Below are 144179 nucleotides of genomic sequence, written 5' to 3' on the forward strand. Positions count from 1 at the left end.
AGTGTTACTTGTTGTGAAATGGCCTATATGTGGAATTCCATGGCCTTAGATCATTTCTGAATTGCTTTGTGCTTGTTTAAAGAAAGGAAATATCTGAGACAGGGTAATTAAACCATATTAAGTCTTCTAGTATAGAAACTTACTTACAGTTTAGCTTATATGCCACAACCGGAGTACAGGGTTAGGCCCTGGTTAAACTAATGCTTAGCCTTCTAACGTCATTAAAAACTACACATGCAGACCATGATCAGCCGGTACATCCGTGCTATTTAATAATTGTCTGCACTGTTTGCTATTCAAGCCAAGCAGAAAATATTTCAAAATTTTCATTCACTTCCAAAATATTCCAAAACCTACCAAATGATTATATTAGACACTGACTCTACAAATGACAGTTAATGAGAACAATATCTTATGAAAATCTGAGAAGACAAAGTGAAGAAAATCAAGTACAATAAGTCACTGACTTATATATGAGCCTATAGTCATTCTTGGACTGATTATACCTACAGATAATTGACAACAAATTAGAGTAGATCTATATCTGAACAAAGCGATCATTAGAAATTCAATTACCTCTGCCAAGGAAAGGTGGAAAACGTTTGGAGAAAGAATCATAAAATGACTTTTACATATTGTTTCTCTTTTACAAACAGATAATTTAATCATGGTTATCAATTTCAACAAACGTATCAGTCATTCAACTATCTTAAATGTCTACAAAACTTGTAAATAATCAGTGGATCATACTATGTTTCGATGCATAACAACAATGTATCACTGTAGATTATAATATGTGATTACATTTCTATTAAATGCTCAACTTTTCAATGACATGTGATATAGTTCAATACATTTTAAGCATATCATTATGTATGTGCTCTGCTCAATGGTTCAATGTCACATAAAATACATGTATTACTATGCTTGAACCCTGCAAAAGGACTGAATGCTCATTACATGTTACAAACTTTCTGTGTAAATGGTATGTTTAATACAATTTGTATGGTATGGACAATGTTAAATAAATAAATGGTCATATGTTATAATTTGTAATACTCAATGTCTAAATGTTATTTACAATACACATGCTTAATGTATGTGTAATGTCACAAGATCTATGGGGAATGTTCAACATTTCAATGTAATGTAAAATACATGTTTCACAATATCTGCAGCTAGTATTCAATGTTTAAATGTAATGTAAAATACATGTAAGACAATGTTTTTGGCAATGTTCAATGTATTAATGCAATGTTACATACACGTTTCACAATTTATGTGTAATGCTGACTGTGCAATGCTTCAATGCCATGTTAAATTGTTTATTGTAACGATTTATTCTTTTTATCCTTTTCATTTACGTTCTCACTATAATTCATTGATCACTTGGATAGTAAAGACATCTAATACACTTATGTTCTTGCTTAACGTGATTGCTTTATAATTACTTTATTCTAGAAAGTGACATCAATGGAATATATTTTATTTAAAATATTATAAATCACAGCATACAACTGTTATATGGGAAATTGACATGAACAAATAACTATGTTGCTATGGCGTAGTCATGTAATGATATAATAAGTGAGATAAAATTACCACATTGAACAAAATGAAGATTTAAAGTGTTAAATGTAACATTGCATGTATGGACACAGAATTTACCTATAAACTTGGAATTTAGTTAAGCTATTTACAGCTTGTTAAAAACACATGTTTATCCTTTACATATATTTTATATGAATGTGCTTCATTTTGATATGTTTGTCCAACTTATCATTGAATGTTCGTTTATTTACAGCCTTATGTATGTTGTTTCTTATTTCATGCAAGAAGTTATATATAAGCTGAAAAAGCCACCGTTCTATTAAATGTATTTTAAGGTTGTACATGACTTAACAGCAGCTGACTTTAATGAATTTATTAATAAATTCAATGGACTAAATGTGTGCCACTAAAAATAGTCTATGATATATACCTTGCGAGCTAAATTGCAAATGAACTGAAAATTTAATTATATATTTGGTTACTTTGTATTCTTATGGGTTGCGTTTTTATTTCATATTTCCTTAAGTCATTATCCCTTCACAAAGTAGTAAGAATGTTAAGAAAATTCAAGAAAATCACTTATGGCAATGAAAGACCAGCATGCTTCATGGAATTGCCCAGTACTGCTTTTTTATATGGGGAAATAAGAATGCCTAGTACTAAATAAAGCTTAAACGTCATGATCCCTGGGTTTGGAGGCAGAAACTTTTGAAATAGAAAGTATTAGAGTGCTGTCTTTAATGAATTGGTAATCAATGATTGGTTAAAATTTTCTGGCTTTGCAGAATAACAAGCATACGATTAATACTTTTAGGACTTCTATTCTGTTAAAGGTTATATACGATATATTAAGGTGAAAGTGTAATGAATTATAGAAACTTTTGCGTATTTCCTGTTTGTTATCTCAAGTTACATTTAGGTAAGCTTTACTGCTTAAAAGGACTCCACTGAGGATTTTAGACATGACTAGAAATAGTGTTTTCAAGATCTATGTATCATTTGTTGAACGTCTGGATAAAAAAATATGTGAGCAAATTTCAGATCATTTGCTCACTCGATTTTTCCGGACTAATCATTATGCTTGTAGAAAATCTACCCGAAAACGAGAAGCGTTTGAAGGCTTTTAACTCAAATCAGGCTAATAGAATTTAATCATATTTAATTGATGAGGTGTATGCAATTGTTTGTAATATGTGAGCAATAATAGCTCTCAAATTATGCGGAAACTGCATCATATGATCTTGAACAAGTACTTTGACAAATTAATCAATGATGTCTAGACTTAGCGATTCAGAGATGGATTTATATGCATACAGACTTAATAGCCATTTTTAAATTTAATACATGTATTTAATTTTGCTGCATGTACATTTACATGCCATGTAACATAATATTTAAATATTACAGTAAAGTAATGCTTAAATTAAAAAATTGTACCAAGCATTTTGGGAAATTCTACTTGGTTCCAATATTGAATGAAATAACCAAAATTTAATGCAAAAATATTGACTCTATTTGATTGATTATGAGTGATGTTGAAAAGTGCAGCATCTCACATACCCCCAAGTACTGGCTTAAACAGTATTCATTTGTTACAGTTTTTTTTTAACATCTCCTGAACAGTGTTGCACAATAAATAGTCTCGTTATACAAGTGCAAGAAAAGAAAGACAGGCCAACATAAATACATAACTTCATACCATTCTTTCGATTATATTCATATTTAAATCGGTGGTCTACATTGACCGATTTTAGTTGTTGGAGGAAATGTATCATTGTTGATCCTGTGAAAAGGGGAGCTTCATTTATGTGCATGGATTTATTTGCGATAAAATGTGAGTGTGATATAAGAAAACTACCAATACTAATCATTCGTCAAAATATTCTATTTCAATACAACAAACATTAAAATGTTACAGTACCAATATACTTGATAAAAGTTAAAGGCATATTATGTCTCAGAAACGATTATCTCCTTCTTCAGAAAGGCATACATTTTATTCTTAACGTTTATGTATCGGTTATAGAGCATGTTACATGCTTCTCATCTGAAAATAAAACAGTGGTAAATGGAAAATCATTTGTAATTAAAAGAAGCAAATCGTAAAACAAAAGTAGATTGTGACCTACATACAAAGTATTAAATCATTACATTACAAATGTATTAATTGTCAAAATGAAACAGCAGGAAAGAATAGCTTAATTAGTGAGTGAGTTTCTTTTTGGAAACTCTAACAGTACACAAAAACATAAAACTTTTGAGAACAAGGGCAACATTGTCGCAAAATACGTCCGTCACTAAAGCTTTTGTCAGAGATGTGGGCATTACATATAGATATGCATATAGGAGATATGCTCTAGGTAATATCCGGACAATATCTGGATATTTATCATCTCTAGTGACATTGACCTTGCAAATATTAACCTAAATTACATGTGTCACACTTGTAGTCATAAAAGTTATCATTTGTGTTACAATCCATCAAATGATGACTAAATGGTCCCGTACACAATATTGAACCTCTCTATGTGATTTTGACTTTGGTAGTAGGGACCTGGATTATGTGTACAATACTTAGCTCCACGAGAGTTGACATGATAATGACCATTTGTGTTTCAATCCGTCAATAAATGATGACTTAATTGTCCGAATACACATTTTCATATTTATATCTGAACTTTAACCAATATGTGTGACCTTGGCCTTGGCCACAGGTACTTAAATTTTGCACGCGACACTCCGCCACAGAATGGTGAACATTTGTATAAAATTATAATACATATACATATATATAAGGAAAATCAATGACTCCCGGGCGGGCCCAATTTTGAATCAAGTGCTTTTGTTTGAATAAACTTGGTAGACACCCATTAGAAGATATTTCATGCTAAATATCTAAGCTCTAGCTCTTTGGGGTTTTTAAAAGAAGATTTTTGTTGTCGTTTTTTTATATACATATAAAGAAACTCAATGACCCCTTGGGGCGGGGCCAATTTTAACCCCAAGGCTTTTATGAGAACAAATTTGGTAGATGACTATTTGGTAGATTACTATTAGAAGATGTTTCATGCTTAATATCTAAGCTCTAGCTCTTTGAAATTTTTAAAAGAAGATTCTTAAAGTTTTCACTTAAGACAAATTAGGAAAATCAATGACCCCCCGTGGCGGTGCAAATTTTGACCTCAGGGCTTTATTTGAACAAACTTGGTAGACACCCATTAAAAGATGCTTCATGCTTAATGTCTAAGCTCTAGCTCTTTGGGTTTTTTTTTAAAGAAAAGTTTTTACAATATACATATAAAGAAAATCAATGACCCCTTGGGGCGGGGCCAATTTTGTCCCCAAGACTTTTATTAGAACAAACTTGGTAGATTACTATTAGAAGATGTTTCATGCTTAATATCTAAGCTCTAGCTCTTTGGGATATTTAAAAGAAGATTTTTTAAAGTTTTTACAATAGACATATAAGAAAAATCAATGCCCCCCAGGCAGGGGCCACATTTGAATAGAAATATATTATATAAGGCAATAAATGACCCTCGGAGCGGGGCCAATTTTGTCCCCAGGGCTTTTATTTGAACAAACTAGAAAATGTTTCATACCAAATATGTAATCTCTAGCTCTTTGGGTTTTAAGCGAAGATATTTTAAGGGTTTGTTTTTTTCTTTTTGGTTGCCATGACAACCAGAGTTCTGCATAAAATTAAATTCTAAAGATATACTATGATCAAATTTGAGGTTTGAAAATATAAATAACTACTACACAGCCTCTTTGTAAATATAAAATAAACACAATTTGGTTTAATTCAAAGTAGATCTGTTATGTTATAAACTCCATACATTATAAGTGGTCACATTATGAATATATAGTGTCATTGAAAAACTGGCAGTTTTTTTAAGAAAAGACCAACTTCACTTGACCTTAAATAGGGAACGCAGCTTTCAATGCAAAATATGGACACTTTTTTACTAAGATTTAAAATATTCAGTAAGGATTTCATAGGTTTCAATGAATTTCTGACATAAGAATATTTTACTCAAAGATGAGCATAGTATACCTTTAAAGGTGACCACCAAATGAACATTCCTGTGAAGTTTGTATGAAATTGGCTAAGTGGTTTATGAGGAGATGTTGTTCAAAGTAAAAGTTTACTGACCGACGCCGGACGAAAAGCGATCACAAAAGCGCATCATGTCACTTTGTGACAGGTGAGCTAAAAAGATACAAGCATTGCAGGGGCATATTGGGTCTAATAATAGAAACCAAGTATCAATAACTTTTATTGAATATGTTAACAAACGTTTCAATCATCTTTTAAATCAATACAGTATATTATTCATTTTGTTTTTGACAGTGTGTCCGTGTGATTTGAATTTTACTAAAAAAGAACATGCCAACACAGCTAACTGTTTGGTTCACAAGGCTATATCTTATCTCCTCATAATTTACATATGGTATAAAGGTAAAAGCTTTCACTAATATAGAACTTCATGTTCAAAACTCATAAAATAAAAACTACAAGTAACAAGAAAATATTCATAGGCTATCCAAAATCAGCACAAATGTTGTCGCACAATAGTGTTATCCAATGATCAAGTCTGTCAATTTAATTAGGTATTTTCATTATCTGTTCTAATTGACAATGGAATTATCTCTATTGTATCAAATTATATATTCCGGAAACGTCAAAGTTGACAAATGATTAAACAACAAATGTATCTTTTTTTCCTTTAATATTACAATCTTTATCGCAATTGCCAGAAACGATTCAATCCTGTTGAAACTTTAATCGACAGATCCTTCTATACAGCAGCCTTCCTACGTCAGTTCTAAACCACTTCCCTGTACATGTGTTATTATGCTAAACAAGTCTTACTGTCTCAACCGTCATTTCATCACAGAAACATATCAGCAAAATATTCGTCGAATTCCTCTTCCCTGAAATTATAAAGGGAATGAATGAATGATAGATAGCACGCACGCACCCACGCACGAATGTAAATGTATAATTTTTTAGAATTGATTATTTTTTATTAAGTCCAGGTGAAAATTTTCAATATGTTATTCTGGAGACACTTCAAAATACATGACATATTTATCGCCAAAGGCATCAATATGTTTATTAATGCCGAATATGAAAATTAAAAAAAAGAATGAATGTTTACTGACGAACGAAGACAAGTCAACAACAGATCAACAATCTTGCGTCTTCCAAGAGCTACCCAGGTAGTTTTCAAAGAGAGAATGATTCAAAATCTAGGCAGAATTATTATCAACACTAGCAGAGGTCAACCGACATTAACCTATGGCCATTGTGACTTCAGGCGATTTAGTTTAGTGATTTTGTAAAATCCTTTCGTGACAAGTAAGCAGTTCTTTCCTGCAATATCAAATCAAATTTAATTTGCACCTATTGTGAATGAAATTATTTTTGTTTCAAACAATACGCAGTTTATGGTATCTGTTACATATATAGCAAATATTTATGATTTTACGTTAATTCGATTTACTCTGTTGCACATTCCTTTATAATTTTGAACAATTTTCTCGTGCGTGTATAAGGGAATATATGCGTAAAAGTATCACTCGCGGTCTGTATTTGATAGAATACAATTCGTAAAATGACAGAAGAAAGCATACATATTCCCGTTCCACCCACCCTTTTTATGTTCGGTTTTATTTTTACAGTGTTTTCTTAGTTTTAGATATTTTCAGTTGATTTGATCATGACTACGCTGAAATTCGAGACAGCACTCATTCCAACAGATGTTTTTTGCAATAGACTAGAGAATTATTGTTCTTAAAATGTAATAATTCTGTCAAATACAAAGACCTAAACCTATAATATTTGTTGTTGTTGTTTAGAAGTATTTGAGAATAGAAAATAATTGATTTACTCAAGGTTTAGTGAGTTAGACAAAATAATTGAAATGATCTTGTGTTATGCGCTAAATTATAGGTTCTACTGAAGGTGGATTGAATTACAACACAATGTTCCGTTTTATGTTTTAATGTTTCTTTCTTAGTAAAGGTTTAACAACATGATAAGTACAGACAGCTTAATTGACCTTACCACCTATATATTATAAAACTTTTAGCACAGTTGATTGGACAAAGAGGAAAAGCCGCATTTTAATCTTCCAGTTACATAATTTTAAATTTGACATCTGTTATTGAAACATATAATATTTGTAACTTAACATATTTGAAATTTCACAAATTTTGTTTTGAAAATATGACCTTTTAGAAAATGATTATATATAGAAAATCATCATGCATATTTATTCTTTTTTTTTTTATAAATGAATTTGATCATTTTTCGGCACAACACTTGTACTAAATAAAATACTCAATTAAACATATGTTAAACGAAATACATGTACTTCATTATTGTAAGTGGATGTTAACTGTCATTATCCATATATAAAATAATTTGTCACAACCATTCCTGAATATATCAGATTATAAGATTGTAGAAAACCATTATGATGACTTTCAAAAAATGCTTTGAAACCTCTCTGGACTTTAATTATACAATATATATAACTATTGAATAAGCTTCGCGTGACAAATCAGTAGTGATAAGTTTAACCCATTACTGCATGAGCATTTTGTGAAAAATTGCGGTTTTCTTTAACGCTTAGACTGCTGGTGGCCACTCAATCTTATCATGCCACAAGTACAGACCAAGATCATCCGGTACATCCATGCCTTCTGATCATGGTCTGCTCTTTTACTTTTAAGTCTAAACATATTTAAAAACTATCACCCAATTATCAATATATTCCAACACCTACAAAATGATTCAATTACAGACTAATTCTATTAATGACAGTTAATAGGATCACTATCTCATGAAAAGCTTAGAAGACAAATGAAAGTAAATCAAGTACAAGTCACTGACTTATACCTGAGCCTATAGTCATTCTTAGACAGATTGAACCTACAGATAATTGGGAACAGATTAGAGTATATCTGAACAAAGTAATCAATAGAAATTCAATTACCTCTGCCAAGAAAAGGTAGAAAACATTTCATGAAAAAGCAATCATGAAATCATTTTTTTTATTCTTTTACATGTTGTTTTTCTTTTATCAAACTTCAAAACAGATACTTAATTCCTGGTAATCAAAATTAACAAACACTTCAGTCATTCAACCATAATTAATACATGAGTTCAGTGCTATATTGTCATGTCTAATACATATGCACAGTTCATGTACAAAATGCTCAAACTATCATGTTTAACACATGTGGCCAATGCTCAAATTGTCATGTTAAATACATGTTGCTAATGCTCACATTGCTATGTTTATTCACATTCAATTGTTATGTCAAATACGTGCGTCATAATTATCGTGACCAATGATCACTATGTCATGTTAGATACATGTGGACAATTCTTGTGGCCAATGCTCACTTTGTCATGTTAAATATGTGCGTCATAATTATTAAAGCCAATGATTACTATGTCATATTAAATACATGAGTCACAATACTTGTGGCCAATGCCCAACTGGCACGTTCAATACATGAGTCACAATACTTGTGGCCAATGCCCAACTGGCACGTTTCAATACATGAGTCACAATACTTGTGGCCAATGCCCAACTGGCACGTTCAATACATGAGTCACAATACTTGTGCCAATGCCCAACTGGCACGTTCAATACATGAGTCACAATACTTGTGGCCAATGCCCAACTGGCACGTTCAATACATGAGTCACAATACTTGTGGCCAATGCCCAACTGGCACGTTCAATACATGAGTCACAATACTTGTGGCCAATGCCCAACTGGCATGTTCACTTGTGGCCAATGCCCAACTGGCATGTTCAATACATGAGTCACAATACTTGTGGCCAATGCCCAACTGGCACGTTCAATACATGAGTCACAATACTTGTGGCCAATGCCCAACTTGCATGTTCAATACATGAGTCACAATACTTGTGGCCAATGCCCAACTGGCATGTTCAATACATGAGTCACAATACTTGTGGCCAATGCCCAACTGGCATGTTAAATACATGTGTTACAATACTAATGACCAATGCCCAACTGGCATGTTCAATACGAATTCATGTGTCACAATTCTTGTGGCCAATGCTCACTGTGTCATGTTAAATACGTGCATTATGCTCAATGCAAATTGTCATTTTAAATACATGTACATGAGATAAAATAATAGCTGTTTATTGTTATGTAAAATTAACATGCCACAATGTATGTGGACAATGTTCAATGTTTTAATGTAATGTTAAATACATGTGTCACAATGTCTGTGGGCAATGTTCAATGTTTTAATGTAATGTTAAATACATGTCAATATATCTGTTATAAACATTTCAAAAAAGTATGTATTATGCTGACAGTGCAATTCTTCGGTGTCATGTCAAATTATTAATTGTAACAATTCATTCTTTTTACACTTTTCATTAACTTTTTCACTATTATCAATGGATCACTTTGATGAGCAAAGGTGATATAACAGACTTTTAATATACTTATTTTGTTGAATATCATGGTCGATTTATTACTTAATTCAAGAATGTGAGATTCGTGAAATTTATGTTATTTCATATATTATAAATTACAGTATACAAACAACTGTTATATGGGAATAAGGCATGAACCAGTAACTTTGTTGCTATGGCAAAGAGAAAATATTGATTCATTAAATGATATAATAAGCGAGAAAAAATTACCACATTGACCAAGATGAAGATTGAAAGTGATAATTGTAACATACATTTATTTGCATTTATGCAAACAGAATTTACCTCTGAACTGGAAAATATGTTAGGCTATGTATAGCATGTTAAAACACATGTATATATCTAGTTTAAATGTATTGTATTTATGCTCCATTTTGTAGTAAGTTTGTGCATTTTATCAGTGATATTTGGCTTACATTTTTCAGGCTTATTATATGCTGTGCATAAAAACAGCCTTTGCTATGTACCTTGCATGTTAAATTGCAATGAAATTGAAAATTTGATTAAATATGTGGCAATGATGAATCATTAGTTCTTGGTATTTGATTTCAGTTTTTTTCCTTTTTTTGAGTCAAGGTGTTATATTTACCCCTTCAGAAAGCTGAAGATTGTTAAAGAACCCCCCCCCCCCCCCCCCCAAAAAAAAAAAAAAAATAAATAAAAAAAAATTGTTTATCGACATTTTAGTCCACTTCCTCGAAACGACGGCGTTGAATGAGGAAACAAGGGTTCTACTGTCATAAAGTTACAATATAATGAAAGTAAATTCCAAGATTATGTAGGAAAACGGAAATATACATTTTAAATTTCAATTGATCAGAGGAAATTTAGCCCAGTGAAGTTATAATCAATCAATAATAACATGTATTAACTTTAAATACCTGGATTTTTCGTCTATAACTTTAGCTGGTCCACTCCATATATTTTCAGAACTTGTAGATCCTGATGGTTCTTCATTAGTTTCTCTTTCTTCTGTTGTTTTTGCTTCATCTTCATTTACTTTACTGTGAGTTTCACCTATAAAAAAACCATGGTGATGTTTATTCATAAAACAGTTGTAAAATTAGTGTGATAATATATTTGACCTGACAAGAGTCTCTTTATTATTTGCTTGTTTTAGTGTCTAATCAATAAATTCAAATTAATCATCAACACCTCTATTATAACCAACATTTCTAAAAAAAGTTGTTTTCAGATGTGTGCATACATTATCATTATTTAGTCAATAATTAGCCAAACCATAAGCAATAATTGACAAGAGGGCAACTGCATAACTCACAAGCATACAAATTTGCTAACAACATGAGCAAGGTTACTCAAGTGCTCTAATGATTCACTTTAAGGGGGCAACTAATCTTTACCATTATATAAGTTAAAATCTTTTTCAGTCTGGAAAAAACCATTCATAATTTTAAGTTATGTTTTCAAAATATGTACTGACTGAATAGCCAACAGTGCAGACCATGATCAGATTGGCAAGGCAAAGATGTGCTGGATGATCATGGTCTGCACTGCTTGCATGGGTAAAATCGGTTGCCAATAGCAAGCTAGGGGTAAAAGAACACTAGACAAGAGGGCCATGATGGCCCTGAGATCGCTCACCTGTATATAGGCCCCCCCAGGCCAATTTTTACCCAAGGGCTTTTATTCGTTTATTTGAACAGACTTGGTAGACACCCATAAGAAGATGTTTCATGCTAAACATCTAAGTTCTAGCTTATTGGGTTTTTTAAAAGAAGATTTTTAAAGTTTTTGCTATACATATATAGTAAAAAAAACAATGACACCCCTTGGGCAGGGCCAGTTTTGACCCCCGAGCTTTTATTTGAACAAACTTTGTAGATATTTACTTAAAGATGTTTCATGCTTAATATCTAAACTCTAGCTATTTGGGTTTTTTCAAAGAAGATTTTTAAGTTTTTGCTATACACATATAAGGAAAATCAATGACCCCCCCGGGCGGGGCCAGTTTTGACCCCAGGGCTTTTATTTGAACATACTTGGTAGACACCCATTAGAACATGTTTCATGCTAAATATCATAGCTCTAGCTCTTTGAGTTCTTTAAAAGATTTTTTAAGTTTTTGGGGCGGGGCCAATTTTGACCCCAGGGCTTTTATTTGAACAAACTTGGTAGACACTCATTAGAAGATGTTTCATGCTAAATATCTTAGCTCTAGCTCTTTGAGTTCTTTAAAAGAAGATTTTTTAAGTTTTTACTATATGCATATAGGGAAAATCTATGATCCCTGGGGCGGGGCCAATTTTGACCCCAGGGCTTTTATTTGAACAAACTTGGTAGACATTCATTAGAAGACGTTTCATGCCAAATATCTAAGCTCTAGCTCTTATGGTTCTTTAAAAGAAGATTTTTTAAGTTTTTACTATATGCATATAGGGAAAATCAATGACCCCCCGGGGCGGGGCCAATTTTGACCCCAGGGCTTTAATTTGAACAAACTTGGTAGACACTCACTAGAAGATGTTTCATGCTTAATATCTTAGCTCTAGCTCTTTGGGTTCTTTAAAAGAAGATTTTTTAAGTTTTTACTATATGCATATAGGGAAAATCAATGACCCCCTGGGGCGGGGCCAATTTTGACCCCAGGGCTTTTATTTGAACAAACTTGGTAGACATTCACTAGAAGATGTTTCATGCCAAATATCTAAGCTCTAGCTCTTACGGTTCTGTAAAAGAAGATTTTTTAAGTTTTTACTATATGCATATAGGGAAAATCAATGACCCCCGGGGCGGGGCCAATTTTGACCCCAGGGCTTTTATTTGAACAAACTTGGTAAACACTCAGTAGAAGATGTTTCATGCCAAATATCTTAGCTCTAGCTCTTTGGGTTCTTTAAAAGAAGATTTTTTAAGTTTTTACTATATGCATATAGGGAAAATCAATGACCCCCTGGGGCGGGGCCAATTTTGATCCCAGGGCTTTTATTTGAACAAACTTGGTAGACACTCACTAGAAGATGTTTCATGCCAAATATCTAAGCTCTAGCTCTTAGGGTTGTTTAAAAGAAGATATTTAAAGATTTTTCTTTCGGTTGCCATGGCAACCAGAGTTCTGCATGGAATTAAATTCTTTGAACAATTTTTAAAGGTGACCACCAAAGGAACAATCCTGTGAAGTTTGGATGAAATTGGCTCAGTGGTTTATGAGGAGATGTCATTTAAAGCAAAAGTTTACGGACGGACGACGAACGGACGGACGACGGACGGACGCCGGAGGAAAAGCGATCACAAAAGCTCACCCTGTCACTTTGTGACAGGTGAGCTAAAAACCCCAGAAAATGAGATGGTACTAATGAGTATATGACCAAGATGAATCCTACAGACTGTCATTTTGTAAATCTGACAATATGTTCAGAGAAGTAAACAAACAGTTTTGATATTGTTCCATCCCTCTAAAATATCCTACTTTAAGCTGATACATAACCTTTGATCCTGGTGAGCTTTAGAATATGAAAATAATTTGTTATTCTTAATTTGTACTCCACTGTGCCAATCCTATTCACAGACAAGCACATTATCTAACACAATTTCATTCAAAACAACCTCCCCATGTGTTATGTGCTTCCATTTTTAGATAGTCTGTATACCCCATGTCAAGTATCAAGTTATCAAAATAAACTATAAACATTAGTCATATCATCATATGGGCAAGTCATATTTTTCATATAACAAAGGGAATTCAAGCGTTTCCTTTGCTTCTTAAAGAAACAAACAGTGTTTAAATTATAAAAAGAGGTCTGATATATGTAAATGTAAGTTTCAATGAACTACTTTCCAAAGTTAAGGAATTATAGTCCAGACAAGCATTATTTCTTATTCAAAAGTATGAAATGTAGAGATATCACTCTTTGACACTGCTCTTTCAAAAAGGGAGCCAATTGAAAAATTAAACAAGGTAAAAGTATGTTTCCTGGACACAGGTCTCTATCACTGTGTGAAGTTTTCTGTAAAATCCTTCAATTCTTTTCAACTTTTCTACATACAAGAGAGTGATGCATGCAAATACCAACATGGCTTTTTCTTTCATGTTTAGGTTGCAATTTCCGTTTAATTGTGTGAAAATTTCCACTTCGGATCCAAATGGATAATATGATTTCCTTGTTTTCAACTAAAACTAAGGATGGATTGAAGCTGAAGAATATTGGATGTTTGTCTGGACAGATGATGGAAGGATTGACAAGGCAAGGTGTTTCAGATTCCTTGGAGACATGACAATATAATCTATTATACATAGCAATATCATAATAATTAGTTTATGGTACCCCTCATTTTCCCTTATGCCCCTTGTTCCTTTTAAATCCTGTATTGGCCCTTTTTAATTTCTATCATTTTACTTCTTACATATTCCTCCCCTTCTTTCACCGCCCTTGTGTCCTCCCCAATTTTTAGTTCAGTGCCTTCTGGGTGCCCTATTGATGTGACTGGATTGTGTTGGGGATGTATTCTGTAAAAGTTGCCTTGCCTTGTTGATCTTCATTCTCATTTTTTATTTATATATATTTATGAGTATATATGGCAACTGAAATTATTAAGTTTGTAGCTAGACAATAAAATGAAACGAGTGTTGCTAGAAGACCATTGGCTGTTATAATTATTATAGTACTTTTATGTAAATGTGATCATTGCATAATATTGTACCTGAGTTTTGTATATCTTCTTTACTTTGTTTCTCTTTTTTAGAAGATCCCTTGTCTTTACGTTTTGATGGCTTAATTTCCTTTTTCCTAAAAAATAGAGTTATCATACTTGCAATAAATGTAAGACAAACATTCGTTTAAAAAGAAAATATATCAAAATATAAATTCAAATTTATTATCTCTTAAATCATAAAGCAACTTTGAAAGAATCTGTTCATGAACAATTGAAAGTTAAAAAAGTTAATAACAACACTGTTTGCAAGTTGTTCAATAAGATTATACAGTTTGCAACACTGTTTATTAATCCTTACCAAGTTTAATATCTTAAATAGATTTGTCCATTAAATATAACAAATACTATGCATACTTATTTCCCTTTTCCTCTCATACAATATGTATACACAAGAATATAAGCAAGATAATCCTTAACTTTCCTTTCACATAGCTAAAAAGAAAAGCCAATTGTTTTTGCAAGGGCCCAGTCCATTTTAAGGTACCATTTTAAAAAAAACTATGTATTAGTCCCCTGCGTAGAAATGGCTATGAAAATGGTAAGGGTTTTTTACTTGGGGAAAAAACTGAGGGAAAACAATGTTTTAAGTGTGATTTTGTTTTTGTAATGGGGAATTTTTTTGAAAAAAACAGAAAAAAATTTTCCACTTTTCCTATATATTAAAATTTAATTTAGAAAAATCAGGGCACAGTCCCGTAAAAAAAAACATATTTTTTTAATGTTATTTTTGATTTTTCCGTTTGGCCCAAAACATCCCCATTTTATGGATGTGAATTTAAAAGGAGATTCCCCAAAAGAAATTTATTACTTTTAAAAAACATGTATATTATTTAAACCCGATTTAAATAACTGCCATTTTGGGTTATTATTTTGGGCCCAATCAAATCACATTAGCCCCCGTCCATAAGACTTGGAAGGCCTTGGGCAAAACGTATTACACCGTCCGAAACTAGGGAAATTTACCTCATCATTTAAATGATAATTATATTTCTACAATAACGTCAAAATTTGCTCTTAAAAAATGAAAAATTAATTTGGAATCTTTATTTGGTTGGGTTTTTCCATGTCACGCCAATGATTTAATGTTTATTTTTGCCTAAAATGATGATTGAAGACCTCCAGTATTCCTCCCTTCAATGTTTCTGGTTCAAGCCAGCATTTGAGTCAAACCACAAACCTTCCCTAAATCTATCTTGATAGCTTCTTCAACATCCTGTTTGTTTACAGCTTTATGCATATTGGCTGACTGCTATGCAGGGATAATACATAGTTACTAAAATAGATCTGGTTTAAATATGGTTTTGTTTGTGAGCAGTTATTAATAGAATAGGTAGCGCTAAACATTTCACTGCCAGAAAAAGGAAAGGTCCATTTGCACCCACAGCAGTTAAAGGGGCTTGTAAAATAACATCAGTATCCATTTCAACAAGATCCCTACTCCTGAACTGATTCATTATAGTAAAATTATACATACTGAGTTTAATAAGGGCATTTTTCTTCTGTCCATCCTCAATGTAAGCAAAGTTCACCTCCCAGCTTCTTAATCCTTCACATTCACTGCATTTCTTGTTACCACAAATAAATTGACCTATGTTATACAGACAAAAAGAAAATGTGAATTACTTTTTATAATTAAAATAAAAATATTCTGTGGTCATGTAACTGCTATTGTATTAAAATTGTATAAATTTTCTAGACTTATATCATTATTTTTAAATCAACTGCTTGAACAGGAGGTTTAGAGGAAATACAAAATGAAACACTTGAATATTTAAGGAGTAAATACAACATCAAACAATAAAATATCAAACAGTTGAAGGTTAGGATGAAATACAACAACAAACAGAATAGCCCTAAATTCCATTCAACTTGGAAACTTAACAAAAGCACCATATGTAGTGTTAACCTCTGTTTTTTAAGGGCAACGATTATTTTTCATAACAAATGTAAGTTACAATTATTCAAATTATACAACCTTTGCCCATCTGCACCTCCTTTTCTATTCTCCATCTCATAGCAACTTTATTCTCTTTGTATCTGCTTAAATCTGCTATACAGTACTCTTTAAATAGCTTATCATAATACTTCTTTGCCAGTCTTTTTGACCTGTACATAAATAAAACAAAAACAGTACAGTCAAACCTGTGTTAACAGCCCACCTCCAAATACACTTTCATAATATAGAAATATTGTCTTTTAACTTACCCCATTTGTTATATAGAATGATTTCTTCCCTTGGACATTATAATGCATATTTGCTACCTCTGGACACATGATATTTGCTAACCATGGAATTTTAAAAACCCATGGCATACACGTAATTTTTTGTTGCTACACATGAAATTTTTAACTACCCTGGACATACAAACATTTTGATACACACGGAATTTTAAATAACCCTTGATATAAGGCCTTTTTGCTACACATGGAACTAATTTAATAACTCTACACATGGACACTACCCTTAGACATATACACTAATCCAAGAGTCATATGGATTGTTTGCTACCCTTGGACTTACCCTTGTTTTTACTTTCCTGGACATACAGACTGAACACATAGATAATCTGCTACCTTTAAGATAAACAGACTGAGCATTTTTTTAAAATATGTTGAATTTTATTATCATCTACAAAAATGACATACCAATTTTCATCTGGATCATCTTCTTCAGTCCACAAGAATCTATGATTCTCCCTTATCACATCCATGTCTGTTTTATCTTTTGATCTAAATAGAAGGTAAAAAGTCATCAAAATAAAATAATCATAATTAAGGTCAAAGGTTTTTGATATAAGCATGCAATTCATGAATATGGTGTAAATATCTTATAACATTAAACATCATTTTTAAGTTGAGGTTTGGTTACACAATTTATAGTCTCTTTGTAACCAATACATTGTAGTAATCTTTGCCGAAAATAAAAATTATATTAATATTATTTTTAAACCATACGTCAAATTAATAGGAAAATTAAAGGACTTTTTTAAAGCTTCAATAAAGGTTGTGAGTATCTCTGTTGATAATTTCACAACACATGGTTTGAATCTGGCAAGCAACTCTCAGAATAACTAAATGTGTCAAAACACACAGAGCACATGGTATGGATAAATGATTAAACCAGCACTGGTTACTATGGTGACTGTAGAGTTTTACAAGAATATCATGTATGTACTTTGTTCATTAATTTTAGCAGGAGTGGACACTCAGCCCTTACATGTAACTTACTGAGTTCATGTAATGGTTTTGCCCATCTTTGAAACATTCCATTAAAATGTTTAAGTTTCAGAATTTCAATATCAAGATGCAAAAATTGGGCTAACAGTATAGAGCTTGATTATCCTACATGGATGAGCTACTGACCTGGCTTTTTAATGTCAGAAAAGACTTATCACTGATTTTTGCTTTCCACAGACTAAGGGCTAAAGTGAACTTATTACCGGTACCTATAGTTGGATATCTTCTTTGAACAAGAAAGAATCCAAAATCTCTAGAGGGATTCGAACCCATTGCACTGAGGCATCGGACCAGAGATTCTAAATCACCTTCCTTGACCATTGGCCAAGAAGGCCTATCCCTTGAATTAGAAGTACTGCCATGCCGATGCACCTAATATGGGAAGCGTTAATGTTTTTTCAAAAGAGTACACATTTTTTTAAAGGAACAGTTTCTCAATTCTAAGGATGGTTATTGTACCTGTAGTATATGAAAACTAAGATTTGCACTCAACATTTTGTGCTTTTGTTTGTAATTCTCTTTATGCAGTGTGTTTATTGTTTTAATCCCCTAAAAATACAATCAGTAGGTCTGGACTTAATTATTGTTTTGATTTGTGTTAATTGTTTTAATCTCCTGGAAATGCCATCAGTAGGTCTGGAGTTAATTATTGTTTACACCCCCTGGAAATTTTTTCATCAAATATATAATTTATTATTTCCATGACATCTAAGAGTGCTTTTGAATAATAAAATTAATCCATCTTAAGTAAAAAAAATAGTTAACTATTTTTTATTTTTTTAGTAAAAACATTTGAATCGAGTAATATGCTATGTAAAGAACAAAACGGAATAATAAGTTTTATGCACATACAAATAAACCGTCTCTGAGGTACAAGTACAGTATTCTTTGAGCAAGCTTCAATTTTTCACTGTATATATGGCATTGTATAAGAAGTATTTCAGCCAATTAGAACACTTAAGTGACTCTGAACAAAGTTTATATGAAAAAATAATCTTGTAAAGTGCAGAATTAACGCAGGAGCATAAATATTTTCTAGGAGTTCCCTGGGGATCCCTGGGGATCACACTAGGAGCTCCCTGGGATCACACTAGGAGCTCCCTGGGGATCACACTAGGAGCTCCTTAGGGATCACATAAATTTCCTGTAAATAACAACATCATGGGCATTGCCAGTCCTTCAGTACTGAATGAAACTATGGTGAAATAGATTACAAAAAGATTACTCACCTATCACGCTGGAAATCTGTTTTCTGGCCACAGTAATATGTTAAATAGTTGTTTATCAGTAACTTATGACGGTCGAACTTGCTAAAGTTAAGGGAAAGTAACTTCTTACATACACAAATACAATGTAGTATAAAAATTAGTTATCTTATTTTCATTTTACATACAGTATGTTTGAGCTCTGAAAATCAATTATAAACAAGAGCTGTCAGTAGAATAGCAAACTTAACTACTTTCAGTGCTAGATAGTAAAACAAGAGCCCGAATAAAGTAGGAATTTATAAAAATAGCAAGATTTCATTTAAATGAATACATGACACAGTTTACCTGTGTCTCAGATAATGGCCAAAGAACTTCTTTTAGTTCTTTTTAACACTAGTTCATAGAGGGCCATAATCAGAGCTGCATCAGTACTAAGGGTGTAGTACTTAAGTACCAGTACCAGTACTTGGCAAATTATGCAGTACCATTACCAGTACCAGTACTAGATTTTAGCTTGGTACTGCAGTACCAGTACTTTTTTGGGGGAAGTGATTAAGTATCAGTACCATTACTTTTATATATTCACCAAAGTTTGAATAAATACACAGTGTCAAACATATAACCAAAGTTTGAATAAATAATAAATAGAGAATCTACACAGTGTCAAACAAATAATTGCAAATATTATTCAGCAAAGAAATAAAATCATAATTTACTTTAAAGCAGCATGTAGCCAGATTCATGCAAATATTAATGAACATTTTTTAAATGTATTTGAATGTGTAATATTGTGAAGTAACAAAAAGGGAGCAATGTACACATTATCAATGGCACTTACAAACCACGTAAATTACCAAAAAGTGGTCAAAATATACATAAATAACCTTTCCCGGGTGTAGATTTTCCAGGGTAAGCCTGGAAGAGAGGCTGGTAAACCCTGGAAAACTATGGAAAAGCATGGAATTTCATGGAAATTCATGGAAAATTGGTATTTTTTCCATGCTATGTGGACTTTTTTTGTCCAGCCATTTCCAGCATTGCTGGAATAGGCTGGAAATTGGCTGGACATTTGTGGTAAAAGCCTGGAAAACCATGGACTTTACTTCCATGTAGCATGGAAAGTGGAACTTAGATTTTTTTGATGCTGGAAATGTGTTAAACTTTCTCTAAGTATGCTGGAAAAAACTTGTAAAAAATTTACAGAAATCTTACTTTATATATTCAGCACAATATTGTAAACTTACGAAGAAAATATACAATCATCATTTATTTTAATGCAAGTTACTGTAAATGATTTGAAATTTGACACTTTATACTTTTTATGTAGTTGAAAAAGGGTATCTCATAAAAAATGTCTATGCTAAAGACATAAATGAATTGATTGTTCAAAATACATATTATTATTTAAATAAATCTACATGAAGTTATGTACAATGAAATAATATCCATTTAATTACAGGCTTTAAGTTTAACTATAAATTAATTAAAGTCTGTGATTAAATCATTCAGACACTATAATAATCAAGATGATAGGGATTGCATTGCTTGCCATTTTTAAATTGTAAGAATTCATGTTTTTGGATAACAATAAATAAATAAACAAAAAACAGTGCATGAAAGAATCTCATATATATTCTATATTAAATTGACCAATATTTAGGAAAATAAATACTACATCCACTGAGATTTTACGCTACACAGATCAGAGCTCTGATAAAACTCATTGACCAGCATTTTCTAACCATCTGTGCATGACTAATTTACTCCACTGGTCATTTCAGATCAGGCTGTTCCATGTGATTATTTTGGGGAGAGATAACATTATAAATTTCATATGAAGAATGTGTCTAGAAGGACATTGCAATCATTTTTGTACAAAAATTTGTAATGATCTTTAAAATCTATATATCAATTAGCTATTTCATATTTTCTTTCACGCTCAAAGAATATAAGTTAAAATGATGAGCAGATTAACCCTGCTTTACATAATGATAGACCTGTCCTGAGTAACTGTTGTAAATTTTGAATTCTAAGATATCTGGGTCAGCAAAGAGTGCATTGAAATTACAGAGGATGTACTTGATATTTTAGCAGTTTTGGAGATATTGTTTTGTTTAAGACTTTAAAGTGTTTAAGTATTGGTAATACCGTCACATAGGACAGACAGGGGTCAGTGAACAATATTCATGCTTGTAATAACAGTGATAAAAACAAGTGTTATAAGTACCTCAAAAGTAGTGAACTAAAAATTGGAACGCTTAACGTCTGTGGTATTAAATCAAGATCGAACTTCCCAGAATTTATAGATTTAGTATCAAACTATGATATTTTTTGTTGTACAGAATGTAAAATTGCAAACTATGATGAAATAAACATTGATAATTATGTATTTCTAAGCCAGCCTAGAAAACAAGCATCATTGAGACGCTCTGGTGGAGTGGGGGCTTTTATCAAAAATGATATTAGTAAACATGTTGAAAAAATCGATTCTACATCAGATTACGTATTTTGGATCAAGATAAATAAAAAACCATTTCAGTCAAATAAATGCTTGATATTACAATGTATTAGGTATTGTGTATATCCCACCAGAGTCCTCAAGATTCTTCAACCAAGATGAATTATTAATTTTTGAAAACGAAGTTGTTGATATGTGTAACTCTTATGGAAATGTTATGTTAACTGGTGATGCTAATGCTCATATTGGATTGTTGCAGGATTTCTCAGAACCAGACGCATTTTTGTCAAGCTTTTTTGATTTTGATGAAAATATGGTTGATTTTTTTAATCAGACGGATGTGTTAAGAAGTTTAGGCATAAATGTAAATAGAGCGTCCAAAGACCTTAATATTAATAATTTAGGTAGAAAACTAGTTGATGTTTGTATAAATAATAACTTGTATATACTCAATGGTAGATTTGGGATTGATAGCCTTGAAGCGGCTTGTACATTTAAAAATAACTCCGTTATAGATTACACTATAGCCTCTGCAAACTTATTAAAATATCTCAAAGATTTCTACATTACTGAACTTGATAGCATTTTTTCCGATGGCCACTCACTTCTTACAACAATTATCGGATCTGACACAGAGGTCTTAAATAATAGTAGTTCAGATGTTAGCGAAACCGAAGCAAGTCCCCAGCACTTTAAATGGCAATCAGATAAAAGTATAGAATTTGTACAAAACATAGACCAAGAACATGTATCACATATTTTAAACCTTCTAGAAAATTTTCCTTCGGAGGAATCTGCGCAATCACCGTTTCTAGATGATATCATGCAAAACATTTCAATTATTTTTGGAAACTCCGCCAAGAGCACATTTCATACTAGTAATGTACAATCTCAAATGCGTAAAAAACAAACGCAAAACAAATTACGAATCAAAAACAAAGCCTGGTTCGGGCCTCACTGCAGAAGTAAAAAATCCCAATATAACCGTGCACGTAAAGCATACAAAGAAAATAATAACCCGCATAACCGAAACTTACTCAACCGCGCAAGCAAGGAGTATAAACGCACGATGAAGTATTACATAAATAAACATAATTTTATCAATGAATCGAAATTGCGTAAATTGAAAAAAGTGACCCCAAAGGTTATTGGACGTTTTTAAATTCCATAAATCGTAATAAAGACATAAAAACCCCAAATTTACAAGAATTTCGTGATTATTTTGAAAAAGTAAATAAACCATCTTGAAAATAGCAGCTATATGGCCGATGAAAACCGATATGAATTACGAAAATGAAATATTAAATTCACAAATTACGCATTCCGAAATAAGCAAAGCTATTATAAAATGTAAAAATGGTAAAGCATATAGTAGATCCGATTCCATATCAAACGAATATATTAAAAGCACTAAGAATATTATGCTACCAATCTATGCAAAACTTTTCAACAAGATATTGGATACTGGTATTATCCCTAGCACTTGGTCAGAGGGTTACATTATTCCAATCTATAAAGGAAAAGGTTCGAAACTTTCCCCGGAAAACTATAGACCCATTACGATTTTATCCTGTCTCTCAAAATATTCACTAGTGTCCTAAATGATAGACTGACAAGGTTTGTCGAAACAAATAACCTGATCCATGGAAATCAAACTGCCTTTAGAAAAAATATGTCAACTCTTGATCATGTGTTTACATTGAATTTTCTCATAGAAATTTTTAAAAAAACATAAACAAAAACTATATGTCGGATTCATTGATTTCTCTCGTGCATTTGATAATTTACCACGTGCGCAACTTTTTTCCAAAAATTAATCGATACTGAAATAAAACGGAAAATTCCTGAGACTAATATCCGCAATATGTATAAAGGGGTTAAATCTTGTATCCAGTTAAATGGCAATACTTCAGCAATGTTCTCGTGCGATATTGGGGTCCGTCAAGGGGAAAATTTGTCCCCACTTTATTTTCCCTGTATCTTAATGACCTTTTAGCTTACTTGACATCAAAAGGCAATTCTGGGATTACATTAGACTACGCATCCGACGAGAAACATAGAAACTCTAACTATCCTAGCTCTTCTCTTCGCGGACGATACTATTATTCTGGCGCGAAAACCCTCAAGATTTTTCAGAAATGCTTAAATGATTTCTACTCGTACTGCAACGAATGGAAACTGCAAATAAATACAGAAAAAAACGAAAGTTATTGTTTTCGGCTCGAATAAACGCGGTACTCGTAACCTAACATTTTTACATAAATAATCATCCTATTGAGATAACAGAACAATATAAGTATCTGGGAGTTGTTTTTAGTCAGACTGGCAAATTTAACAAAGCACGTGACCATATTATAACTCAAGCAAAAAAGGCGATGCATTTGTTATACAAACGTTTTTTAACCTAAATCTACCTTTAGATCTTCAGCTTAAATTATTTGATAACACAATCTTACCCATACTCACATTTTCAAGCGAAATATGGGGTATAGAAAATAACAACGACATAGAAAAGGTTCATTTAGATTTTCTAAAGAAAAATTACAAATACAAGGAAAAGTACCCCCCGCTTATATGTTATATGGGGAATTGGGGCGTTATCCCTTGCAAATAAATATCAATACAAAAATAATTCGGTTTTGGAATATTTTAAAAACAAATGATTCGAATAAATATTCAAATATTATTTACAAAATAATGATTCAAAGTGATAACTCCTACAGATGGCTAAATTCAGTAAAAGATATTTTAAACAATACAGGTTTCCCCTATCTATTCTTGAATCAAGAAGATATCACTATAAAAAATATCCATTTACTAATAAAGCAAGTGCTAGTAGATCAATTTATAACAGATTGGAATGGAAAATTACAAGCCTCAAACAAAGGAAAATTATATTATTTGTATAAACAAGAACATAAAGAGAAGACTATTAACAATATTACCGAAAAACTTGTACATACCGCTTCTTAAATTTCGTACAGCTAATCACCGTCTTCCGATAGAAATTCTAAGATATAACAATACTCCATACAACAAGCGTATCTGCGAAGAGTGCCGAACACTTGGAGACGAATTTCACGCAATTATGTCCTGTAAACGTTTTACTGTCATAAGGAAAAAATATATCCCAGAATATTATTATAAACATCCAAATGTAATCAAGTATAATGAATTGTTAAATAGTACCGACTATGCTACCTTGAAATCTTTAAGTATGTTTGTTTCATATATTTTGAAACAATAAGTTGCTTTCTTCTTATAAATAAAATTAAACAACTTGCCAGGTAAAATTTACTCTGATTGGTCAACGCTACCGACTAAATCCACTTTATGAATGAAATTCCTAGACTGACATGATTACTACAAAATAATCGTGCAACACAATAGTAAATCGTGTCTTTGTATTTATACAGTTATTTGAGATTATTACGAACGTATAGATACTGTTAGTTTTATTCTAATGTCTCCAATTTTTATTTTTTTATAGTATGAAAACTGCTAGATATAAAGTACTAGTTGGGAGAAATTGACTTGTATAATTCTTCTAAATAGAACTTATTTGTGTACATGCAAAAATGCCCGGTTTTTACACTGTTCCCCTGGTAAAGGCTATTTAATCAAAACTTTCATAACATTAGACACGTTATTCTTATAAACTGTTGTTTTCGAAATATTTTTTGCATGTCTCGTTCTATATAAATTGTTAACCCACATATGTTATAATACTGATATTATTTGTAAATTGTCTGTTGTTACATTATATGTAATCTTGACAAAATAAAGAAATATTGTATTGTATTGTATTGTATTGATAACAATAAGAATCACCTGGGAAAAGGAGATATACAACAGAATCAGGTATTTATAAACCTTAAGTTACATCAATGCAGAAACAGGTTATATATCAAACTATCAACATTTGTAACAAGAGATCAAGGTTGTTTTTATATTTTCAACTTCATGCATTTGTTTTTTCTGATAATTGTTTTTAATCTATACATGTATAATCTTTAAAATATAAATTATTCAATGATTTCTTTATAATGTATAATTGTTAAAATGACAATTGTTAGTAGATCTTTTTCATTTCCTACAAATAAAACAAATTAAATCAATTTGATTTAATAGGACTAAATGGTACAATCAGTAGTTTTGAACAGCTGAACAGGGTCATCATAATCATTTGTTATTTCCATGTATGTGTTGTGTTTTCAATGGAACAATCTAAAATTACATGTTACATTATACAATTACATAACTTGCAGGCTGGGACATAAGTGCTGACTGTGAGAATTACCAACAGTGTTTAATAATGATGTGCAGTATTAATCCTGAAAAGGTATATTTTTAAATCTCAATACGACTGTACTTTTTTATTCCATGTCTTTTCTTGAAAAAATAAATACTGGGTGATAAATATTGTCCCAAATTTACTTAATTCTTATACATGTACAGAGAAATTCTTAAACACTTGTGCACTTTGAAATAAGATATACTGCATGCTTTAGTATTTTTGAATATGCATAAGCATAGTTAATATTTAATAGTTAATACATTTGAAACATTAGATTTGATGTTATTAAAACATACCAAATATAACTGCAAAATATTTATATGCAATAAAACATAAGTCATTACCACATCTGTGTTAAATTTATTATGAATTTTTTCTTTAAAGGTGAGCACAACCACAAGAAGTTCTAGGAAACATAGGTAGAGGACTGAAAATGGACATCAATATAAGAAATAGTAATTTAAATAATCAGAAACACTTGAAACAAATCTAAGATTAAAACAGTTTATCATTGACAGATTAAGAGCAAAATAATTGCTAAAATTTATAAGACAACCAGAACCTAGCTATCAAACCTGCAGCTAGAAAAATAACTGTTTGTGCTATAGTGAATGTAGGATGTTCTATTCTGTATTTGGACTAAAGGATATGTATTAAATTTTGTGAAAGAAATATGTGATCATGTTAAACTAATAAAAATTCCACCCCAAACATTCCTGTGCTGAATTTCTTCAGAGAATTTTAAATTTTAAGAACATTCAGGGATGCTGGAATTAGGCTGGATTTTTTTCCATGTTATTCCATCAAGGCTGGACTATTTACCATGGTAAAAAGTCCAGCCTCTTTGGTTGGCAGACACATGGAATACCCTGGAAAAAAATCCATACTTTTGTTCCAATACTCCATGTACATGGAAAAGCATGGAATAAAGTCCATGCTTTTCCATGGAAAACATGGAAAATGTTCCATGCAGCATGGAAAATGTTCCATGTTTTTTCCCTGTTTTTCCAGCCCATTTTTTCTCAGCTTCAGGCTGGAAAAGGCTGGAAAATTTTGTTCCAATACTCCAGCCTCTTATTTTCCATGGAAATCCCTGGAAAAGCATGGACTTTTTACACCCGGGTTACTGCGTTAGTAACTCATTAGAAATATAGTTGAAATATGGAAAAATTAGTCATTACTTACACATAATATGTAAAATATTACTTGAATCTTGAAACTTTTTACTGTTCCTTACATATTAGTACATTTTTCTCAAGTTTGATTTTATTGAAATATTTTGACTCATCTGGAGGCATGTAGCTTTAAAGATAGCATAACATTTTTACAACTTGTTTTAACATACTTTTTACAAACAATTTTTACAATATATATTCATGTCATATCTTATTGTTTAGTAACCACTCAACTGTAATACAATGCAATCATCTTTCATTTAAAACACAACAGTCTTTTGTTGCCTTTCACACCTTTACACCTCTTTTCAATTTATATTAAAGTAAATAAGAACTTTTTATGGTGCTAACAATATCACTTGAAATAGGATTATTTAGAATAGAAGCAATTAATTAGTGATTATTTTGCTCTTTTACTAGTAAATACAAAGTATTAAAAGATTGTAATAAGAATATTTTAGGGTTAAGAGTTATTGAGTCTGTTTATGTCAATTTCATTTTTACTTGAAGTCTTTGGTGTTTTTTTATGTTGAATACTATGTTAACATTTGAAGGAATATTGCAGCAAATTATCTATAGATTAGATATCTTACTTTTTTACTGAAATAAAATAATAAATAATAATAATAATAATAAAAACTGAAATAATACAGCTTTATTTTATGAGAAAAAATGATGCTATTTTTATTAAAACCAAAAGTACTGCATTGTAACACAGTAGCAGTACCACTTTTTAAGACAGTAATGCAGTACCAGTAGTAGCAAATTTTTGTAAGAGTCATTCAGTATCAGTACCAGTACTTGCAAAATCGCTGCAGTACGTACTGCAGTACCATTACCAGTACCAGTAATGCAGCTCTGGCCATAATATATAATTCAGTAAAATCAATGTCAGAGTTATTTGACATTTTAGACATGAAAGGACAGAGAATATTTTTCCAAGATATGTGTACCAATTGATCCAATAACTTATGTATAAATATTTAGCTCATTCCCTCATACTGTTTTTCCAGAATAATCATTTAAGCGTGAAAAAAGACCAGAAAATGAAACAGCGTTTCCACGTTTTTCTCTCAAATTTGACTCAAAATTACTGTGTAATTAATTTTCAATTTAGTTCAGAGTAAATTTCTTTGTTATCTTTTGCAGAGTTTTCCATTATAAGTGCTTCATTTGGTATTTGTAAGATTTTCAAATTTTATGTTTTTTTGCACTAAGACCTCAGTGGAGTTCCTTTGAATTTATAGTTACATAATCATTGTTAAAATTCAGCAAAAAGTTTACATATTCATAAATATAACAATTAAATCATATTTAGCTGCCAGGATGACTTGCATGATTTTCAAAAACAACTCCTGGAGGCAAAGCTGTTTTAATCATGATTATATCACTCGAGTAAATCAACAGGAAAGTAAAGGATACAGCATCCATACTGACTATCCTGTGACTCATTATACGTCCCTCTTCTCTGAAAACAAACAACAAAATATAATTCAAGAGGCCCACCTCACAGCTCACCTTAATTAATGGACATGTACACAGAAAAACAAAAACAAAATATAATACAAGAGGCCCAACTGGCAATTTATTGCTCACCTCAGTAAATGGACATGGTGACAGAAAAACAAAAACAAAATAGTATAATACAAGAGGTCCATGTGGTCTTTTATTGCTCACCTCAGTTGACATGTACACAGAAATACAAAATTTAATACAAGAGACCCAAGTGAACTTTCATTGCTAGTATTGACAGAAAAACAAAAACAAAATATTATACAAGGGGCCTTAGTGCCATTTTATTGCTCACCTCAGTTAATGAACATGTAAACAAAAAACAAAATATAAAACAAGAGGTCAATGTGGGCCTTAATTGCTCAACTCAGTAAATGGACATGTAGATAGAAAAACAAAAACAAAATATAATACAAAAAAAAACCTAAGTGGGATTTTATTGCTCACCTCAATATATGGACATGTAGACAGTAGTTTCTAAAGCACTTGATTGCAGAGAATATTTTAATACTGGTAATGAAAGTAACCATCAGGACTGAACGGGACCATTCTAAATATATTAAATGAACTTATCCACCATTAAATCTGGACAAATGTTATTCTGGGTTTAATTTCACACTGCCTCCGTGGTCGAGGGGTTAGAGTCGATGACTTCTAATCCAGTTACCTCTCTGGCGTGGGTTCGATCCCCGGGAGATGCTTTGGTAGTTTAGCGCGGAGGAAGGTAGTCTAGTACTGGTGTAACTCTCCAGGAACGATGGTTAGGAAACTACCCGCCTATATGACTGAAATACTGTTGAGAAAAGGCGTAAAATGAAGCAAACAAACAAACAAACAAAATTTCACACTATGGACTACTGAATAGCTAACAGGACAGACCATGCTGAAACACTACAGCTAAATGCCGACTGATCATGGTCTGCACTAGCCTCATAGGTAGAATATGTTGTTGCTAACAGGCTAATTTAAAGGTTAAAGATTTTTTTCACTTTCTTTTTCTAATTTTGTAAAAAGCATCATGGCTAATTTGGTGTGAATTCTGCCTCTAGTTTCAAATATATTTGTCATGAGATTTAAGATACAATCAATTCATATATTAAATTTTGATGATATATTTAAAGGCACATTATGCCACAGAAACAATAACAATCATTCCTCTTTTACAAGGGCAACTATGAGTATTATATTGTTTAAATAATAGATTTAGAGCAATTTAGATGCTTTTCACATGAAGTAACATGTCCTTAATGTGAATTTTTTTGTCATAAAAGGTAGTAAGCAAAATGTAAACATAGACATATTTTGACCTCCATACAAAATAGTAAATCAGTCCATAACTGTACAAATTGTCAAAAGGCACAAAAGCATATGATGCCATGTTTCAGGTAATTGGCCACAGAGTTACTTTTTGTTAACTATATCAGAACACCAAAAATAAAACGGTTTTGAGAAAATAAAGTAAAAGCATAATGAGCCTTTAACTGTTGTTATTTTATCAATCTAAGAATCTGAATTAACTTGTAGACTAGTGGTGAAATTTATAAGACTTAGTTCATACTTGTTGTATTCATCTTCGAGTTCTCGCTTGTGACCTTTCTTTGAGCTTTTCTTCTTTTCCTTTTTTGCAAGGTCTTCATATTTCCTTCTACAAAATAAGTATATAGTATGCATGTAGGCAGAATGACTAAGTAGCTAACATATCAGACTAGTAATCTAAGGATTGTTAAGCCGCGTGGTTTCAAACCCAATTAGGGGCAAGCTGTTGTTTCCTTAATTAAGCAAGTTCTTTACAATTCTTGCTAAGTACTGGTTGGTTCCAGGAACAGATACCACAGTGTGTCTGTAAGCATATACCTTCTTACACTATCAAGCTAAAATAAATTCTGTCAAATGTTAGAACATGGTCATTTTACTATTTAAGTCAATAAAATAGCTTTATGTCTTCAGCAGAGACAAAAAATATTTTGGTTTGAGTCAGAGTGAGAGGTGGAGATCTTGCCTATCCATAAAGTAACATATGATATGAGCCGCGTCATGACAAAACCAACATAATGCATTTGCGACCAGCATAGATCCAGACCAGCCTGCTCCTCCCCGCAGTCTGATCAGGATCCATGCTGTTCGCTATCAGTTTCTGTTCTTGTAATAGGGTTGGTAAGCAAACAGCATGGATCAAGATCCACTTGATCCATGCTGGTCGCAAACACATTATGTTGGTTTTATCGTGACGCGACTAATATGATATATATATCTCGACAGTTTAAACCACATTGAGTTGAACTGTATCTTATAATCTAAATGTAACTCAGAGAGTAAAATTTTTAACAATTATAAGTCTATAAGCAAATAATGTACCCTTTATATTTGCCTTATTGTAGATGCCATATTCATAAAATGTATGTATAAATATTACCGGTATGTGGTTTTGTATGTGAGTATATCAAAAGTAGACAACATAAATAAGAAATAAGAGACGCTTTTTAAGTGTGTTTTATGACTTCAAGTGTAATATTGGATATAAACTCTTTACAACAGCTGGTGCACTATATACTTTCCAAGCATGCATATTATTACACATTTATATAATCAGTTTCATATTACAATCATACAATGTATAATTATATAAAACATGTATACCTTTTTCTTTCAGATTCACTGTCAAACTCAAACTCAGAATCATAACTTCCAGCTTGGTGAGCCTAAAACAGGAATAATATCATTCAGAATAACACATATAAAAGGCACAATATGCCTCAGAAGTGATTAAATTTTTTCTTCTTTTTAAATGGCAAACATGAATTATATAACATTTAAATTATTGTTTTAGAGAATTGTTAGATGCTTATTACCTGAAGAAAGTAGCGCTGAATGTGAAATAATTTGTCATAATGAAAAGAAGAAAAATGTAAACAAATTAGTGTATACACTTCCATACAAAATACTAAATCACTGTATATTTTATTGCAAAAAAGCAGCAGAAGCAAAATATTTAAATTTTAAGCTCAGAAAATTGGGCAAACATTGACTATTTATTTAAGAAAACTTTAAAAGGGAACCCAAAATGAAAAGCTTTTGTGAAATTAAAATAAAAGCATATCTGTGACATATTGGGCCTTTTAGACTTTACAGAGAGAGGAGATTAATTGCCCATACACAAAATAGCACAAACATCTCATCAGCACTGGAGTCCAGTGGACTAAGATATTTAGTATTATGACTTTGTATACCCGGTAATTATGTTATTATTATTGCAATTTCACCAAGTGTCATACCTAAATTTAAGCAGAAAATAACAGCAAACTTGAATCTAAGTATGTGTTGTCTCGATTTTCAGTGGTCATTATAATTGAGTGAAATACCTGTAGACTGACTCAGGTAGAAAAGAGGACTGAAAGAGGTGGATTAAAACAGGATTTAAATGAGGTGGTGGACTTTACTTGTGGATCATTAAGAAAAGAAAATTTTGTTCTTTTAAAAATTGGTCTTAAAGCGGACTGATCTTAAATCCCAGGTGCAGACATAAGTGGATTGTACTGTACATGTATACAAATTCACCTCCTGGTGTACATATTCGTCACACTATAAGGAGCATCCAAATTATAAATAATAATTATTCTATCACAACTGACATGTAAAAAATTTCTTCTTGTAAAAAGATTTTCGTGAATGCTATCACAATCAGTGTCCACTCATAATCTTCACTGTACTGAATTTATGTGGTATCCAACACAGGTGCTAGTTGCATTAATTTGACCTAAAATGTGTTTGACCTTGTTATTTATACAATAAAATATCAATATATTAAAAAAAAAAAAAAAAAAAAAATTTTTTTTCACTGTTATATTTTTATAGACTATAATAATATAACAGTGAAAATTTTTTTTTTTTTTTTTTTTTTTTTTTAATATATTGATATTTTATTGTATAAATAACAAGGTCAAACACATTTAACACATTTTAGGTCAAAAAAAATTTTTTTAATTTTTTTTTTTTAATATATTGATATTTTATTGTATAAATATCAAGGTCAAACACATTTTAGGTCAAATCAATGCAACTAGCACCTGTGGTATCCAAGAGAAGAAGTTGGTTAGAAATTATTATTATTATTAATGTGTACACTCCTGCTGCAACATTTACCAAGTAAATTTTGTAACAGTCAAGGAATCAAGATCACGTCATATAACATGTAAATAAAGTATTGACTGATTCATTTTGATCTGGATATTATCTAATTTCATTAAGTACATAAAATAACAGAAAAACTTACTAATCTCTTTGGGTTAGAAAAATTGTCAGCCATTCTATTTTCACTTTACTTTTGGACTTGTCTATTCTGCAATAGGTGAGTAGGGCATTACAGTCATAGTTCAGATAGAATTATACGTATAAATAAAAGGAAATTAAAAAGTATTCAGCTTTAAATTTAGTTTGAAAATACATCTTGGATTTTCTTCTCTTTGGTTACATATTTTTTAGCTTAATGCAAAAATTGCTCATAAATATACCACCCTTTTATTATTGGAATAATCCAAGATGTCTGCGCCCATGGTTTGTGTTCCAGGTATTTTGAAAGAATTTTTTCTTTCTACTGAGCTAACAAAATATTATTTTTAAAATATCATTGCTGATAAAATTTTCAGAATAACACAATTTACAAGTTTCATTGTCAGATCATTGTCAGAATTTACATTATTTAAGAGAATTTGAAAAGTTATGTGTTTTCGCGACACTTGGAAATAAAGAAAAAAATCCTGAATGTTGAAATACTCGCTGGATGAGGCGAGATAGCAGACAGTTAATAACCAAGAATCTTGTTTTATGTGTTTTTGTAATCATTTTCTGGCAGTTCCGTTATTATTGATGTCTAGAAACATGTACATGTAGATCTAGCAGTAAACCTGACAGTAAACTTCAGTTAGTTGAATGTGGCCAGTATACTGGAAGAACTTGATACTCTGCCCTTGGGCTCTTTTTTATCTATTCTATTTGAAAGACCCAAATCTATATTGCCATGACATTAATGTACATGTATAAAAAAAATTGAAATGAAAAAGAGTTAACACTGGTTAAGTTCAATTTGTTTTCTTATTTCCACATACTTTCCTAACTTTACACTCAGCTACAGATTATTCATATGTAATATGAAATTAGGCAAAGCCTATGAACGGGAAGTCTGAATTGCTTCTGTTTTCATTCGGAGTTCTCAACGATTATTATTATTCCAAAAAGTTGCAATTGTTTGTTATCGGAAAATAACAGTAACAGTGACTCGGCCTATTATCATTGATTTACATTGAAAATGGTGGCGCCCGACTAGATATTAAGACCACTTGTCCCCACTCATCTACCTCTAGGCAAAGAACATAGAGTAATCTGTACTAGTGCTGGAGTTTGCCACTGTTCAGACTTGTTTTCTGCATACATTACATGTACATTGTACAATAAAAATTTTAACATTGTACATGTTTTATTAAAACTGATGTTCAAAAAGACTTTTCATAAACTTGAATATATAATTGTGAACATATCTGTAATAAAATAAATATGTATAAACTCAAAGTTAAACTTATTTCATTTTTAGCTTGACTATTCGAAGAAATTATGAGAGCTATTGTAGTCGCCCCGGCGTCCGCGTCGGCGTCTGCGTTGGTTAAAGTTTTTTGTAAAGTCAAATATCTCAATTATTACTTGAGATATTCAATTGAAACTTACAATACTTATTTATAGTAACAAGGTACATCAGATTGACAAGTTGGATAACTCTGCCTACAATATTGACAGAATTATGCCCCTTTTTAACTTAGAAATTTTGGTTAAGTTTTTTGTAAAGTCAAATATCTCAATTATTGCTTGAGATATTCAATTGAAACTTACACTACTTTTTTATAGTAACAAGGTACATCAGATTGACAAGTTGGATAACTCTGCCTACAATATTGACAGAATTATGCCCATTTTTAACTTAGAAATTTTGGTTAAAGTTTTTTGTAAAGTCAAATATCTCAATTATTGCTTGAGATATTCAATTGAAATTTAAAATACTTTTTTTATAGTAACAAGGTACATCAGATTGACAAGTTGGATAACTCTGCCTACAATATTGACAGAATTATGCCCATTTTTAACTTAGAAATTTTGGTTGAAGTTTTTTTGTAAAGTCAAATATCTCAATTATTGCTTGAGATATTCAATTGAAATTTAAAATACTTTTTTATAGTAACAATGTACATCAGTTTGCAAATTGCATAACTCTGCCTGCAATATTTGCAGAATTATTTGCCCCTTTGAAACTTAGAAATTTTGGTTAAAGGTCTTCAAAGATATTTACTTGAAACTTTACACATGCACTAAAATAGGGTCATAATTGGAGGGTCATAGTTGTATGTCACTGACCAAGTTCCATAACTCTGTCTTGCATTAAGGCTGATTCATATCCCCTTTTCTACTTAGTGTCTTGGTTAATGTTTACATGCATGTTATCTCAATAACTATTAAAGATATTTATTTAAAACTTCACATATGCATTTAGGGTCATAATTGTAGGTCACTGACAAAGATCCATAATTCTATCTTGCATTTAGGCAGTTTTTTTCTCCCCTTTTTCAACTTAGAAATTCATGGTAAAGTTTTGCTTGTAAGCTGTTATCTCAATAACTACTGAAGGGTTTGTGCCTTTTTTGGGACAATTTTATGCATTCATAATAATAAAGCAGTGATTTATTTTATAAAAAATCTTATAGCAAGTCTTTGTACCATTTCTGTCAAATTTATGTATTCATAGGTAATTAGTATTATTATACTCAATAAAACACCCTTGTGACATTACCTTCCAAATAGTCAAGCCAATACTGTATAATTAGACTCTCTCTAAGGCCTATAATATAAATTTATAAAAAAAAATTAGCCCTTTTGTGAACTTAAAAAATTTAACATTATCAAGGCTCTTTTACTATCAAGCACTTAGAATAGTCGAGCGTGCTGTCCTACCGACAGCTTTTGTTATATTTTCCAAAACAGTAACTGATTGTAACTGTATTGTGACAAAATTAATTAAGTCCAACTGGACAAGTGGAATTTTCCGCAGCTTCAAAATTATGGTGTTTTTTTTTTATGATTAAGAACCATGTCGTTATTACAGCAACATCGAGGAGAAAGGTGCAGAGATTAATTATCTATTGACCGAGAGCTATGTATACATGTAATTAAAGCCTCGCATCTAAAGCTTCTTTATCAGAGGCTCTGACTTGGTAGAGACTTTAACTATTAACCTACTAGAACAAATAGTGATTAAGCCTTTGCCACCTGTATGGAGCCAGGCTAGTCTGCACATTTTTACAGTCTGACCAGCCTCAATACAGCTGGCTTACTTACTTTAATTTTTGATAACCACCAAATTGATAATGGACTGTTCTAAAAATGTAATCTGGGCAAATTCATTGCACAAAGTCACCATTATTTTATAGGTTACTATGAAATCATATAAATTCAAGGGTATAAAATGTCATGGTTTGCCGACTAAACAGAATTAACTGAAAGAATTTCGATTTTGAAATAGTCTTGTATATGTATTTACTTTTATTTAGAGCAATTGATTCATTATTGCTTTATGGTGTATAAATATCTTACAGAAAATTCCAAGTGATAATTGTGATAATAAGGTGGGATAAGGTGAATGACTTGATAATTTTATTGATTAGAATAGAATACAAAATTTGTGTACATGTATATTATTTGCGATTTGCAGAATGATTTGGAACTTTGAAATAAAAAGAATATTATACATAATTGTATTGAACTGTAAAATGTAAACTGTTCAGTTTGTAAAAAAAAAATCAAACTTTTAAAAAAAAAATCAAACTTTTTTTAGATTGAACATAAAAAAGTTGTGTTTTCAAGTGACTGTAGTTATTTTGTTCTTCTTCTTTTTATGCAAGCCTCCAAATAAGCGATCAAAGTTGGGAAAAAAAAGCCACTAAACTTTAGAAAAATATATCAAGTGTGAAGATTTGTATAGATCTATTAAATTTTCCCTATCCATGCTTATAATTTGCAAAACATTAATTAATTATTTTCATCTCCATACATGTACAGGGCTACAGATAACATTTTGTGTATATTGGGTGATTACCCCTTGTTTTGTGATCTATTAGGTTTTTTTCTATTTTCTTAGAGTTATTTCTGTATTTTTAGCTCGACTTTTCTATGAAAAGGGGAGCTATCCTACTCGCCCCGGCGTCGGCGTCACACCTTGGTTAAGTTTTTCGTACCACCCCACTTTATTTCAGAAGTATTACAAGTATGGCTTTGAAACTTACCATACTTGTTCACCATCATAACCTCCATCTACAGACAAGAGTACATAACTCTGTCAAGGTTTTTGACAGAATTATGGCCCTTTTTTGACTTAGAAAGTGTATTGAGCTTGGTTAAGTTTTTTGTACCACCTCACTTTATTTCAAAACCATTGGAAGTATTGCTTTGAAACTGACCATACTTGTTTACCATCACGACCTTCATCAACAGACAAGAGGACATAACTCTGTCAAGGTTTTTGACAGAATTATGCCCCTTTTTGACTTAGAAAATACATTGAATATGGGTAAAATCCACTTATTGCCTTAACCCTTTTGAGATATTGCTTTGAAACTTTTAATGCTATTTTCACATCATTACCCCCATCTGTACGCAAGAGAAGGTAACTCTGTCAGGGATTTGTTTTAAAAATTAAGGCCTTTTATCGACTTAGAATCTTGGTTAAGTTTTTTGTACCAGTCAACTTTTTGACTGAACTGGTTGAGATATTAAATTGAAAGTTGGAATACTTGTTTACCATCATGGTCCCAAACATGGGCAGGAGAAGGTAATTCTGTTAAGGATTTTATTTGAATTATGGCCCTTTTTGACTCAGTTAAAATTTTCATTCTTGTCCACTTGTTGACCTAACCATTTGAGATATTACTTTGGAAGTTGGAGTTCTTATGTGCCATCATGAGACCTATCTGTAAGCAAGAGAAGATAACTCTGTGAAAATGTTTCTTGATTTGTACTTAGAAATTCCTAGTTAAAGTCTTGTGTGCCCTTAACTGTCAAAGTTTTGTTTTATAGGCAAGCACTAAAAAAGTCGAGCGCGCTGTCCTTCTGACAGCTCTTGTTTACCCTACCCACTCTAACCAATTTGGGTTTTGAAGCAAATGTTCATATATTTTACCCAAAATTTCTGACCTTCATTGTAGACTGTTGTAGGTTTTGTATGGTAATAAAAAAGCTACTTACTACTATGCTTTATGGTTTATTGGCCTAGGAGATGTCCAAGCTGCCTGATATGATTTAAAGGTTAAAACAGTCTGAAACAGTATGATCTGCCTGATGTACAGCATTAAGTAAAACTTATGTCTTTACCCACCAGTTCCAATGTAGTTTGCATATTATAAATAAGAATTTATTTACTTTTTTTTACCCTTAGTTATTATTTCTATTGCTTTTTTTGACATTTTAATTGGGTAATTACGCAAATACGCATGTTATCTGCAGCCCTGCATGTATCTTTATCATATTATTAATTTGTGGCAAAATGTGTGCTTGATTTCCCACTTGAAAAAGTATATATTTTTACTCAATTTTAATTCAACAATTTTCCCCCATTCAATTGTTATATTTAAAGCATAGTTATCCTGGTTTTCAATATATGGAAATTGAATTGATGAAAGTTGATTATTTAATTTAATTTTGTTCGGAAGTTGATTCCCTCCCCTCGACCCTTTAAGATATTCATTGAAATGTTGCATGTGTCTTTTGGAATCATGGTTGGTAGGTCACTGACTAAGATCCATAATTTTACTGCCTGGCTTTTGTTTTTCTTATAATCACACCCAAAAATTAGATGTAATCACACCAAGGGATTATTAACTGTTATAAAGCAAAGACTAGTTGTGCGCTGTTTTTCTGACTGCAGGTGTTTTTGTATATTTTAGGACAGCGTTTATGTCGGGAAGAAGATAAGTTGAAGGCTGGTCGAGGCACTTACACCAGAAACAGTTTCATATATTCATCACTCGCAGGTCCATTAATAACTACAAAAAATGAAGATGGGATGGTGAGTAATGTTTTAGTACAACTATAAACTTCATTTATATTCCTTTACCTGCCAAATTTGTATATTGAACTTTTTGCTTTAAATTTGATATGTTATTGTCCATTCTTTATGACAGATTTTATATAATGGTGAAATTTTGTTTATGTGCCATCCAGTACTATTGATGGTTGATATAAATCTTGACTGAAACCTTGATATACATCTTTACTTCATTATTTTAAACTAAAGGGAATCATTATGCTTTATTTTTAAACTAACACCTGGAGATACTGGTGGCAAAGACTTGTCCGTAAATAACCAAGTTATTAAATTAGGACCTGCCGAAACTGAAAGTTTTTAGCCTTTCCCAACAGTATACACATGCTATAGAATCAGGCATGCCTGCTCACCCATGCATTACTTCAATGGTAAAAATGATTTTTCCTTTAATTTGGAAACTCATATTTTATTTTTGATCATATTTTATTATTGAAATGATATACATTCTTTGTTTAGACATTGGTGGAGGTGGTAAGGAATGCAGAGGAAAACGTTGTCCCATCTGTTGATGCTCTAGTTACAGCAAAGGTAAGAATATGAGGAGTAGCCATTTTAACCAGTTAGATTCACGCCAGGGACATCAAATTCTTTTATGTTGCGGCATGGCTGAGTGGTTAACTAGTCAGGCTAGTTATCTAAAGATAGCTGGCCACTTGGGTTCAAACCCATTCAGGGGTAAGCTGTTGTTTCCTTGAGCAAGAGAGTATGCTCATTGATTATAACTGGTTGGTTCCAGGAATTGATTTGAGAGTGTGTCTTTAAGGTTAATGCTTTTTGTTCCCCCACTATGGGGGCGGGGGCATTTAGGTTTATCCTTGTCTGTCCATCCATCCGTCCGTTCTCTTTTTGTGTCGCACGTAGCTCAAAAAGTAATTGACCTAGAGTCATGAAACCAATCAAATTAAAAGTGATTCAGTTTATAAAAACTCTTTCATGAGAGGAAACAATCCTGGTATCTTCCTGTCTTCATATCATTTTTTTTTCAATGGTACTGGAAAATTGTAAAGATATGAATATTTTGACAGTTCTAAACAATATGGCAGCCTGGTTAATTGATATTTATTAAGGATGTGAATACAGTCATGGAAACTAGAGATTATGACAGTATTTTTTTTCTTGAAAATGTTTACAAAACATGATTGCTATGGTAACATAAAAAGTTAAGATAAGGCTACTAATGACAATAACTAACAATAAGTATTTGGATAGGATAGGTGGCCATAATTATACAGAATTATATCATGTAACTTTGCTTCTACTGATGGTCAAGATTCTTGTTGCTGTGATGAAATTGAGGGTCTTCTGTGTTACCAGCAACCCCACAGACTTGTTTTCTCAAACATAACTACATGATCATTTATTTCAGGTGACCAATGTGAACCCTAGGTTTTGTAAATGTGCCATCATTAGAGTTGGAAAAACTACATTAAAAGATTCCTTCCGTGGGATGATAAGGTGAAATATTATATGTTAATTAATATCTTGTAAACCTTTTACTATATAGCCTAATGTGGCTTCACATTGTGTTATTTGGATCTATCATGCTGGAAATGAATTTCTTGCATATCAGACTGGCGTTTCCGTTAGTTTTACCCATGCCAGAAATTTCATCTGGCATGGGGGGTTCCAGATGAGTCGCGTGCTGTACAATGGCACGATAAAGATGACGTCATTTTACCATTATGAATGATTTTGTGATTCATACGCTGTTGAATGAAAGTAGTTACGGTTGAATTGATCTAAATTTTCATTGAAAATAAAGATAAAATATAATGGAATATGGTAGAATATGCAAGAAAAAATATCAGACATATGTTTGCGGTTTGGATCGGAAAATCCGTCCCTCGGTCACCCGCCCATGGGCGGGTCACCTCGGGACGGATATTCCGATCCGAACCGCAAAATATGACAGATATTATTAATCACTCGTTCAGTAATTTTTTACAATTTTACCCAGGGGTGAGTATTCTAGATAGACTTAAGAAAACATAATGCTCCAGTTCTCTCCCCTGATAAAAAATCAAAATGAATGGCTCTTGAAGTATAATAATATATAGCGCTGAAAATTACTTTAAAAAAGTAAAGAAGCCGAGGGTGTTATTTCAGTTCAAGTGAATATCTTTATAATATTTGAAATTCAAACATCTCTGACAAACAGTACAAGTATCGTGAAAATGCAAAGATTTTTAGAATGAATATTTCAATTATCAATCAGGTATTTTTATTTTTTTTTGAAAATAAAATTATTAATCAACTTATACTGTTTATCACATCTTCAGGTCAAAGTGTAAGGTCAAATATGTATCAAATATTGAAAACTGTTTTTCAGTAATTTTCTGAATGCCATTTAACTGGCAGCCTTTGAACTTTTTATGGCCTCTTTAAGCATAATTATTGAAGTAAAAAAAAATGTTTTGTTTTTTTTCAGGAAGGAAGATGTCAGGGCCACTGAAAAAGATAAGGTTTGATGATCTTTTATTTATCTTTATAGATATACAGTCAAACTTCAGCTTAAGACCACTGTAAAATGAACATCATACACAGCAAATTACACACTTTTTACTTTCTAATATCTTTTGGTGAAGACTGTCAAATATATTGTGTTTGTACCTTTTGTCTTACCTTCTGTAGTGCTCAAACCTGTAGTCAGGTATCTTGTAAACTGTGCGTACCCTTCTGTGGGGCTCAAACCTTTGGTTGGGTTACACTGAAACTATGTGGGGCTCAACAATTTTATGGGGTTTCAGGTAAAATGTGTGTACCTTCTGTAGGGCTCAATCTGTTAATATGTTTTCAGGTACCTTTTTCACAAAATTCACACAAAATGCATTTTGTTTCAAAATATTGATGATATTTGTCATTGCCTAGGTTTGTCATACTTTGATTTATTAAACTTTACATTGTTAATTTAAAACATTTCTATATCAAGTGACTAAAAGTAACCCACAGTGTAGCTTGAGTTTGTTTTGCTTTAAATTTTTACAGTGATGAGCATATGCCATCTTTAATATAGTCAGGCCACAGTGCAGTCTTACAAAGCTCTTTACTATTGGTAGCATTTTCTTTTGGCAATTTTGATTTAGAAAACTTCAAAATATGAGGAGGACTATTCCAGAGTCACAGTATGGCAAATACATTACAAATTCAGGATATTAAAGGTTTATTCAAGGTTTAAAGGTGGCCATATTTACAAAATCATTATTGTGGTATAACTAATTCTCTATCATTAATGATAGCTCACAATAAACAAAAAAAAATCTTTTTAGTTAATTTTATCATTACAGGTTGAGATGTATAAATGTTTCAGGCCTGGTGATATTGTGATTGCTAGAGTGATCTCCCTTGGTGATTCACAGTCTTACCTTCTTACTACGGCAGAAAATGAATTGGGTGTTGTCATAGCAACCAGTGAAGCAGGTGATTTTATTTTATAATTAATTCTATACTTTTCAGTGCACAATTGTATTTCAGTATTTTAAGAATAAGGCCCATTCCCATTTGATTAAAATTGGAAATTTACATGCAACATGCACATGGTGCCTAGAATTTTTCGTTTCATACAAAGATTTGTTAACAGTGTTTAAATATAGCTTCAAATTGGAAAATAAGGAATTATTTTCATTTCCGAATATAACCAAATATTATCGAGAGAAAAAAAACATTCTGTCAGTCAACCTTTTGGATAAAAGATATTTCATACATAACTTTTCCTAACTGGACTTGGTCCATTTTTTCAGTCAAGACAAAACTATCATTTTTAGGGAAATTTTTTAATTTGAAATGATTTAATAGCACACATGGCAGACCATGATCAGGTCATGAGATGGTATAGAAATGGCGGCATTTCTTAGTCTTGTCGCACACAGGTAGCTTCAGTTGCAGCTAGCAGACAATGTATTAAAAGAAAATGAGCCGCGTCATAACAAAATCAACATAATGGGTTTGTAACCAGCATAGATCCAGACCAGCCTGCGCATCCGCGCATTCTGATCAGGATCCATACTGTTCAGTTTCTCTACTTGTTATAGAGTTGGTAAGCGAACAGCATGGTTCGTGAACAGCATGGATCCTGATCAGACTGCGCGGATGCGCAGGCTTGTCTGGATCCATGCTGGTTGCAAACCCATTATGTTGGTTTTGTTGTGACGCGGCTCAAATTAAACATTCTTTGATATTTATGTATTAAAATTTGTTTTAGTCTGAAATTTTAAAAGATATTTTATAATGCTTGCTGGTATTGCACTAAAATCTGAGTTGCAAAATTAAACAATTTTTTTAAAGAACTATTTCTGATATCTAACTAATCATAATATTCAATCTCATTGCTTAAATTTTAGTTGTACATAGTAATACTGTATGAAAGGATAGCCTTTGTTAAGATTTTAATATATGAATTTTAACATTTTTGACATAATGTATATATACATTATGTCATATTAGTTAATAATATTTAATGCTGTGAGTTTACTGTATTTATGAGATAAACATATTTTTCTATGTCATGTCTTCACATTGGAATAAAAAAATTATTAAGAAAATAAATATATATTCCTGGAAAATCATATAGACTTGTATATTACATAATTAGGTAATTTCTTTTTTTATTTTTTTTCATAATTTATTATATAAAGTAAAGAGCTGAAGTGTTCCATGAAATTCATGATATTATACAATAACTGGTCACCTTAGTGCAGTAATGAGTTTAGTCCTTTTACATTTAATAGGAGTTAACCAGTTATTGCTCTAAGGTCATGAAAAATTCATGTATTATATGTACTCTTTATTAATGACAATGATTATTATACACACACATCATTCTTGAGTGCTGAAGTTCATCTATCCACTTGTTACAATTGGAAACATTAAACGTATTAAGTGGATTAATTGTATGAGCATCATGATAAGTGCATGTAGAGGTTCAAATTATGACCATATTTCATTTAACATAGATTGGAATGCTATTTTTATAACATTTTCATTGCTTTACGTTTCATTGATATAAATGATGATTTGGTGTAAGAAGTAAAGGAGTGTACTCTTCAGTGTTTTTAGAGTGCAAGGCCATTAGTGAGCTAAAATTACTGAATTATTTCCCTTTTAATAGTGATAATACATTGTTATATTAAATACATGTATTATCCACATACTGCCAGTTTTCAGTCACAACCACTTTTCAATCATCCCTAGAATTTCTTTATTTTTGACCTTATTTACCATGTAACCAAACTGTAAGCACATCTTGTATTTATCTTGACAACATTTATCAGCAGCAATGTCATTTATGGCGATAAAAAATAAAATACCAGTATTTTAGTTCAAAATATGTAAAATGTGTGTTTTCCGCAAATCCTTTATTTACCCAGTTACAAATCGCAATTATTTTCTAAAAATAATTGATTTACAAACTCAGTTTTTTGTCAGTCTGCAGAAAAAATACTTAGTTGGACAACTGTTTCAATATCATTAAGTCATAATGTATAGTGCACTTAAAAAGCTATAATTTTAATATGTACATATTTTACCATACAATTCTTAATTGGAAGGTAATACATCAGTAAAGTAACAGTCACTTAACCAAGGAAAAACATTCTCTTTGATAACTTTTCAGTAAGAAATGGGGTCATATAGACCCTAAGATCCTAAAAATTTCACAAGAACATGCTTTTTCTGTAATGCAAATTGAGATGTACATCCATACCCCAATTGTGACAGCTTTACTACTACAAATAGATATCAAAATTCAAAATACATAACTGGTGATATTTTAACATTGTATGATATTTTTTATGTGATACAGTATATATTTTGTTAACTGATTGAAAAGTGGTTGTGAAATTTTGAAGAACAGGAACATGGGTCAGTAATGATTTGTTCTCGATTCATAATAATAATTTAGGTAAAAATTTAAAAAGTTGTTGCATTTATTAGCTGAAATGATAATATTTGCAGAATTATAAGATAAATTTTTTTTTATAATTTCACTGTCAGTTATTGTAGAAAAATCTGTTAGCTGATCGGAAACTTTTTCAGGAACTAGTGTACTCTGTTCTAAGTAGTGCTTTGTTAGGTAAATATATAGAAGTATGCTGGCATATACATGATTAAGTCATACTTTGTCCGCTCACTTAGGTCAGCAGCGAGAGCATCAGATTTTCAATCCAGGGCAGGCGAGGCACTATGATAATAAATTTTTACTTTGAGTTTGATGGTCTTTTGTTTTTCACCTCTAATTTTGAAATCATATGGAATTAGTGGTTGGTAACTTGTACGAAAGTTAGTAATAATTGGTTGATTTTCCAGGACAGCTGGTTACGTTGAACTAATTGGCAGAGATATGATAAAAAAATGTGTTAAAATGACATATACTGCATTATAAATAGTTTCATTTTTTGAGCAAAACAATTTATAATGCAGTATATAAGCTAGACGTTTTTGTTGCATGGCTTTGCCAAATAAACGTGAGCAAATTGATTATCTTACAATAGAGAGAATTAAGTACCAAATATAAGCGTCTTTAACACTAGACATTATGCAACAGTAACCTAATAATAAATCATTGCCAGAATCTACAACCCTGCCACTTCTTATGTAGTGTTGGAGATAGGAGGGAGGATGGGACATGATTGTCTGCACTACAAGGTGAATGAAGTGGTTTTTGATTTCTCTAAAATAGATGGAGATACAGCCTAACACAAAGTGCAAAGGCATTTTGTGAACTTAAAATACTGAATACTGAATTATCTCCCTTTTAATAATAAAAGGTTTTTGTTGATAGTACGATGTTATGTTTATAGCATGTGTTACTTTTTCAGGAGCGAGTCTTGTACCGGTCAGCTGGAATAAGATGAGGTGCCCTAAAACACTTACAGAGGAGTACAGAAAAGTTGCTAAAGTTCAACCACAATATATTGTATACTCGGACACATAGTTGTTCTGTTTTTAACACCACCCCAGTCACTTCTGCGGGAATTAGACTGTGCATTAATGAACCATCTATCTGTCTGGTACAAGTAACAAGATTAGGTTTATGGCCCATATTTCTGTAAACACATAATAGATTTACATGACAATAGAATAAGGGATGCCACTGTTCAGCAAAAGGAAATAACTAAAGAAAAAGACCCAAGGATCATTAATTCAGTTAACATTCTATCTATCCATTTTTTTGTCTGCTTCAAGTGACATTAGCAGAGCAGGTAGTTAGGACAATATTAAGATGTGTGATCTACTTTTCTATATTATGGTACATTGTTTCTTTTGTGAATTTAGATTATAGGTAATCTCTTCTCTGGCACTTCAGTACTTATATCCTTAGAACTAAAAGTACTGTAGTAGTGCTACTTTATGAATTTAATGACCAGTACAAAAAAGTCATGACACTTAACTTGTAGTTTGCTGGAGGCAAACAGATTCTACCCTTGCAACCAGTGCAGATCAAAATATGCCAGATCATTGTGCCATCTGATCATGGTCTACACTGCTCTGTTATTCAGTCAGTGCTATTTTGAAAATTTCCCAATAATGATGAATGGATCAATCCTAATTGAAAGATGGACAAGACCTTTAAAGATATTTAGGAGAGAGTTAATGAATATTTCCTGAGTTTATGACCTCAGCAATAATGAGCAATTTACTTAGCAGTTGCTGGATGGCCATGATGTTATGTTTTGTGTTTTGCTGGGATATTGTATGTGTCTTATATTTCGTTGTTTTCATTTATATTGTTTAATGTTTCGTATTACCATTTGTAATAAAATATCATGAACATTTATGTACATGTATATATTACTCTTCATATTTTAGTCCTTAAGAAATGTTAACTCATTCCAGGGTCTTTCAAATAGAAAGATTTTTGACAAATGATGAGCTTGTTGTTGAATTAACAGTACAGGTACTGAAACATCGGCACACTGGCTAGATTGTTTTTAATCTGTTAAAAATGTGATAGCTCATAAATCCTAGTGAATATAGGTTAGGTCTTTAGTCCGGCTATTTACTACACAATCAAGCAGTCTAGCATAATTACGCGTGTGTTTTGCTTAAATTTGCAAAACCCACTCGGAATTGAAAATAAAAACGCCAATTTATCTTTAAACTTGCCTTTATATAGATCTGCACTAAACGCAGCACTGTTTTTTGTTTTTGTTTTTTATTTGTTGTTTCATTTTTGTGACGCCTCTACGGAGTAGTGGCGTCATATAGGGATCACTTCTCCGTCGTCTGTCTGTCTGTCCGTCCGTCACAAAACTTGTCCGGACTACTCCTCATAAACTACAGGTGCAATTTCATCCAAACTTTACAGGAATGATCAGTACCAAGTCTAGTTGTGCATATTGTCAGCCTTTTCCGGTTCAATGATTTTTGTCAGAGTTATGGCCCTTTAATAATTTTTAATTTTAAAGTTTGTCCGGACTACTTCTCTTATACCACTAATGCAATTTCAATGAAACTTTACAGGATTGATCTGTAGCTCAAGTCCTTGGGCATATTGCACGGGTTTTCCGGTTGAATGATTTGTGGCCGAGTTATTGCCCTTTGATAAAAAGGTGTTTTTTTTCTGTGTGTTGCCAGATACACAAAAGCTTGTCCAGACTACTCCTCATAAACTACTGGTGCAATTTTATCCAAACTTTACAGGAATGATCAGTACCAAGTATTGTTGTGCATATTGTCAGCATTTTCTGGTTCAATGATTTTTGTCAGAGTTATGGCCCTTAAATAATTTTTATTTTTAAAGTTTGTCCGGACTACTTCTCTTATACCACTAATGCAATTTCAATGTAACTTTACAGGATTGATCTGTAGCTCAAGTCCTTGCGCATATTGCACGGGTTTTCTGGTTGAATGATTTTTGGCCGAGTTATGGCCCTTTGATAAAAAGGTGTTTTTTTCTGTGTGTTGCCAGATACGCAAAAGCTTGTCCAGACTACTCCTCATAAACTACTGGTGCAATTTTATCCAAACTTTACAGGAATGATCAGTACCAAGTCTAGTTGTGCACTGTCTGTCCGTCTGTCACAAAATTTGTCCGTACATGAAATTGGCCATCATGAGGGGACACATGTGATTACTGATCGCTCTTGTTAATTAACTAGCGGAAGATTTGTTCTCAGTTGTGGTTTTAAATGTAAAGTAAGTTTTGTTACAAGTTCTCTGAAATCAATGCTACATGAGTGAGTTTTTGGTTTACTTAAGTTATGTACAGGTCGATGTGTTGAGGCATCATTAAAACCGGTGTTGCAGATATTAATAGTCCTGCATATCTTCTAGTGAATGTCTACCAAGTTTGTTCAAATAAAAGCCCTGGGGTCAAAATTGGCCCCGCCCCAGGGGGTCATTGATTTTCCCTATATGCATATAGTAAAAACTTAAAAAAATCTTCTTTTAAAGAACCAAAAGAGCTAGAGCTAAGATATTAAGCATGAAACATCTTCTAGTGAGTGTCTACCAAGTTTGTTCAAATTAAAGCCCTGTGGTCAAAATTGGCCCCACCCCGGGGGGTCATTGATTTCCCTATATGCATATAGTAAAAACTTAAAAAATCTTCTTTTAAAGAACCATAAGAGCTAGAGCTAAGATATTTGGCATGAAACATCTTCTAGTGAATGTCTACCAAGTTTGTTCAAATAAAAGCCCTTGGGTCAAAATTGGCCCCGCCCCAGGGGGTCATTGATTTTCCCTATATGCATATAGTAAAAACTTAAAAAATCTTCTTTTAAAGAACCCAAAGAGCTAGAGCTAAGATATTTAGCATGAAACATGTTCTAATGGGTGTCTACCAAGTATGTTCAAATAAAAGCCCTGGGGTCAAAACTGGCCCCGCCGGGGGGGGGGGGGAGGTCATTGATTTTCCTTATATGTGTATAGCAAAAACTTGAAAATCTTCTTTGAAAAAACCCAAATAGCTAGAGTTTAGATATTAAGCATGAAACGTCTTTAAGTAAATATCTACAAAGTTTGTTCAAATAAAAGCCCCGGGGTCAAAACTGGCCCTGCCCCAGGGGTGTCATTGTTTTTAACTATATGTGTATAGTAAAAACTTTAAAACCCAATGAGCTAGAACTTAGATGTTTAGCATGAAACATCTTCTTATGGGTGTCTACCAAGTCTGTTCAAATAAACAAATAAAAGCCCTTGGGTAAAAATTGGCCCGGGGGTGGGGGGGGGCCTATATACAGGTGAGCGACCTCAGGGCCATCATGGCCCTCTTGTTTTAAATCTTGAAGCAAGTGTTGTTTTTTTTTTTTATTGAGTCAGTATTTACTAAATATTGCCTTGTTTTCCCTGAAAAACATTTTTGTTCAGACTGAATGATGAAAAAGTCAATTTAAGATACTTACTGTGCTAAGACAAAAGCCATGAAATATCAGCTGACACTATTATATCATTATTATGCCCCCACTTCAAAGAAGAGGGGCTATATTGCTTTGCACTTGTCAGTCCGTCGGTCCGTAGACCAAATGGTTTCCGAGTGATAACTAAAGAACCCTTAGGCCTAGGAACTTCAAACTTGGTATGGTGATTGGCCATGACTAGTAGATGACCCCTATTGATTTTGGAGTCAAGGGTCAAAGGTCAAGGTAACATTGACCTTGTAAGCAAAAAGGTTTCCAATCAATAACTAAAGAACGCTTAGGCCTAGGAACTTCAAACTTGGTATGGTGATTGGTCATGATCAGTAGATGACCCCTATTGATTTTGGGGTCAAAGGTCAAGGTCACATTGACCTCTAAGGTAAAAACGGTTTCCGATCAATAACTTAAGAACCCTTAGGCCTAGGAACTTCAAACTTGGTATGGTGATTGGTTATGACCAGCAGATGACCCCTATTGATTTTGGGGTTAAGGGGTCAAAGGTCAAGGTCACATTGACCTTGTAGGTAAAAACGGTTTCCGGTCAATAACTAAAGAATCCTTAGGCCTAGGGACTTCAAACTTGATTTGGGGATTGGTCATGATCAGTAGATGACCCCTATTGATTTTGGGGTCAAGGTGGATCAAAGGTCAAGGTCACATTGACCTCTTAGGTAAAAACGGTTTCCGATCAATAACTTAAGAACCCTTAGGCATAGGAACTTCAAACTTGGTATGGTGATTGGTCATGACCAGGAGATGGCCCCTATTGATTTTGGGGTCAAAGGTCAAGGTCACATTGACCTTGTAGGTAAAAAACGGTTTCAGATCAATTAACTAAAAATGCTTAGGCATAGGAACTTCAAACTTTGTATGATGATTGGTCGTGGACCAGCAGATGACCCCTGATCAATAACTAAAGAACGCTTAGGCCTAGAAACTTCAAACTTTGTATGATGATTGGTCATTGCCACCAGATGACCCCTATTGATTTTGGGTCAAGGGGTCCAAGGTCAAGGTCACATTGACCTTGTAGGTAAAAACGGTTTCCAATCAATAACTAAAGAACGCTTAGGCCTAGGAACTTCAAACTTTGTATGATGATTGGTCATGACCAGTAGATGACCCCTATTGATTTTGGGGTCAAGGAGTCAATGTCATATTGACCTTGTACTTAATGACGGTTTCTGACCAATAACTCAACAACTCAAGTTGCCTTGGTTGATATTTTAATATTAAACTAAAATGCTTTTGGTATACACATTTGAAGGTCTTATGTAATATAACAACTTGGCTGTCATTAATGGTCCTACATGATTCATAAAATTTATGCATATATTATTTGGTAAGATTTGTAATAACTTAAATTGCTGCACACAACCTATGGGGTCACAATAATTATTACCTTGTGACTAGTCATGACCAGTAGATACTAGATAACCCTTATTAATTGTTTGTTCACTGGATCAGAAGTCATGCATAATAACCTGATCACATGACTAATTGGCTGCCGATAGGGGGCATACAGGTTTTACAAACATATCTTGTTGAAATAAGTTCTGGCTTCAAAAACTGTATATGTTGTTTTCTATGTGGCAATGTATAATTATACTGTCACATTTATATAAAAAAAGACCTAAAAGAAGCATGCCTCCACGTTCATGCTAAATTTCATGAAAATAGTGCAAATGTATTTAAAAGTGTTTGAAGGTAATTTACACCATGCAAACAGCCCGTACAATTCACGTAAATCAAAATATGCAAAGATAGCCCAATCTGCGTTAGTCACGTAGTAGAAATATGGTAATAGAAACTGCAAAATCAGTCACTGATCGCACATAAGATGTAAATTATTTCTTGAACCTTTTTACTTTCATTTGTCACAACTACAAGTTTAATTTTCTTGTAATATATATTGGCTGATCTGGATGCATGCAGCTTTAAGCTAATTTAAAATAATTTCAAGACCATGATCGCGTCTCAAATGAGTAGGAAAACTGCCTTTAGTTCAAGATACCAAAGTGAAAAAAGTATTGTAATTTATTTCTTTTATAACAATTTTAAATAAATATACATGTAGATATCAAAGTTAGGTTCGTTAAATCTGTAATTCACTGTGATTTATCAGTATTTATAGTGTTATCTATTGGCCTGCTATCATTTTAAGAGTTGGATCCAACGTGCAAATTATCAGTGATATCTCACTATGTAAATACCTCGATATTTATAAGTTTAAATGATATTACTTATACTAACGATTCATAGAATTGATATACCAGTAATATGGGAGTAATCGGTATATATAGGTAAGAAATATGATCGTTTAAATATGTTCTGAAAAAAGAAATTTAAAGTTTAATAATAGTTTTAAACTTCAAATTACACAACATATTCTACATAACGTATTAAATTGATATTTTACGTGCAAGTGTGGGAGAAAACTTTTGTCTTCGTAATCACATATATTAACGGAATTAATCGACCATTTGACTAGTAGCACGTATAGAAAAGTTAGTGAATATGGATATATATTTAAAAGTTATATACATTTTTTACAGCGAGGTAAACAATAGAAAGTGGTTTTACCAAGAATAGGATACTAGAAAATAGTAAAAAAATCTGCATTATGTATCAGATAGTCTAGTAATTAATCCATAAAAAAAAGAAAGAAAGAAAAAGCAACACTATAAAACAATCACAATGCCGGACTCGGCAAGTCTTGCTATAGGAGAAGAGCAGAGAATGAAAGCCATCAATGAACTGGAAGAAGCTAAGGTGAAGTTCCCAGGCGTATGTATAGATATAACAGATTCTGAAATCATTTTTACTGGAAACATCTACGACGACGTAATGAAATGCAAGTACCATTTTGAAGTAAAACTTGGTTTAAAAAGAGTTATAAGGAGAGGAGAAAGATCAAGAGACGAAGATGACGATGCCCCTGTTACTAAATCATTTGTTCGCACTGAATATGTCACTTACGAGAAAATAAATGTTATTGTAGTTGAAGCCAACTTTGTAGAGTTTGATGGTGAAATCGACTGTTTCGTTAATACAACAAATAACAAGTTAGAAGCGCTCAGTATGGTATCTAAGACAATCAAAGACAAAGGGGGACTGCCGTATGTAGATATGTGTGATGCTGTAAAACATAAGGCGTTAACACTTAAGACGACAGAGTGTTTATCAACCAAAGCTGGAAACATGAACACTCAGAATATCATTCATGCCATATGTCCTAATCAAACGGATTATGTGTTTAAACTGTCGAATAAAGCGCTCGAGAATGATGTTTTTTCAACTGTATTTAATTGCTTGAAAATGGCGGAGGAACTTGGCATACATTCTATAGCATTTCCCTTTCTTTCAACAGGTACATGGCTTTTTTAGTTCTATATATTTGATGTACCGTACGACTTGCGAAAACAAACCCTTTGTCCGGAGTATAGGTTATCCGCTTTTAAAACCTCAATTTTTATCATTATCATTATGGCCAAAGGCATTTTTCATGCCGATTTAATCTAAAAAAACTGTAAACTTTCATCATTTAAGAATTAAATAATAATCATTAATTCAGGTACATGTATATGATACACAAAATATGTTTCAGAATTAAACTATTCATATATTTGTACATATTTTACAATGTCTTAAAGGTCCGTTTAACCAGCTAGCCTAGAAATGTCGGTGGTTCTACTCAGGCGCCCGTCTCTGCCTGAAATAATGCACGGAGGGACACAAGTGGTCCTCTTCAACCAGTCAAGCTTTAAAGTCGCCATATGACATCTACTGTGTTGGTGGAACCAGCCACCCATCCCTCCCATAACACATAGTTGGACCATCTTTTGCAGTCCGGCATTTAAGTTGTGATTTAATATTTTCTATAGAAGTCAAAGTACCACTTTGTGAATATTTTGCTACCTTAATGAGAAATGATTTCACATAAAGCATAACTTTTTCAAGTGATAAGTATCTAACATTCACAGTAACAAATACATGCTTGCAGATAGCTTTAATTTCTTTTAAAAATGTGTGCATATCTAAAAAAGAATTATTAAAGGGCGCACGCTAAGGTTACAAAAAGACACATAGCAAGTTGAAAAAAAATATATTTCATTTTACATTTTATTGATTTATTAAAATTTTGAATTTTCTTAGAATATGATAACAAAAATATTTTAAGCCAAATAAATTGGGAGTCTTTGACCTCGTTTTCGAGTAACTTGCCCTTTTTATTATTCAAACCATTTAAAGGACATATATAACTTATACACAAGTCTGACACAACTTTATTTTTACTATTAGTTTTGTTTTCCTTTTCCATTTTATCTTTGGTCAAAAATATAAAACTTCTTGTAATTCTAGACACTTTTGAGTTCCTTTTATTCAGACTGAAAATTCTTAAGAAATGTGCCCCGCCCCCTTTTTATATAGGTTTAGGAAAATATAAAGAAAAAACCCTTTTGACAATTGATTAATCTAGCGCAATCACAGGAAAGAAGAAAGCTACACAAAAAGCACAAGAAATGTAATTATAAGACCTTGCTAACCTTATTATTCTGCCCTTGAAATAAGCAACATAAATTAATTATGTCACGCAATTTTCAATCTGCTACCAGTTTATAATTATATACATTGTAACATTAGTAAAGGTCTTTAATACAAATAGAAGGCTTAGCTTTACTATTTTTATATTTTTATCTTAAATATATTTTTGATTTAAGGACATGGGCAGCTTGACATTAAGATTTGCAGTGAACAATATGCTTACGCAATTCTAGAATTCAGTCGTTTAAGGGAGAATCAATTTGTAGTAGAAACCATTTACTTCATCGACATAGATAAAGACAAAGTAGACATAGCAAACAAAGTCTTCGAACAGATCATCCCAACGAGCAGTTTGGATTTGTTAGAAATCCCAAGAGAGGGTCATAAAATTGTCTCCGATGTACCAGAAAGCACAGATGAGAATGTAGATATTGATCATGAACAAGAGGACTTAAATGATTTAGTGGATGGAAAAAGACCTGATTATTCTGAATGCACTGCTGTGGATGTAGGCCCCGCCAGCCCTGTTGAAAATCATGACTATGAAAATATTCAATGTATTCACCCTGAAGAAATCGAATCAAAAGTTTATGAAGGAATGCCAGAATTCCGCAAAAACATTGGAAATTACACTTTAATCATTGAGAAAAGTGATATAAGAAACACAAAGATGGTAGCAATTGTGTGCCCCGAAAACGAAGGGATGGAGCGAGGTGGTTTACTTGCCGCCTCTATCAAATGTAGATTTAGGCACTCGTTTAACGACAGGAAGTTGGGTAAAATTCAGAAGAATGCAATAGCGACAACAGAATACACGACAGAAGATGGTGGCATGCAATATATCCTTCATATAATGCTTCCCATATGGAAAGAAGGCATAGATGAAAAACAACTGGAGAAAGCATTGAAAGGGGCGGTAGTGATGATGTTTGACAAACTGGTACGGCATAAAAAGCGGCACATTTCAAGTATTGCTATACCATTGTTTGGCATTGGTAAGAACTTACAAAATACTTTTAGTAATTAGTAGAAGAATAATAAACTTAAAACCAATCATTATCTTCTCAAGAATAATAAAAATGGAAACCTTTTTCAAGGTCGCACAACACGTCAAAGTCGAAAATGTTGCAGAAGACATAAGCAATATCTTTCTTTTATACTGGGACATATTTAGTCAAAGCACAAAATACGGAGATTCCACAAAGTCCACATTTTCTGGTATAATGTGATACTATACTTGTTTGGTCTACGTTTCTGCTAATAAATCAATGATAACTTTTGGCCCCGTGCAGTTTGAACAGGCTGGCTTTGAAATTCATCTTGATTTCCCCAAAATTGACGATGGACAGTTTAAAGACGGAATTTAGAAATTCAGAAGTTGAAGGTTAAATTAGGTATCAAACCAATTTTGTAATGTTAAATCATACAAAAGCTGACATGGTTCTCAAACTCTATTGTTTCTCATTCATAACTTCTTACTTTATTTAATAATTTCAGGCCGTGTTGAAAATGACGATGTCATCAGTAAATGTTGTAAGTGGCAAATCGAACAGGTCGTAGACATTCTAAAAAGAAAAAAGGAGATACCAAATCTGAAGGAAGTTTGTTTAGTCAACAGGTGCGAGAAAATAAGAAACACATTGATAACTCATGTTCAAGTGTCCCTTGCACATCAACTGACATCAACAACATGAACAGCAACAAGTAGATGAGGCCTTTAATCATTACTGTATCAATGGACAGGTGTAATTAAAACAGAACAAGGTTGCACAGTCGCAGCATTTCTTTGACACAATTGGTGGCACTAAATTGTTCCACAAGTTTTGGAAAGTCTGTGCTTTAACTCTTGATCTTTTGAAAGGATGTAGCATTAAAGCTGAGAGCAATTTTATCATTTTATTTATTCATCTTATTTTATTCATTTTTTATTTGGTTAGGGGTCTATATCTGCAGCTTATCTGAAACTCACATCAGTCTCTTTTTAACAAACATCAAATTCTGATCTTACAAAAAAATGCATTCACAACGGCTCAGAATCCAAGATGGCGTCCAATATGGCCGCCAATTTTGTGCAAAACGGACACATAAATTTTTTCAGAAGAAATCAAATCCTGATGATGATCATCATCGCTAATGTTAAATCAGCTTGGAGAAACTAATACTAACAAGAAAAGGGCAAATAGGTTATGCCGTCGACCTTATGACCTTGTGCTAGAGTCTGAATGAATGAATGAATGAATGAATGAATGAATGAACGAACGAACGAACAGATGAATGAATCTGTGAGTGAATGGGTGAGTGAGGGAAAGAAGAATGAATCTGTCAAACAATCAATCAATCAATCAACCAAACAGTTTTGAAGTGATAGATAATTTAAATTACTAGTAACATTTTATTTAACAAATTTCAACATAAAATATTTACAATTCATTCATGTAGCATAGCTTTATTAAGACATTGAATAATACTGCATATATATCCAGCATAAATACATGTATGTTCAAACATGACAAGTGTTTATATGAATTGACATGATTTTCTATTAACATTCTATTTGTGAACAACCGTGATTTTTAAACGAGGTGGGGTGTTGGGGGTGAATAATTACGACATGGAGAAATGCACTTTTTGGTATGGGGGGCTGGGGGACAGGTTGGTAATTTACTAAAGTTTTTTCAGAGGAGGTCATAAGTCAATTTGTTTGATGATTTTCACCAAAATAAAACCCTAAAGAAAACCGTAGATTACATTAAAATCTCAAGTGGGGTCATTCCCCATCCCTAACACCCTTTAAATTCCATGTGGATCCACGCATGTATATAAAGTATATATGAAAAAATATACATGTAAGGAAATCAGATTAAAGAGAAAGAGAGATAACGAATATATAAAATCCAGGGTTAAAATTTCGAATGTTCATAAGGTATACATTATTATAAATGCTATGCAATTGACTTAATGTTTAAATTTACACACATCTTAAATTTGATAGAGTGATTTATAAGCTTTACAATGAAAGCTTGTCAAAAGTTTTATATCATTGAAGAAGAAGGACACGTTTGCTACGTCTGTTTACATACTTCATTTGGTACATGATTCAGTCAGAAAAATATGTCAACTGGCCTGGTGGTCTAGGCGGTATCATTATGCGGTATGCTGTTAGGCTGCCAACTTCACTAAGATCGAGTGATAACTCATCGAAGCATGTATCGTTAGCTTAGCGCGGTATCGGGTTAAATCCTATTAAAGCTGCATGGCTCCAGGTGAACCAAAATATTTCAAGAAAATCAAACTTGAGAATAAGGTACTGAAATTTTAAGAAAAGTAAAAAGGTTCAAAATAAAAGTAATCATTTCCATGTTATGTGCGATTTATGACCGATTTTGCTGTATTTTTATCATATTTCTACTGCGTTACTAACGCAGTAAGGGCTATTTATGCATATTTTGACCTCTTTTTGGTAATTTACATGGGTTGTAAAGCTTTTTGCAATGTGAACTTTATTTTCTTTGTTCATTTTACAATATTTTACTTTTTATTACATTTTCAAAATTTTCATGATAATTAGCATGAATCTGGAGGCGTGCTGCTTTAAATTTGAAAAGAGTTAAACTGATATTGCACTAGCATGCACTGAATGGTATAGTCTGCTCAAATAACCTTAGAAGGATGGTGGCAAATTTACAGCTAATCACGTGCCTAATCAGTTCCATTTAAAGCCGTGATCCAAAGATTGCATTTTTTTTCTTTCAAAATGTTGTTTCATTTGTGATTCAGAATCTCTTCAATCATACAAAATTCTGTTCATGAGTTTAAACTTTCCTTTGCCAGTTTTTTTTAAATGAAGAAACTATTGGGAACGTGTTTAAAAATGCCGATAGATGAGTTTAAGCATAAAGCAATCAAATACCATAATTTTATCATTTATTTACATTTCGGTTTCGTATTTCTACTGTATAAACTACACGTATGTCGTACAGGTTTATGTGAAATATTATCTTGTAAGATAACGAACACTGTTTTTTTTCAAAAGCAAGCTATTTTTAAAGTGAATGACGAAAAGAATTGAAATATAACCCCATATAATGGCATTCACTATGTGCACTTATCCATATCCTTTTACAAATGTGTTTCAATGGTATAGTAAAATCAGTACAAGGAATAATAATAGTTTTATCGCTCAGGTATTTCATACTTTATGGTGGCTAATTCGGAACACTCTGTGCGCGTGAACGATATATATCGCTTCATTTGCATTTCATTGAAGAAAAACATCATTTCAGCTAAATGGCCCATATGGAGAAAGTATTTATAATTGAGCGAAAATCATAATACAATTCTAGAAATATATGTACATTAAGCTACAAAATCTTATATTGATTGAAAATTTGAATTTATTTTCGTAGTTAAGATTTCTTTCCCATTTTTGGTGATAAATTTTAAGTTCTGAAAAGTCGGATGGTGTTCAGAATCTGATTACTTCTCTGTCCATGTGTTTGACATCACAAACTGCACTCGTAGGAACTCGGGAACGGGACCCCATATTGCGGCTCATATACTTCCTATCAAAAATGAGTTTCCTATCATAATACCGTTTCGTATTATCCAAGTGTAGAGTCTCTAAGAATGTTATATAATTGAACACGATCTGCTACTTAAGAATTTGGCAAAATCTGTCTTTTTTATATATACTGTAATTTAACCCAATTTTAAACTAGCAGATTATATTAAATTGACAATATGTTTTTAAAGAAACCCCGCTCAGATAATATGAAAGGTTTATTCAAATGTTGGACAAACAATATGTAAAGCCGGTACAGGTTCGGATTTATGCGCCGCAAGATGAGGTCCTGTACCCGAGTTCCTATGGTTGCACTATATTGCCGCCGTTTCTGGACGTTGCCATATACAATTAATTTGATCATTTCTACCCGTACACTGTCTGCCTTAAGCCAATCAAAAAGGAGAATTTATTACCACATTATAAAAAAGGACAACAAAATACCTCAAAAAAGGGGCTCATATGGGGTATGCCATCCGTCAAGTTTTTGTCACCTATATATAGAATTAAAATACATTATTATAAAATGTATATTACCTGTTAAGATTTTATATCACCCGAGCCGTTAGGCGAGGGTGATATTTTATCTTGGCAGGTAATATATCCACATATATCACTCCAAAACCAAAATAATAATTTTATTACCCTTCCCCTGCCGAGTTTAGACGATTTTTAAATAATCATTGCTGTTTCAAATGAAACGTCGAAATAAGATTCCCTTTAGGATACCTCTTCGTCACAACATGACGTCACATAAATACATGACGTTTTTTCCCGTACCTTACAAAAGTAAACAAGAGAAAAGGAGTAGTCTATTGAACGCACTTTTTTGTAATTAATATCAAGCTTTCACAAGGTCATATTTGTTTTCGATACTGATGGTTATATGTATCATAACTCTACTTTGGTAAATATTTATCATTTGACAGTTAAAAAGTGCTTTTAAATCGGAATTTACACCGCGTAAAATCGAACCGTACGCGCATCATCTCCGCGCATGTTGTTTACAACGTTGGGTACCAAACGGGGAAATTTAGTGTGTATATTACCCGTCTGGCTCGGTTATATCAATTTCTTTCGGGTGATCAATATCCAATCAAAAAGGCGGAAAAAATCTGAAAGGGTAATAAATTTAAATGCATAATGTACTAACGTTATGTTTTATCTGATAATTGAACTATATATAACTGCATAATGTACTAACGTTATGTTTTATCAGATCATTGAACTATATATATAGAGGATATTTGTTTGTTTTGCATGTAAGATTGAAATATAATTTCACTGAGTGAACACCAGATGCAATATTTTCACGAGTGGCGTAGCCACGAGTGAAAATATAATAGCTGGTGTTCACGAATGAAATATATTTCAATCTTATATGTAAAACAAATAAATTTTCTTTTTATTTCATGCTTTTTAAGTGATTTTAAGTATTATTTACTGATTTTGCCGCGTAACGTCGCGCATTCTCCTTTGTGACGTCATCACATCATGACGTCACTTCATCAATTTTGAAATATAGTTCTGTTAAATTTCTCTAATTTTGTTACATTTTTAACATGATGTATGGTGACATCGACTTTCTTTTCATAAAGAAGCAAAATTTACGCATGACAGCGTTTATTTCTGCCTGTTATTCCATTTAGTTATGATTTTCTTTTCATCCGCATTTAGATATAGTCCGGCTACAGTGAAAATTATATTTTATAAATTTCACTAGTGGTTTATCAGAATATAATCATCTGATATATTACAATAAAACACTGGAAAGCATGAAATAAACCTGCATAATGTACTAACGTTATGTTTTAACAGATCATTGGACTATATATAACTGCATTATGTACAAACGTTATGTTTTATCACATTATTTTACTAGATCTATATATAAATGCATAATATACAGACGTTATGTTTTATCAGATCATAGAACTATATATATATATCTGTGAAGGTCGCCCAACCAGCTCAAATGAAAAAAATGACTGGTTTGATTGAGTCTGTACTTTGACGGTTTTGGTTAACGCAAGCTGCCGTTTATCTATCCCATCCTCTCAAGCATAAGCAAACTAAAGCAAGGCAAATCAAAACACTTGTATCAGTCAAGTAAGTGGCGTTGCAACGTAAAATTGCATTTCAGTGGCCTTTCGAATAACCTCCTGAATGGTTTCACAGCGGTACAAATCATTATATTCACATATACATGTACCTAAATATAAGATATCTCATACTTGAACCAATGTTCACAACAAACAAGAAAAAATAACATAAGGTACACTGTCCTGAACACATCACTGAACTTAGATTTGTTAACATTATAGTAAGTTCTCTGAAATGCTAGTCATGGAAGAAATCACTGGATGAATTTTGAGACATTTTTTGAATATCTGTCCTTTTCAAGAACCGATGTTCATGACAAAATATGGCAATTAACAAAACATAATGAACGTTTGTAACGTCGCTTTTCATTGGATAATCTTGATGTTTATACAATCTTCGATCTCGTTTACCCGGCTGCAGTCGATTTATGAAGTAATTTCATTGTTTTTCTCTAATAAAAGAAGCTTCGGTATTATGAATTCGTTATAAAAACCCTTGATAGGTTATTATATAGCCGTACATAAAAAGTTATTTGCAACATAGCCCTTGCTCGGTTCGGGTTATATATACTAACAAACGTGAACAATTAATTATAATTAATAATATTTATCATTCTGCACCTTTGAATTTTTGTTTACATTTATATAACATAACTTCTGTGGAATGTTGTTATCCATAACCAAATTGAAAACGAATCCAGTCAACAGCACTGGGTACGATATGATTCACTGGTCCTTTTCTAGCTTTACATACATATGATACGTAATTTGTAAATGCATGTTGTCTCTTGACATGAGTCAAATAAATGACCAACCAAATCAACCGGAAGGGTCAGCTAGAATTGTCATTTCACTTATCAACATATCAGTTATTCGCTTACATCGATTCACAAGCATCACTTCAATCGGAGATCTGTACTTAGCACATTTTTCGTGGATACCCTTCACTAAAATTTGGCAGCAAGTTTTTACGTTGTCCTCATTACCGACATCCTCTGAAATATCAAAATGACCTTCACCTTACCGACTGTATCAGTGATTTATGAAAATAAAGATTAACAAATCGAAAAAATTGTTCATAAAATTGTTCAACATCAGACATTATCCAGCCACACAGGGTACCTTGCCTTCCGACGGTTCTATGTGGCTGGATACTACAGGGGCTTTTGTTGTGTAAATAACGCTCTGCCCTGTTGATCTTTATATTCATTATCTAATTGAACAAATCACAAAATGTATGACATTTGCCCTAATACATAAACTGTTAAATATCTTAAATAATGTTCTTCAATGGGTTTTTTTCTTTAATGTTTTTCCTTAAATAAAGCATGTATGATAAGGCTCATTCTTATCTTATTACAAATGTAAAGTTCTACAGTATGCAAATGTAATTGACTTTGATCATTACATTACACTGTAAAATTGATCAAAAGTACGGAGCTTTGTAAACAAGACAAATTTCATTTTGCATAGATCTACGTGAATATGTAATGATTCAATCCCGACCAGTTTGGTTTAAAAGTTGCAAAATTACGAGTTTGCAGCATCAAATAAACCCTGCAATCTACTATACACACTATTTATAACTCTTTAGAAATACCATGTATTAATGCATTTGCTTACTTAGATCAAACAATTACAAGTATTCGTGTGATTTTAAGAAACCCCAATAAAATGAGACTTTGTATGGCAAATCTAAATAATATTCGTAGCAAAAATTAATTTACTCAATTATTAAGACACAAAACTTATGAATCATTAAAAGTTTAAAAAAGAAGTGGAAAGTTTTTAAATATTACTTACCAATTCCAAGTAATGGAATATATATCCTTTTCAATTTTCTTCTTTTATGTTTCTTCATTTTTTTGAATATCAGGTCTAAGCATCGAGAAACTGTTTCGGTATCGCTTGTTCTCTTGTAAATTGGACTTTGAATATGATAGATAAAACTAACACCGTCGTCCTCAGAATCATTTGCCCTTCCTTTTATACGACAATCTGTTGCTGCAATTCTTTGCCCGTTTGATTTTATCAATTTGCGTGGGATCTCGATACTTGCCACATTTCGAAAAGTACTTTTGATTGCAACGGCCATTATACCACCATATTTTGTGTCGGGAATTTCGGGACAAATTATAACGCCAGATACGGCTTTACGAATGTCTCCTTTGAATATATGTATCGATTTGTCTCTTGATAAGTTCGTTTTGTAATTGTCTTTAAGCTTATCATAGTTTGGATCTCCGAGATTTTGAGCATGCGAGACCTGCTCTAAATCATGAGTTTGAGGGGCTTCAGCATTTGGTCCTAGATTGTAATAATCGCGATCATCTGAACCCATTTCAACACTAATATCACAGTAAGGTTTATCACATGACTTAACACTGTCACGCTTTTCCTTTTCTATGTGTATTCCTTCTTTGTTATCTATTTCGCTATGATTTACATATAATGATGTATTTTCATTTCCGTTTTGTTGTACATCTTTGCTACCAAAATCAACCTTATTGTTTTCTTCTTCTTCATCATTCATTTGTTTTTTAATGACTGGACTTGAGGGTTCTGTTTCCGTTGATAAATTTTGTTGTAAATTGATATGTTCGGAAGTTACTTTATTGACTTCAGAATCTTGCATTATAGTGGCGTTCTCTGCACCATTAGAATCAGGGATGGTCTCATCTATAATCAAAACATTTCCAACGGTTTTCTGAGTACGGTTCAAAATGTCTTTATCATTTTGAGTTTCGTTTTTTATAGCATCATAGTTATCAGATTGTTTTGAATTTTGAAGAGTTTCATATTGGTCAGCTTTATTTTTCACTTCATTACCTTTAGTAACATCAACAGTAACCACCTTACTTGATGATGTGATCAGTGTGGGTGTTTGTATATTGTCAACTGAATATTTATCCGTTTCATTCTCTGTTTCTTTTGGTGATTCATATTCGTTCGATTGTATATTTGTCCCTCGGCTCAATTCCTCACAGACATTGACGGAGATTATTGTAAGACCTGACCTCAGAATTGCCACTTGATCTTTATCACCATTGTCAATGGGAATTACATTTTGACTTTCATTATGTTTTGCTTCAGTGTTTTCACTAACAACTGTGTCGGAATTTTCAACTTGGATGTCTAAACCCATGCTTTCATCTTCAGCCTTTTCCCCATCGGACTCATCAGAATCATCAGCGAATTTTATGTCTTTATAATTGTCATCTGTTGCTTTGTTATCGATATCATTGCTGGTTGCTAGTTTGAAATGTTTGATATTTGATAGATCATCATATGGAGCTTCCAGTTTAAGATGTGCTTTAATTGTTTCGTATTCATCTTTTACACAGCTGTCCCTCTCGGTTTGATGTCTTATGGAACTATTTTGGAAACTAAATTCTTTTACTTCCGCTGTCTTTGGAGATTCGTTCGCAACTTCACTTTCCTGTAGAGATATTGGTCGGATTTGAAAATTTTCATGGGTTGGCATCTCAAATATTTGAAGCGCAGTCTTCGGCAAAAGCTCGTCAAAATAAGAAACAAGAACTTTTGTCTTCTCCTCATCCGTATCTACGAAGCATATTGTATTTACAGAAAAATCGTTTTCCCTATCCATACTGAACTGTAAAACAGCCTGTGCGTACGACAATGCACATTTATCCACCGGAACATTGCGTCGTCCTTAACAAATTAAAAAGAGAATTTAAGATTTTTTTATTTATTTCCATCAGACATATTCACCTTAAAATATATATATTGATGAAAGAATAAAAACAAGAACATGTTTGGTAAACACAAATGTGCCCGGCCTTTATAATTGCCATTTACAAATTTTCTAAAAGGTTTACCCATGCACTCCGTTGTGAACAGTAAAAAAGCAAAAAAATATTGCTAACACAGATATATAACTGGTAAAAGTAATGATCTTTCGTAGCATGTTAGCGCCATTTGGTGAAACTGAACATTTTCAGTTAACCAACAAAATTAATCAATTATATATAGATGCAAGCCATTGACCTTGAACCCAGTGACCCAAACCAATATTTCTTTTCAAAATGAAATGCACCAGTCAATAAAGAAAGTCTGTTACATGCAAATGTGTAAACATCTTTTTGGCGCCCAATAACCACGTCCTCCTTGATCAAGGGAGGACCTTCCAATTTACTTTCCTAATAATGTGAAATAACCATTCTGTCAATAAATAAGGTCTGCATGAGCAAAATAGTTAAAATGTATTTTAGCAATAGTGACCTTGACCACAATGACCCCCTTTCGCTACACAAAGGTAGAAGGCTACCCAATTTATATTTAAATCAAATATGGAAGGCCTTTGTCAATAGATAAAGGATTTACCTCTAAAAAAGTAAAAATCTATTTTGGCATTGGTGAGCTTGACCTTGACTAAAATGAACACTTACCCGACCTTACGAAAGAGGTTCACCCTAGGCATGTCACCCTAGGCATGTATATTATCAATAAAATTTACTTTAAAATACATTTTCAAAATTTTTATTATAAATAGCATGAATCTGGAAAAATACTGTTTTAAACTTTAAACAGTATAGGTGAATATAATATGAATATATGGTGGCATTAAACACTTTGTTGTTGTTTTGTTTGTTTTAACCCATTACTTCTTGAGCATTTTGTGAAAAATGGCTGTTTTCATTAAAAGGCTCCTGTTACAAGTTCAAATTGCTATAAAACTATGAAAAATGCTTCAATACTAATCATATTTGGCACAAATGTTGACTGGACCATTGCCTTTGTAACAACATGCTCATGCTTAAATTTCCTGTTACCATGGCAACAAGGGGACATCTCAAAATTGCCAAAAATCACTATTTTGCATTGATTTCTACCATCAAAATTGATTTCAAAGTGATGCAACTTCTGAATGGATTGAGATAGAGTCAAATGCTTTTCAGCGTTGGTTACACCTTATCTTATGATCGATCTGGGGTCATTTTTAGCCTCTCACAAGTCCAAAATTTTCCTGGCGATGAGGGGGACTGCCGCCCCCCTTCAAGCCCGTAAACAGAAGGGGGCACATCCCCCTTTTTTATCAACATTTCTCAAACGAAAACATGTGAATGGGGCCCAAACAGGACTTTTTTTCACTATTTGAGGCCTAAAAGAGGATTGTTTCGCGTATATATGAGGTAAAGGGTTAACAAAAAAATGATGAAAATACCTGAAATTACACAAAATCGCGTTTTTCAATGTTTAAACATGGCCTAACATATAAATTTGAAGAAAAATTGTTGTTTTGTAGAATATTTTCTTCTTTCATTAACCCATTACTTTATGAGCATTTTGTGAAAAATGGCTGTTTTCATTGAACAGTCTCCTGTTACAAGTTCAAATTGCTATAAAACTATGAAAAATACTTCAATACTAATCAAACTTGGCACAAATGTTGACTGGACCATTGCCTCTGTAACAACATGCTCAGACTTAAATTTCCTGTTACCATGGCAACGAGGGGACATCTCAAAATTGCCAAAAATCACTATTTTGCGTTGATTTTTACATGCTCAGACTTAAATTTCCAGTTACCATGGCAATGAGGGGACATCTCAAAATTGCCAAAAATCACTATTTTGCGTTGATTTTTATCAATATATACTGTATACGGTAAAGAGTTAGACTTATTCGGTAAGAATTTCACGGATTTTATTACATTTCTGCGATAAAGATATTTTTCTCAAACATGCATGGTTTATCTTTAAAATATACAAATAGCCGGTTTAATTTACCTCTACATAATGAAGGGCGTTTTAATTACTATATCCCCGGAGGATAAAATATTGTAACGTAAAATAATAACTTATACCATAAAAATTAGTTATTTAATCGGACATAGACTAGAAAGAATGTTTTTATTTACAATTCAATAATTCACTAATACATGTATCATACGTTTTAAATAAAACAGTAGAACTAAAATAACGATGCAGAAAAAAGAAACTTAAACCATAAGTACCTGTATAAACGAACGGGATAGCAACTGTTGCTATGTTCTTTCTTTCAGCCTTTTTCAGGCAGTTATAGATAGTTTCATACACAGTTGTTTGAATATTTTGTGATTTCTCTCCTTGAATATTCGGACACACAACATGCAGGATTGATTTCTCTTTGACATTGCCCCAACTCGTAACGAAACATTTCTTTGGAGTTGGCATTTTGGATGATCTAAGCCGTTTGCATTCTTCATCATAAGATTTGCCTCCTTTCTTTGATAATGTTCGTGAAACTAGTCCTATCTGCCCAAATTGATCGTCCGTTGGATTCACTATGGCATCAACATCATCCAAGTCTTCAAAACTGCCATTGATAATTTTGACTTCAATTCTTTCAAATGTATTATAACAAATTTGTTTAAAAAAATTAACCTCGAATTTACGTTTACAATCTTTAAATTGGTCAACATTTTCTTGCAATGCCATAATTATAAATTGATGTTTAAGTCTGACCATGAAAACACTGCCAATTTGATCAAAACTTTCCCATTTATTCACAAATTCGTCGGCGTTTCTAAACTGTTCTTCCTCAAGTTGATATATTTCCTTCAAGGCACACCGGAGAGAATGAATAAGCCCCTTAGCTTTGCTGGACACATCGTTTGTATCAGTTTTTATACGCAACGTCTTTTCATCTTTAAGCCAGCTATAGTGAAGGTCAATGTCATTTTTGTTACGCAGGAAATCGAAAAATAGCAAGTCGGTAGAATTGATACCTTGTTCTTGTAGCTGCTGTCCCGTTAACATGTCTGCACTTGCGCCGTTTTCTATAAGCAAATTGACAACAGATATATTTTCAAACGGCTAAAATGTGATTCACATGGAATTTGCATGAACATATTTTACTTCGAATAGAGAGTCTGTTACGCTTTTAATATATTATACTAAACTTCAAACCACTTGTCCCTTACCGCTGTGGGTTCGAATCCTGACAGGGACTTTGGATTCTTTCATGTTTAGAAGATATCCAGCTAGCTTACGGAACGTCGGTGGTTCTACTCAGATACCCGTTCGTGCCTCAAATAATGCACGGAAGGGCACCTGAGGTCTTCCTGCGGAACGTCGCCATATGACCTATACTGTGTCGGTGTGACGTAAAACCCAAACAGACAAACAAACAAAGATATTATACTATGTAATACAAGTCATTCGAACAAATAACTAAAGGTTACGTGAGTATCGCCGTTTGACTCCGTTTGAAATAATTTTTGCTATAAAATTTTTATTCATTTTAAGACAGTTACGCTAAAATTAGACAAGAGTCAATATATATTTAGACACGTAAGTTTTATTTCAGGGACAGAATTACATAATGATTTAACAACAAACACAGTTTTCATAGTCGAGTTCTTGTTGCCATAAAAAGGTATAACAATTTGTGTTTAATAAAGCGCTATACTATCCCGCACATTGTAGTTGTTTTTAATAAAATGTTATCAAAAGACATACTCGTACATTTCGTACATTTATATGGAACTAGAAAACACATTAAAGTAAAGTACATGTACATTGTATTTGCAATGTTATTTCTGCTGTAAATTCAAACCGTTACAATGTTTTATTTTGTAAATTTTGACTTTAATTATAACACGCTCGTTAACCGGCTGCAAGAAGGGGTGTTTATATCTGTGTCAAGTGAAACATATCAACTGTTACATCTCATGGAAACTGCAATTTTTTATGCATATTTTATAACTGTAAACAATTATTTTGATGTTTTTAGACCCAGATTTTATTAAAGCAATTCGCCTTCAAATTTGCGTTGATATTGAAAAAAAAGTAAACATTTTTCTAATAAGTATAACTGTTTCAAGTGTACCAATTAAGTGATTAACCCCGGGCTAGGTAGAAAAATAACATAATATTATATGATTTAAGGCAAATTGTTTGACAAATTCTTCGAATCAAAAGTATTTTAGAAAAGTGCAATCTCTAAATGCATTAACCATGAACCCAAAGTTGCGGTGTTTAAAATGAAATTCATCATTAAAAATAGTGTGTAATATATTAAATAACATTTGAAATGTATTTGTAATTTAATTAATTAATGTCCGTTGTGAAATGTAATGGACAAATTAATAAAGAACACGCAATGTAATGTGTAGCTTTATTAATTACTTTGCAATGTAATTGACACTAGGACTGGAAAATATAAACATTTTCAGAATGTTGGTAATACAGCTATATAACTTGAGACATAGTTTGCATAGTACATGATATCATTCGCCTGGTTTGTGATCATTGATCCATTTCTCGCAGCATAATTATAACATTCTTAAGGTTTAAGTTTTTTAAATCATTATATATTTCCTTATCTGTAAGCTTGCCGCTATTTTGGAGCGCAATTAGTTTAAACACAGTTTAATACAACATGTTAATAATACATTTACAATAATAGATACACGAATGAAAAAGGATTAGAGCCGAAAGTTATAAAGCTTATAAAGGTCTTCTCCAGTATATTTGTACTATGCAGTTAAATTATGACAGTATTTGTAATATTTTTTGAAACAACGAAGTTAATAATTAACTGATATGGAATGGAAAAAAATCATTAAAATTAAACTGTAAATTCAATCACAGTAAAACTGGCTATAGTTCAAAAGATCTTATTTTTAAGAAAATAAATAATTGAATAGAATGAGAAAAAAGGTAAAGAAGATTCGTTCGGATATAACAAATTGGCAAACTATTTTGTGAAACTAAGCTCATGAAAATCGGTTACTTTCACGTATATATACCTGAACTGTGAATTAATATCATGGCTAAGATTCTGGTCTCCGATTAGTAAGGTGCATGTATATGAAGTGTTATAGTACAAAGGTTAGAAACAGCATCAAATAGTCTTAAATCATTATAGAACTGGCAGCAAAGTATTAGGTAAGTTTGTGAAATATGCAGCCTGTCTAAAGATTCATGCTAATTTTCATGAAAATTTTGAAAATATATTTAAAAAAAGAATGTTGTGACGTGAGCAATCACAGTTAATTTACATCAGATTAATATATTAATCTTCGAAAGATTTTCGGTAATTTCCGTGAGATGTACTCAGTGAGATTTGATTAAATATAATTTGTGTATATGGAGCAATTATATTGTGCGGTATAGCGAAATAGGGTAAGCTACAGGTTAATGATTTCTTTAAGTGTCCTACGTGTTGTGAGATCGAGACCGCGTACCTCCAATTTTTTTTTTCTTCTTCTTCTTATAACTATTTTCAACATTATCGGAACTATAATTGCTTGTTATGTTGTTCGTTTTGATTTAATATGTTTAGCAATTAAACTCCTTTTAAATAACATGCTTTCATAATTAAAATTTATAATGAATTCGGATTAAAATTAGAAAGTGTCGTTTCAATGGCGTTAAACACAATACAAATTGAGACAATATTTCTTAGTTGATTCATATATATGTGTAGACAATATTGGAAGCACTCGGCCATTTTCATGAAAATGTACTGCAAAAATAAAAAAAAGAGTAGGCCTTAAAACAACGGCAAAAGTAGGGATCGAACTACAGTCCCCCAGTATATTAGACAATCACTCTACCGTCTGTGCTATCGCGGATTTGACAAGGCCTATGCATTAAGCTGGTGTGACTTTTCGAAACATTAATTTTTTACTCCATATTAATTCTCGTAAACTACACGGACAGAACCGAAGTGAAATCGAATATTTAAATGAGTGCTATAATGTATTCAAAATTGACAGGTCAATAAAATCAGACTATTTTTTTATACTACATTGAAGGTATTATCTTGTGTTTAAAAGTTAACACTAAAGGGCGACAACTTAAATACACGTGTCGTACCTCGTGACAGCTCAATTAAATCACTTTTGTTTACAAGATTCCCGGTTTTCATTCACCAGAGGTTTACATGATAAAGATATGATTATCTATATTAAAGTAGACTTAAACTTGAACAAAACGTAGCCATTCATAACACCTATAATATTACGATGTACATATTAATATTATACATTACAAATAAATATTATCATACAAAATAATAAGCATTTGTTTTGCATCACATTCCACTTAACCTGCTTGATTGATGTGATTAATATACCAAGCTTTGAGTTTGAAACAGTCCATTTAACGTTTTAGGGGTTTCAAGTATAAAAATACAGCTACCTGATCTATACCTGTGCTAAAGATTAATTTCCCCATTTCTTTTCTAGCATGTTAAAGGTTAACTTATGTTAAAGGTTAACTTTAACAGAAAGTCCATTAAATGATATACAATCGTATGAAATCACAGGAATTTAAATATTTGTCAACCAATAAGAAATATAATATACATTCATCATGACCTCCTATGTAATCTATACCCATCCCTGTAGTCGACATTATAAAATTATTTAAAAAAAATAAAATATGCTGTATGTACCTTCAGTTAACGCCATATTCAAGTTTATATAAATATAAATCCTTTTCGAATATTATCGCGTTCTATGAAGCAGTAATTCCAAAACACACGTTACATTTTAATTTTAAAAACACAATATTCTGTGTAATCAAAGAGAAATGCAAAATTAGATATATGGGAATACACGTAATTTTATCCAAAATCTGGTTTCGGTTAACTAAAAGATAAATACAGTCGATCTCCAACTTTTCAATGGTAATTGATATGTAGGCTTTATACACACAAGTGGTAACCCATTTGCAAATACATGTATGTTTAAAGCGGAAGTAGACTATCTTCACAGAAAAAAGAAGTTTAATTCATTATTCTGACTAATTGGTGTCCAGTGTTTTCTGTGCATATTGAAACAATTTTAAATGGTACAACTGCAAAATAAAAGTAGCTCCTTATATTTAAGGACAAACGTTTACACACAAAAGGACTCACTCACTCACTCACTCACTCACTCACTCACTCACTCACTCACTCACTCACTCATCACTCACTCACTCACTCACTCACTTATTTAAATCTAACACATATAGAGATAAATCATAAAGCGAACTTGTACATGTACAATGTACCTTGCATGTTATTAAATCATCTGACATGACAAAAAAGAGCGAGACACAGATACAGTCCCTTTTTATAGGGTTTAAACTTAGTCTATGATGCATGTCAAAACTACAAAATGCACGACTTTAATATGATGAAATCATCTCTTAAATGATGCAACGCTTTAGGTACATGTGATCGAACACATAAGAAATTCTGAACTTTAGCTAGATTGATCAAAAACATGTTGCATGTCATTGACATATTTTGGGAAACGAAACGAACACAAATCAATTGTACTCGTGAACTTACCGGTATATTCGTAAACTGTTCAATGACGCTCGACTATGTTCATTGAAGGGGGACAAATCAGGAAAAATGATGCTTATCCTAATTATTACAGTTATTCCTCTTTCTTATAGTAGTGTTTTCCCTTTCGATGTAAAACATAATGTTGCAAAATGTATGTATGTTTAAGTTCATTGTTATCGTGTTCAATCGGCGTGTTTCCACAATTTTATCAGAGCTCTGTGCTGTACTGTTGTCTATGCTTACTGGGGATCTATCCGCCCTTTCAGGAACTGGCATTACGGACCCTTTATCACATCTCTTTCTTCATGATCGACGTAATGACACATGTTCGTTGCTCGAAATCCTCATTAATAATTCCACGTTACATGACATTGACGTTGTTTTAACGCTAACGGGAAAATGTAAGCATAAAGAAATGATGTCATTTATTTTTTGTAACGTTTGCATTCGTTTTTTATGTATGATTCAACCCATTTTTTTATCTGCGATGGAAAGGCATGCTATGGTTGCTAAAACAACGTTAAATGTAAGAAAGTAAACAAAACACGTTCGTGGACAAACGTTTTTAAAATCAATTTAAGTGAAATGGAAAGGTGCTAGTCGCATTGGTTTGACCGAAAATATGTTTAATTTTGTTATCCGTGTAATATAATATCCATATATTAAAAAAACATAAATTGAAAAACTAAAATTTTGATTTTTGTCAATTGTTATAGACAATGTTACGAAAAATTTTTTTCTATTCTTAAATTTTTAATATATGGATATAATTATTATATAAAAAACAAGATTAAACATATTTTAGGTCAAATCAATGCGACTAGCACCTTTGATTTTGAGTACATTATTGCACGCATATTGATCACTCCTCATTCTAGGAGGCCGTCAGTTATGATTATCTAATTGCATGTCCTTTTGTATGAACTTCATAAAACAGTACTACTTGGTTATATAACCTTAATTAAAAGCACACAAATCTCTTGTTGTAATTGTAACATGATATTATTTTAATGGACAGTACTGACAACCAAACAATGGCAGACAAAATCATACCGAAGCAATCTCTGTTATATATGAAAGAATCATTTGAAAACAAACGATTTTGTTTTTGAAAAAAAAAATGTAGTTTCATCTTTTTTATCTCTATGACAGTTATGTTTGATCAGTTAAATGTTTGAAATGAAAGTAAGACAAAGGAATCCATAATCGCCATATCGCTTAATGTAGGCGAAATCAATGATATACTTCCAGTCATTATATACGCGACATCATGTAAACCCATTAATCTTAGTCATATATGTAATAACCACGTTGATTAGGTCGATGATTTTGTTTTAGTTCTTCTAGGCGAGTTAACATATTCTAAGTAAGAAAACAATATATTTAAATTATTTTAAGTAGATAATTCTAACGGTAGATGTCCGTTTAAAAGAGGCTTTCTTAAGTTTAAGCGATATTCATCTAAGAAGCACTGAAGCCGATGGTCAGTTTTAAAGCACATAAAGCAATGATCATGATCTGTTCAGTTCTCAAGCATTTTTACAAAAGCGATAGTAACTAACTGTTCTCGAGCATTTTTATCAAGCAATGGATACGAACTTTTTAGTTCTCAAGTATTAGCATGGTAAGCGATGGAGATGATCTTTCCGGCTCTCAATAACTTTTATAAAGATTCTAAAACATTTTTTTTTTCAGTTTTCAGACATGTTTATAAAGCGCTGGTCATGAACTTTTCATTTCTCAAGCATTTTATAAATAGATGGACACGTATTGTTCAGTTCTCAAGCTTTTCTACAAAGCAAACCTACCGGCTCTCAAGCATTTTTATAAAGCGATGGTCACGAACTGTTCAGTTCTCAAGCAAGGACAACGATTATTAGGCAGCATTCATTTTAACTATTGTGGACCCGATGGTCACGGTGTCTTCAATTCTAAATGCACCAAGCAATGATTACGCATGACTAGAAAAATGTAAAAACAGAGTACCGAGCAAACCTGTTAGGACTTTTAATCAATAATGTTTTCAAGTAAGAAGATCATGGTGAATTATGCACCCAGTGCTGTGTAACTTTCAGCATCGTTATTAATGACAGCAAGTATAATTATGTTCACTTTTTCAACTCTTATTTATGATCTTTACTGTTTCAAACAGTATCCTCAATCGCAAATTATTTGTCGTGATGGCTTTATCTCGGATAAACTCGATTGGATTATTTTGTTCTCAATTGTTAATCTTACTGTATCCCTTTGTTCTTTGCAATATTTCTTATACGACTGTCGAAATAGACACTTTAGAGCCACAAAACGTTACTCCGTGTTTTAGCTTTAATGGTTACAAAATTCTTGTTTTGAACGAGTCTTTATCATGGACTGAAGCGGAATATAGTTGTAAAAAATTGGGGTTTAAGGGATTAATATTCATCAATCAGAACTGGAGACAATGGGTATCCGTCCGAGAAGTTATACAACGTGCTGGATTTCCTGAAAACATTACATTTTGGACAGGACATTTTCGACCATATTTTCACATAAAAGAATGGTATCGACTGAAAGGGAACGGTTGTGAACAATCTCACGACAGTATTGTTATAACGGGTGACATTAAACAGTTTCATCAATGTGCTGGTGTACAGTGGGAAACGTACACACAGTCTCAGCGACATGTGGCAAAAAACTGTTCAGAAATGTTGCCATATATATGCTATAACAATGCAGATCCTGCATATTGGTCTTTATATGTTAATTTTGCAACCGGACAAAACTTGTCGGGAGCATATCTTGTGCTTAACGACTCAATAAACACGTTTAATGATTGTATGCATACATGTACAGAACACCATGCATGTTTATCGTTTACTTTTAACTACAATTCTTCAAACTGTACGATGTTTAATATTCTATCCGGATTCGGAATGGTTACATACGAGGTAGAGCCAGGATTTGAAAACATAACGCATGGAGTGAAGACAGGTTGCAATATTTCAGTGAGTGATACGCCTGGAAATATCTCAGTAACCAATGTTGACCCTAATCTTCCAAATTGCGGATTATCACCAATACCTTCAAACTATTGTCAGCTCTTTTATACCATGGAATCAAATAGTTCTTTTGATGGTAAAGTAGAGGACCAAATTGTTAACGAACTGATCTCGAACCTCTCTGTGGACATTAAATCAACTTCATCATACATTCGAAAGCACACGAGTGCGTCCGATTCACGAGCGTCTGCTACATTCTTTGGGACCGTGGGAGCAATAGTGCTCACAGTTGTGATATCACTTCCGGTAATTGCTGACAGTATGACATTATACTTTTATAGGAAGCTTCAGCAGAATATCAAATCAAAGAAAAAGAATCGGAAACTATACAAAGACAGCCGCAATTTACGTTTACGTTGTCATTCTACTAATTTATTCGCTTGAAAAGTTACTCATGTTGTTTTTTTTGTTTTGTTTTTTTTTATAGAAAACCGCTATATAATATATGTAATGTAAGACAAAATTATCGAACTTTTTAATAATCAATTAATTAAATGAGACATTTAATCCGAATTATTGATTGATGCCATCAGCAACGGCAATATTTATATCTTTTACAAAGCAAACCGGAATATGACACGAGATGTGGTTTTCAATGAAAAAGAATAGTGTGTTAAAACTAAAAGTCATGGCTTTGTATAAATTTGTCATTTCTAATAGTGAAATGAAAGGTGTGTGACACACTTTATTTTAAACATACAAATAATCTGGAACCTTTCAGGAAATCAGGTTTTTTTTCCCTTTACTGTTCGAATCATGGTCCTTTCAGGTTTTTTCAGCAAACGAAAAATTAAACCCGCCTCTTCTTTTCATTGCCACGTCAACTTCTAACAAACTGTTCCACAAAGCAAAATATATATGGGCCGCGTCATGACAAAACCAACATAGTGCGTTTGCGACCAGCATGGATCCCGGCCAACCTGCGCATCCGCGCAGTCTGATCAGGATCCATGCTGTTCGCTATCAGTTTCTTTACTTGTAATAGGGTTGGTAAGCGAACAGCATGGATTCTGATCAGACTGCGCAGACGCGCAGGCTGGTCTCGGTCCATGCTGGTCGCAATCCCATTATGTTGGTTTTGTCGTGACGTGGCTCATATGTTCTTTTGTGAAGGCCATTTCAGACAGCCAGTCAGCCAATTTGCTTAAACTGTGTTAACAGTGGCAAGTCAATAGAGCGATGCCTTACTTCGTGTAAAGATGAATAATCTAGTTATCTTAACTTCAATGATCTAAAACCCTATTCAAGAATGAAAAGAAATACCTGAAAGGCACTCCAATTAGGTTCAAAAACCTAAAGTTAACGGAAGTTAACATTAGAATGATATAACACAGTAAGGGACAATGGTGGCAATAAATTCAGAACATACAAAAGTTTATATCTGCGTTTATATTGACAGCATAGATCAGCTTCCAGAATATTTCGATGTAGAGTAGCACCGTTAAGGAAAGAGATAGGCCGAAATCTTAATATTGGTGTCTTAATTGAACAGAACATGCTGTATTTGTCTTGAATCTGTTGAAGATTAATGCTTAATTGTCCAGTATATACTGATATATTTAAGAATTTGTATAAGTGGTATCTGTTCTCCAACATATGTCAGCAAAAACCAAATTGTGACAACTTAATCACAAAATCTTGAATATTGAAATTATTTGCTAAGGCGTATCACAAATCTTTGCTATAAAGAAACCATATCAAAGAAATTTGTCTTTCTTTTATCCCATTTGCTTTATTGTGGCTTAAATGTATATATAAGAGTTAATAATATTTTTTATCAATATTTTATGTTATTTTATCATGTGAAAGAGGTAGCTATCAACAAATACACAATTAAGAATTTTTTAGATACAAATTAAAATATTTGGAAATTATCTGAGGTTAATTATACAACATTTATCAAATACAGATGTAAATTCACAGAAATTTGATGACTGCTACTTAATAAAGATTTGTAAATAGTTTTTATTTTATTCCGGCAGATCTTATAGAAAAGACTCATACAATGTATATTTGAGAGAAACCTTTCCACAATATGGTAAATAAATGTTAAATATTTTTTGATATCCATGACGACTAGACTTTTAGAGTGTTTCTTATCTTTTATCTTTATAAACTAATAAAACATATCTTGTTCTTCATACGTAAAGTCGGGTTTTGGTCAAACCATATTCATGCATTACTAATCAAAAGGAACATAATGGTATAATTGTCTCACTATCGTAACAAACATTCAAAATATGTTTCTTAATAAATTTCTACTTCTTTTTGATCGCTCCTTAAGTTCTTTATTCAGTTTTAATGTCAAACTGAAGTGAAACTTGTACTTCGAGTTGCGCTTATACAACTTTAATCTATGACAGGACTACGCCAATAATTTGATAACAACGAGTACAACTACGAATACTACGACGACTACTTTTACTATAATTCTTATGAATAAGTTTAACACTACGACTTTTACGATTACGATCATTACTACGACTATGAATTATGCGACTACAAATACAGCTACGTCAATGATAATACCGGCGACTTCGACCACGATTACTATTTTTACGATTTACCACTACGAGAACAACTATGGCCACTACCAAAACTACGACTGAGACTACAGCAATGACCATGACTCCGACTTAATAGACTACACCGGCAACTTCAACATCGACGTCGACGTTTACAAGTTGTGACACTTATTGAGTATCGGGGTGAAAAATCGTATCTAAGTTTTACCAAATGGCTTAGACCAGAAATAATCTCTTTTATGTAACTTCTAGTTATAAAAGTAGCAATTCCTCAATAATTGATCTTCATTGAACTTATTTATCAATTTTCAGTACAAAATCGGCAGTTTGCATTTTACTCGCTCGCTGTACGTTGTGGTTACAGCATTGTTACTAATGTTCCGAAAGTTAGGAGTGAAATGAAAATTTAATATTTAATTGTTAGAAATGTTATAGAATGTTACAACTTAAATGGTCAGAAATCGAATTTTTACATAAATGTTACAAGGTTGTTCCAGAGTTGTTACATAGTTGTGTTAAGAGAGTTGAGAGTGAAATAAATATTTCACGCATAATTGTTACCATAGTTACTGATAAACACAAACATAAATTACATTTTAACTTTGCATGCACTCTGAGTATGCTTTCTTAATGATTCCCTTTAAAACTATATAAATATGTATGGAATGACTTGTGAATTAAAAAATATTATATTTTACATGAAGTATAAGATAACTCCTTTGAGACGTTAATAATATCTCTGTACAGTTATTTCCCCTTTTTCCTGAATGGTCTCAAAGACTAGAGTTTGTTTGACTGTATATATTTGCTTAAACTAGACCTAAACTATTTCATTTCGTTGTTATGGAATAAGAAATGATAAATAGTATTGTTTTAGTAGGAGAAATATGTTAAAGGATAAGTATTTGTTTGTATATGTTTATATATCATTTGAGAAAAAATTATGTTTATTTTTTAGTATTAAAGTAGAAATGATAAATAGATAAATATAAATTAGTGAAAATATCTGTCTGTCTAAGCTAATTTATCATTTAAGGAAAATTAACAAAGTAAACTATCATGTAGCAATGAGCACTTAAGCCATTGTGTTACTACTATGCTAAGATCTGGTTAATTTCTCTCATTGCTAAAACGATATTTGTAGATATTTCCCTCTATTTTTATGAGAGTTAGAATAAACAAATCTATTTTCTCGAAATGAAAACCTATAAACATCCTGTACCTGGTATTTATATCACCTACTACAGTAGGCTAACCAGAAGCTAAACATTTTAATTGAATTCCCTGACTGAACATGTATGTGTTGAATTAATAGTAAGCTATGTTTTTAACCATAACCATGATTAATATCTTAAATGAACATGCCCATCTTTCAAACGTGAAAAAATAACGTTTATTATCATAAAATATGTTGGTCTTGGTCTGCTCTAGTCGCATATGTAGAATATGTTGTCTTTAGCAGGCAAAGTCTTAAAAATCAAAGAGCGAGAATATCCGATACGACACAATTATGGGATTGTCAATATCATTCGATATGTTATAAAGGAAGATGTATATTTGGCTGTTTGTTGGCTATTGCTTATACAATTTTCTCTCTCAAGTTGTATAATTTAATTTGCATTTCCATTGTAAATAAATCAGTTGTTATGCAGCTAGAATATGCAGAATCTTTTCAAGGGTCAAATAATGAGACACTTGTTAAGCCTAGCGTACATAATGACTTACAGTGACACGTGAAAAAGGACATGCTAACAACACGTTCATTAACAATCCTACAATTCTACATTTTTAAACCTTTTTTCAACTATGACGACGGTTCAAGAGAGGCACTTGGTTTAATTATATTTAGCCTGTTTATTGTACATGATATGAATTGAGTATGAATGATCCATTGTTGTTGTTTTTTTTTTTTTGTTTTTTTTTTTGTTGTTTCTGTGTTTTTTATTTATTGTTGATGTTTTGCTGCCGTGTGTTGGTGTTTGTTTGTTTTTATGTGGCTGTTACTGCTGTGGTTTCTGGTAAAAGAATCAACGAAAACATTGTGGGCATAAATCCTGATATTAATTTGATAAATTAGATGCATTTGAAAAATGTTTATAATTAAACTTGTATAAAATTATGTAATCTTTTCTAATATTCGTGAATAATTAGAGATTGATTATTTATCTCAATGTTGGAAATGGATTACAAATACATTAGAGAGGTATAATAAAGATGTGAACATCACTTTATACATCTTTAGACACTTCTAGACATCGATGGTTGTTCGTAAAATTATTAAAACGATTAATAATTAATAATCAATGTTACAACTTTATACATATATCTGTAATATTTTACGCTAAGGATGAGTTTTTACTGGAATGCTATTACTAAGTATTGGACAGATCCTTACATGACTCTAATCTGTCTAACCTGTTTAATGTAAATTATCAGATAAGTGCATTTCAATAAGATAAATATTCTACCACAACGTATTTGTTAACTAAAGAGCACATGTCAATGTTTGTGGTTCAATCTGTTGTTATTCAAATAAAAGGTTATAGTTGTGATCTGACAAAGTCACGAATAGTCTGTTCTAAATTTCGTCTCTGATCCATATCACCACCGTACAATCAAACGTTCTGTGCGTCGGCTACAGTGATACAATATAAATATCATATTGAGTCGGTAGAAATTACCAGGCAGTGACTTGTCTGCCCAATTCTTACGTCATTCCCTTTTTATTTCATTTATCTATTCTTTCTTGATTAGTTCCTTAATGTTAGTTTTCTTCAAAGTTAATACAATTAAGTTTGCAGTATTTCAATTGCAGTATTTCACAATTTGTCAATTGAGAGTGATTTGGTGAAGAAAAAGTGCCCGGAAAAAGGTGTTGTATATTTTAAGAATAATATTTAATTTTTAACGGAGTAACTATTGTAAGAAACCATTGTGACACAATTATATGGATGAAACTGGATAGTGAGTTTTGTAAGACAATGACTGATATATATATATTTATATGGAGTTAATATGTGGTTTGATGACTCGCCTATTGCGAGTATTGAAAATGTAGACTGATTTGAAATGTTAACTAATGATTTTTTACTTTGAAGAACTAGGTAAGGTGTTATTACTAGGTGATTTGAATGGGAGAGTAGGCAATAAATCAGATTTTATAGTATGTGATAATAATGTAAAAATATATATCGATTCTGTTGATTATTTTCCGGATGCATCACTATGCAGGGCCTCTTCCGATCCAATTGTTAACAAGAGAGATGAAAAGATTCTTGACTTTTGAGATTAGGTAACGGTCGTTTAGGTAAAGAATGTAACGTAGGGGCATGTACGTATTATAGCCGCAAATCAAGCAGTCCAATTGACTATTAATTATTGAAAGAATGCAATTTTCAGATTATTAGTGCATTCGAAATATGTCAATTAAACGAATTTAGTGATCATGCACCGCTTTCGTTTACTGTTAAATACTTAGATACTAAATCTAATCCAAAAAATTTAGAAAGTGAGAATACATATTTTAAATGGTGTGATGCTGAGAAAAATAAATTTAGAAGAGGTTTATTAGGAAGAATGGCTGATTTAAACGATATTTTTGTGAATTCGTCTTCGAGTGACATTGAAAATATTGTTTTAAAGTTTTCAAAGATTATACAAGATGTAGCCGAGTCTCTTTTTAAGCGGAAAGCTAGAAAAAAGGTGGAAATTCTGATTGTTCTTGGTTTGATGCAGAATGCTACGATAAAGATCATATTATGGTAACTCACAAGATGATTTACAGCAAAGATTAAACGCTTTATATAATTACTGTAATCTATGGGGGCTTAGAGGTAAATACAGCCAAAACTAAAATAGTTGTTTTTCGGAATAGAGGACCAGTACTTCCTCATGAACGTTGGTTTTATAATAATGAAGCTTTGGAAATTGTTGACGATTTTAATTATTTAGGTGTAGTATTTAATTACACTGGGTCCTTTGTACTCCACAACCAATATATTATTGGTGAAGCTTTGAAAGCAATGAATGTTTTAATATGCAATGTTAATAAGTATGAAATATTTCCTTCTGTTTCCTTGCAATTATTTGATGCTTTTGACGGTTCTATCATAAATTATGCGTGTCCAGCCTGGGGTTTTACAAAATCTAAAGATATAGAGAGATTACATTTGAAATTTCGCAAGTTAATTCTTGGTGTGAACATACGCTCTTATATTGCAGCAATATATGGTGAGCTAGGAAGATATCCACTTTATGTTAAAATATATGTTCACATACAATGTAATTAAATATTGGGTTAAAGGGATAAATGCAAACAATATCATTATTAAATGTATGTATATAAATACAAATCAGTGCAAACAAGGTGTAAAGACTGGGTGTATAAAGCATAATGAATTTTTAATGAGACGAATTTGTTTTTTTCTGAGATGTGGAATTGTCCTGAACTTTATAAATCAAAAGAATTTGTTAATATTTTTAACAAAGAGTCATGGATTCTTTTAAACAAAATAGTTTTCAGATATTGTTAATAATACCGTTTTAAATACATTGTATACACATATCAAGATTTATTTTCTTTGGAATGTAGTTTAGATAACATTAAATGTATGAAATCAAGACAACAATTAACCCGATATGGTAGAAACAGACTTGAACGACATAGCCCATATTTCACCTTTGTTATACACAAGATTTTGAAGACGAATTTCATTTTATACTTGTTTGAATTATTTCAGTCATGTGAAAAGTTTGTATTATTAAAATTATGTAAATTCATTTAATTTGCAAATAGTAAAAGAAAATATATGTTTATAAGCTTAGGTTATACATAAATGTAATGTTAAAATGTATTTATTTTCATAGATATTTTCGCTAGTAATGTTTATATTAAAATGAGATTATTCTGATATACATATATTTTTATATTTTATATAAACTCATTTTTTGCAGCAATATATGTTCATTTTCCAATATACTGTAAATCTTTGAATAATAGCACGTGTTTATCTATTTATAATATTTGATATGTGTAATGTAACAAGATACGGCCAATGCTGAAACCTTATTGGTCCTGTACCCTGCGTGACCTACATAAAACGTTACGACTGCTACACTTTTCTTGGACCACTCATGGCAAACCGCGAGTAGGCGAAAGTTTATACAGTAATAAAAATGCAAAACGTGTAGTTCCGTAAAAGCCTCCGAAAAAGCAGCGAGGCAGTTTGGAACGCGAAGAATTTGAAAGAATCGATAAGTTATATGAACTCGATCAACAAGGCTTTTTGGAAAGTTTTAAACTCCAACAAGTCTCTTAAGGATAAAAAGAAAGGCTGTGAAATATAGTGTTCAATGTGTAAAAGCGAGACAACTCTTGATGGTATTCTAAACGGATGGAGTCAATATTTTTCAAGCCTGTATTCGTACTCAGACGACCCAAAGTTTTGAAAACGCATTTAAGCATTTAATAGAAAACTCAGTCGCGAAACAGTATATCAAACTCAGCAGACAATACTGAAAATATAAATTACACAAACTTTCACGAGGTAACGTTCCGAGAGATTTCTGAAGTTATTAATGCTCTTCCTAACAACAAAAGTGCCTCCATTGAATAATGTGACGTATGAACACTTGAAGTAATGGCGGTGAAACATTAATCAACGCATTAAATTACAGCTTTTTTAATAAGATCATAGAAAGAGAAATACTTACCTGTGAAAATTTAAAACTGGTCTCACTGTAACTTTGCATAAAGGAAAAAGGGAAATCCTTTAAAGACCTAAAAAAACTACAAGAGCAATATCATTACTTCCGGTTGTGTCAAAAAGTTATTTGAAAAGATTATTTTGAATAGAATAGACTGTTTAGACATTAATTAAATAACATGCAACACGGTTTTCAAAAAGGCAAAAGTTGTAAATGGTCCTCGTTTCTTCTACAAGAGTCACAGTGATTATTGCAATTGAACGTGGTAGCCCATTGCAAAGTATGTTTCCTTGACGCGAAATCTGCTTTTGACATGGTTTGGATAATCGGTTTAATATATAAACTTAACCGAAAATGGGCGTTCATGGGAAAAACTACTACGTATAATCAATTGCTCCTTCGCGGCTCAAACAGCAAGGTTTTCCTAAATGGACACTTATCTGATACATTCCATATCATGCAAGGTAACCAGGCAGGGAAGTATATGTGCACCATTTTACTACAAAAAAAGACACCGTTTTTATAAACGAACTATTAAACGAATTACAAAAACTCACAAAGCGGTTTTCCGTATGAGTGAACTACCTCTTTCCGCTCACAACTCAGGCGCGACGATATTGTCTTGCTTTAAACAAGTAGAGTTGATCTTCAAATCCTGTTAGATATAAGTCGAACATACGCAAATAAATGGCGGTATTCTTATAATCGCGACAAGGTGTGCTACTATGACAATGAATAGAAAGAAATCACGTGTTTTGGCGCCAATAAAACTTTTATATGGTAGCTCGATTATATCAGATGTACCCAATTATACACATCTCGGCATTGTGCAGTCATCAAATGGTAACTATCCTTCGATATCGACCGATGTTCGACATTCCATGAGAAGTACTTATTTCTCTTTGAAAAACTCAATCAGTGGCTGTGATGGTGTAAATCCACATATTATCGGCAAGGTTGTTTCCAACCTGTATCCTTCCTAGATCATTATTTGCATGCGAACTTTGGAATCCTCTTAAGCAGTCAGACATACAAAAACTCGAATGCACGTTCCATTTATGTCTGAAAAATGCGCAGGGTTTTCCACATCTCACTAGATCTGATATGGTAACGGGTATGCTAGGTCTCACCTCACTCGAGGCCTACATCGACCTCCAGAAACTCCTATTTTTAGGTACTTTGTGTAGGTTAAAAATCAAGCGAAATAATTAGTAAAGTGTTCATAACTAGACTTATGCATGCTAAAACAAAAGTGACGATATCCTCATTAGGCTTTATTTCCAGATGTCTTGAAATTATTGGACAAGTATAAACTGACTAATTATATTGAACAGTTTATAGAAAGTGGTTTATTCCCGGCAAAAGTAAAATGGAAAAAGTGTGTTTAAATCAACAATACTACAGTACGAGCAAAATCAATGGAAAGTACGCGTACAGAGAAACAATGACCTTCAACACTTTAGAGAGATTAATAGTGAATTGACTATGTCCAATGTATGGAGAGTAGCACAAGAAAGACCAGACTTACTGACTCTTATGCGATTTGTTGCGCAACTTAATTGTAAAGTTAAGCATGATCAAAACTATAATTTGTCAAAAGTGTTTTTAATGAATGTACACATGAACTCTATCATCTGATGTTTTACTGTGAGGTGAACAAAGAACTAAAAAAATGGCAACATTCTTTGATTGCCTAGAAAATCAGTTCAATAGCACTCTTAGTAGATTTTTTGCAGGCAATTCCTACAGAGATATTTATTATACGTACACATTTAGGATGATTGTAAATATCAAAATCTTTTAACGTATTATCTGCTGATAAGTACCCAGAATTCATGGCCATATGTGCAAAGTTCTTGTTATCATTATTTTAATAAAGTAATTATTTGAATGAATTTATTACATAGAACAAGAAAGAAATGTAAAAGGAATGTTAAGAAAAGTGCACTACCTTCATTTATATTTGTTAAAAATTTCGATTTCGCATTTAACAATGTTTAAAAATGTTAAATATGTCTTGCAAAAGCTAAGGAACTAGCTGACATTTTAATGCATTTTTTAACCTTTCATATGTAAAGGTTTGCTTTCAATGTCTATTTGATTCCGTCTTCTTCATTGTATGTGTCGTAAACGTGTTATGTACATGATAACTTAAAAAACGAAAAAAACACGTAAAAAGCAAATAAATGTTAAATACAAGTATGTATGCAAGCTGAATGTGCTAATTTTGCGTAAGATGTTACATGTAGTTGTTGCTATCTTCTTGCACTAATATGATGTGCTGAATATGATTAACGTCACTTCTCTTCAAAATATTGTCTTATGTAATATATATAATTTTACATCTTTGAAATTGTTCTTTTTTGTATAATTATGATGCTTTTCTTTGCTTAATGTTGTTTCTTTTCATTGACTGTGTTATGTAATATGTATATCTTCGAACATTCGGAGGCAATAAAGATGTATATATATTGTATATGTTACGAAATAAAATTTCTGTACTGTTCTGTTCCGTTCTATATTTCTTTCTTGTTTCACTTCCAGCAAAACTTAGGTTATATGAGAACAAAACACTAAAACAAATGATTTCCTTTTTGTTCAGTAATGAGTTTATTTCAAAGTACATTCGGGCAATATGCCTATGCGTACACAGTACGTATAACAGTATATAAACAACACATGGGTTTGTGGGTAACAGTAAAAATATCATCCCGAGGAAAATAGTGTTACCCGAGGCGTTAAAAAGTGAGGGGTAATAAATGAACATACAACACAATTAAATGGTCAATGTCAATACTTTATAAAACATATATCATTAAGTTACACAGTATTTTTACCAATCTGAAAACGTTAACTAACAATAGAATATATTATTAGTTTATTACCCCTTACTTTTTTCGTAATGTTAATTTCCCTGGTCCCTGGGAGTTATTCTTACTGTTGATGCAAGTGTACCACGTGACTAAGAATTTTGTACTGTTACATAGGTAACAGTATTTTTAACAGTATAAAATCTGGTCACGTGGTCTATTTTCTAAATAAAATGAAATAAAATGGCCGCCATTTTTCTCTCGATTCATTCTTATTTTCGACGATAGGGCCTAGGGCATCACCAAAGTAACTATGACACTCATAAAATCTAATTCTTTGCAACCTAGAGTGTTTTTTTTTTTTCGCGTATAAAATATATTTTTGTTGAATAATCAAAACGTAAACATCCGTTTTCAACGAAAGTATTTGTAATGTGAATAATTTGGTGTCAAACTGGAAAATGCAGACGATTAAAGCATGAAACAAAGGATTATTTAACAATTTTATACTGTGAAACGTTACAGATAGAGTTGGTGGACACACATTTGTAGGATATCATCGTAATTTTGTAAACGCACTTTGTCAAAAACCATGCGAAGAATATTCTGGATACAGAAGGATCATTGTTTTGTTTTCTAAATATAAATTAACAGCTTATTGTAATGTTTATGACTGGTAGGTATATTCAATCACTTGCTTAAATAAAAAGAGAAAACAGCTTCTAAGTAGGTCCTACGGTACAGCTTAAAACTTGCAAGGTAAGGACAGTTTAGTTATTGCTACTCTTGGTTTATTTTTGTTACAGTAAGATTTAGTTTACAAATTCAGATCATCACAGTATTTGTTCGGGGTAATAAAAATAAATAACACATGAGTTTGAGGGTAACAGTAAAAATATCATCCCGAGGAAAATACTGTTACCCGAGGCGAAGCCTCGTAAAAATACTGTTACCCGATCGGGTAACAGTATTTTCCTCGGGATGATATTTTTACTGTTACCCACAAACCCATGTGTTTTTTATATACTATCATTACTATCACTTACTGACACAAGTATCAACATGTCTCAATTTATAGTACTGGTAAATAAATACAAGATACAGGACAGATACCATCTTATCAATAAGGAAGTAAATCACAAAAGAAAGCAAAAATAAGTGTTTTTAAGAAACAGTGATACAGTGTTTGGGGGAATTTTTTTTATTAACTGTAATAACTAGTGTTTCGATCATTGAAAGCTTTAAAAATATATACATTGATAAGTTTCTAATTTCTATTTTATTTTCTGAATTCACGAATGCAACAAATTAACGTATATTTGGTCTTTTCCAAAAGTGTTTTTTATATATATTTTTCGTTATTCATTATATAGAGAACATTGTAAAATAAAGTGAAATTCATCTTCTAAAATAAAACATATTTTACATTTACTATCATCAAAAGGTATAGCACTAGGTTTATTCCACCTGCTAGTTTCAATCTCAAGTATTTGTGAAGAAACTCTAAGCCGGGACAGTGCAATTCTAAATTTTTTAATATTGATACAGTTTGAGTACTTTTGAAATCTAATACGCAAATAATACATATATATGAGCTCTAGTTGAGTCATTTATTTCTGAAAATCAATTTTGGATAAAAATACCATTTATTCTTTGTTTTACTAAACTACTAAATACATCTACATTGCCTACACCTTGAGATAACCATACATCATTGAAACCAAGTGACTGTTATACTTTTAACCCTTGTTTTTGTGAGGTCTTACATGTAACTTTCTGTACAATAAATCATAAACTATTTAAACATATTTTACATCTTCAAGCTGTATAATTTTAAGCCAGTATTTAATTACACTTACAATTCTTCTACATTTCAAATTTGTTCTACCAAGTTCTCCATTAATAAAATTGTTCTGAGTTTGTTGTACTCTGACGACTAACATAAATGTGTATGAAAGTGATATAAACAGTATTACGCACAATATTTCATCAAATATCATTGGATGGTATTTGCTCTGTACTTGAATAATCTTATTAATACTATATCAACTCGGGGTCAAACAAACTGAAGGGAAGAAATCAATTACGTTCTCAGTATCAGTATGTTGTAATTGACAGTTCAGACACAAGCCAGTTTTTTCGTTGTTTTTTATGGGGGGGGGGGTCAGATATTTGCAGTGCAAGAAAATCTGTTAGAATTGTTATAATTCATATTTGTAACTTTGCAACGTCGGTTTCAGAATGATTATCTTGTTTATTATATTATCTGTAATAACCGTAGGGCTGTTGGAACCTTACGAGTATTATTTTTCTATCGCTCTATTATGAATTCGTTTTTCGTATTAGTATCATTTATTTCCATTTGCTTTGTTCACTTTTAAAATGCTACCGATTCACATTATGATTAAAAACTTTTGAAACCTAAGGTTAAATAATTGAAAAAACATATTTTGTCAAATTAGAATGATATTTAATTTCGTATTAGATACGGATATGCAAAATACATGTGATCTGATTATGTAAAATGAACGCCGAATCAAAGATGTTAAACATAATGCTGTGTGCTTAAAGTAAACGATGTGGTTAAGTCTTCTGATTTAATAATTACGCCTCGTGATCACATCTGCAGATGTTCTTAATTCAAAATTGCACCATGTTGAATTCTGTTTATGATGGTACATGTACCAGTGGGCGTAGATGGTAGGATCTATATGTCGATAGGAAATATTTCAATAGGGGTGATTTTCATGTATCTTACGATGATATATGAAAATGTTATTCGAATTTATTCATGGTGGGCTGAAGTAAATCACGTTATTAACACATTTTTGTCGATTTAATACTGATATGTTTGCTCTAGTATATCAACTGTTGGGCATCAAATAATGTGCTTCTATTTTGTTTGACGTCAAATGTCATTTATCAAAATGGCATCCAACTGGAATAATACAAAACTGCATCGACTTAATGTCTTAGACGTCTGGCAATATTGATGATTCATATATGTTTCCATGAAAGAAGGAATGCCATATCGACAACTTGATTATTGCCAATAGCAGGCTAAAGTAGAACAGAAAAAAGACGGAATAAATAAAGAAGCTCAAAATGGCAAAAGTAAAACTGTTTTAATATATTCTAATCGGATGAACCAGGCAACTTTTTGCAGCTCCACGCAAAACAAACAATTTGTCATTATCTGTCATTAAAACAGAATAAATTGGAGTAAAGTAACACAACAGCAACAGGAGTGTTTTGGTCGGCAAATCAATTGAAAAATAGTACCGATTATGTCAATGTACATAATGTGTTCAAGAAATTTCCTATGAACAAAAAAATGTTGTATGTAAAACCATTACAAAGTAGAAGTAGCTTTCAAATGGTTCACTAAAATATAAGGTTTGTCTGTGATAGAAATATATGTGCTCGTACTAATTTTTAGAAAAAAATTGTATTTTATCGAAATTAACGAACAGTAAAATATATGTCCTACATTCTTAAACTATTTAAAATATCACTCGTCATAAACAAACTCGGAGGTAAACATGAATTATCTGCGGAAGCTCTAATTGAGTCGAAATGCTTTACAGAATATTCAATTCTGGTCTAACGTTAATTCTTTTAGCATAGTTTTCAAATTGAGCGCAATCTCAAAGGAGAAAGCTATGATGGCAAATAAAGGCTACTTGATCTGGCAATGACCGGGCCATATAAATGAATGCAATCTTGATTTTTCAACAGCATATAATATAAGATAAATACAATTATCTGAAGACTTCTGGTAAATATCCACACACGAATCAGACACCGAACTATCTCTGAACCTATCAACTTTTCAATTTATCCGAAATCGAAATGACAAATCAATACACGTATCAAAACAGAAGTTAATGACTTAAAGAAGGCCATGACATATAACTTCCTTTATCTTCGTTAGTTTATCTGAATAAACGTGACATTCAGAATTATTGACAGTTACTGAACTCGACCTTATGGAATGCACGTCGCTTTTCTGGAAAAGAACAAAATATGGTCGAACAGAAATTGGGTCCATTGATCACAGAACGGAAAGAATAATTACCGAATAACCACATGTTTTCATACGAATAAAAGTGGAAACGGTCTATGATTTATTTTTCTTGTACTGTACAACAATTCATGTCTTTCGTTTTCAGTACTAGCATTGTATTTTAGAATTTTATCATTATAGCTGGTTAGCTTGTTACGCTTAAATCAGATTCTTATAAATTTGGCAATCAATGAACAATCAGGAAAATATCTTTACCTGTGAATTTCAAGTATATCTACCTAATGGGCTTTATTATGTCGATATTCGTTAACTGTGTCAACCACAGTGGTGTAGACATATTTACACTCTTTAGGCATTAAGAACGTATAAGGTCACTAGCATAAGTGTGAATATTTACGTACATCACGTTCTTTATATATATAAACTAGGCAATGTATAATCTAATTTTGTAACGAGTGACGTATTGCATTGCAATTTGGAAGATATTATCACACATTTATGTCACGTTGATAACGTCACACATAATGTTTTGTCTCGAGGAAGATAATACACAAATTATGTTAAATGAACGTGCAATTACTTGACTGTATATTTCATGGGAGTGAAAGTGTTACACGAGGGATGGAGTTCTTATGATAACTTGTAAAGGAGTTTTTGTGATAACTGTCACGAAGTTCGTCGGAAAACTATTGTATATACTGCAAAAACACTCGCCAAAAATGGTAATTTTCATTTTTAAAAAGTGAGTTTTAGGTGCTTAATTAATCTTTAATGATTAAGCTTGCCTTACATATTGTATTGTGTGTAACTAATTCATAGTCCATTTTTCACCGCCTCTTGCTTAAAATCTGCGCTCAAGTATGGTGTCTTCATGTATATTTTTCTGCCGGTGTTTGATGGGTATTTCCCTTTGTAATCTTAGTGGAGGAAACTCTGTTAATATTGCTGAAATTGATAACAAAATATATTTTAGTCAAACTTATTTCGTTTGAACCCGGAGGGACTTGCAAATTTCTTCGAGAGATCGGTGGTTATAGAGCCAACCGCAGTTGAGTTTTTATCATATTGTCGTACTTTTGTCGTACTTTTTGGAAACATAGGTTTGAAGAAATTATCCTGGTTTTATACATGTACTTCTTTATTATGGTATAAAATGATACAAATTACTTAGCCCTTAGATAAGCGATGCACAACTATATATTATCTGCTTAAGAAAGATAGTTGAGAACAACGTGTAAGTTTTTTGTGGTTTAGGCCATGATACTGCCGCTGATCTTTACTGTAGATGATAGCCTATCACCTGTTTATCCTTTCGTGACACTCAATCAAGATCAACAATATATCCACACATTTTTGTGCAAAGGATGAGCGTATTATATTCCATATGTATTTACAACCTTATTGAATAATAAAAAACGCTAAAACGTGTCGTGATTTAGCACAAGAAACACATTAGCAGTAACAAAAGTTATCATAAGAACTCCAGGACATATTTTGAGTTATCACAAGAACTCCGGGACATTTGAAAAATCGGGTATAAACTTGTTAGTCGGGGCTTTATGTTTGAAATTTTGCATTATAATTATAATTTTGTATGGCAAGGATGAAATAGAGTGAAATAAGAATCCCTAAAGAAAGCCCAGCGCGACAAAATTGAAAATGTTTCAGGCTCGGTTTGATTGAGCCTGTTCATGGACGGTACTGTCAAGTGCAAACTACCGTCCACGCCCCCTAGCACCGGCTTAAGCAGAATTCAACAATTAACATGAACTGGTAAAATTTAGAATTTCGAAACATCCGCAGATGTGTTCATATGGCGGTTATCATGGAATCTTCAATGTGACACGTTAGTGCCATTCCATGAAAAGCGGCATATGGTCCCCAAGTAAAAAATGCGTGTGCCCTAAACAAGAAAACAATGGGCGGAACTAAATAAAATGGAATTTTGAAAGGGTATCTGAGGTTATGAAGACTTGAAATAAACAGGTCAATTCTGGCGAATAGGCAAATAATTTGAACATTTTACTCAAAACTACCAGATTTTAAGCAAGAGGCGATGAAAGATAGACTATGAATTAGGTATTGACACATAATACAATATGTAAGGCAAGGTATATCATTAAAGATTAATTTAGCACCTAAAACTCACTTTTCTACGATGAAAATTACCATTTTTGACGAGTGTTTTGTAGTATATACAAAAGTTTTCCGACGAACTCCGTGACAGTTCTCACAAGAACTCCTTAATAAGTTATCATTAGAACTCCATCCCTCGTGTAACACTTCCTCCCCCGTGTATTATATTTTACAGTTTTGTCCTGATATAAAAATATATAGAGTTGTTTACGCGTTCAATGTGTTTGTTTATACGAGGGCTGTTCAATAAATACGCGGAAAAGTGCTGCCATATTTTTAATATTCGTGAGAAATTGACGTTCTCTTAAAATTTTGTGAATAAACATATAATAAACATGTACACAAAATTTCAATAAAATCGGATAAAAATAAATAGTACAATTTCATGTATTTCTAAGGTAATCGCAGTGAAACTGGCCCAACGTCGTAACGACGTCACGCTCAACGCATGTATGAGAGTCACCCAAAACACGCACCTAGTCCATCTCGAAATACTCTCCGTGAAAGGAAACACACTTTTTACAACGGTTGATCCATGACATGAAACTATTAAAGTAGGAACCATTATTTATATCTGAAATTGCACCTTGCACCGCGTAGGACAACTCGTCCACATCATCAAAGTGTTCTCCACGCAGGACGTTCTTCAGTGTCGGGTACAGAAAGAAATCGCATGGTGCGAGGTCAGGGCTGTAGGCCGGGTGCTCGAGGACTTCGAAGCCGAGTTTCCTGATTGTGTACTGTGTTTCGGCCGCACGATGAGACGGTGCGTTGTCGTGATGAAATATCGTGTCGGCGATTTTCGTGGCCCGCTTCTTTCTCATCGCCCTCATAAAATCGCGTCTCAGAATCTGAAAGCATAAAGAAATACAATCATAAGTAAATTGCCATTAGAATTTATTTTCATAATTACTTACACAAATATAAATAATTATTAGGTAATGTATTGACATAATAATGAATATCTTATTATAGATTAAATAAATTGATTCACCTTAGAATAATACTTCGCGTCACAGTCTGACCCAGGGGTACCGCGTGGCTCAGTATCACACCGTCGACTTCAAAGAAGACGATGAACATCTGTTTCCTGGCAGATGGGCCGACTTTTAACTTCTTAGGTGAAGGCGATCCTGGAGTTTTCTACATAGAAGACTGTGATTTCGTTTCAGGTTCGTATAGGCTGATCCATGTCTCATCAACAGTCACTATCCGTCGCAAGAAACGTTCACCTTTCCTATGAAAGCGTCTGAGAAATTGATTGCAACACCGCACCCTTTCCACTTTTTGTTCGTCCGTCAACATTTTAGGAATCCACCTGGCACACAGGCGTTTCATATTGAGTTCATCGTGAATAATGCGATGCACTGTGCCAATGCTACAATCCGATCTTTCGTGTATTTCGCGAATTGTTATCCGACGATCATTGTCAAGCAGCTCCTTTATCACAGCGACGTGATTTGACGTTACGTTGGGACGTCCACTGCGTTTGTCGTCATGGATGCTTTGTTGGCCGCTTAGAAATGGGCATACCACTTGTATATTGCTGTTTTCTTCATCGCCTGATCACCATATGCTTTTTGTAATCTTAACATTGTTTCTTTCTTTGAAAACCCGTTCAAAACACAAAATTTTATTGAAGATCGTTGTTCCGATGCCATTTTAACGCATACGCACTAAACAATATGGCCGCCTAACGCCTAAATGACGTGACACACTAACATGACGTCATGTGCGTAACGCCAACATATTGCGCGTAAATTATGCAAAGTATGGTGAAAATCGCACGGTAAACGTTAAAATCCGGCGTCATTATTAACCAGTGACTTTTTGTAAAAATGAACAAAAGTGGGCCGGTAATCGCTACATTTCAAAATAAGTTTGTCTCTATTACTGTATTAAAGTGACATTATGCCCATCCAAGGGTTTATAGTGAGTGAACGGGTGAAGATCAAAATAAGTTTTCATTTTGCCATAATTCCATTTAATTTAATTATTTAGTTCGCATTTACAATAAATAACGCAGAGATCCAAACGAAATTTCTGTAAATATCCATAAGAATTTACCTATAACGCTTATTTTATAAAAGAGTGGGGCAGTCTTTTTAAAATTTAGGCAGATATATAATTGTATCCTAAGCATTTTCGAATATCAACTGTTGGTCAAACACCATTTTGACAGTCAATCTTTTGAAATATGAAGTCAATTCAGCTCAACTTGACTATGAAAGTATGAGCATAATGTCACTTTAATAATATCTGTCATATGTTTCGGTTCGGATCGGAAGTGACCCGCCCATTGGGCGGTAACGAGGCTTGCCGAGTTACCGCCCATGGGCGGGTGACCGAGGGACGGATATTCCGATCCGAACCGCAAACATATGTCAGATATTTTTTCTTGCATATTCTACCATATTCCATTAAATTTTAAATTCTTTATCTTTATTTTCAATGGAAATTTATATCATGACAACCGTAACTACTTTCTTACAACAACGTATGAAATTGCAACTTCATTCATAACGGTAAAATGACGTCATCCTAAGCGTGCCATTGTACAGCACGCGGCTCATCTGGCACCCCCCATGCCAGATGAAATTTCCGGCATGGGTAAAACTAACGGAAACGCCAGTCTGCTATGCAAGAAAAGTTTTATACAGCTAACTTGGAAAATAAGGAAATAGCGACACTTTTCCGCGTATTTATTGAACAGCCCTCGTACATCTCATTTTCACAATTTCATCTATCAAGAAAATTTTATGCAATTCATTTAAAACTTTCCAAACGGGTCATACTAGTAAATTGAAATTGCAAACGTATTATTGATTTTTTTCTCTAGAAAACTATATTAATTAATTTGTCAATTTTAACCCATTCTTTGAAAAAATGACACATTTTGAAATACTTACTGAAACAAAGCTAGATACTTGAGCAATTATTCATCCAAAAGCATGACTAAAATGACAGATTTTGTCTACTTATTTATTCTTTTTTTGTGGAATAATGTCATAAATTTCGTCCGGTTGGTAGATAATTTTACCACGTTCAGACAAACAAGACGATATGGATTTCTTGTCATATTCATAAGAACTTTTTAAAGATTATTGTCAACAAATAATCAGAAATATAGCTTTATTGCAAACAGATTGAATGCTGCAATAAAAGTTTCAAATATATAGATATTTTCGCTCGATTGTGAATCTTTAAAGCTTATTTGTATGACTTTAATTCCGTAACCTAAAAAAAACAGTTAAAGTTTCATAAAAGGAAACATTGAACTAAGATCCTTGGTATGAAAGGCAGACACCTTAAGAAATACATATATGCCATCTTTTCAAGGCTTCACGAAAGATAGCATGAGATGAAATAGATATTTTCATAAATCTGAATATCATGATCATATAACCTTTGATTAAAAAGACAGACATTGGATTGGGTATTGTATGAGATTGCATACAACAGACAATGGCTTGTTGTATTTGAGTAAAACATCGTTAGAAATGTTTTATCGAATCTCTGGTTCATTTGGTTAACAAATCAACTCATATTGCTATTGAAACTCTAAATTAAATTTATACATTTATGAAACTAATGAAAGCAAAATAATTTTATTTCTTTAGTACTGGGTCTTTATATACATGAAATGTGTCACACATGATTTTAAATGCTGAACAAATCGAAAAGCTTGATATTTCCGGGTTATATATTTTATTGATGACAATCCTTTTTATATGTAACTATATGCTGCAACCTAAACATATGATTCTTGGTCATATATTTAGTTGTAAATATCATACAAGGTGCAATTCTGATGATTGATAATTACGGAATACATGCGGAGAAATCAATAGAGTAAGAATATATTTGTGTTAACAAATGCAATCTTTTGTCGGAAAAACAGATTTGTTATACATGTAGCTATTTATTGTAGCGACGTTCTAGTGGAAATAAAACTTTTATTCTTTCTGTCAGGTACGAGAGGGTAACTGTGAAGAACCATAAATTCTTCCATAAATCAGTTAGATCTTTTCACATCAACAAATCCAATAAGCCACATCGAAAAGGACTTATCGGTCATAGGTACAATGTTAATAATATGATAAATAATACAGTATGATAAATATGTGAACAGTTCAGTTTAAATTAATAGAAGAAAAAGCCTTATTTGCATGGTGTTTATCTAAATATATATTGATTATGAATGACCTTTAGAAACACACTCTCTTTTACTCTTTCATTTCTTATGTTCATCATTTACGTACAATTTCCATACATTTTCATTCCATCAATAGTGACAGTTTTGGAATGAGATGTCGTCTGACAAATGGAACGTATCATATCAGTAGTTTTCTTTTCCGTCAGTCGATACTTATAGTTTCTTTTCCGTCAGTATTCTGTCTCTTTCAGAAATATGTCATAGAAAACATGTTTTTGTGATTTGACACAAATTTTATATTCATTGATTTATGACACAATTTTCAAAAAAATAATCAGATTTGCTTTTTACGTCAAATATCGCATTCGTACTGATACAGATGTTATTGTTAGACCATATAAATATAATAATATCTATATATAATTGTTCAGCCCATAGAGTAGATTTAAATATTTTATCATGTCATATGGTTTATTGTATTCCTTGATTGTGATATAAATCATAAAGAATAGAAAACACAGTCATACAAAATGAATGATCAACAAGCTAATGCGGCGTTCACTAAACGCATTCCTGAATCAGCACACTGGCAGGACACCTATTAGAGCACTAGTAAAAAAATGGAGATGGTACATGGACAGAAACAGGAAGTGGAGGAGCCTACCATAAAAGTTACAATTAACGCGGGGAGAAAATCTCAAATTCACTGTTTCTTTAACATAATTGTACGAGAGGTGATTCATATTTATGTGAACACTTTTGAAACCAATATTTCTGCACGTTTTTCACGAGCTTCTCCGTGCAAATTGTTTTAACATGTATCTAGCCCTGTTATCTATGAAACATGTTGGTTTTGTTACCCAATTCAAAATGACAAGACGTAGAATTAGTGATTTAGTTGAAGGCATCGTTTAAGGCCTTTTGTCGTTCAGAAAAAAAAGTAAAAGAATTAAAAGAAATGGGTCATACTGTTTCCATAGCAGTGATTAATTGTATTCAACATTCCAAAGGTTTTATTTGAAGTAACATTTGCAATAACGTAAAAATTGGCCCTTTTAAAAAACAACGTACTGCTGCTACAGATGACGTCATCCGAAAGATACGCAATATGATCAGATCGGAGGATCCACCAACCCAAAGACAGATGGCAAACTAATTAGGGGTATCTCAGTCAACAGTAAATCGTATCATTGTTATTGAAAATTGAAGGGCCAAGATAATGGTATAAGGGCAAGGAACCGGAAAGGGCACACAATTATTAAAAAAAAATATTGTGAAATTGTCATTTTTTAATGATAAATGATAAACCGTTAGTAAGGGAAACTAGTAAAAGTATCAGTTTGTCTATGGACAATTAACAAAGTAAACATTTATGTAGCAAACAGCACTTCAGTCATTTTGTTACTATTATATGCTATATAAAGTATTTTACATTTAATATCAATTTCCAATTCTAATTCATTTGAATGTATTTATTTGCACATAAACTTTCGCACGGACGCATATCGACACACAAATTGTATTCGGATATTTTTTTTATCGCTTAGTCAAGCACTTATGAGAACGAATAGTTTACTTGACTAGCACATTTCCGATAATTAAAATGTTGAAGAAGTACAGGCTATCTCTAAATGTTTGGCAGACGTGTTTGAGGAGAGGGAAGGTGTTCATTTCATTTCTTATTATTTATTTTTAATGAGTAATTCTTCTTTATGTACTTATTAGTCTGAATCAAAGTAGCCTATGTGAATGAGTTAACGTTGCAACAGAAACACGTTTCACGCCACCAAAAAACTCAAAAATATCTTTAAATATATCAAAACTGTTGAAGAAGGATATTTGAGTTACAATACTCATTATCATTGATCAGTTATCTAACTTGAGACAAAAGTGTCATAAACATTGTCATGTCTGCTCTTGCTTACTCCACACTTACAAGTAAATACTTCAATTTCAGCTAGCTGATGATAAGATCTGCGTTATTCCTTTCATTGTTATAACGAGATTTGTAGATATATCACTCCTTTTGTATGCGTGTATGAATATACAAATCTTCTTTTTCTCGAAATGAAAAAAATAAAATCATCCTGTACCTGGTATTGATAATGCACCTATAGTAGGCAAACCAGAAGCTAAACATTTTAATTGAATCCTCTATCCAGTGGTGGTTGGTGAATTGATATTAAGCTATTTTAAACCCTAACCACGCTGAATATCTTAAACGAACATGCCCATCTGTCAATCCTAAAAAAAAACGTTTATCATCTTAAAGTATGGTATGTACTGGCATGATGTGCCGGCTGATCTTGGTCTGCATATGTAGAATCTTGCAAAGGCTAAAAAAATAAAAAATATGTATGTTTAGCATCTCCTCAGTTGTATTATTTTATCTGCATTTGCATTGTAAATAAATCATTTGTTATGCAGCTAAAATAGGCAAATCTGTTTTCAAGACACTTGTTAAATCTAGCGTACATAATGAGATACAGCGACACGTGAAAAAGAGTTTGCCAATTATACATTCATTAACAATCCTACAATTCTACATTTTAAAATATTTTTAACTGAGAAGTCGGTCCAAGAGACACTTGGGTTTTTTTTCAGTTACATGTATCCTGTTTAATGTAATTTTTGCAGTTTTTTATATGATCATGTTAAATGTTTTTCTTTTTACTTTCTATTTGACTTTTACACTTTTAAATGCTATCGATTCGCAATATGACTGAATACGTTTGAAACAAAGGGTTAAAGAATTGCAAAATCATCATAAATTTTATTCAAGTAAGAATGGTATCCAATTTCCATAAATAAACACGAATATGCGATCTGATTATGTAAAATAAACACCGTATTAAAGATTTTAAAACAGAATGATGTGTGCTTAAAGTAAACATATTGTAATATGATATGGAAAAGTTTAATGATTACATAGTTCCAGCTGTATTAACACATCAGCCGATGTTTCTAAATTCAAAATTTCACCATTGCAATGTTTAAATGTTAAAGTCTGCTCAAGGTGGTGCTTTGGGAGTTACTGGTAGATTGCAATGACAACTACCGTTCATGTACAGCGTAAATCAAACCAAGCCTGCAACAATTTAAATTTTTGTCGTTTTGGACGTTCTTTAGGGATTCCGTTTTTCTTTATTTCATTACATGCTTATAAGCCGAAGTCCAGCACATTTATTAAGATAAATGTAACAAGTTCTCAAGATCTCAAAGCCTCAAAGGGAAAAAAAAAAAAAAAAAAAAAAAAAAACAAAAAAAAAAAAAAAAAAAAAAAAAAACAAAAAAAAAAAAAAAAAAAAAAAAAAGAAAAAAACAAAAAAAAATAAACAACAGCAAAGGGAAATCGCAGTTGTTTATACTTGTGTAAATTAAATCGGGAAACTAGTATATTACCAAGGCAAAGCCAAATATCTCCAGTGTCGATTGTTTTCTATGAAGGTGATATTCATGTAACCCATATTATAAGGAATACCTCCGTGGGGAATTTTTTCTGATGTTGTTATCTATGTATCGCAAGGTAATATAATCAACATTCCAACGGTGAATATTTTTAGAGGGTGATATTTATCTTAGGATGATATAAGGAAAATCAAAACAAATCATAGGTTTATGTAATTTTTATAACCTCTGATCCCCTTTCAAAATTCCATTTTATTTAGTTCCGCCCATTGATCCTCGTTTAAGGCATATGCATTTTTTACTTGGGAACCGGACAATATACCTCTTTTCATGGAATGGCACTTTTATGATAACCGTCATATGAACACATCTGCGGATGTTTTAAAATTCAAAATTTAACAGTTCATGTCAAATGTGGAATTCTGCTTAAGCCGGTGCTAGCGGGCGTGGACGGTAGTTTGCACTTGACAGTACCGTCCATGAACATGCTCAATCAAACCGAGCCTGCAATATTTTTAATTTTGTCGTATTGGCCTTTCTTTAGAGATTCTTATTTTCTCTATTATATTGAAGAAAACATTGAAGTAATGCCATCTAAATATGATCAATCAAACTGGTTCATGCTGCCGTGGGTTGAAGTAAATCACATTATTAAAACATTTTTTTTTGTAAATTATATACTGATATGTTTGTTCTGTTATGTCAAATGATAGACATAAAAAGTGCTAATATTTTGTTTAATGTCAAATGTCATTTATCAAAATGGTATCCAACTGGAATATTTCAGCAGATAAAAAAGAAAAGAAAAATAGAATCAATAAAGAAGCCTAAAATGGCAAAATTAAAACTGTATTAATATTTTCTGATCGATTGTACCAGCCTCCACGCGACACAAACAACGTTAATGTGTCAATAAAACGGAGAAAAGCTATCAGCAAAGTAAATAAAATGACATTGTTTAAGTTGTTATCGAATCTGTCAATGCACCTAATGTGAAAAAAGATTCCTACTAAAAAAAAGAGTTATTCACATAAGATGTTACATGTATGATGCATGTACATTATAAACGCAACAAAATAGGAGTTACTTTTTTCTTGTTTACTGAGGTATGCCGATTATAGAAAAAATGTGCTTGTACTTCAGTTTTTGAGAAATAAGAGTTAACTTCGATCAAAATGAACGAAGATTTACAATCTTTTAAAGTGTCATTTAAAGGAAAACATAAATCAACTATGAAAGATATAATTGAGTGAAAATGCTTTACAGAATATTGTATTCTTGCTTAGAGTTAATACTTTCAGCATAGATTTCAAATAGAGGAAAATCCCAAAGGAGAAAACTACGATGACAGATGCAGGCTACTCAATGACAGAGACATAAACATAAATACAATCTTTACTTTTCAACAGAAGAGATAAATACTATTATCTGAAGACTTCTGGTAAGTAATCATGCACGTGTAAGACAGCAAACACGCTCTGAACCTACAGGGATGTTTGTATCAACTTTTCAATTTGTCTGAAATCTAACTGACAAATCCGTATCAAAATAGCATTAAGTAACATTTAGGAGGCCAAGTTAATATATTTTTCGTTAGATTATTTGAATAAATGTTCCAAAAGAATCATTGACAGTTACTGAACCCTACCTTATGGAATTCACCTCATTTTTAACAAAACAGTATCTACAAAATGCGGTTGAAAATGAAATTTGGTCATTACTTTTACACAAAAATAACTACCGAATAACGAGATTTGTATAGGCAAAACATTGGAACATGTATATGACTTTCGTTTGCTTGTAAAACTGTTCATGTCTTTCTGTTAATGCTTAAGTATCCATACGTTGTTTTTTGTCATTATATTTAGTTAGATTGTAAGGCGTTAGAGACAACAGCATTCTAAAGTTTGGCAATCCATGAACATTTTAGAAAATGTCTTGACCCGTGAATTCGTAAAAAATACAATTGGTGAAAGAGCAGTTAACAAGGAGATAAACATGCCGGTTGTGCACGTGATAATTATCTTCGTGTCAAGATACATCAAAAATGTCAATATCAAGGCCAAAAAGATGAGTGTTTTAGAACATCAAAATAGGAAAACATCATATAATATGCTATTTGTATATAGATAATGATTTATGTTTATGAAATACCTTGTTTCTGCAATTTTGCAAAACATATTATTTTCATGATTTTCTTGAAGTTGTTTATATATATTATGTTTATACATATGCACATCTGGAATAATGTTCATTAAGTTGCTCAAAGCAAGTGGAATAAGTAATAAAAGAAATTAAAGAAGCTTTTTGTTTTGTTTCTTTTTTTCTCTTTATTTCTTACATGCTTAATGTTCATTACTAAGCTATTATAGTCAGTTTTCTCGCCACTCTAGTATTTAAAGCAATGGTTACTTTATTTGTAGTGGTTGTATGCTCTTAAAGTTTGTTTCTATAATTATTTAAGAGAATTTGCACTCACACGTAACGCTTCTTCACAATAAATATATTGATGTTGCGTAACAATCACAAAGTCTCAAAACTTTGTAGTGTGTGTTCATTTTATTATTTTACAAAACAATACAAACCATTCTTTGTCATTCAAAATGTTTTTGTAATATATATGACGTAACAATTATGAATTACAAACGCTTTTGGTGTGTTGTTGTTTATCAATTCTTTATGCCATATAAAAATGCATTTGCATAATATCAAATTTCTGATTTTAGACTAAGGCAATATTCTTGATTTGTTTACCACTATATCAATTTTTCTGGTATCTATGTTTTACGATATGCCATTCATAACTGACCAAAGGTGTCTGTCACTAACCCAAGGAGTCATTTGTTTTAAAGAGCATTCACTTTAAAGGTACATATTAAAACTTTATGGTAATATGTGTAAAAAAGTCGTGAGCTCTAAGATCTGTAGAGCCAGTTTAGCAGTTAAACTGAAAGCAGACATATATTCCAAAGGCCCTTTATAATGTAGATGTCAGTTTACATTTCAGGCTGTATGTCAACCACAAAGCAGACATATTTACCCTCAAACAAATAATGGACACTTATTAAACATTAAATGTATGAGAACATTGCCATTTATGGTGAATGATATACATCACGATGAATAACTTAATTTTGTGTCACAAATTTATGTCAGGTTGATGACGTCACATATGATGTTTTGTCTCGAGGAAGATAACACACAAATTATGTAAATGAACGTAGTACTCTATCTTAAAGTATTGTCCTTATGTAAGAATATTGAGTTGTTAACGCTTTAAATGTTTTCACAATTTTATCGATCTGTTGTAAGGAAAGAAATCATTTGAATAAATCCATTTTAAACTTTCAAAACGGATCATACCAGTAGTTATAAATAGAAATCGCAAATATTGAAATAACTTTTTGAATCGTTTCTACAAAAATATATTGATTCGATTCATTTGGCAATTTGAACCCACTCTCGGAAAAAAAACGAGAAAATGACATATTTTGAAATACATATTGAAAGTAAAGTTGGAGCAATTACTCATATAAAAGTATAACTAAAATGACAGATTCTGTCTACTTATTATTCTTTTTTTTGTGGATTTTTGTCATAAATTTCGTCCGATCAAATAGTTTAGTATTACCACGTTCAGACAAGCGAGGAAAATATTGGTTTTGCTGTCATATAAGCTTTAAAGATAATTGTTAACAAATACTCATAAATATAGCTTAATCGCAAACGGATTGAGTGCTGAACTAAAATTTACAAAACATAAACATATTTCAGCTCCATTGTGAAACTTTAAGCTTATTCAAGGGGCAGGACGTGAAGTGGTTGCACACTTGGTTCAAGCGAGCGAATTGGTTGCAAACTTGACAAAATGGCAAACACGGCGTGATTTTTTGAAACGGGTGAACGAATAATGCAATATATATGCCACACTCGGTTTAAGGTTTCAGCATCCTAGATTCTGTTTTGACGAAGTTATTGAAGATATAAACTGATCATGTAGATATTTTAAAATTTGACATGTGACTGTTCTGGTCGGTTTTTCTCCTAATTTATTCGAATTTGTAAGTTTTGAACTGCATTTAACATTAACAAAATATGTTTCTGTCAATGCAGTACAAATGGTTTAGTTCGCAAGTCCGAAGATAACGTTCAATACACAAAAATATCTTGTTCAAGCACATTTTGGTTGCAGACTTATACTTCAAGCATTTTTGGTTGCAAACTTATTCTTATTCTATTGAAATCCATAGTAAAACTTTGCAAAAGGATTGTTGTAGTTTATATTTAGTAATCTATTTTCAATGGCAATTATTGACATTTATGTTCTTTTACTTGTTTTTGTTATAAATGTTATTTATACTTTCTTCTTTTACAACAAGTATGCACTTTATGTTTCAAATGACATGGTTCTCAGTTCAATACTATAATCATCAGTAAAAGCCTGCAAACAAAATAATAGCACAAAGAAGAAAGTTATTTATTGATACTTCAATTCTAAAATATGTCATCATATGTAAAATGCAAATGAAAACTACCTGGGACATACTATAATCGTATGTCCCAGAAACAACATACAAAACAAACGTATGTGAGAGTACTGCTGTATGTAAGTGAATTATTTTCATCATAAACATAAGGAAATGTGCACACATACGATGTTACTCGGCAAAATTTCCAAAGTTTATCAAAACCACAATAAATGTTATTATGTTTGTTTCGTATGTAAAGATCAGCAGTTGCTTTAGACATAAAGTATGTAAATGTACTTATAAACCAAAAGTTAAAATGACATGCTTGTTTACAATATATCGGATTTGATGTACATATCATATATGTCAATTGGTATTCTAAAAATTATTTTGACTATAAGATCATAATATAACTGATATACGATTGGTAATTTACATTGACACACCGTACAATCAAATGGGCAGACAGCTGTTCCAGCGTCCACAGCTGTACCAGTATATACATGTCGGCGCGGGGAATACAGTTGACGTACGGTAAGTATTCATCTATTTTTAACATATCCCAACTGTATTCGAGTGAATCAATGTTATGGATTCATAGTCAACATCCAAAGGAGCATGCTAACAAATTTCTGGCCCTTTGCAAGCTTTACTTCACGTGACTTTTGACTGAAAATAACCACACTATCCGATGAGATGCGATATTTTTAGTTTGAAGTCGCAAAAACTTATATTTTCTCATGATAATTAATCCTTTTTTCATACGATTCGTAAACGTCTACATTTCGTCATTAAACATTCCAAACCATACCTTCTAAAAAAGCTTTTCTGTTAAAGTTATAAGGTATTTAAGTTTGTGTGTCATCAAAAATTTTAGTAAACGTTATCAGCTGTTCGCCTCTTTTTAATGATAACATCGACAGCAATTCATTGGCAAGAAACGAATAACGCTGAAAAGCTGTTCAAAGAAACAATTACATGTATTTGCAACAGCGCTTTGTCCTACAGTAACTAGGAAAGAGTAAAACTTTTTTGTTAATTTAGAAATTACTTTTTTCATGATACTTTCTAATTATATTATTTTTATTATTACTTTCTATTTTTTGTTATATCTTAGGTTAGAGACCTTGATCTCCATTTATCGCACTGTATTTCAATATAAAAAAGGTAGCAAGACCTATTAATGGGACTCCACTAAAAGGTTTTTTGACATGACGGGACTGGAAATAATTTTTTGAGATTATTTCTCCATTTGATGTAGATCTATACTAATAACTTATATGCAACATTTCCGATCATTAGCTTGCTCCGTTTTTCCAGAATATTATAACAGTGAAAAAAATGACCCAAAATTGAAAAGAGTTTAAACGCTTTTCACTCAAATCGGACTGAGAATAGCACAAACATATGATTTTCAATGTATTTTTCCTATATTTCTTGGTTATATTTTATTAATATTTATGTTTTAGTGCTCATGTTTTTATTTGAATAAAAAAAATTCATGTTTTTAGGCTTATAAACCTCAGTGGAGTTCCTGTAATAGGTTTATGAAATGTTTAAGTCAAAAGGCAAAGGCAAATTTAACGCTTAATAATTTATGAATATTCAGTCTTGTAAATGAAGGCATCCATCAAGTGTTATTATAAATAATTCATATAATGGACAAGTCCTATGCAGTGAATGGCTGTGTAACCCGAGATATGAAAGTGCATGGAAAACATGTTGTTTATTTATCCTTGAAATCTGTTTTAATGTATAGTGCAATAGAAATAATAACCATTCTTAAAAATTATGCAATTTTTTATTTTTTAAATAAATCATTTTATATGGCAGACATCTCGGGATACACATCCATTTACTGCATGGGACATGTCTACTATATGCCATTATTTATAATGACACTTGATGGATTTAGTTATAATACAGAGTATTCGTATTAAGCGTTAAATTTGCCTTTACTTTCTTTGAATTTAACATTTCAGAAACATATTAATAGATCTTGCTACCTTTTTTATATAATAATAATAATAATAATAATAATAATAATAATAATAATAATAATAGAAATAATATCTTTATTTAAAGAAGGTTATACATTAATAACATACAATAACAATCATATATATCTTATTTCAAATGTGGCCTTCTGAAATAGAAAACAACAACAACAACAACAACAACAACAGCAACAGGACATGCATAGGAAGAAAAATGAATGTATAATATGTAATTTTTAGAATATTACAACTCAAATACTTTCTACAGACAATTTGTTTTAACATATACGTATATTGCATCATTCGTTCGTTTGTTCATTCGTTCGTTCATTTATTCATTCAATCACTCACTCACTCACTCACTCACTCACTCATTCATTCATTCATATGAACAATATCAATATTGAAATACAGTGCGGTAAATGGAGATATAGGCCTCTCAGCTAAGATACAACAAATGATAGAAAGTAGTGATAAAAATAATATAATTAGAAAGTATCATGAATAAAGTAATATTTTAAATGAACAAAAAAGTTTTACTTTTTCCTAGTTACTGTAGGACAAAAGCTCTGAAAATTGTTTCTTTGAACAGCTTTCAGCGTTATTCATCCTTGCCGATGAATTGCTGTCGATGTTATCATTTAAAAGAGGCGAACAGCTGATGACGTTACTAAATTTTGATGACACTCAAACTTAAAATACCTTATAACTTTAACAGAAAAGCTTTTTTGAAGGTATGGTTTGGAATATTTAATGACAAAATGTTGACGTTTTCGAATCGTATGAAAAAGGATTAATTATCATGAGAAAATATAAGTTTTTGTGACTTCAAACTAAAAATACCGCATCTCATCGGATAGTGTGGTTATTTTCAGTCAAAATTCATGTGAAGTAAAGCTTTCACAGGGCCAGAAATTTGTTAGCATGCTTCTTTGGATGTTGACTATGAATCCATAACATTGATTTACTCAAACACAGTTTGGATATGTTAAAAATAGATGAATACTTATCGTACGTCAATTGTATTCCCCGCGCCGACATGTATATACTGTTACAGCTGTGGACGCTGGAACAGCTGTCTGCCCATTTGATTGTACGGTGTGAAAACTACTTAAAGTCATTGTTCGAGTTAGGGAATTTGGAAGATGTTTCGATTGGTCAATAATAAGGAACAATTTAAAGAAGCATGTGAATGCCCTTGTGTCAATGTTAATATAGTTTGTATCTACTATATAATCAAATTTTTTTCAAATCTCAAAAAAGAACAATAATGAATGATGTTTGTTGCTATTTTTCTCTTCTTTTCCTTTACTGTTAGTCATGCCAAGATAAAAAAAGTCCTAAGGCTATGTAAAAAGAAAAGAAGTATATCGAGGAGAAACAAATGATGAAGATAAACACAACTGAACTTCAATTTAGCATATTGTGTTTTATATCTATTTGAAAGACCCTGTGTTAGGATATATCTGCACGCATGCACAATTTGTATATATATTTCTTATTAGATGAACGGGTATAATTGCATTAATATTGCTAATTATTTTTAAAAAAAAAAAATGATAAGTTATTCCTCGCTAAAAATATGCATGCCACATTATTGACACAAAAAATTGCAACCAAAAATGCTTGAAGTATAAGTCTGCAACCAAAATGTGCTTGAACAATATATTTTTGTGTATTGAACAATATCTCCGGACTTGCGAACTAAACCATTTGTACTGCATTGACAGAAACATATTTTGTTATTGTTAAATGCAGTTCAAAACTTACAAATTCGAATAAATTAGGAGAAAAACCGACCAGAACAGTCACATGTCAAATTTCAAAATATCTACATGATCAGTTTATATCTTCAATAACTTCGTCAAAACAGAATCTAGGATGCTGAACCCTTAAACCGAGTGTGGCATATATATTGCATTATGGAATAGACATACTAATGAACTTCAAAATAACAAAGAAACCCACTTGCCTGGCAAAAATTCGTTCACCCGTTTCAAAAAATCACGTCGTGTTTGCCATTTTGTCAAGTTTGCAACCAATTCGCTCGCTTGAACCAAGTGTGCAACCACTTCACGTCCTGCCCCTTGTTATTTGAATGGCTTTAATTCCGGTACCTAGAAGAAAACAAAATACAAGTTTCATATAAGGAAACATTGTACATACGATCCCTGGTGTAATACACCTTAATAAATACATGTTAGCCATCTTTACAATAGGAAGAGATTTTTTTTACATATTTTTATAAATCTTAATATCATGGTCATATAACACAGACTTGTGGATTGGGTATTGTATAAGATTGCATATAACAGTCAAAGGTTTGCTGTATGTTAGTAATACATCGTTGAAGCAGTTATCACGAATCTTTGGTCTGGTCCATTTAGTAAACAAATCAACTTATATTGCTATTTAAACTCTTAATTAAATTTTATACATTTATAAAACTAATGAAAGCAAAATAATTGTATTTTTTTAGTACAGGGTCTTTATGTACATGAAAAGTGCCGTACATGTTTTGATATGCTGCACAAATCGAAAAGATTGATACTTCCTGCTGATATATTTTATCGATGTTATTACTATAAATTATGTAACTATAATTTAACTTTATGTGACTATATACTGCAACGTAGACATATGATTCTAGGTCAGACATTAACCGGTGAATATTATACAAGATGCAATTCTGATGATTGATGAATGCAAACAGAGTGCATGTGGAGAAATCAATATAGTAAGGATGTATTTATGTTATTTGTGTTAACAAATGCTATTTTCTGTCACAGCTGCAACAGAAAATCAAAGCACAGAAGGTGCTGAATTTGTTTGGGTCTCAGAATGTCAGAAAGGTGAAGGTTGTGAGATTATAAATCAATTTGTTTTTGTATAGTGCCACCAATGCTTTCCAGCGTTTTAATTGTAGTAAATTGGCTATAAGACTAATTGCAACACTGATATTCAATTCAATGTGTATTTTACTTAAAAAATTTGAAAATAAAGTTGCCTTAACTAGGATTTGAACTCCAAACCCCTCGACGACAGTAAAGTTATATATTAACGGCCTGAAGAAAACCATATTATTCTAAATTAGGATTTGTAACCCTTATTATTTCGACGCAAACTGTTGTTTAACACAGATGTAAATAATCATGGAGTTTACTATAAGCATGTATATCTATAAAATATGATAAACAAGATCAACAAGGAATGGCGGCGTTCAAAAACGCAACCCCCATATGACCCAGCAACAAGAACCAATAGAATAGAACAATATTAGAAGTCTTCGACCATTCGGGAACCGTTTTGCTTGAAAGTTAATGCGCCTGTCATTTGACCATCTTTACGCAGTGATCTCCCCTGAATTTAGTGTACATATAAAGGGAAGTAACCGCTTCAAAAAAGCGGACTACTTTCGGCATTTGCAATTAACAGCATCAGAGTCTGAAATTTCGCTACCATTATTTGTTTGGTCTGACAACCCAAACAAATAAAACCGGATATGTAGTCATATATTGTAGCGACGTTTAAGTGGAAATAAAACTTTCTTTTTTCTGTCAGTCACAAGCAACTGCATAAAACCATAAACCGTTCTAAATATCATCCAGATTTTTCTCGCATCAACAAATCCAATATTCCCGCAAATGCCACATCACTAAGGACCTCGTATTTTGAACAGGTACAAGGTAAATATTATAGAAAATAATATAACATGGAAAATATGAGACATTTTTCACAATAGAAAAATAAATCAAAGAGAAGAACTTATTTGTATTTAGAATTTATTGTGTTTATCTAAATTTATATTAATTGAAAATGATCTTTAGAAACACAAACTCTAAAGCTTGAAAGTCGCCATATGACCTATACTGTGTTGGTGCGACTTAAAACCCAATACAGAATTTATTTTTTAAAAGTGACTTACCAGAAATATAGAGTCTGGTCAAACTGAGTGGAAGAGTAGGCTTGCCTTGTTTTATACCAAGAACAAAGGCGTATCATTTTTTTCGGTCTAGCATGTAAAATTGACATTATGCTCATGTTTTTGCAATGTGTGTTGAAATAGACATATATTCGAAGCGATTGAGCCTGATAATGGTGACTGATCAATAATAGATCATGATACATGTTATGGTTGAATATAAAAACTACATAAATTATAAAGAGACAGCCCACCTTCTTTTAGAAAAAAAAACACTAAACAATACCGATACATTCCGAATGATATTAATTGAAATATGTTGTGGGTCATGTAGATTATTGTTTATATTTGGATAATAAAAATTTGAAATTGAAAATAATTATACCAAGGTTAATGGTTTCTTTTTACGGTTATCAATGCACTTTGACGGTCTTAGTGTCACTTATGGTTAAACGATGTTTAAAAACAACAGCAAAGCAAAAGAATTATAGCTATATCTAAAATCATTATATGACAGTGAAAACAAAACATAACGGTTTTTTTTTACAAACAAATTTTGAAATCAATTGTTTAATCCTATTTCAAATTTTCAGACATCGATGGTTTACAAGCTTATGAAGGGAAAGCTAAAAATCACATCAAAGAGATCACCAAACGTGAAGGTAAACTGAGTAAAATATAAATTCACTTATAATAACACCTCCTTACATATTTATGCATATTTTATTCGCTTTCATGCGTGTTTTTTTTTAATTAAGCTTCCTATAACGTTTACAAATGTGAAAGATATATTAATTTCTCAATAAAAATCATTTGTGTCTGAAATGTTTCATTTGATATTCCTTTTTATATGAATTTGTTTGTTATCATTCCTTTAAGCTGGACGTATGGACCAGGAATTGAAAAAGGCGGACGATAGAGAAGAAGATTAAAAGTTCCAAGTGAACCTGTTTTTAAGATACTTCAATACTGCATTGACACAAACATGTAAAACACCAATATCAGTTTTCATGTCAACCAATTGACAAATAAAATATTAAACCGCTATTCTGCTCTATTTATTCTTAACAAAAATGAACTTTTTCTGAGCTTGTTTATTGATTTAATTTAAATATAGTCAGTATATATACAAATAGAAAAAAGATTTACATTTTGTATGTTGTAAAAATCGGGACTGATAGAAGAAAATCATGTTTTTATCAATGAAGATTCTATATGCGACAATAGACTGCAACGAAAGCATATGAGGTTAGGTATAAAGAAGGTATGAAGTCATTTTACTAGTTAATATGCAGTTTTGATGAATGCAGATGACAAATTTAAAAATCAATAGAGAAAGAAGAACGATTTGTGGTGAATGCAATTTTCTGCTGACAGATGCTACAACAAAACTTGTATTTACACATTGTAGTTAATTTCAAAAATAGAAGTAAAACAATAGGTTCAATTCATTGCATGTAACTGGGTAGACCGACACACTTTCCTTAAGCTTTAACTAAACAGTTTCCTCAGATAAAAATCTAAAAATCCTAGGATATAAGACCGTATCGCCAAAAGTCTAGTGTTTCGAATTTATTGGCTATAACCAATCGGTCATCGGTCCTTTAAAGCGATTAAGCCAGAGCGCATTATCCCATTTTTGGTTGGTGGTCCACTGGGCGCCAAAGAAATGCCCCTGGATGGCTTTTCCAGCTTTTATACACAGCAGGCGTGGAGCTGTAAAAAGTTGCAGAGTACTTCACTTCATCGTTATTATATATTTTTGCTCCTTCGGAATTATTGATTTAAACACGTAGGTGTTAAAATTAAGCCGGTGCTAGGGGCGTGAGAGATGTTGCACTTTTACATAATCTTTCATGAAAAGATGTAAACCGAGCCTGCAATTTTCATATAATATTATTGTTTTCATTGCATCCAAGTGATCACCACGTTTCCAAATTTTGGTATTTTAGAAGCTGCGTTCAAAGAATGTCGTTTTCCCTCATAGATCTTTCTTACATATTTTAAAAATTACTATGAAATCATTCTGATTAAAATCAGCTCAAAATAACAAAGGTAGTTTTGAAATTGACTACAACATGATCCAGAGTATTAGTTTTTCTTGTAAACAAATGAACAATTGTTACTTTGTAATAAATGTCTACAAATATTATGAATCTTTCTGTAAAAAACATGTTAAAGGATAACATGGTTAAGGCAACCTTCATAGTGGTGTCCTAGTAAGGAATTATTCGTCATCGACAATACGCACATATAGTCTCCGTCCTAGCAAGTAACGACGAGTGATGCCTAGTAATAGGTGTCTGATTCACCCCGAAATTCGTGGGTTTGGTGTATACTCATGTCACAACTATTATTCCCCATATGACACCAGAACTGGTTAGCTCCAGGAAACGGATTGTAGAGCGTTTCTAATAATTTAAAGGATTTCACAATGAAAATAATTCTGAAACTGACTATCGAATCATGAACATTTCTTTGACATCGAGTATTCCTCACTGAATATTATTGTTCCGCTACAAAATAGTGAAAGACAGAATCCCTAAAGAAAGCCCAACACGGCAAATTTGTAAAATGTTGCAGACTCGGTTTGATTGAGCCTATTTTCAGTTATCTGTTCATGGCAGTAAAGGCTTTAATGTGTGGACTCAGGGTCAAGCATACCGATACTTCTTTATTTCAAATTATTTTGTTTTTCAGGATATATACATAGATTTTAACTATTCTATCCATCTTCTTTTTAAGCATCAATGCGATTACCGTTTTTAGTTTACTTGAGCTAGCTCAGCGTGAGCTTTTAGGATCATTGAATGTCCATCGTCTGTTGTCTGTCGTCCGTCGTCCGTGTTAACACTCTAGCGGTCACATTTTTGCCTCAATCATCATCAAACTTTGTCAAGATACTTATCTAGGTAAAAGCTCGGATGATTTCGAACATGGGTCGTCTCGGAATAAAAACTAGGTCACAAAAGCTAAAAATAGAAAAACCTTGTTAACATTCTAGTGGCAACTGTTTTGTTCCAAATATCCTGGAAATTGGTCTGACAGTTTGTTTTGATGATTTCTAGGTCAAGTTTTAATATGGGTCACCTGGGGTCATAAACTAGGTCACACCGCCTAAATACGGAAAACCCTTGTTTACACTCTTGTGGTCACATTTTTTACTCAATTATCATCAAACTTCAGGATGCTTGTCTAGGTAATTGCTCGGATGAGTTCGAACATGGTCATCTTGGATGAAAAACTAGGTCACATGACCTAAAAATAGAAAAAATCTTGGTAACACTCTAGTGGCTACTGTTTTGATCCAAATATCCTGGAAATTGGTCTGAAAATTTGTTTTGATGATTTCTAGGTCAAGTTCGAATATGGGTTACCTGGGGTCAAAACCTAGGCCATACTGCTCAAATATGGATAATACTTGTTAACACCCTAGTGGTCACATTTTTGACTCCCTCTTGTTTTAAAAGGAGCACAATTGAACGATAATCTCTATCATTTCACATAGACAAATATAGAATAATATTTCAGTAAAATTGCAAAATGACATGAAAAAAAGTGTTCCCAAAAAGAATTTAAAATCAAATTATCTATTGATTTCTGCAGTTTTGAGTCTCTGCTCTTGAAAATGTCCTTAACCAAGTTCAAACCAACAGTCATGGGCAGATAACTAAAAAAGTATGGTGACCACCAGTCGTTACATAACTTTGTTTCAATTCTGATTCGCTTTAATCATGGAAAGTAAACTAGTTTCCAAGTTTAAATGTTCCTTCTTTGTCTAGTATGCCAAAAAATGAAGAAACTACATGTATATGAAATGTCTACAAGACTAAGTATCTTGAAATATCGGACTTTCCTACTCTCACTGAGTATCCGCTTTACTTATCATTTGTTTTCATACATTTCTATTCCATCAACTGTGATTTGTTTGGAATTTTGTCTGGCGAATAAAGCGTTTCAGTAGTTTCTTTACCTTGTCGTCTGCCTCTTTCATATGTAGGTCATAGACTGATTTTTTTTCTGGTGATCTGAAACAAAAATTATATTCATCGAATTATTGAGTGCTCAATTTCAAATAATCTGAGAATAATTAAAAATAATTACAGGTTGATGTTCAGACCATAAGCATTTTTCCGTATGATATCAGGTTATTGAGTACTTTTGTATTCCTCAAATGCAATATGCTAGTTTCATCTGAAATGAACCATTGAAAGAAGTGTTTAACAATGCACTATACTATTCGTATCAATCAATATTTCAGAGAACAACAATACAAAAATCTGTATGAAATGTTTATATTTCAAAGAAAGTTTTATCTGATTTTATTGTGTATAAACATAGCGTCTGACATTTCCTCCTATATCGTTCTGTAACCAATACAGAAAGAAAAACAATAAACTGGTGTAATAAACAATTATTTATTACCATAATATGATGATAAGCGAAGACAATAGACGACAAAGTAAACAAACTTTTCGTGCATAATTTACACATGTCATGTATATGACATTATGAAGTATTGTATAACATTATGAGCTATTATATTAAGGTTTTTGGAGTTATGTTTTCTTAATAGTTGTCAAAGACGTTGATTTCAAACCACTTGCCTCTCACCGCTGTTGGATCGAATCCCGATAGTGATTTTGGATTTTTTTTCATGTAACGAAGCCTTCCAGAAGGTGTGCCTGAAATAATCCACGGAGTCCTGGGCATGAACTTTCTAAAGTAAAAGTAAAATAAAGTTCTAAGATAGTTAAGTTTAGTGGATTTAAAATAATATTGGTAATTAGACAGTAGTAACATAAAAATAATAAACGAATTGAACAGCTAAAATAGGGGAGAGAAAACACTGCCGTAGTTATGTTAAGTGTTCTTTTTGTCTCCCTCACAATAGCATCTATAATTTAGCCGTTTACGCACGCATCGTTTATCCAAATCATCAATTTATGATATGCTTTTGAAGAAATGTATAGTTCGGAATTTTCAAATGTAAGCTTTCTCAAAGGAGAAATAAGTAAACAGTGAAGCAAAACTTTAATACTTTATGAATACTTAAATGCTAGTAAAAGTATATCAGTTGCAAAACGTGTAGAATCAGATATGCTCGAGTTTTTCTTGCATTGTAATATCATGCAGACATTAGTAATACAACATATTTTTGTCATATATTTTCTATACCATATTGTACTGCATTTTCAAATAAAATAAAAGACTCTTTTAGTTGTAGTAGGTGAATTGTTTTGAATGTGATCATGAGCGAGTATAGTATGTTTCCAATGGTTAAATATAAACCATATACTTCCAATTATCACCAGACCAGAAAATAAGCATCATTCGAAGCAAATTATCTCAAGCAACTTTCCCAGAATAATGTTTACATGTTAATGACCTAAAATCAGTATCTGTGCAATGTGTTGCCTTATAAAATCATTGCGTGCTGATGTCATGCTTGCTATCTGATGGCTTTGTACCTCGGAAATTGCTATGTTTAGTTAGAAAGTTAAACGCTAATTTTCGTGACTCTCTTTTTATTTGAAATGATCATTTTGAATTAAATATTTTAAAAAGACCAATATTTTGAAGAAGACTCGCGGTGACTTTATAAATCTAAAGTACAACATGACAATGACTTCTTAGATAACAATACACACATAACAGAGGGTGATGTGGATATCCTAACAATTCGCCTTTAGCTAGTTTTGATAATTCTTAACTTCATAAAAACCTATTCGATGGAGACATTTTTATCGTTATATGTGCATAGAATAAAAGGCAGCCAATATTTACCTTAGACGACAGATGCTGTACCAATCGAATATCACAGCGTGAATGTTTGTTCTACACTACAAATAATAGTTAATGTGAATTTATATAAACAAATTCTGATAGATATAGGTCAGAAAAAACACAAAATAAAGACGGTAATTACTATGCAAGACGCATTTGACAGGAATAATCGCTGATAATCGGCCAACACATGATTGTACGTATGAAGCTAACACTATTTTATATAAAAACATTACAAAATATGATCCATATAATAACCGTACCAATGAAGATACATTTTATATAGATTTTAGAAGAAAACATTGTATAGGTGGTAAGGTTGCATGCAGATATCTTTTTCAACAAGAGATGTCCTGTCTGAGGAGCATCATGCTCTAGTGTTTTCAATGCTAGATAGTTAACTGAACATTTTCTAATTATAGAATAAAGAGATCATTTGAAGTACAGATCGCATGGACATTGGTCTCTGACTTTTTGGTGCAAATAGAATGGATGTGGCGGAATTGTGGCCTCAAAATGCATCCGCATATCAAGCTTTAAAAATATAATAATTGAAGTAAATACTAATTACTTACAAATAATGCAAAATATTTAAAAAATTCATTATCACCTTGACCTTTGAGCCGTTAAATATGATGCATCTATACACAAAATTTCGGCCAATCCGCGTTCCCTTAATGTTTATTATAACAGGTTCTTATGATTTTAACCTTTGACCTTTTGAGTACCGGTCTTGCAGATGCTCATCAAAGTTCATATGCATACAATGTTTAAAGATCCTTGGTCAATGCAGTTTGGTTTAATGGAAAGTTTAATGGTTTTGTATCACATATCTTTGTGACCTTGCCCTTAGACCATTTGATCTGAAAGTACATCGACATATAATGCTCAAAATTCTCTAGTCATTTCACTTTGATTTATTGGTTTATCGTTTTATTATTACAGGTTTTGACCTTCACTATTGGTCTTTTGATCTGAAAATGGATGTGACAGGTTAAACTGATCAAGCTCCATCTACATACATAGTTTGAAGATCCTAGGCCTTCGAAACTTAAAAGCAATGCACAGTGCCTTAATAGTGAATTGTTTTATGTCATGTCCCAGTGACTTTTACCATTGACCTTTGTGACTTCGAAATAGGAGCGGCTGCTTAAACTTTTCAAGATGCATTTACATACAAAATTTAAAATTTATAGGTCACATGCTTTCATGGCCAGTTTAATGTTTTGTTATTACAAGTTGATGTGATTTTGAAATTGGTGTGGCAGGTAGAACTCACCAATGTGCATTTACATTTAGATGTACCAATTTTCATTGACGAAGGTTTATTAGAACGGAAAATAAACAAATAGAGAGAAATAAAGAATCCCTAAGGAATGTACAAACGACATGAAAATGTTGCAGGCTTGGTTTGATTGAGCATGTTCATGGACATGTTCATGGTTTTGGAAAGTGCAAACTACCGTCCACGCCCCCTAGCACCGGCTTTAGCAGAATTCAAAATTTAATCATTGTCATGGTGAAAACTTACCAAAAAGGTAAAACAAAGCCAACTCTGACAACTTGGTCATAACAACACCTCTGTATCCTTAGTGGAGGTTAAAAGGACAGAAAAATTATTTTACTTTGAGAAATATTTTCTTCATGAAAAACCATTACCTTGCATACGTCCGACTTAAAACATGTTCCTAGCAGAAAAATTAACGTATATAAATAAACATACGTTAACACACAATATGTACCTATACTTTTAAATTCAGAGGTGGGATTCCTCTATAACAAAACAATAACAAAAAAGCACAGTTTATTCATGATTTAACATCCTGCACGTTCCGTTCGTCCAACATCGCAAACAGAAGAATGAATTTTCACGAATGACATTTATTTAAGGTAGACCATGGGTAATGGCATTACCTTCACCCTGAAGAGTATTCAAATAAGCTAGAATCACTTGTCAACTACATTGAAATTGAGGGGCGTGGGTTCAAACGCCAGAAGGGGCAACTTTCTTTTCTTTCTTTTTATCTTTTTTAAAGCTGCATGCCTCCAGATGACCCAAAATATTTCAAGAAAATTAAACTTGGAAAATTTAAACCATACTAAAACTTTGAGAAAAGTGAACAAATTAAAGATTCAAGTGATAATTTATATCTTATGTGCAATAAATGACTGTATTTTGTAGTATTTATCACCATATTTCTACTGCGTTAGTAACGCAGTAGGGGGTATTTATGCATATTTTGACCTCTATTTGGTAATTTACGTGGATTTTAAGTGCCGATTGTAATGTGTTAAGTACTTTCTTTGATCATTTCATAATATTTAACCTTTAAATACATTTTCAAAATTTTCATGAAAATTAGGATGAATCTGGAGGCGTGCTGCTTTAATATTATTTTTGTATCTCTCAGATCCCTTTTAGAAGAAAACAGTGTTTGATTTTAATCAAATAATTATTGTAAGTTTTATTTGCTAAAAAATGCCAAATTTAATAGAAAATACGATAACAGATATTTTCAAAGTTTAATAAAATAAAAACTAAACAGTAAAGGTATTTTATATTTCGCATGTTCAATTGATATACCTTTAAGACAATTTAGGCAAATTTTGAAAAACAGCCCCTCATTTGGGTAATTTTAGGGATATTTTTAATAAGGCTTTTATATAGGGAAATGGTCAAATAAGTGTTAAAAGAAGGTGAGGTAGGGTTACATTTTTAGTTATATGAAAAACATTTTGTTTAGGAACAATCATTTTGTTTGTGTAATTTATTACTTGAATGTTATTATTTGTTTCTTAACAATGAGCAATAGGAAAACATTTTTCATAATGATGATATTATAGATTATTTAGAGTTTCCTCATTAAAAAAAGCCTTAGTTTTAGTTCAGAAATATATCCATAACTCATAAGCAACACGGTAAATTTTATCTTAATTTTTCATACAGGTGACCTTTAAGATATATAACTGTTCTATTTTGTCAATTTTACAGTTCCTTATAGTGCTGTACCTTAAAATGAAATTGAGATGGGGCAAATATTTGTCACATAGCTCGAAACACATGCTGCTGTGAGTATAAAGAATTACAACATATTATAATTGTATGATCTAAATATAGCTACAATCTCATTGGTCCAAACAGTAGTAAACATAACTTTTATAAAATCATATTCACCGGGTGTAGTATCATATTCACTGGCTGAATTGGATTTTCCCAGTCTAAAATAGATTGAGACTCATATTCAATGATCATATACCGTAAAGAAAATTGTTGCTTTTTGTTCTTTATGGCATATTTCCGATTAAAATATCATCACATTTCTATTATACTTAAAGGCTACACCGCAATGATGAGTATAAACTTAGTATTATTTTTGTATGCGCAGCGTTCGCGTAGTTGTTGCACGCCTAACTAACACGTGCGTTTTTTTTCAAGCGCTTCAACGAGGCAAAATTTGTACATGTATATAAGGATGTACTTTTCGTATTTTTTTTTATTTCAAAGCCTATTCATATAATTCATTAATTATTGACTAGTGAGCCATTGAATATGATGTGATATTCACCGGCAGAAAGTCATATTGACTTCGGCTATCGCCTCGGTCAATATGTCATCTGCCGGTGAATATCACATCATACTTATTCAATAATTGTATAATATTTGACTTAAGCGTAACCTGATAATAGAAATGAATGTTTGATCAAGTAGTCATTCTATAAAAGCTGTATTAACTTAATCATTTAACTTAATGATTTTTGTGTCGCCGCTACGGAGTAGTGGTGACATATAGGGATCACTTCTCCGTCGTCTGTCTGTCTGTCTGTCCGTCTGTCCGTCCGTCCGTCTATCCGTCCGTCACAAAACTTGTCCGGACTACTCCTCATAAAACTACTAGTGCAATTTCATCCAAACTTTACAGGAATGATCAGTATCAAGTCTAGTTGTGCATATTGTCAGCATTTTCCGGTTCATTGATTTTTGTCAGAGTTATGGCCATTTAATAATTTTTATTTTTAAAGTTTGTCCGGACAAAAGCTTGTCCGGACTACTCCTCATAAACTACTGGTGCAATTTCATCCAAACTTTACAGGAATAATCAGTACCAAGTCTAATTGTGCATATTGTCAGCGTTTTTCGGTTCAATGATTTTTGTCAGAGTTATGGCCCTTTAATAATTTTATTTTTAAAGTTTGTCAGGACTACTTCTCTTATACCACTAATGCAATTTCAATGAAACTTTACAGGATTGATCTGTAGCTCAAGTCCTTGTGCATATTGCACGAGTTTTTTGGTTGAATGATTTTTGGCTACGTTATGGCCCTTTGATAAAAAGATGTTTTTTTTCTGTGTGTTGCCAGATACACAAAAGCTTGTCCGGACTGCTCCTCATAAACTACTGGTGCAATTTCATCCAAACTTTACAGGAATGATCAGTACCGAGTCTAGTTGTGCATATTGTCAGCATTTTTCGGTTCAATGATTTTTGTCAGAGTTATGGTCCTTTAATAATTTTTATTTTTAAAGTTTGTCAGGACTACTTCTCTTATACCACTACTGCAATTTCAATTAAACATTACAGGATTGATCTGTAGCTCAAGTCCTTTTGCATATTGCACGGGTTTTCCGGTTGAATGATTTTTGGCTACGTTATGGCCCTTTGATAAAAAGGTGTTTTTTTCTGTGTGTTGCCAGATACACAAAAGCTTGTCCGGACTACTCCTCATAAACTGGTGCAATTTTATCCAAACTTTACAGGAATGATCATTACCAAGTCTAGTTGTGCACTGTCCGTCTGTCTGTCCGTCTGTCACAAAACGTGTCCCAATATGAAATTGACCATCATGAGGCGACACATGTGATCACTGATCGCTCTTGTATGGTAATTATAATCATTTAACTTTATGATTTTTATGGTTATTATAATATTGTTACAATTATTATTATGAGGTTATATCATTATAAATATGATATAATATCAATGCATAAGTAATATGAAGTAAACTCTGAAAATGCACCAATTACCAATCGCCTCTCAATTGATAAATCATTGCACTAGACAACAAATCATATAACCATCGGTTTTAATGCCTTTTGTCATAGTCTTTGACCTATTATATAAAATAATCAATATTACTCTCACTCATTCTATTTTTAGACATTTCACCCTTAGAAAATAAGATATCATACATTTATAAAAAGAGAAATGCATTTTTCGTTGCTGTAGTTTTGCATAACCTAAAGAGAATGAACATATCTAAATAGTTTGATGCATATTCTATAATTGAATTACCTGTATGTTAGATAATTCTCTCACCTCGCTATGTTAATAGGCAGATCACAATGAATGAACTTAATTGTGCTTCGGATCTGGAAGAAGATTTGTATATATTTATCTAACAGACAAATCCACGTGTAAATAAATAGTTACTTAGCGCCATTTTTATCGCCGGTATGTCAGTTCATTACAGACAATCTTATAACAAAACAATTCCTCCTATATTTCTTCAAAATGTTTAGGAACACCCTTTCGTAAATCCAGCGATTGTATTTCAAGTTATCTAGCTTCAATCATTAAATGATCCAAAATGAGAACATAAATATTGAAATAATATATGTAGCAAACAAAAGTAGATGAACATAAAGAAATTTGATACCGAAGTGTAAAACATTGTTCTGAAACTTTAAGACAAAACTTATTTTTAAACCCTGCTGTATCATCACAGACCATTGTTGTCTATAACGTTTGTGCAATCTGAATTGTTGGCGTAGGCAATAAACAGAATACACCAATTTCTATGTCGACAATTGGCGATAAGATCAACTCAAGCAAATGTTAAGAGAGAGAAATCAATGGAGTTATAAACAAGCTCATTGTCAACATTTATCATCATTGCCGCTGCAAGTGACAAACACAAGCAGTTATCTTAGCATTGGAAAAGGAAAACTTGTAGCTATTGTATTCAAGACAATGGAAGAAAAATAGATTTCTGATAGTAACAGGGACTAATGGTGTTTATTAATTCATCCAACGCAAAATGTTATAGGCATCATGGAATCAATTCTCTATACTGACTTTTTTATTATTGTTTCTGACAAACGGACTACTTCGGTTTAGTTTACATTTCTATGATGAAAAGTCATTATTCATTAAATTATCTAAAGTGCACCATTTAGCAGGACTGGAATAAGCAAAACTTGTAAAGGTGAGTAGTTAAATATTTTTTTGTAATTTTCAAAATGATTACAGAAAAAATGATTGTATATGATTTAAATTGTTTATGAATCACTTTTAATTTATTACATATCAGTATCGTGCTGAATATGAGTCTATTTTAATGGCAATAACATGCATACAAATAATGGTATTCTTCCCTAAAACAAAGCTATGAACTACTACGGCATGCGATACTGCAAAAATAATTCTTCAAATTTGTGTGAATTTAGATCGGATGAATTTAAATCTTAATTGCAAATTACTTTACCTAATATGAAAGTCTTTAAATCGTTATTAAAATTTCATTATAAATACATGTATAATAGCATAGCTTATATGTATACATATTATAAATACGCTTATTTTAGCAAACACGTGGTAACCATACACACATAAAAACACTTGGATCTGCTCAATACATTGCAAAAAGATACTTTTTTCAGTGATTATTTTTTAGAATGGTATATTTTTGAAGCAGATGAAAGTTTGATATATGAAAATAAACGGAATATAAAAAGTAACAATCAATAGACAATGAATAATGCAATAATTGTGCACGCTTTTGTCTGACAGCCGTCATAGATGAAAACTCATTTACAATTAAATGTGTTTTCCTGTTGCTCTGCTTTGAGAAACAACTGGTCTTCTATAACAAACATTTATCAGAACATTTTAGGCGCAGCTATACAAACATACAAATAAACAACTTGTAGGAGGTATTTTGTATTAGAACTTGTATGTGCTGCAACATGTGTCAGATAATGGTGATAGTCTGCGATTGTATTACTGTTATGACGTTCATAGGAAATTGAATAAACGATATTATGTTATATGAAAGCATTGAGTGAAATATCATTTTGATCTTTTGCGATTTTAAAATGTGTATAATGTTTTTTCTACATTTAGCTAAGGCTTGTTATTAAATCATATTTGAAGGAACATTCCAAAAATATTTATTTTGTAAAATATTGATGCGTTGATTAAAATATTTTCAGACATGCATCATTTTAGAAAACATTTATATAAGAATACTTTAATACTAACTTATCAAAAAATTTAAATGTATATCTATGCATAATATGTGTTATTCAAGAACAAACTTAATACCATATCAAGTCATATTATATATTCATTCCCAGTCGAAGAGTATAACAAATCAGCATCAAATATCTCGCATTTTATAACTACATTATAACTTTATTTATTTTCTCTTTATTGTTCTGTCCGAAACAAAAAACATGTTGATTTCCAAAAAAATATGATTTTGACAGAATCAAATGGTCCTAGTAAGGTTTAATGTCCTGTCACATATATTTAATAATGTAACAAGTAGAACAGAAATATTATTATATAACCAATGCAAGAAAACATGAGTAATATTTTGCTTAGTTCATAAAAAAATACTGAAAGACGAAAGTGCTAAATAAGCGTTCCATCTATCAAAACATATGATTTTTATGCATATGATTTCAAATAATCAAAGCAATCTAGATATCTTGTTGATTTGTTTGTACTTTGCGTCATTATCTTCTCAGATTTATTTCATTGATATTTATAGACTTCGACATGATTGCATCACATTGATGTATATATTAACCCAGCTTAGAGAAAATAGCTAGCACGTGACTGGCTAGGATAATTTAGATACATATTAGAATGGCCTATTTTACATCATGCAACATTCACATCAATATTATTAGGAAATCCATGCGTTGTATTGATATATATTTACATAAATGAGTTATGCTTTATCTCTTCATCGAAACTGTGATGTAACCAATTGTATAAATAGAAATTAGGTTAAAAGAGTGGCAAATAGTGTCATATTTAGAGGATTGCACACACGTAAGCTTGACAGTTTTCGTAAAATATTTAATTGCATTGTTCCGCACAAATAATGTCATCGTGATCTAGCATTATAGAAAACAGTTTGCAGAAGAAATGACAAAAAGGATTAATAGTGTCCTTTTTAAGTGAGAGAATAAGATTTGTCTTGAGAAATTACAACGCCGCAAAAGTGACGTGTATTTTCTAATTAAAATTCAAGTAGAGTAACCAAAACAAAACTTATTGTTCTATTTCTCATTGCTAGGGGGAGAGATGTATTATCCCTCATGTATATACTCAATCAAACCTAGTTTGCAATTTTCAGGTAATTTTGTTGTGATGAATGCTTCCGAGGGATCACTCTTTGGCAGTCGAAATTTAATCCATAATCAATATAAAATCAATATAATTAATTTTCAATATCGACATTAATAACTTCACTTTTCTTTTTCACAAAGATAGAATTATTCATATTCATGACATGATCTTTTTATAAAACTGTCATAGTAACAGCATACCGCGACAAATAGAGAATACTAAGCAGCTAGAAAAAAGAACTCTTCTAACACACTTTCAGTGAGTCACGTGGTAAATTCATGATTCAAACCATGATAATAAAATTGAAAAACAATCATTCCAAAATATAAAAAAAATGTTAGTTTAACTTTAACCTGTAGATTCGTCTTTACATATGAGTGACCATAATGTTACTTTCAACTTAATACTGCACATGTGTGTCTTTGACAAGCTCTTCATGAGCTTATATACTTTCTAAGAAGTAAAGATTTTACCTTCTGTTTCTTTTTATTATGCCTCACGATATGTTTCTAGTAAGATAATTACTGTTCCTTGATTACCGCAATATGAACACATCTGCAGATTTTGCAAAAGGAAATTTAATATGGCAGTTAAGAAACAAGTAATTATTTTTTTGTACATTCTGAATGTTATAAATGGCTGTCATGTACACTAAAGATAAATATTAAAAAGAGTTGGACGAGCTTATTTCCAGTGCGCTAGTTCTTGCCCAATTTAATCTGGAATGAAATCATGGCACTTTCCAACATTATATTCAGGATAAATGGTAACACTATATCTTTAATATTAATAGTTAGCGATGTCGCCATGTACTGCACAAATCAGATATTATAGCTTGTATATTTACACTGCACTTCAATTACTATTCAATAGAGAAAAGCACTAATAGCCAGTATGTGACAGCGTCGAGTATATCGGTGGTACAATTTGCACAAAGCTTTAGTAAACAGCTGTTTTTACAATGGTACAATCATACTGGCGCATTTTCAAATACAATGAAGGGATATCGTGGAGTCCGTTGCCGAGTGGTTAAGGTCGATGACTTCAAACCTCTTGCCTCTAACCATTGTGGGTTTGAATCCTGAATTGGAATTTGGATTCTTTTATGTGAGAAAGCTATCCAGCTAGCTTATAGAACGTCAATGGTTCTACGCAGGTGCCCGTTCATGCATTAAGTAATGCACAGAATGGCATCGGAGGTCTTATTCCATCAATAAAGTTGGAAAATCGCCATATTACCAGTGCTATGTTGGTGTGGCGTAAAATCCAACCAAATCAATCATAATAATGATCAGATCTTAATAAATAAGCACACCTCCTGATTTATGTTTGTTTGTATGAAAACTTTTAAAACAAATGATTCTTAAAGTATTAGTTTAGTCAAATAAATTGACTAGCTTTAAACACTATCCACAAATCGTTAAAATATGCAGAGGATTCTCTCACTCTGTAAGTAAATGGATGTAACTTTGGTGATGAAAATATAAATTTATGTCATATTTTGTATAATTCATTCAACGTTTCACTCGATTTGTGAAGGTTTATATATTTCTAGCAATATGTTTTTGACATTTTATGTAACTGATTTGGAGACAAGCTGCTTCAACACTTGAAAGAAATGATGACGATGGTAACATAAAAGAGCTGTATTTTTCAAAACAATATATTGCAATGAGAATCCATTAAAATCATATTTCACAGAGAATTGTGCAAAACTAATCAGTCTCAAAAAATTTATTAAATGGGAAGCTTAGTATGCATAGATCTCTGACATGTCTAATTCTAACTATCAGGTTAATGGATACAATAAGAATTTCAGCAGAAAATATTCCTTAACAAAAGAACACATGTCAATGTTTGTGGTTAAATCTATTGTTATTTAAATAAAAGGTCAGAGTAGGATCAGTTGATTGTATACAAAGAAATAATTGATAATAATATATAATTTATCAATTTTAAACCTGCATCTTCTTTTAAACCATACATAAAATAAATAACATGTACGAAAGAACTATCTCAATATAAACTGAGAGATGATGAGGAAATTCAATAGAAATCTTGTAACATTATTTCAGTTCTCTCTTGTCATTAACTATACATTGTTGTTACAAAATAGATTTGTTCTTTATTTAATATAAGCATAATTCCATATAAATCGAAACGAATGATGTCTAAACAACATAGTGCTTTGTAAATTTGTTCGAACATTTAATTAAATAATATTGCGCCAAATGTGTTACTGTCTTTAAAAAGAAATGTACTAGTATTTCAAATGAATTTTACATTTGTCAATAAACGCATATACCCTCAAACATGTTGTTTTTTTTTCTTTATAAATTAAGAAGAATTGACCTTCAATGTGGAAAATCAGAATTTGTAAAATTATATTTTTTGGTTTTCGACAAATGTTATAAACGTGCATGTTTCAAACATTCAACTGTCCGATGAGCCTATATAAAAATTATCAAGTTTCACTTGATCAAACTTTTTAGTTAATCTGCATAGTAAAGGCCATTAACTTGCTAAAAGAGTGAACTTTTCAAACTTCCTTACGGGAAGACATAAACAGCTCTTTAGAAAACAAATCATTGCCAATGTTACCACAAACCGATCGAATACTTGAAGCTTTGTACAAATATTCACTCTATAGCATTGTCGAAAATTGCTGACGGGCACCAAATTACAAGCAAACTTTAACGAGGTACATTCATGAAGTCATTTATGTTGTATTTATCTTTAGTAAATTTATTATCAACATTTATTAGCGATTCTGTTACAAGTGACGAACACATAAGTATCTTAACATTGATATAGAATTTTGTTATTGTATACAACCCAATGGGAAATAATAGATTTCTGATAGACACATGAGAAGCGGGAATGTGTGTTAAGACTCATTTCACTCCTGTATTGTGAAAGACAATCCTTCAAATTAACTGTTTTACGTTCAATATACATGATGTATTTATCAGACTGACAAATGGAGTAGTTATGGTGACATTAGTTGACTGGTGTTTGCACGATTAATGTGCTATGTGCATGAAATAAATCCAAACGTTAGGAATGTTTATGTCACATCTGGAATACACAAAAGTAAAGTAACGTAAATGTAACACTTTCTACTTTAGGAAAAGTATGGTGCATGTGTTGTCTTAAGATTTATTTGCGTCAACCCTGTGTCTGACATAGGAAGTTAGCACTCGTGTATGCAAGCATTTGTTTATACTTCTAAAAATGATATTTTTTATTAGTAGACACTGCAACCGAAATGCTCAAAGTATGTTTGAATGAAGTTACTTATCATTGTTGAAAGTTATGCACAAAATCATCGAAAAACAAATATAGTTTATATACACATTTCGTCTATCTTAAAGAATTCTTACATTTTTTTGAAAATGATCATACTGATGGGTAATATTATTTAGGTAAAAAAAATTATTGAGCTCAAATTTGATATTTGAAAATACTCATAATTGCCAAACAGTCTTTTTTGAATAAATATAAATATCTTTTGAGTACACAGAGAAAATATGTTTACGTTTTCAACTCTAAACACAGTATAAATACATAGTGTCATTTAAAAAACACTTGCAGTTTCTCTTTTTTACAAAATGATCGCAATAACTTGATCAGCTTGTATACTTTAGTTAATGCATTCTCTTTGTCAAATTAGACATATTCAGTGAGATTTTTTCAATAATTTCAATAAATTTCTGCACAAGCAAATTTTACCCAGATAATGATAGCACATTTTAATAAGTTATCTCTGACTATTCGGTCTTTTAAAAAACACTTATTTATATTTAGCTGTGTAAAGAACAAAGGTTATTTCTAAAATAAATTTAGTCGTTTGTTTGCGACTGTGAAATATTGACACAAATGTATAGGACATCAGTAATAATAATTTGCAATATGGAAGCATTTCTATAACCCCTCTGGAGCATAATTGATGTGATAAATAATATTATAGCTTTAATAGCTTGTAAGATCCCATCTTGATAGTTGTCATGGAAGCAGAAATTATATTACTGTCGATGTGCTTTTCCATGATATATAACCAAGATAATGTGTACATTAACTGAAAATCTTTCTTCATAAGGTTTTTCCTCGCATAATAACGAATTACGAAATTATAGGGTGGAAAAGAGTAGGAAGCGGGTTATATAAATTTAATATTATGCTGAAAAAGTCATTTACATTCTTGAAACTAATAAAAACGTAATCCAAATTAAACGAAGAATGTTCATCATTTGTTTCGTTTCCGAGGGTAATTCACCCATGGCATGCCGAGTTGCCACCCTTTGCGCCGGGTATTCGGGGGACAGATATTTCGATCTGAACCGCAAACACATGTAAACTATTCTGCCATATTCTATCATATTTAAAATGGTTTACCGCAAAAAGGAATTTAGTATAATTTCATCCGCAACTATTTTGTTACAATAGCGTACCAATTTACAACTTAATTTATAACGGCGAAATGACGTCATCCTTGGCACGTAAATTCATTCTTCAATACGCGGAATTGATGTCATTTTAACGCCGTTTATTCAAAAAATGCGCAAAAACTACGCCGTTATATAGCACGCGACTCAATTGGCACCATATACAATATGAAAGTCCTTACATGAGTAAGACTTACGAAAACACCAGTCTGATATTCAAGAAATGATTGTTCACGTGGTTAGAACAGAAACAGCTATATTTATATTGCGTATTTATACTATAGTCGCAGTTATTACTTTTTTCTTTTAAATACTTCCATGATTTTTAACATTTGTTCATGTTTGTTTTGTTGTTTCTATTTTTGTATCTCGTATTTTTGATGTACTATATATTTTGTTTCGTCAATTTGATGACGCCTTTGTGTTGCTATATGAATCTAGCAAATTTATCCTCCGCAGTTATTCGTTTTCTTTTTTTAAACAGCAAAATATTAGTTTCAATAATTACCTTTTTTCTGTATTTCAACTACACATATAATATACATGTAAAAACCAAAGGTATTTAGTTATTTGTGTTGGCATATTGTATAATTCATATATCTTAGTTGATGTATATAAAGTTCCAAAAGGTGAACATTATTGGCGTAATAGAGGGAGTGGTAGAATTATAAGGAACAAACGTAACAAAAGTATTGACATTGTAAAAAAAAACATTGATATTCTCATTTTTAAAATTGATTTATAATATTAAAATAAGATAAATCCTAGTTATCTTGTTATGGTAAAAGGTTATGTTCTTTTGAAAAAAGAAAGTATTCTCTTAAATTAATCATGAATAATTTTGTATGTTTATCGTTTTAACCTTTCCTAGCTTGGTATCATGCACTGTTCAGTATACGATCGGAATATATTTCACCGAGTGAGCACCAAAATGTATTTTTCACGAGTGGCGCAGCCACAAGTGAAATATGCACTTTTTATGTTTATGAGGTGAAATATATTTCGATCTTACACTAAACTAAACAACTTTTTCTTTATTATATGCAAAGAAACAATCTAAAAGACATTTAAACATTCTAAATAATACTTATTCAACGTGAGGTCATTTACGACGTCACGTCATTAAGTTGGTTTCCAGTACTATGCACGCTGGTATTTCACTAAGACAACGTAATGTGCTTACATACAAATTGATAATTTCACTTTTTCAAAAACAGGTAGAAACTAACTGGAGCTGCCATGGTTTTCAACAATAATATATTAAATTTATTTCCTGAATTGTCACTTGTTCACAACAAGGTGGGAGATTGTATGTCAAATTCTCAATCCAAAATGAAAGTAAATTGGCACAGCAGAGTTGTGTCCCTTTAAGTATTTTCATTGGTCAGAGGTTTCCAGTGACCAATGAAAATACTCTATTTGAAAACAATCTGCAGCGCCATTTTACTTTCATTTTGGATTGAGAATTTGACATATAGGAAAAAAGGTGCGTTATAGTTTCATATGATGCTTTGAGTGAACAATTATTACAAATAATAACTTAATTTTATCATATTTAAATACGCAATACAAAGAAATATTCTTTCACTGTGAATTTAGTGTGTTTTACTCGTGAGAGTTTTAACGAAAAGGTGCAATCAGATCTCTTCCGAGTTTCATTTGTTGACAGTTTGGGCTTGAATATTTCTTGCTACGTATGATCAGCGAAGGTGCCAGTGTTGTTTTCTTAAAGAGTATTTATTTATCTAAGATTTGACACCAAGATTGTTAAGATGAAAAAAAGATGATAAGATGTGAAAAAATTGATGAATATATGCGCTGATAATTGAGATGCTAGTGATATTTCTATGCAAAATGAAAGTAGAGTAAAATACCTATATAATATTTTAGTCATAAAAATTCTTTTTCATAATTTTTTTTTAGGGTTTTGGGTTGTAGAGGGGGAATGGGGGTATAGTGTAAGTCATGGCCACGCGACGTTTACCTGTGACCGTGTACAGAAATTTTGCTTCTCGATCCTTCTCGATCCTCGACTTCCTAGTGTGTGCTTATCAGAAGACTGATGGATAAAGCCTATATGGTGCTATTGTTCGCAGATGCAATTTGACCTGTAAGAAGTTCTTAATTACTTGCCCGCCATTTGAACAATTTAACAAATCTTCAACAGCTGTAAAAGACCTCTCGCAAGCTTCTTTTTAAAGAAGTAAATTTGTAATAATCCTATTTTATCTAGAGAACAAATAAATAAATATTTCTTTTTGGTATCACTTACTAATTATATTTGTGCTTATTTGTTTGTTAACGTTCAGACAGATAACTAAAGAAGATACAAAGTCTTATCAAAACCATTAAAAACTATACAATTACTTCACCACATTTTGAAGTTCTGAAAATATGACTTTTTGCTATCATACACTTATTACATTATTGTTTCTTTGTTAATGTCTAGACATATAGCTGAGATATTTATTAAATCCATTTACAACCCATACAGTTATTTCACCGCATTTAGAAGTTCTGCAAATATGACTTTCTAGTTTTCTAGTCGTCTGTAAACTGGACCAAATAAATTATCTTAAATAGTTTAAGCATTCATTTCTTTTCAAGATTTTCGTATTGCCTCACGTACCTATTTGTTCTGCTGTCAGTTACTGATTTATATATATTTGTCTAGTATTAAATAATGATTTTTAATATACAAATCTTGTATCACAATTTTTTTCTTTTTGGCGCCCAGTGCTAAAATATAATATTGCAAAAGTAAAAGAATTAAAATTAGAAAATTTAAAAGGAGCAAAAAGAAATTCCAATATTATATTTAGTGAAAATGGAGCGAAATGGAATTTTTCACTTTTTTGTGAAGATGGTTTAAAGATCCTGTATGTTGTGATCAGAGTGGTAAACCACACTAAGTTAAATTATAAATATGTACATAATTATGCAAATAAAGCAATTTTCAAACATCGAAGAATATGTTAAATATGTACTGCAAATATTTGTGCAAATTATATTTTATCATTAAAATATATGCATTCATTTCTTATTGTAAAATTTGACTTAAACTTTATAAAAAATATTTTTTATTACCTCCCTTTATTTACATGAAATTATAAATTCGGTAATATCTTTATAAATAATGCTTTTTGGAACCTACAATATTGATAAATCTTAATTTGAGCATCATATTTATGATTTAAAACAATAAAAAAAATGTTACAAGATCTAAATGTAACGATTAACAAACCTTTTGAAAAAAAAATGTTGTCTTACAACAGAACTAGTTTATTGTTATGCTATTCACCGATTTGTATCAGTTGGCAAATATTTGGTATTGAAATTGCATGAAATTTTGCATGAAAATGATTTTGTCCCATTCGATCTAACATCAAAGGCCGAGAAATACAAATAGTATCTACCTGTAAACATTTAAAGATTTTTTGCATTAAACGTTTACTTATGTAAACACTTTTATACATAAAAATGTTAAAAGTAAACACTACACAGCTACTTGTTCTACTGAACATCTGCATTTGTTAGATTTAGGACTTTTTTTACGAATATCGTAAAGATTTTGTGCGGGTTTAGTATATACTCTTAGCTTTAGAAGACGTTAATAAGAGGGTGTTATAAAGAAATACATTGGTCGATTTTAAAGTTGAGGTATTTTTGCCTTTTGAACCTGAAAATATTAAAAGAGCATTTATCAATTTTAATACATAGAAATCAAAAGTGAAATGGAAATATAAAAACGACAAATAAAACTTATACACTTCTTAAACAGTGTTAATGTTTTTCTATTCAGAAGGTTAATTCTACTTTAATTTAAGAGAAAAATGTATTATTCAAATTATAAAAATAGCAACAAACCTCATTTGAAAGGTCACAATAAAAATGATCATTCGACCCGAATTATGGCCATTGCTCGCTTGAACATGATTAAGCAAAACTACTAAACTCAGTTTCATATCCAGGCATTCATGATTTCAATGATAAGTTGTTAAAATGCTATATTTGTTGTTTCGTGTTTACTTATAGTTATTTAAGTTCGTAAAAATAATACGTTTTGATAACATGAAAATGACAAAAGCATATCTTATTAATAAATAAAAAATAATTTATCTGCATGTATTTATTATTTTTCAAACTCAATCATGTTTCAACAAAAAATGATATATTTTTAATTTAATGAAAACTTGAGTATTAAATAGTTCATCAATATTTATTAGTTTTAACATTTCAATCAATTTTAGTAACGATAGAAATTTCAACGACATCAATTAAAGTATAATATTGCTCTTTTCACACGCTCGGTTTTTTTAAATGGTTCTAAATTACTGTATTGCGTCAAATTATTTTTCTTTTAACCTTTTAATTGTTCCATTTTGCACGAACGTGGGATTTTATCAACAAAATTTTCGTTCCAATATGTAAACCAAAATCACTTATCATTGTCCAATATGTTTTATTTTCTATTGTTATGTATTACTTTGTCAGTTCACAGTGGAATTTTAAAAAAAATCATCACGTGTAAAAAGACTTCACTAAACGTACAATGATTTTAAAATTGTCAATCAATATTTGGAAAAGGCCATAGGGAATCTCCAGATTTATCGAGTAACTTTAGTTAAGTAACATAATAAATAAAATTTACAAATACTTTAAGAAATAAGGTATCAAATTTAGAAATAAGAATAAGAGTACGTGAGAAAGAAAAAGCATATGTTCGTGCAACAAGACTAGTGGGTGGACTTAATTATTATATTTAATGTTCAATTTAATGTGTGAAGTAAGATTCGTTGCTCATTATGTAAAACTTCTTATATTTAGCGTACAACTTAATGTGGAATAATTTTACTGTGAAGTAAGATTCGTTGCTCATTATGTGAATATTATATCTAATAATTTAACAGTTTTTCAAAAGGATTTATAAAGTTTAAAAGGCAAATTAACTTCAAGGTTTGTGAAAAAGTTTTTAATGATAATTGTTATTTACTTCATGGTGTAATAATCATTGTATTCTTTTTGTAGCTTTGATGTTTGAAACATTCGTGTTTTATTCCTTGTTTACATATTTGTAAACATTTCAGGAAGTGTTATTTGGAAATGTGGAAGTGGCCTCTCAATGAAATTGACATTCAATGATCAAAAATTGTAAAATGTTAGGAATTTGGTTTTAACTTTGTTAGCTTTTGTTGTATTTTTTAACTTCATTTGCAAAAGTAACCATGTCATTTTTCAACCAATTAAGAAAATACCAAATAATGATAACTTGACCATTACCATTTGTGTTTTATTGTTGTTTACATGTTTTTGTACTCTTTTTCAAAAACGAATGTATATTTTTTAATATTATAAAAGAAATTCTTTATATGTACCCTTCTCACTTGTAGTCAAACAAATATTTCAAGGTAGCATTTGTGAGGAGTTTTCAAATGTCGAATGCGCCCAATTGTCATATATATAGTAACAGAATAAACTGAATTGAAACAGATATAGCCGTGGACTCGTTAACAAAATGAAAAAGTAGCCAATATTGTGGATAATGATACTGTTCTTTCAGTGTTCATTTATGTTTTAAAGGAGGTCAAAACATATAATCAAACAAACCATTCGATTATACCATAATTTGAAAAGTAGAAGTGTTACTTCGATGTTTAATATACCGTTTGACAACTTTATTTATTCATTGTTATGTCGGTCAACAAATTTCTGTTATTTCCGATTCTAATAGATGTATTCAAATCTGAAATAACTTTTAATGGCCCATTTTATTGTTTGCTTTTAACGGACAATATAATTAAATCACGGTTTTGTTATAAAATTCTTGTTTTCAAAACTAGTTTAAACACTTCGTCTAATACAGATTATCTTTTTTATCAAGTAAATACTGCATCTATGTACAAGGAAATTAAAAACAAATAAAATATTCCTATAATTTGAAATAACTGTACATTTCTAAATATTGTGTTTATGCACTGATCTAGTTCAGTTTGTAAGTATAAAAGCATTATTTAAACAGGTTCCTGGTTTGCTGGTGCCCTTTATCAAAGATAAAGTATTCAAAATATATGTCAAACAGTTTATTAGTAATTAAAATTAACATTTTCTACCAGATTTATACCTTCACTACTGGATAAGTACTGTCACGGCCAGGAATTTATTTGTGTGAAACTCGATTGTGTTTGACCTTTGTTAAGCAAACATTGTAAAGGAGGTCGGCTTTACCGATATAGAAAAAAGGAAATAATAACAACATATGTCGGATAGACTAAATATTTTTTTGCAAATTAGTTCAATACTGTCAAAGAATATGTTCATTTTTAAATTCTGTATTCACAAGTAATATCGCACTTTTGGATTTCTATATGAGATATAAAACTCAAAATTGCTGAAAGTGTTATAAAATGAATGTGAAAATAAATGAGATAATATCCAAAGATACGAGTTGTCATGTAAAATGTCAAAGCAACAATATAGATACATTGTAGTTTTGTTAATGCAAGTAAGATATTTTTTTTTTAATTTTAATTTCTTACCTTTGTCTTAAGAACTGCTTTGGGTTCGCTGAGAACAATGCTTGATTATATTTGATTAACATGACAATGTCACCAAACAAACATTGCTGATGACTGCGTGATATTAGTGATGTTTTTTTAATTGATTACCGATCGTAATACAATTGTCAACTATTTCATTAAAGCTTAATAGACAATTATAAAATAACGATAATTTTGTTTAAAAGTATTAATGTTTAAATTGCAAAATATGGTATACGTAATGAAATGAATTATCATGAAGTGATGTCATGACCGAGTGGTTAAAGCGCCTTTCTAGATATTTAAGATTGCTGGCTGCAAGGATTCAAACTTTATCACTGGTTAGAAACTTGAGGACATTTTATACTTATTGAAAAGCACTGTTATGCTCAAGGAACGGATACAAGAATGTCTATCAGCTAACTGCTTCCTACACAATCGAGCTAAAATAATTTATTAACCACCGATTTCATTTACAAGTCAATTGAAACTAATTATCTTTTTTTTTAAAAATCATATATTTTGTAAACACCTTGAATTTTTTAGATAGGAGGGAATCAGTTTTATAAATAAAAAACATTAATGGCTTGAAAAATTACACTCGACAGAAATCATTATATTTAAATGCAATACAAAGAAATGTGTGGAAAGGAATTTATATAAGTCACATTTGACTTGTTTTCCAATCTACGAAATATATCAATGTGATAGTATATGCATACTGTATATATGTATGGTGTGAAAATAGAAATAAAATATTTTTTTTAAACTAATTGCAATTAACAAGAATAGTCTGTTATATTGTATAATGTTTATGTGATAAAATAAAGGGCGTAAACAACAGATCAAGCATGGCAACTAAAAAGTGTCTTGTCATAGAGTTTTAAATGAATATTGGGCGAATATAGTGACAACAAAACTGTAAGTCACACTGTTTTCCAATATCGATACTATAAATGTAATAGGAATACGACAGAAAGAAAATATCTGTCAAAAAGGACTAATATTGCATTGACGTCATTCACACATCTTGGAGGATATTCAAATAACACATTGTCAAGTCTCTGGTGTTTGATGAGAATTTGTATTCCGTAATCATTTCAATCATCTGTGGTGTAGATGTGTGCTCTTCCGGAGTTACTTATTACATATAGGAATAGTTTAGTGTTGCAGTATACATTTGTAATTTGATATAACACCATTATCAAATTCATTTTGTTTAGATTTTATCATAAAACTTAGATAATCAAAATGAAATAAGCGGAACTCATTACGAACTCCCAAAATGGCAACATTAAAAATGTTGCGAGTCTTGCTTGGGCGTCTTCATGGACAAAAGTGGTAATGTAAGTTCCCTCCTCGCTTCCTAGTACTACCTCAAGAACAATTCTGCAATACATTTAAACATTAAATAGTGCTTTTTGTTACCCACTCTACGCATATTTAGACTTTCTGTCATTGAAGTACAGAGTCCTTATTGAATACGGAACTCATGAACCGTACTTTATTAGGTACATGAGTAATATCTAATCTTAACGTGTATCAAAATAAAGAAAATAAGAACCACTTATGAACACACAGAACGACAACTGTTGCAGGCTTGGTTTGATTGCGCCTGTTCAGATCTATAGCCCATTGAATAAGATAGCAAACACCACACTCAACAAACGATGAAGCCTTTGCTTCTGGTTAACATTTATTTTTTAAGTTAGAAAGAGTGAAATATCCATTTATTCTAGTATCTGAGGAAATAAAATGCACGGAACTTTGTTTGACAGAAATGCAAAAAATAGTGTTAAGTAAGTTATCTTATCCAAAACGTTTATTATTATAATATAAACAAATTTGAATACCCTTATGATAACAAATTGGAAGATAAGGAAATGAAATATCTGCTTTAATACTAAAATAACAATGACGTCATTGATTCGTCGTGGCTAGTTTTCAAATATATTTTGTCTGGTCTCTTCTTTGTGATTAGATTTCCCTGTTGGTTTTACCTTTCCTTTGATGGGGCAAAAAAAAAAGAAAATGAATTGAGGCATAGTTCTCCTTTTTATTTGTAATATAAATGAATTATTGATTACTTAAAATCGAATCTAGTCAATAATGATAAGTACGAGTGTTGTTAAAAAGTAATAGGACTGTTCACATTTTTAATTTACGTACGCAGTTTTACAAGACACAAATATCGTAAGTATGCATTAGTTTCTTCAGTTAATTTCTTAGCTTAAAACAAAGATTTACATCAACCTTTATAATTAACTTATAAACGTATCTCAGAGGTCAGGTTGCTACTGGACAAATAATACTTTATTGATGCTGTTTGATTCGATAAACCTTTAATAATACAGATGATACCAGCAAATGTAGCACATTAAAATATATAACACATGTCATGTACAAACACAGAACGTTGCTTGTTCTTAATGCAGGATAGAAAGCTAATTAGTTCACACGTTCAAGCATTGCATTGTTACATACTTCAAGAATGCGTGTATTAAAATAACAAACAGAGAAATAAACAATCAAAACACAGAAGGCGCTGAAATTGTTTGGGTCTCAGAATGTCAGAAAGGTGAAGGTAGTGAGATTATAAACCAGTTTGTTTTTGTATAGTGCCACCAATACTGTTTTCAGTGTTATATTTGTAGTAAATTGGTTATAAGGCTAATTGCAACACTGATATTCAGTTCAATGCTTATTTGGCTTAAACAATTCAAATAAATTTTGAAAAGTTACCTTACCTGGGATTCGAGCTCCAGACCTCTCGCTTCCTAACCGAGCGTGTAACCCCTCGACAACGATGAAGTTTCAGATAGCAGCCTGAACAAAACCACATTATTCTTAATAAGAGTTTGTAACCCTTATTAATTTCACGGTAAACCTGTTGTTTAACACTGATGTAAATAATCATGGAGCTTAATATAAGCATGTTTATCTGTAAAGAATAACACAATATTAGAAGTCTTCGTCCAATCGGGAACTATTTTTTCTTCCCCGAGAATTAATGCGCCTGTCACTTGGCAATCTTTACGCAGTGATTACCCCTTAATTCTTCGGCGTTAGTGTACTTATAAAGGGAAATAGCCACTTCGAGGCGTTTGGACTTCTTTCGGTATTTGCAAATAAGCACATCAGAGTCTGACGACCAAAAAAAATAAACACTGCATTAAGGACGATAACCGGCAAATACATTTTGGAAGACGTTTGAGCGCAAACTTTGTCCATATATGTTTAAGCTGGTTATAAGGACTCTTTTTTGTTGAAAGGTTTTTATAATATGCCTCAAATATTTGTTCAATTATACTATTTGATTTTTATTCTTTCATTCTGATAATATTTTAATGCTTTCATTTTCCTATGTAATACTTGAAACATTTCTATTGTTTTAGATATCTTTGTCATATCAAATGATTTGTCTGCACCTCACTTGATATACGCCAGAACGAGACCTTCACGAAACATTGATAAGACATGTAATCCACTTAATATTTTAAGTAGAAGTGTTATATTGATCGGAATATAAAGAGAACTGATGTTAGTAAAACGAGAATCATTGCCGTTTCGTTAACAAACAATATAAATAACAGGGAAGAAAACAAGGCAATGCGATTTGTAAATGAGTTTGTCGGGACGTTAAGAGTATTGTATTGTTGCATTACAAATGTTTTTATGAGAACAGAACTGCATAATTTATTTGAATCATAAAAATGTTCAAACTTCATAGGATGATTGTCCATATTGGATATAAGACCCCTATTGATTTTGGGGTCAAAAGGTCAAAGGTCAAGGTCACTATTACCTTAAAACTGAAAACAGTTTCCGTCCGTTAGCAATTTTCCGTCTGTTAGCAATTTGGTTTCCGGAGCATAACTTAAGTTCTATTTGACCCACAATGTTCTAACTTCATAGGATGATTGTCCATATTGGGTAGAAGATCCCTATTGATTTTGGGGTCAAAAGGTCAAAAGTCAAGGTCACTATTACCTTAAAACTGAAAACAGTTTCCGTCCGTTAGCAATTTGGTTTCCGGAGCATAACTTAAGTTCCATTTGGCCCACAATGTTCAAACTTCATAGGATTATTTTCCATATTGGGTAGAAGATCCCTATTGATTTTGGGGTCAAAAGGTCAAAGGTCAAGGGCACTATTACCTTGATACTGAAAACAGTTTCCGGAGCATAACTTTAGTTCCATTTGACCCACAAAGTTCAAACTTCATAGGATGATTGGCCATATTAAGCAGAAGACCCCTATTGATTTTGGGGTCAAAAGGTCAAAGGTCAAGGTCACTATTACCTTGATACTGAAAACAGTTTCCGGAGCATAACTTAAGTTCCATTTGACCCACATAGTTTAAACTTCATACTAGGATGATTGTCTATATTGGATAGAAGACCCCTATTGATTTTGGGGCACAAGGTCAAAGGTACTATTACCTTAAAATTGAAAACAGTTTCAGGAGCATAACTTAAGTTCCATTTGGCCCACAATATTCAAACTTCATAGGATGATTGTCCATATTGGGTAGAAGACCCATATTGATTTTAGGGTCACTAGGTCAAAGGTCAAGGTCACTATTACCTTGATACTGAAAACAGTTTCCGGAGCATAACTTTAGTTCCATTTGACCCACAATGTTCAAACTTCATACTAGGATGATTGTCCATGTTGGGTAAAAGACCCCTATTGATTTTGGGGTCACAAGGTCAAAGGTCAAGGTCATTATTACCTTGATACTGAAAACAGTTTCCGGAGCATAACTTAAGTTCAATTTGACCCACAATGTTCAAACTTCATAGGATGATTGTCCATATTGGGTAGAAGACCCCTATTGATTTTGTGGTCAAAAGGTCAAAGGTCAAGGTCACTATTACCTTAAAATTGAAAACAGTTTCAGGAGCATAGCTTAAGTTCCATTTGGCCCACAATATTCAAACTTCATAGGATGATTGTCCATATTGGTAAAAAGACCCCTATTGATTTTGGGGTCACTAGGTCAAAGGTCAATGTCACTATTATCTTGATACTGAAAACAGTTTCCGGAGCGTACCTTAAGTTCCATTTGACCCACAATGTTCAAACTTCATAGGATGATTGTCCATATTGGGTAGAAGACCCCTATTGATTTTGGGGTCACATGGTCAAAGGTCAAGGGCACTATTACCTTAATACTGAAAACAGTTTCCGGAGCATACCTTAAGTTCCATTTGGCCCACAATATTCAATCCTCATGGAATGATTGTCCATATTGGGCAAAAGACCCCTATTGATTTTGTGGTCACTAGGTCAAAGGTCAAGGTCACAATTACCTTAATACTGACAACAGTTTCTGGAGCATAACATAAGTTCTATTTGGCCCACTTTATTCAAACTTCATAGGATGATATTACATATTGGGTAGAAGACCCCTATTGATTTTGGGGTCACAAGGTAAAAGTCACTATTACCACGGATTTATATTACAAGGATCGGACACTTTCGTAAAGCTTAAAGTCCCGTCGCGCGCATGCGCGGAATCGGATAAAGGTGGACAGAATGAGATGGCGGAACGCTCGGAGTGCGAAATATGACGGATTTTCACTAGAGTATGTGGTGTAATTGCAGCTTTGTGAAAAATTATACACATATGAATGTATTGATACAGTATTATTTTGTGTCGCTAAAGTATTAAAAAATGAAAATATGCCGATAGAACGCTGCAACGCTTAGTTAAAAAGTACCTATTTAAAAAAATATTCGCCTATTGTTTAGGCATACTCTCTACATTTTGACGCCCTTTTACTTCAAGCATAAATTATTACCGCGATTCAGATTAAGATAAATATTTTTTACATGGTTTAATGGTGGCATTGAAAAAAAATGTTTCTTGATTGCTAAAATACTTTTTAAGAAATTCTTGTTTGAAATTTGTCTTTATTTCTGTGAATTATTTTCAAATGATTTGTACATTGTTTCTTTGAATTACCTGTATATTAGTATAAATATAGTAAATATTCTACTTATTATTGTATTAAATATATTTTCAGATCAATCTAGACAAGCGTTCATACATAGATGAATTCATTAGATTGGCAAGGAAGAAGCTTTTATTGGCATACAGAACAGCTGTTTTATAATATTATTTTTTATTCTGAAACAGATTTTTTTCATAGTTATCCTTCGCAATTTACGTCAAATGATTTATTTGTCATATGTTTATTTTCATTATTTTTCAAAGAAAGGACTATACAAATTGAGTTATTTATTTTCAATTTCATTTATAAATGTTAATAAAGAAAATAGATTTACATTGTATTTATATATATCCTCTTCAGAATCATTTTCTTACCACACATGCCATGGACTGAAGTTAAAAACCGCGCACATACAAAATATACATTCAAATTCTATTTGTTTTTGAAAATTGAGTGTTGCAATTATCACATGTAACCTGGTAATGAAAGTTTGAAAATAAACTTTTTCAATAATCACTTGTTACCTGGTAATTACCCCACTTCAAGTAATTTAACTTGAAAGAAATTTAAGCGATGTGTAAAATATAATCAAAAGTTACTTTTATTCCGCAAAATCCTGACTCAAACTGTAAAGATTTTTATTGTTTTTCTAGCGTAACATTAAAAAGTATCAGAAATATCTTTCAACAGGCATTCAAATAAAAAGAATAATTTTCTTCACGTGTTGAGCGAATTGTAAAGGAAGCAATACATTACCCGTAAAAGAATTGTGCGTTAATAAATTTGACTACATAACCCAATAAATCTTAAATATTGCATCTTTAATCATCTATGAATAACTAACATCGGCTTCTTTTTTATCTTGAAATTGAAATTATTATGGTACAGTACTAATAAATTTCAAATACCTGCTTTTTATATTAAATAATGTAAATTTACCGCGGATTTCGTCAAGTTAATTTTTTAATCATCGTTGCGGACAGATAAACTGTACCTTTAAAAATAAATTAGATATTTGAATTAAGCAAGTATTTTTCTTCAAAATTAACTTTAAATTTCCAAAATCGAATAATAAATGGAAAAGCTGTATGGTATTTTGTAAAGTAGGTATCCGTTGCGAACGGGCATTTACGCTTCGCGCCGGTAAATTATCGATCGATGTACCTTTATCGGGTGCACGACAAGATATTTAAGCATTTATATAGGATTAACTGGGAGTGTCCGATCCCTGTAATATAAATCCGTGCTATTACCTTAAAATTAAAAACAGTTTCCGGAGCATATCTTAAGTTCCATTTGGCCCACAATATTCAAACTTCTTAGGATGATTGTCCATATAAGGTAGAATACCCCTATTGATTTTGGGGTCACAAGGTCAACGATTAAGGTCATTATTAATAACTTAAGTATTAATCAACCTACATCTGTAAAATTTTATAGGATGAACAGCTCATTCCCATGTCTTACAAATGCTTCATCCTTACTAAAAAAACACTTCCGGGCATATAATGCTCCGCCTAGCGGTGCTCTTGCTAGCAATTAGTGAAGTTACAATTCTGAGACATAATGGGTCTTTAAAATAGCACGCCTCCAGAAAATAACATAAAAAAATCCGTCTAATATTTCTATATCTCTCTTCAAAACATTATACAGCCGAAAGAAATCGAAATGACACATTTATGTTTTATCATTTTTCACTTCGCTTTTCCGCCGACGGGTTTTACTTTCTTGTATTATACTACCGATTCGTTCATCCGGGTTTTTCTTCAAGTACCAAATGATGGTACAGGACAATATCGCGACCTGTGACCCGGAAAGCATGGAATCCGGAATCGGGGAATCGAATAAATTGCTTTATACAATTACTTTGTTTACTATATACCTTCACAAAGTATGCTATATGTAATCTATTGCACGTTTCGCATGCATAAATACGATCATACAGAACAGATTCGTAGTGTATACAAGTATGACTCTGATTGTCATTGTTTCTTCTGTAATCTAAAGATATGTCATTCTAAAAGCACATTTATCTATTACAACAGAATCCAAATAATTACCATAGTAGCATAGTTCTTTTTGGTATCATTTACTTATAATGTCTGTGTTTCTTTGTTTGGATACGTCCAGACATATAGCTAAATTAGATACTCATCAAATCCATTTACAACCTTTACAATTTCTAGTTCTTTAAATATTACGTTTTGCTATCATATACTTATCACATTAGTGCTTCTGTATTATTGACTAGACATATAGCTATGATATTTATTAAATCTCTTAACAACCCATACAATTACTTCACCACATTTTGAAGTTCTGCAAGTATGACTTTCTAGTTTTCTAGGCATCTGTAAAATAGAGCAAAAATAAATTATTTTTAAATAGTTTTAGCATTTTCCTTAAATCTGGAGTAGTTATATTTAGCAAAATGGCATCCTTTTTTCAAGATTTTTCGCATTAAACGTTTAATTATGTAAACACGTTTGTACATAAAAATGATAAATGTAAACACTACAGAGCTACTTGTTCTACTGAACATCAGCATTTCATTACATTTAAGACTTTTACGATTCTCCTCAATATTGTATGCGAGTTTGGTATATACTTCTAGCTTTGAAAGATGTTAAGATGTTGTTATAAAGAAATGCATTGGCCGATTTGGAGTTCTGGTATGTTTTTGGCATTAAATGTTTACTTATGTAAACAAATTTGTACATAAAAATGCTAAAAGTAAACACTACACAGCTACTTGCTCTACTGAACATCTGCATTTTGTTAGATTTAAGACTTTTTAACTAATCTCCTCAATATTGTATGCGAGTTTGGTATATACTTCTAGCTTTGAAAGATGTTAAGATGTTGCTATAAAGAAATTCATTGGCCGATTTTAAAGTTCTGGTATGTTTCCCTTTTGAAACTGTCCTGTTAGAATATACAATGCAAACTATTGAAAAATCAGTTTATCAATAACAATACATTTTATATACTTATAATATGCTTCATAAGCAAACTTTTTGTTGATTTTATAAAGAAGTTAAATTCTACTTTAATTTGAAAGTAAAATATAATATTAAAAAAAATAATTATCGTAACAAAATCCTATGAAAGGTCACAATAAAAATGTGCATGGGACCCGAGTTATGGTCATTGCTCACTTTGACATGATCAAGAACAACCATTTATTATATTCAGACATTCATGTTTCAGGTTTCTGGATTCAATGAAATGCTGTTAAAAATGCTATATCTTTTGTTTTGTATTAACTTATAGTGTATTTAAGTTCGTACAAATA

General features: G+C 31.9%; 5 protein-coding genes and 1 long non-coding RNA gene across 6 annotated transcripts; 4 read left to right on the forward strand and 2 right to left on the reverse strand.

Annotated features, from left to right (window-relative positions):
• Positions 1–5818: 5818 nt before the first annotated feature.
• Positions 5819–32947, reverse strand: LOC132734455 (protein FRA10AC1-like). The gene is made up of 11 exons (XM_060721198.1): positions 32880–32947; positions 31247–31308; positions 30168–30254; positions 28520–28565; positions 19189–19265; positions 17369–17452; positions 16698–16828; positions 16193–16310; positions 14711–14796; positions 10933–11068; positions 5819–6489 (listed from the first exon to the last, which is right to left on the reverse strand). The coding sequence occupies exons 1-11, from the start codon at positions 32910–32912 to the stop codon at positions 6447–6449; spliced, it is 903 nt and encodes a 300-aa protein (XP_060577181.1). The 5' UTR covers positions 32913–32947; the 3' UTR covers positions 5819–6446.
• Positions 32948–33130: 183 nt separating this feature from the next.
• LOC132734436 (exosome complex component CSL4-like) lies at positions 33131–46515 on the forward strand. Its single transcript, XM_060721176.1, has 7 exons — positions 33131–33173; positions 38584–38705; positions 39201–39272; positions 40111–40199; positions 41173–41206; positions 42029–42161; positions 45557–46515. The coding sequence occupies exons 1-7, from the start codon at positions 33146–33148 to the stop codon at positions 45670–45672; spliced, it is 594 nt and encodes a 197-aa protein (XP_060577159.1). The 5' UTR covers positions 33131–33145; the 3' UTR covers positions 45673–46515.
• Positions 46516–51278: 4763 nt separating this feature from the next.
• LOC132734435 (uncharacterized) lies at positions 51279–55543 on the forward strand. Its single transcript, XM_060721175.1, has 3 exons — positions 51279–52469; positions 53821–54639; positions 55142–55543. The coding sequence occupies exons 1-3, from the start codon at positions 51797–51799 to the stop codon at positions 55336–55338; spliced, it is 1689 nt and encodes a 562-aa protein (XP_060577158.1). The 5' UTR covers positions 51279–51796; the 3' UTR covers positions 55339–55543.
• A 5351-nt stretch (positions 55544–60894) lies between these two features.
• Positions 60895–70981, reverse strand: LOC132734434 (uncharacterized). Its single transcript, XM_060721174.1, has 4 exons — positions 70718–70981; positions 66288–67091; positions 62111–63982; positions 60895–61302 (listed from the first exon to the last, which is right to left on the reverse strand). Exons 1-4 carry the CDS (start codon positions 70731–70733, stop codon positions 61127–61129), a joined length of 2868 nt encoding a protein of 955 aa, XP_060577157.1. The 5' UTR covers positions 70734–70981; the 3' UTR covers positions 60895–61126.
• A 2787-nt stretch (positions 70982–73768) lies between these two features.
• On the forward strand, positions 73769–75024 carry LOC132734456 (uncharacterized). The gene has a single exon (XM_060721199.1). It carries the CDS (start codon positions 73783–73785, stop codon positions 75022–75024), a length of 1242 nt encoding a protein of 413 aa, XP_060577182.1. The 5' UTR covers positions 73769–73782.
• A 35354-nt stretch (positions 75025–110378) lies between these two features.
• On the forward strand, positions 110379–110843 carry LOC132734463 (uncharacterized). Its single transcript, XR_009626320.1, has 2 exons — positions 110379–110458; positions 110676–110843. It is a non-coding gene; the product is annotated as an uncharacterized LOC132734463 (long non-coding RNA).
• The last annotated feature ends 33336 nt before the right edge of the window (positions 110844–144179 follow it).

The sequence above is a fragment of the Ruditapes philippinarum genome, unplaced genomic scaffold (assembly GCF_026571515.1).
Source record: "Ruditapes philippinarum isolate M1 unplaced genomic scaffold, ASM2657151v2 ctg216_1_1_1_1, whole genome shotgun sequence".
NCBI classification, from domain to species: Eukaryota; Metazoa; Mollusca; class Bivalvia; order Venerida; family Veneridae; genus Ruditapes; species Ruditapes philippinarum.

Bases quoted from the DNA above. Each gene is read 5' to 3' on its own strand.
- LOC132734455 (XM_060721198.1), bottom strand. From the start codon at position 32,912: ATGGCTGACAATTTTTCTAACCCAAAGAGATTA. The intron at 28,566-30,167 runs GTATGAACTAAG...GTTTGTTTTCAG, and splicing joins CTCGAAGATGAATACAACAA to AGAAGAGGGACGTATAATGA. The intron at 17,453-19,188 runs GTGAGTAATCTT...CCTTCTATTTAG, and splicing joins ACAGATTTCCAGCGTGATAG to ATCAAAAGATAAAACAGACA.
- LOC132734436 (XM_060721176.1), top strand. From the start codon at position 33,146: ATGTCTGCGCCCATGGTTTGTGTTCCAG. The intron at 39,273-40,110 runs GTAAGAATATGA...CATTTATTTCAG, and splicing joins ATGCTCTAGTTACAGCAAAG to GTGACCAATGTGAACCCTAG. The intron at 41,207-42,028 runs GTTTGATGATCT...TTATCATTACAG, and splicing joins GGGCCACTGAAAAAGATAAG to GTTGAGATGTATAAATGTTT.
- LOC132734435 (XM_060721175.1), top strand. From the start codon at position 51,797: ATGCCGGACTCGGCAAGTCTTGCTATAGGAGAAGAGCAGAGAATGAAA. The intron at 52,470-53,820 runs GTACATGGCTTT...TTTTGATTTAAG, and splicing joins ATTTCCCTTTCTTTCAACAG to GACATGGGCAGCTTGACATT. The intron at 54,640-55,141 runs GTAAGAACTTAC...TAATAATTTCAG, and splicing joins TATACCATTGTTTGGCATTG to GCCGTGTTGAAAATGACGAT.
- LOC132734434 (XM_060721174.1), bottom strand. The intron at 63,983-66,287 runs GTACTTATGGTT...TAATTTGTTAAG, and splicing joins TATCCCGTTCGTTTATACAG to GACGACGCAATGTTCCGGTG. The intron at 61,303-62,110 runs GTAAGTAATATT...TTGATATTTCAG, and splicing joins TATTCCATTACTTGGAATTG to AGGATGTCGGTAATGAGGAC.
- LOC132734456 (XM_060721199.1), top strand. From the start codon at position 73,783: ATGGCTTTATCTCGGATAAACTCGATTGGATTATTTTGTTCTCAATTG.